The sequence below is a fragment of the Carcharhinus amblyrhynchos genome, chromosome 17 (genome assembly GCF_965287045.1).
Source record: "Carcharhinus amblyrhynchos chromosome 17, sCarAmb.v2.hapA, whole genome shotgun sequence".
Classification (NCBI taxonomy): Eukaryota; Metazoa; Chordata; class Chondrichthyes; order Carcharhiniformes; family Carcharhinidae; genus Carcharhinus; species Carcharhinus amblyrhynchos.
Window position 1 is genome coordinate 12,155,950 of NC_137340.1, and position 135,114 is coordinate 12,291,063.

The window sequence follows — 135,114 nt, forward strand, 5'->3', positions numbered from 1 at the left end:
TTACTCCTACGTGACACTCTACATTATAGTATGGGCAGTACTGTTTCTCCAGTCCCACGTTAACCTTTACAGTTCCAAGTACCCTGTACTACAGTACAGGTCCCCAGTGGGAGCCCTGGAAGTAGCCATTGGTAAAGAGGCTCTTCATGAGACAACATACAACCGTATAGTATGTGCAGTCAACAATAGACAAGATGGTGACAGATGCCATTTTCAGAAGGATACACAAATGTTTTAGATTCAACTTAGATCCAGAAAGCCAGCCAGCCAGGGTATCTGGTTTTGCAGCAACCTCAGGATTCCTGCAAGTACAAGGATCTATTGACTGCACTTAGGTGGCATTGAGAGCTTCCTGGAATCAGCCAGTCATGTTCATCAACAGGAAAGCTTTTCACTCTTTCAATATTCAGTGGATATGTCATCACAGCTGGCCTATTCTGTATGCTTGTTCTCAGTTCCCAGGGAACTTTCATAACGCCCACCCTCCCAGATTTGCCCGGGAGTGAGCGAGGCTCACAGTGTGGCATTCTCCACTGGCCTCGGGCGGGTGAGGTGGTAAAATTCCAGCTCTTTTGATGCAACATCACCTCGGTTTGAAAACATAACTGGGGGGAGTACAGTGGAAAGGTGGGAGGGGAGGGGAGGGGAGGGGAGGGGGGGGAGTGATAATAATATTTACATTTATCGAAATACATTCAAATTAGGTTCTCACCCTATTCTGGGCGTGAACTTCGCCATGTCATCAGCGAGTGGCGGGGAAAATCATGGAACCCAATCTCTCCGGAGAGGATCGCGCTTCCCTATTCTCTCCAGATTTTCAGTCCACATCGCCATTCCCTCTGACAGCGAATATGGGTTGAGAATCGCGCCCCCACCCCCACCATGTCTGGGTGCAGTCTCAACAGCCACAGCTGAGGCTGAGGCAGCCTGTTAACTGAGTCCCTGGCGCTGTGAGGCAGCAGTGCTAACCACCGTGCCACCCTGTCACTCCCCTGAAGATGTTAATGGTTGGAGCTCGGCCTCCGAGTGTGCGCAGACACACACACACAGACGCGGGTTGATGGGTTTTTGATAAGCGAGGGGATTAAGGGTTATGGGGAGAGGGCGGGAAAGTGGAACTGAGCCACGACAGATCAGCCATGATCTTATTGAATGGCGGGGCAGGCTCGAAGGGCTAGATGGCCTACTCCTGCTCCTATTTCTTATGTTCACACACACACACACACGTCGGTGCAGACTCGATGAGCCAGATGACCTCCTGTAGACCCTGTTAACTGTAATAACTTAATGGACACCTTCTGCTGGGCAGAGACCTGGAGGGCCCCAGCCTGTGGAGTGTCTCCTGCACAGGTGCTGATATGTTATGTTAGTTTCCAGTTATGTCCTTTAAGGCAAGGGAACCATTAGATTTGCCTTTGCCCGTTTTGTTGTGGTGCTAATCTGCGTTCACGTCATCTGTACTCAGATAGGGCATGGAATACACGGCCTCATTCTTTTTACCTGGGACAGAGGAGAACATGCCAGGAGATCTCAGAGACGCCATAATCGTGACCATCTTCAAGAAGGGCGACAGGTCCAACTGTAGTAACCACACAGGAATTTCCTTGCCGTAGCCCAGGGAGGGTAACCGCAAGAATCCCCCTGAATTACCTGCTCCCTGTGGCTGAAGAGCTCCTTCCAGAATCACAATGTGGATTCCGCCCACTAAGGGGCACAACAGATATGACCTTCATCACATGGTAACTGCATGAGAAATGCAGGGAGCAGCACTAAGCCTGTACACGGCCTTTTATTTCGCAATGGCCTTCAAGATTGCCAATTGTGAGGAATTATGAAGTATCCTCCTCCGTTCTGGCTGCCCCCTAAATTTTATCCTATCCTCTACCTGCTCCACCATGACGTGGAAGCCATGACCCTGACAAACGATCCGCCACAGACCCAATTCACATTTAGACAAGCAAGCCTGTGTCATTGCACTGACACGCTTCTCAATTTTATTGCTGCAGTGTTCCATCTCACCCTCAGCAAGTTTCCCACTGGAGTGGAGCTAAACTACAGGACAAACAGGAATCCACTCAATCTCCACTGCCTCTGGCCAGGCCTGAGGTCATCCCATCCTCAGTCACTGAACTACAATGTGCAGGCAGTGCTTGTGTCTGCGCAGACTCGGAGGCCGAGCTCCAAGCCATTATCAACATCTTCAGAGGAGCGACACGGTGGCACAGTGGTTAGCACTGCTGCCTCGTAGCGCCGGGGACCCAGGTTCAACTCCCGGCCTCGGGTGACTGTCTGTGTGGAGTTTGCACATTCTCCCCGTGTCTGTGTGGGTTTCCTCCGGGTGCTCTGGTTTCCTCCCATAGTCCGAAGATGTGCAGGTCTGGTTGATTGGCCGTGCTAAATTGTCCCTTAGTGTCAGGGAGAATTGGGAGCGGGGGTTAATATGTTGTGATACGGGGATGATAGCTGGGTTGGACTGTTGCCGGTGTGGACTCAATGAGCCAGATGGCCTCCTTCTGCACTGCAGATTCTGTGATTCTATGAGGAGTGTACGAGAGCATGGGCCTTCCACTGACCATCTGTAAGACAAAGGTTCTTTACCAACCTGCCCATACCACACAGCACTGCTCCCAGTTGTTGAACACCATGACGAGGCATGGCACAATGTGGACCACTTGTCATATCCTGGTAGAGGACTGTGCACAAGGGCAGACGTTAATGGCAAGGTTCCACACTGTCTTCAGTCACCAGAGGAAGAGAGTGTTTGAAGACCAGGACCTTGGAGCCAGCACCAAGTCCATGGTCTACAGATCAGTAGTGATACCTGCCCTTCTATATAGCTCCGAGATGTGGGTTATGTACAGCAGACACCTCAAAACCCTCGAGAAATACCACTAGCACTGCTCCACAGGATCCTGCAAATCCTTTGGCGAATCATTGTCAGTGTTCTCTCTCAAGACAATATCCCCAGCATCGGAGCATTGAACACACTCGATCAGCTCCACTGGGCGGCCACATCATCCTGACACAAGACTCCCAAAACAAATGCTGTACTCGGAGCTTTGACACGGTATGCAAACCCCAGGAGGGTAAAGGAAACACTTCAACAACACCCTCAAAGCTTCCTTGAAAAAATGCAACATCCCCACTCACAGCTGGAAATCCCTGACCCAAAACCGCCTGAAGTGGAGGAAAAGCATGCAGGGAGGAGCTGGCCACGCCGTGCTTCATCACTGAGAGCAAACCAAAGCCAAGAGTCAACAACGACTGGACAGGGTCACAACCCGGGCACTCCACCCACCCTTTCCTCCAACCTCTGTCTTCCCCACCTCGGACACTGACTGTCAATCGTGCATTTGCCTCCTTAGTCACCTGAGAGCTCATTTAACTCATTAATAGTGTGGAAGTAAGTTATCCTCGACCTGAAGGACTGCCTAATGGGAAGACAGCAAAACCACCTCCACCTCACCTGTTTAGACAGGGCATGGCCACATCACACGCAACCCCAATTATCTGTGATCGGATTGCATCATCCAAGTTCCTTTGCAGTACTCTTCACAATGCTATTCAAGGAGACAAAACGCCCAACAATGACAATAAAGTCAAAGGTCACAGACAATCATATACTTGATCCTTAATGGCATGGCAATTGAGGTTTACATACACGCTGAGGCTGCTGCTATTTTTTGATGTACTGCATTGTAAAACATTTTCTTTTCCAATAATAGCACCAATATTAAAATCCCAGGTTGGTGGAGGACGGGTATTTACAGTCTGCGCTCAAAGTGGTAACACAACCCACCACAGGCCAGCATCACAAAGGAATCAGTTTTCTAATCCTCTTTCTTAACAACACCAGCTTATATTTTTACAGTGCCTTTAATGTTATAAGATGTCCCAATATGTTTCACAGGAGGATTGCAAAACAAAGTATGACACTGAGCCACAGTGGCAGAATCTTCCAGTCGTTGACACCCCATGTTTGCGTGGGTATCCTCCCACAGTCCAAAGATGTGCTGGTTAAGTGGATTGGTCATGCTAAATTGACCCTACTGTCAGGGGGGCTAGCTAGGGTAAGTGCATGGGGTTATGGGTATAGGACCTGGGTGGGATTGTTGTAGGTGCAAACTTGATGGGCCGAATGCCCTCCATCCACACTGTTGGGATTTTATGATTCTACGATTGATGCCCTGTTGGTGTTGCAAGAAAGAATTTGACACTCAGCCAAACCTCTGGTCACTTCAGCAGGATCAGAGAATCCCGCTGACCTGAGCAGTGGTAAAATTCTGAACAGTAGGTCAGATCACCAAAAGTTTGGTCAAAGACACCGGTGTTTAGAAGTGTCTTAAATGAAGAGAGGGGGACTGAAAAATATGCTTGGAGGGGATTCCAGAGGTTGGGACCGAGGCAACTGAACGCATGGCCACCAATGGTAAGTAATTAAAATGAGTTTAAGAACCCAGAATTGGAGGAGTGCAGAATGTTGTGGGGCTGGAGGAGATTAGAACATAAGAACATAAGAAATAGGTGCAGGAGTAGGCCATCTAGCCCTTCGAGCCTGCCCTGCCATTCAATAAGATCATGGCTGATCTGTCGTGGCTCAGTTCCACATTCCCGCCCTCTCCCCATAACCCTTAATCCCCTCGCTTATCAAAAACCCATCAACCTGCGTCTTAAAAATATTTAGCGAGATAGCCTCCACCACTTCAACGGGCAGAGAATTCCAGAGATTCACCACCCTTTGAGTGAAGAAGTTCCTCCTCAACTCCGTTTTAAAACCGTCCCCCCCTTTATCTTGAGGCTGTGCCCCCTAGTCCTACTGTCCTTTCTGAGCGGGAAGAGTCTCTCCACCTCTATCCTATCCATCCCATTCATCATCTTATACATCTCAATGAGATCTCCCCTCATTCTTCTAAACTCTAACGAGTACAAGCCTAATTTATTCAGCCTCTCACAGAGATAGAAAGGGGGAGGGGGAGGAACGAGACCATGGAGAGGTTTGAAAACAAGGATGAGAATTTCAGAATAGCAATATTGCTGGACCTTAAGAACCAATGTAGGTCAGCAAGTCCAGGGGTGAAAGGAGCATGGTGCAAGTTAAGAAAAGGTTGAGAGAGTTTTGGATAGCCTCAAGAGCTAAGACCAAAGGGGATCTTACCACAATGCACATCAGCTGCTAGTTTTATCTGAGGAAGCTAAATAATGATATAAAGGAGAAAGGCTATGCTGATAACTCGAGATGAAGATGGGAGGAGACTAGCATGGGTGAGGTGGACTGAATGGTCAGTTTCTGCTCTGTAATTTCTATGCAATCGATTACATTTTACAAACGTTTTCCTCAATATAAGATGAGGGCAAACTCAGGGCCAGGTTCCGCAAGAAAAGCAAACTCATTTAGAAACTAAGGTTTGTGTGTATTGCATCAGCAGGAAACTTATGTAATCTAATGACCTCTCCACATTTGTACAGTGCAGTGGCAAGTGAAACAATGCACCCTGAGAGTGTCAACATCAGATAGAAAGAACAGCATGTGATAGTGGGCTATTAGAGATTTTCACCTGCACAATGTGAATCTCTATCAGATATTTGAACTCTAATTTAAGAACCAACTATTCCTCTTACTGCCCAAGAAATATACATTCGATGCCTAATCATTTTGAGGTAAAGTTTTACTTATATCTGATTTGATTCTAATAAACTCTGGATTTGAGGCAAACAGCTTTGATATTTAATTCTAAAGTGTTTCTGTCATAATTAATCTCATGTGCATTCAGTTAATAAGAGTTACTCTGACCTTAAACTAACATTTAATTGTTCAGGAAGAGCAATTGCATAGTCCCAGGTACAGATATGATATCACCATTTGGCTTAAGTGCCACAGGATGCAACTCCAATTTGTCATTGTCAGATTTGAGGCCATGTTTTCACCAAATGATGGACAGCCCAATAGCAGCTCAGCATCATGTTAAAGCTTGTATTTTCCTCCAGTCACCACCCCCCCCATCCCCATGTAACAGCTCCCTCAATCACCATCTAGAACGCTAACACTCATTTGAGGATTATACTATTGCTTTAAGTGGACAAGTAATGAAGATTTCCATTGGGAGTTGGGGAGGGCGGGAACCAGAGGCATTCTTATTTCTTTTATTCATTTATGGGATGTGGGCCTCGCTGGCTAGACCATTATTTATTGCCCATATCCAGTTGCCCTTCAGAAGGTGGTAGTGAGCTGTCTTCTTGAACCGTTGCAGCTCCTGAGGTGTAGGTACATTCACGGTGCTGTTAGGGAGGAAACTGGTGAGCTTCCTAGTGATGGTGTTCCCACCTATCTGCTGCTCTTGTCCTTCGAGATGGTAGTGATGATGGGTTTGGAAGGTGTTGCCTAAGATGCAATGCATCTTGTAGATGGCACACACGGATGCCACTGTTTGTTGATGGTGGAGGGAGTGAATGTTTGTGGAACAGGTAGCAAAAAGCTTTATCCTGGATGGTGTCAAGCTTCTGATGTTGTTGGAACGGCACTTATCCAGGCAAGTGGAGAATGTTCCATTACACTCCTGACGTGTGTCTTGCAGCTAATGGGCTTTGGGGAATCAGGAGGTGAGTTACTCACCACAGGATTCCTAGCTTTGACCTGCTCTGGTGGTCTCAGTATTTATATGGCTAGTCCCATTCAGTTTCTGCTTTCTTTTCTATATAAACATCCTGTGGTTTTATTCACACCTTAACAATCTTGATCTGGAATTTTCATCCTATTGTACAGAATGTAAGAAAGGATAATGATTTCTTTTTTGTAGACCACTCTTCTGTTCCATTGCATCCCCCTCCACCGAACTCGCGGCAAAACTGGCTTCTGCAGATCAGAAAAAGGCTTCCAAGGGCACTTGGCAGAATGGAAGCCTAACATTTGTGTGGGAGTTAGGAGATGGGGTGATGTCCGGATTGTGAAGATGGATTTTTTGTGCTGGAGAAACGGGGTTGGAGAAAGGGGGTGGGAATGATGAGGAAGCACAGTGTGCGAGCAGAGTGAGAGATGGCTGGAGAGTCTAGCGAGCAGTGGTATGCTACCCAGTGAATGGGTGTGAAATGTGCTCACAATGGAGTGTCTTTGGATCGAGGCTGGATAATTCTATTGAATTAGGGGGAATGGGGCAAGTATTCGTTTTTAATGTAAGAGAGAAATATCTCCTTTCAGTCTGGTGGAGCAGTAAGTGGGCATCTTTGAGATTTTATAAAGTTGTGTGCCAGAGTCTCGTCTCCTTGTTTTGGGGGTGTGTGTGTGGGGGGGGGGGGAGGTAAGATAGTGGTGTGAATTTTTTTTTTAAAATCAGGCTCCTGTTCGGATTTTCGACTCCAGCCAGCAAGTCGTCCCGCTGCTCAGCTCTCTGCAGACATGACTTTCGAAGCAGCTTTTCACTTTCCAAGTGGATGAGTAAACTGGTTTCCTGTGTTTCAGCCGGCAATGACGTGGCTGGTGTTAATATGCAGATCGGTGGCTGTGGGGCTGCAGAGAGGAGGGGGTGGGGGGGGGGGGGGAACTGCTACGTGTCTGGGGAGATTTAAAAAGCAAATCTCGCCTCCATCTCCGCCCAGCCTCTTCCATCAAGACAAGCCAGAGAAAGGGAGGGGGGCTGGTGGTGCGGGAGAAAACTCATCTCAAGCTTCCTAATCCGCTTCCACAACTCAAAGATGTCAGGGAGCAAGAAACTCTGCACGGTAAGGCGTTTGGGAAGGGGAATCTTCAGCAGTTCCCGGCTAAGCTCGCCGCTCGGGGTCCGGGGTGTCATTCACTGTGTACGGGGAGGGGCGGTGGAGAGCAGAGAGGGACCCGTCCATCACTCAGCTGCCTAAAGAGGGACTGCGTTTGCTTAAACATTTAGTCCGGGGGTGGGGGTGGGGGGGGGGGGTGGAAAGTAGGGGCTTCAGGATCATTCGCGTAAAGTGTTGTTTGACTTGAGTGCTCCACACATGTCATGGATAAAGCGCACAGTAGGCGCTGGTCTTCCTTCTCAAGGCAGCAGCGTTGGTCCTGGTTACGTGTACCAAGAGGGAACACAGGAAAGCAGCTTTTGGGGGGGATATGTCTGAGAACAGTTAGAAATGTTAGTATGAATATAATTGTGTTTAATATGTAGCACAATGCAAGTGTACTGTTATAATGTGAAGACATTATCCACAGCAGAATTGAAGTACGTGTTTAATAGTGTAAATGTGAATATGTATTTAAGAATAACAGAATTTGAATATACACAGCACTCATTTTCATTGTAACTTGCTTTAAAAAGTCACACTGATTTTTTTTTCAGTGTAGCCAGTGATCTCAATAGGTTGGTATTTTATCAAGATTAGGTTGGTGTCTGTAACCTATAGCTTGGCATAGTTAATACAAAGCTGCTTTTTTTTTTTGAACACTTTTTCTAAATACAGTATGTACTTGTCTGCACGCTGTAGGATGTCATTTGTATGCCTGTGCTGTCTGCAACAAACATTGATTGTGCATTAGGAACAGTGGTTCATTCATGAATGTAAACCTTTCACAACTCAGTATGAAATCAGGCCTATTCCCCAGTGATGCTGGTTCATTGGGTATTTCCTCCCATGGATACCAAATAGAGATTGGCTGATGACTTGGCTACCTCCTGACAGGGCACTTAACCAAGGTGGGAGGTGGCAGGGGGGGTGGGGGGGGGAATGAAGTACCTTTCCGTGGAAAAATACTAGCCTCTGTTGCTTTTTATGTGTCATGATGTGGATATGCCGGCGTTGGACTGGGGTAAACACAGTAAAAAGTCTGACAACACCAGGTTTTAGTGCAACTGATTTATTTGATAGCTTCTGAGTTTACTATCAAATAAATCGGTTGGACTGAAACCTGGTGTTGTCAGACTTTTTACTGCTTTTTATGTGTGGCAGGGCTGGCTGTCACAGTAGGTCAGTATGGGCAGTGGAACATTGCGGTGAATCAGACAGGTCTTTTGTCTGGTGAAAAGCATTTGTTATTAAGTAAAAAAAGTTTTCCCATTTATAATGTACGATTCAAAGCACTAGTTCTGTGGTAGCTTCATGGCTGCATTTCACGAGGCCATAGTTGAAGTGTGTGCATGCAAAGTTTCCATTCCAATTTGCCTAGATTGGGGTGTGGATAATACATTTTGCTTCAGTCACTGTTATAGACAACATCCCATCTGATCATGAAGTATTTCTTCGTAAGATATCTTAGTGTGGTTAACATTCACATCAAGCTCCGTGCTGAATCAGCAAAGAACTCAGTCTGTTTTTGCTCTGGTATTTTTATGTTGAAACAGCTGTTTGAAAATGTGGATAAGCTACAGAAATTCCTTTTTTTTAATTGATCCTCCAATTTTATTTTTCCGCATGTTGCTGCAATGCAACCAAAACTGGGCTTGGAATCTTAGAGTGGGTTAGTGTTCTGTGCGCTAGTTGAGTGTCTGATATTGAGAGAAGCCAATCGTCACCTTACTCAAATATTCCTGAGCAAAACAACTGAAAAATCTATTTTAATAGATTTCCCAATTACTCAGTTGAGTTCACATCTCTTCTCCTGAGGACCCAATTTACATCTGTGCTGCATTCAGTCTGGGTACAACACTTCAAGAAGGCCCTACAGGGAGGTATAGTGTGTTAATTCACCAAAACAATGCCAGGCTAAAGCGGATTAAAACTGGGTATTCATGATGCACTGTGGGAATCAGCAAGAGAATTTATTCCACCACAATGTGTAGCCGAGCCCTGGACTACAATTATATACTGTCAAGCCAGGTGACCAACCTAAGTTCAATCCAAAGCAGCTGAAAATGAGGAGGCAACGCTGTGAATCTGCAACATAGGACTAACACGCATGCTGAACAGCAAAAACATCATGTTATAGACAGAGCTAAGGAACCCTACAACCAAGGGATCAAATTAAATCTACAGTCCTGTCACATCCAGTAGCAAATGGTGGTAGACAATTGTGGTATCTGGCCCCTTTAGTTTGCCAACAGGGACACATGACCCAGAAGTCCAGTTGGGCACTGGGTGCGGGGGGGAGGGTGGTGGAGGAGGCGGGGGGGATTGTCCTAGTAGAGCACAGGCTTTTGCCTTGGTTTGATCCAAGGGACAGAGTAGCAGCATCAAAGCTGCATTACTCTGACAATAGCATGTGTGTAAATAAGTGTTCGTTGTTTGTACCTCACTGGCCGAGCTAAGTTATTACATTGGCAATGAGGAAAAATACAGCAAGTGTGGTCCAAAGATTGCGAGTACCTGTCGAGTTCAAAATCAAGTTGCAAAGAAGGAGTGAGGTGCGGAGATGCCTTTATTTGGTGGATTGGTTCCCTTTGATGCTCCTGTTTAAGACTGGGTTCAGTATACTTATCATCTAGAATATTATTTCCAGACAAATGGAAAGAGCAGGAGGGAAAGAAGAAGGCAATCTTGTTACGTGTATGTGAACCCAGGCCTATAATCTAATCTGCAGCCTCATGTCTCCAAATGATTCAGATTAATTTGCAGAAATAGTCAGAAAAGAGCACTATCACCCAAAGCCCTCAATGATTCTGCAGTGCTTATAATTCAATTCCATATGGAGAGCCCCAGAGGAGACCATTGTAACCTACGTTATTAAGCTTAGGCAAATTGCAGAGCGCTTTGATTTCGGGGCCACACTGGACGACATGCTGAGAGTGTGCTTAGTTTGTGGAGTTAATCATGAGGCCGTCCAGAAAAGGAGACAGAAATTAATATTGAAATGGCACCAGTGATAGAGAGCATGATGAAGGACCCAGGGACTTGAGAGCGCACAAAACGGCACAGTCTGCCAGTTAAGAGCAGGAAACCACAGCAGTGGCATCAAAAGCGAAGACAGCAGTTTAAGATGGGAAGCAACTATAGCAGCTGGTAGAGTCAGAAGATTAGTGAATCAACAACAATGAGTGTTACCAGTATAAGAGTAGTCACTCCTCTGAAGAGACAGAGTGTTTTGTTTGCCACAGGAAGGGCCATTTAAGACACAGATGCAAGAGTAAGCAGAACCTACCCAGGAATAGAGTGAGCAGCTCAGCACCAATGCATAATGTGGCAGATTTTCCAGCATGGGATTAGAATGGCAGACCATTAAAAATGGAAGTAGACACGGAGTTTTGGCTACCGTAATAGGGGAACATACAAACAGTTACTTGGGAGAAGGCCTTTGAGTTAAAGAACGCATCTGCAAGATTGGTAACCCACACGGGAAAGGGGGGGGGGGGACCATTAAGATGGTGGATACTACTGTGGTGCCGTGAGCTATCATCTGCCCAACTTCCATTAATAGTTGCATCTGGCCAAAGACCACATCTAATGGGTGCAACTGGCTCCAAGAAATAAAACTGAATTGGATGAAGATTATCCATATTAAAGAAGGTGTCCCGCTGTAAGTAATTAAGAAGCCGCAGGATGTCTTTCATGACAAACTAGGAAAAATTAAGGGATCCAGAGTCCAACCCAAGGTTTTTCAGGGCTAGACCTGTGCACTATACTTTGTTAGAAAAAATAGATACATAGTTGTGATAGCTAGAAGAAATGGGTATCATACAACCAGCCCAATTGGCAGAATGGGCAGCACCCATAGTACCTGTGATAAAGCCAGATAAGATCATCCACATCTGTGGAAACTGTAAATTGACAGTGAACCAGGCTGACAAGCTAAACAAGTACCCTAGTCCAAAGGTAGAAGACTTGTATGCAAAGCTGGCTGGAGGACAGTCATACACAAAATTAGATATGAGCAGTAGGAGTTAACTGATTCTTCCCAAGGCTATGTCACCATAAACACTCATTAAGGATTTTACCAGTATACACACCTGCCTTTCGGCATTTCATTAATTTGTGCCATATTTCAAAGAACAATCCAGAAACACATCTGAGCTTAAATCATTCTGAGAATGGTTAATTGTTATGGGATTTTCTTTCTAAATTTGTTGACCCCATTGGTTTCTTTGTGTGTTACTGAAGGAACACCAATGGTGGTCCTGGAAGGTGCCCCCAAGAGAAGCCTTTAACAAGGTCAAGCTATTATGACATTCCTATTGTCTACTGCTGCACTTTGACCTATCCAAGAAATTAGTTTTGACCTGTGACACCTTCCTGGATGACCGGGTCTCTCAAAATGGACGAGGGTTTGAGAGGTCTATTGGATGTTGAGAACCCTCTCCGAGGCTGAGAAAGGGTTTTAACAGATTGAAAAAGAAGGGTTGGCTTTCATGTACAGAGTGAAGAAGTTCTACCAGTGTGTGTATGTAAGGCACTTTACCATTGTAACAGATCACATACCACTCTTGGGTCTTTTTAAGGAAGACAGGGCTATTCTGCCAATTGCATCAGCAAGGATTCAGTGTTGGGCATTAATCTTACCAGCATGCAAGTATACATGCCAACATTGCTTTGGAAGTCATATAACAAATACGGATTGGTTGGCAAGGTGGCACAGTCATTAGCACTGCTGCCTCACAGCACCAGGGACCCGGGTTCGATTCAGGCCTTGGGTGACTGTGCGGAGTCTGCCTGTCCTCTTGTGTCTGCATGAGTTTCCTCTGCGTGCTCCGGTTTCCTCCCACAATCCAAAGATGTGCAGGTAGATGGATTAACCGTGCTAAATCTCCCCTTAGTATCAATTGACCAGAAATTTAACTGAACTAGTCAAGTGACTACAAGAGCAGCAGATTGGGTATTCTGTGACTCACTGTCTGATTCCTCAAAACCTATCCATCATCAATGGGTCACAGGAGTGTGAGGAAATATTTTCCACTTGGCTTGGGTGAATGAACAGACCAACAGCCTGCCATTATCCATCAGTCCGCACAATCAGTACTTCATTCACTGCCTTAAACAAAGATGCAATGCAGCAACTCACTAAGGCTTCTTTAACATCACCTACAAAGCCTGGAACCTCTGTCATTGAGAGGAACAAGGACTGGAGGTGCATGCGGACAGTACTGGAATGTCCTAACTATATGGTTTGCACATGTAGATTCAATCTACCCACAACAAATTTATTGTAGGTGCTATTGCTTGTACAGAGCATAACATGAAACTCAACAGGAACCTGTGAAACACCCCAATGATATCACCATCACATCATGTGCCTGGCTCTCGAAGCAATCATGTTTAAGAAGGGTGCCAGGCAAAAGGCGGGGAATTATAGGCTGGTTAGTTTAACGTCTGTGGTAGGTAAAATGTTAGAATCTGTCATTAAGGAGGAAATTGCGAGGCATCTTGAAGGGAATTGCTTGATAGAGCGGACGCAGCACGGTTTCATTAAAGGGAAGTTGTGTCTGACAAATTTACTGGAGTTCTATGAGGATGTGTCTAGGGCGGTGGATAGAGGAGAGCCGGTGGATGTGGTCTTTCTAGATTTTCAGAAGGCGTTTGACAAAGTACCTCACAGGAGGTTATTGCAGAAGGTCGAGGGACATGGAGTTGGGGGTAGGGTGTTAGCGTGGATAGAGGATTGGTTGTCAAATAGGAGGCAGAGAGTGGGGGTCAACGGGCGCTATTCGGATTGGCGGATGGTGACTAGTGGAGTGCCCCAGGGGTCGGTGCTGGGGCCTCAGCTTTTTACCATTTATACAGATGATCTGGAGGAGGGAACCGAGTGTAGGGTGTCGAAATTTGCTGATGACACCAAGATTGGGGGAACGGCAAATTGTGCGGAGGGTGTGGAGAGTCTGCAGAAGGATCTAGATAGGCTGGGCGAATGGGCCAGGAAATGGCAAATGGAATTTAATGTTGGCAAGTGTGAGGTGGTCCACTTTGGTAGGAAGAATGGTAGGAAGGACTGTTACTTACGGGGCGAAAACTGCAGCAGGCGACGGTGCAGAGGGACCTCGGGGTCCTTGTGCACGAGTCGCAAAAACCCAGCTTGCAGGTGCTGCAGGTGGTCAGGAGGCGAATGGGATGCTGGCCTTCATAGTGAGGGGGATTGAATATAAAAGTAGGGAGGTCTTGCTGCGGCTGTATAGGGCATTGGTGAGGCCGCAGCTGGAGTACTGTGTGCAGTTTTGGGCGCCGCACCTGCGCAAAGATATTTTGGCCTTGGAGGGAGTGCAGAGGAGGTTTACTAGGCTGATACCGGAGTTGAGGGGGTTGAGCTATGAGGAGAGGCTGAATAAACTGGGCTTGAGAGTTTAGAAGAATGAGGGGCGATCTCATTGAGACGTATAAGATGATGAATGGGATGGATAGGATAGAGGTGGAGAGACTCTTCCCGCTCAAAAAAGACAGTAGGACTAGGGGGCACAGCCTCAAGATAAAAGGGGGGCGGTTTAGAACGGAGTTGAGGAGGAACTTCTTCACTCAAAGGGTGGTGAATCTCTGGAATTCTCTGCCCGTTGAAGTGGTGGAGGCTGCCTCGCTCAATATTTTTAAGACGAGGGTTGATGGGTTTTTGATAAGAGAGGGGATTAAGGGTTATGGGGAGAAAGCGGGAAAGTGGAACTGAGCAGCGACAGATCAGCCATGATCTTATTGAATGGCGGGGCAGGCACGAAGGGCTAGATGGCCTACTCCTGCTCCTATTTCTTATGTTCTTATGTAACCACTTAACTATATGCCAGTCACAAGCCATCCTGACTTGGTACTATATCGATGCTTCATCATTGCCGCTGGGTCAATGGAACTCCCGACCTGGACATACCTGCGCCACATTTTAAGTTTATTTATTAGTGTCACAAATAGGCTTACATTAATGCTGCAATGAAGTTATTATGAAAATCCTCTAGTCACCACACTCTGGCCCCTGTTCGGGTGTACTGAGGAAGAATTTTGCATGGCCAGTGCAACTAACCAGCACGTTTTTCAGACTGTGGGAGGAAACCAGAGCACCCGAAGGAAACCCTGCAGACCCAGAGGAGAACATGCAGACTCCACACAGGCAGTGACGTGAGGCTGAAAATGAGAGGCAGCAGTGCTAATCACTGTGCCACCATTCACTTGAAGGGAAAAGTGGAACAGCCTCCCACAGAAGGCAGGGGCAGCTGGATTTGTCAAAAGCAACAATCTAATGAAATGGGAGGACAGGCTTCAAGGGCAAAGTCGTCTCCTCTTGTTCTTATGGCACACACACTTCCCTATGTTCAGAAAGCCGAGGTGCATGTTTGCAATAGCCAAACCTTAGGGAGCACCAAGCTTGTGTGTGGAAATTATTGGAGTTTAATTAAAGCTGTTCAGCTTACCGACATAACGCTCCAGCTTCTCTTTAATTCAATATCATCTCCGTAACTCTTAGAGCAGTGACCTGTGGGGTTACCTGAAGGCCCTGATCTAATCCATTTGCCCCATTGCTCCAACAGTGATCAGTAATATTTAATCAATATTAGATTTGTATTACAGTGTACCATTGCAGTGTGCCAAGGATTCCCTTCATCCTCCTTCTGTCCCTAACCTAAACCCCATTCTAACCCCATGTTCCAGCCTTCATTCCCTCATCGGATCTAGACTGCTCCATTTAGCTGAATCACATGAACATACAAAATAGAGCTGAAGTAAGTCCTTGGGCCTCTCAGGCCAGCTCCACCATTCAGTAAGATCGTGGCTAATCTCTTTGTGTTGAGTTCCACATTCTCCATCTACCACCAACAACCTTTGATATCCTTGCCTAACAAGAATCTATGTACTGATACCTTAAACATATTCAGTGACACGTCCTCCCCGTGTCTGCATGGGTTTCCTCCAGGTGCTCCAGTTTCCTCCGACAGTCCAAAAAATGTGCTGGTTAGATGGATTGGCCATGCTAAATTCTCCTTCAGTGTACCCGAACAGGCGCCAGAGTGTGGCAACTGGAGGATTTTCATAGTGATTTCATTGCATTGCCTGTTTCCGCTCCCCCCCCCCCCCCCCCCCCTTAGTTTGAATATTGATAGTTGTATATCTACTCATTCTAGCCAAAATCTGGTGTAGATTTGCAAGATGGCAGCCATATCACTGTGAAAAGATATGAACACCAACCACAACCTCAGTGCCTTACAGCAGCCTCATTTAAAATCACTGAGCAGAAGAGTCAAAAGATATCACCATTTTTATTCAATTTACAAGGATTTAATGAATTTGGAACTTTACCACTTATGTTCCTATTGGTATAAGAATTCTCTATAATGGAATGATATTATCTGTCAGACATGACATAACACATGCATTCAGAATTCCACTCTGGGGGAAAATATTAATCCTGTGTGTGCAGCCACGTAACGCTGGCCAATAATTAACATGTTTGATATAAAATGGAGGTTCGTAGGTCAATTGCTGCAATGTTAGCTCAGCTATCTTATATTCAGAACTAGCAGCTGAAGGGATCATAGGATATGGGGGGGGGGGAATCAGGATATTGAATTTGACAATCAGCCATGATCAAAATGAATGACGGAGCAGGCTCAAAGGGCTGAATGGCCTACTCCTTCTAGTTTCTATGTAAATTGGTGTAAGAAAGCTAGGAAATAAAAGTTAGTTATACTAAAGCTCAGGGGAAGTTTTTGAGTTGTAAAATTTATTAAAGTTTGTTGACGTGTCCTTAGTGCCACAAGTGAGCTTACGTTGATATTGCTTTGAAGTTACTGTGAAAATCCCCTAGTTCCCACACTCCGGCACCTGTTTGGGCTCACTGAGGGACAATTTAACACGGCCAATCTACTTAACCACATCTTTCGGATTGTGGGAGGAAACCGGAGCACCCGGAGGAAACCCATGCAGACTGCGCGCAGACAGTGACCTGAGGCTGGAGTTGAACCCAGGTCCCTGGCGCCGTGAGGTAACAGTGCTAACCACTGTACCACCTGACTAAATGCATCAAAAACCTTAACACTATTGACTTGTCTGAAAGTGCAATGAAACTTAATTCCTGTTATGTTGCATAACTTGAAAGACAGCCATATGAATGGGACAAAACTTATTGCTGTTTGAGCTGAGTAAAAGGAGAAACCCATCCAAAGTTTAGCCGGTCACGTAGTGCTGCTACATACACAGAGTAACTTTGCAATATACACAGAGTAACTTTCCATAACCAGCAGCGAGACGAATGAGAGTGTAAAGAAACAGAATTAGTGGGTATGCTGGGCACAGCTTACAAGAAGTCGCTTCGCTCAGGCATCATCTTTATTGTAGCGTGACCAGGTGCAGCATGTTTTTAGTGGCATTTATTGAGAGGTGAGGTTGACCAGATTATGCTTGTGTTTCTTAGAATAGTGCAATGAGATCTTTTATATCCACCTGACCAGGCAGACATGACTTCAGTTTAACTTTTCATCCAAAAAGACAGCATTTCCAACAATGTACTATTCCCTGGACTGGAGTGTCAATTTAGATTCTGCATTCCTGGACTAAGGTTTGAACCTATGAAGTGAGAGTACTATGTTCTGAAGATATATTGTATTGCATATTAATTTATAATGTCATCAGCTGGATTATATATATTGAACTTTTTGAGAAGAACCCTTTTTCTAAGCAAAGAACACAGATCTACAGCGTTTACTGTGTTACGTTTGTGAAGGACTTAAGCTGCTTTGTGCAGACATAGAATTTAAAGAGCTCTCAGAGACAGTGGTTAAAATAATTCCAGATTGAAACCAGTGAGGGGTCAGGTGACTCAACTCTTGAATGCATAATATACTGAATTTGAACTAACAGTCATAGAGACTGCCATAGGGACAGTAGCAGCAACAATCTTGCACCCCCCTGCCCCACCTTGCTCTGAAACCTCTCCCATCTAAGCTGAGTTGGGCAACATAGTGGCACACTGATTAGCATTGCTACCTCACAGTACCAGGGAGCTGGGTTCAATTCCCAGGTTGGGTCACTGTCTGTGCGGAGTCTGCACGTTCTCCCCGTGTCTGCATGGGTTTCTTCCAGGTGCTCCGGTTTCCTCCGACAGTCCGAAAAATGTGCTGGTTAGATGGATTGGCCATGCTAAATTCTCCCTCAGTGTACCCAAACAGGCGCCAGAGTGTGGCAACTAGAGGATTTTCATAGTGACTTCACTGTAGTGTTAATGCAAACCTACTTGTGACACTAATAAACTTTTAAAGGGTTTGGACAGATTAATTATTTTTACTGTTTTGATCCAGGCATACTTACAGATTCAGCACTATACAGTAAAAGCACAGCAATCGGTTAAGAGACAGTGTCATAGAATGCAATAACCTAAGATTAGCAGCTGAAAATAGAGATAACATTTTTAACCTGCTTAAATGACAGTTTAGGATTCACAAAGATATTAAGTAAGGTCTTTCACAATTGTTCAAGAATTGCGCTTTAATAGGACTTCTAAAGTTCAGTAATGTGCAATAGGAAACATTTATGAAGATTACACAATGATTTTTGATTGGACAGAGAGTTTTCACTCAAGATGTTTCCACCATACATTTATTCACACATTGCATTAGCTCAGTGTGTGCACTTCCCAATTTAAACCGAAGTATTAGAGGAAAAGCATTAACTTTGCAGATAAATATTTAATCTGATGTTGATATCCTCAGTTATTTTGTACTCATTGAGCTTACTTGTGATTATATACATCCTTTAGTCTATCCCAACAGCACAGTATCACATTCTGACCTGGACCAAAACTACTGTCCACCTAAAACTAGATTCTTTACATGCTCTCATTTCACTGAGGGGGGTGTCATCCAGTAAACTAAGCAGACCCATACCAGCTAAAACCTCCCTGGGATTCCTCCTCTAGATTCAGGGAATTTGAATTTTCAACGGGGTTTCAAATTCAGAGCCTGGGAATCATTCTTGTCACAACAGCTAGAAGTTTGTAGTTGAAAAGTGAAATAGCTGTGGATGATGGGAAACTGAAATACAAACAGAAAATTCTGGAAATCTGAAAGAAAAACAGAAAAATGCTGAAAACCATTTTCCTGACAGTGCAGGAGGAGGCTATTCGGCCCATCGAATCTACGCCGACAACAATCCCACTCAGGCCCCATCCCAGTAATCTCACATATCTACCCCACTAATCCCTCTAACCTACGCATCCCAGGACACGAAGGTGCATTTTTGCATGGCCAATCCACCTAAATCACACCTCTTTGGACTGTGGGAGGAAACCTACGCAGACACGGGGAGAATGTGCAAACTCCACACAGACAGTGACCGAAGCTGGGAATCGAACCCTTGTCCCTGGAGCTTTGAGGCAGCAGTGCCACCGTGAAATGTAAGCAGAAAATTCTGAAACTTTTCAGCATGTTAGGGCAGCATCTGTGGTGAGAGAATCGGAGTTAATGGCTGGAACCTTTTGGTTCCTCCACAGTGGGTTCCCCGGAGAATGATGTGGTGAGACATTCAAATATCCCTTAAATTTAGTGGGACTGGAAGTTCACGTCAGCGGAAGGGGCTGGAAAATTCCAGCCAATATTTCAGATCTTTGATCTTTCACCAGCAGTATTCAGTTCCTGGGTTTGTTTTTACTTAAAATTTGCATTAATAAATTTGAGCTAAGGTATCAATAGCCAAGCATAAAGTTTAAAGTTTATTTATTAGTGTCACATGTAGGCTTACATTAACACTGCAATGAAGTTACTGTGAAAATCCCCTAGTCGCCACACTCTGGCCATGGTAAATTCTCCCTCAGTGTACCCAAACAGGTGCCCATGTACCTAACCAGCACGTCTTTCAGACTGTGGGAGGAAACCAGAGAACCAGGAGGACACGGGGAGAACGTGCAGACTCTGCACAGACAGTGACCCAAGCTGGGAATCAAATCCGGGTCCATGGCACTAACCACTGTGCCACCATGCTGCCCAGAATAAGGCAGCGGAGTGAGATAAGGCAGAACGCTCCTTCAGTCAGCCAGGCAGACTCAATGGGGCTCGTGGTCTCCCTCTGGACTGTCAAGATTCTGTGATACCTAAATGGCATTGGTCAAATTATGAGGAGCGATTACAAGAACTGAGGTTGTATTCCCTGGTCTTGAGGAGATTAAGGGGTGATTTAACTGAACTTTTCAGGATATTACTGGGAATACAATATAACTGGGAACATAATATAACATGGATAGAGACTGCTTCCACTGGTTGAGAAGTCAAGGTGAAGAGGACATGTGCTGAAGATTTGAGCTATATCTTTCAGGAATGAAATGAGGAAACACTTACTTACATGCAACAGTAGTAGACATTTGGAATTCTTTTCCACAAACAACATGTTAGATCAGTTGCCATTTTTAAAAACTGAGATGGGTAGATTTTTGCAATCTACAATTGTTAAGGGAAATGGGGCAAAGATGAGTTTATGAAAGTAAGTCATGGATAAGCCATGATCTCATTGAATTGAGTAATAGGTTTGAGGAACTAAGTAGTCTATTCTGGTGTTCCTCTAAAGGTTGGAGGTGGACAGGGTAAAATTAGAAGTTAAAAGTTTATTTATTAGTCACAAGTAAGGCTTACATTAACACTGCAATGAAGTTACTGTGAAATTCCCCTAGTCATCACATTCCAGTGCCTGTTCGGGTCAGTGCACCTAATGAGCATGTCTTTCAGACTGTGGGGGGATATCAGAGTACCTGGAGGAAACCCATGCAGACATGGGGAGAACATGCAAACTCTGCACAGTGACCCATGCCGGGAATTGGACCCAGGTCCCTGGTGCTGTGAGGCATCAGTGCTAACCATTGTGGTACCTTGGTGCAAGGTATTGTGTGAAGGACATTGTCCCTACCAAATCCTGCGCTTTTATTGTATACCATTGAATATGAAAGCATGTCTGGTTGAAAAAGTTAAAAGAATGATCTGTTCAGTTGGGAAATATATTAAGTAATGTCAGTGGAAGTTTTCGCATTCTCATTTCAAAGGTTCAAACCTCACACTATACTGAGAGAGTGGCTGCAAAAATCCAACCCCAAAGCCAAGTAAATTAGGGAAGCTAGTAGAATGTTATTGTTTACTGTGGAGAGAATTGAAGACAAAAGTAGGGAGGTTATGCTTCAAGTTAAACAGGGCACTGGGGGACCACATTGTGTACAGTATTGGTCCCCTTATTTAAGGAAGGATGGACTAATACTTGGATGGGTGGGTTGCATTATGATGAAAGGTTAAACAGGGTAAACTTGCATCCGCTGGAGTTTAGGATAGTAAGATATGACTTGATTACAAACATATAAGATCCTGAGGCGTGTTGATTTGGGTGGATATGGAGAAGATTTTTTTCTCTTGTGGGGGAATCTAGAGCTAGACGTCACAGTTTAAAAACAAGATGTCGCCCATTTAAAACAGAGGTGAGGAGAATTTTGTTTTCAGAGGGTCATGAGTCTCTGGAACTCTCTTCCTTGATTTGGTAGGAGAAGCAGAATCTTTTGAATATTTTTAAGGCAGAAATTCATGATACGTAAGGGAGTAAAAGATTATTGGGAGTAGGCAGGAATGTGGGGTTGGGGATACAATCAGATCAGCCATGATCTTATTGAATGGTGGAGCATACTGGAGGGGCCGAGTGGTCCACTCCTGCTCCACCAGTGGCACAGTGGTTAGCATTGCTAACTCATAGCACCAGAGACCCGGGTTCGATTCCCAGCTTGGGTCACTGTCTGTGTGGAGTTTGTACATTCTCCCCATGTCTGTCTGGGTTTCCTCTGGGTCTTCCAATTTCCTCCTACCATCCAATGATGGTTAGGCTAGGTGGATTATGGGAATAGGGTCTGGGTGGGATGTTCTTTCAGCGAGCCAGTACAGAATTGATGGGCCAGATGGCCTCTTTCTGAACAGTAGAGATTTCACGATAATTCATACATTCGTTTCTCATTGACTTACAAGGAAAATTAGAGATAGTATCAGATACAAGGAAGAAGTCTACAAATTGACAAGAAAAAACAATAGGCCTGAGGAGTGGGAGCAATTTAAAATTCAGCAAAGGAGGACCAAGGGATTGATTAAGAAGGGAAAAATAGAAAATCAAAGTAAGCCAGTGGGAAGTGTAAAAACTGACTGTAAAAGTTTCTATAGATATGTAAAGAGAAAAAGCCTGACAAAAATTTGGTACACCGAATTATTCAGTCGCACTGGCACTGTGGTGACCACAGACAAGATTGGAAAATCCTGCTCAGTTTCTCCTTATTTATTCATATCAAAACACTTCATCGGTTTGAACACACCTGTTAAACCTTCCCTTAACATGGGCTGCACCCCATGAGAGATCAATCCTAATTTCTCCAGTGTCTCCACATGTCCGTCTGAGCTGAAATCATTCTGATAAAATCATCTCCATGTCGTCACCAAGGCCTTGACATTCTTCCGAACGTTTGATTCACAGAATTGGACAAAACCCAAGGCTTAACTGTAAAAGTTTATAACATCCTGCTTTTGGTACACTTCAAGTAAAGATCCCATATGCTTTTCAACAGCTTTATCGCCTTCAGAGATTTGTTTGTGTGGAGCCCCAGATACTTCTGATCCTGAATCCCTTTGGTTTATATTGTCCATTAAGTTTATACTGTCCCCCATTCTTCGTCCTAAATGGCATATTTCACCCTTCAAAATGTAACATTTGTGATGAACTGCAACAACAAATACAACTTACATTAAAGTAGAATCTTTAGTGTAGAGGAGCATTCAAAAATGCTTCAAGGAGATGCGAAAGGGTATTTGCTACGTTGTGGAATGGCAGAAGTGAGGGTGTTGCTCAGAGCTTATTTGGTGAGTTGCTTTTAAAGGTGAAGAGAAAATCAGAGAGGCAGAGATCTTCATGCAAGGCTGTAGAGCCAGTGCTGCTGCTGATAGTGTGGAGCTGGCAATCAGTGGTCTGGGTAGCAGACAGGTTTTCGACAATCATCTCCGGACTAATCAGTCTCTGAGCCTAATTGAGTAACTGGATAGAACAATGCAGTCAGTTGTAAAGGAGCGAAGTCTGTGACAGGGGCTGAAAATGATGGCCTCCCAGTAGCTGGAGAGACTTTGATACAGCTATGTATGACGTGATATCAGACAGATAGACTGACGGCGTTGATTTAATACGAGGTCTGGAAAGGCACAGTAGTTAGCACTGTTTCCTCACAGGTCCAGGGACCTGGGCTCAATTCTGATCTTGGGTAATTGTGTGGAGTAATTGCATGTTCTCACCGTGTCTGAGTTTTTCCGGGTGCTCCAGTTTCCTCCCACAGTCCAAAGATGCGCAGGTTAGGTGGATTGGCCATACTAAATTGAGCTTTGGTGGCCCAAGATGTGTAGCTTAGATGAATTAGCCATGGGAAATGTGTGGGGTTACAGGATAGCGTGGGAGAGAGGGCCTGGATAAGATACTCTGTCAGAGAGTTGGTGCAGATTCAGTGGGCCATTGGCCTCTTTCTGCACTGCAAGGATTCTGTGATTCTATAAAGAGGTTGTGGGCAGCTGTTTGGCATCTGCCAACGTGGAAGTTGACCTTCGTACCTGTGGATTAAATCATCAATGGGCAGCATGCAGATGAGGAAGGAGAGGGGGCCAAGGATGACATTATCACAAAAGAGGTAGTTCTAGGCAAGTTAATGGGGTTAAAGTTAGACAGATCTCCTGGACCTGATGGAATGCATCCCAGGATAGTAAAAGAGGTGGCGGGAGAAATAGCAAATGCACTTGTGGTAATTTACCAAAATTCGCTGGACTTTGAGGTGGTTCCCACAGATTGGAAAATAGCAAATGTGATGTCACTGTTTTAAAAAAGGAGGTAGACAAAGGCGGGTAACTGTAGGCCGGTTAGCTTAACTTCTGGAGGAGGGAAAATGCTTGAATCTATCATCAAGGAAGAAATAATGAGATATCTGGATATAAATTGTCCCATTAGTAAGATGCAGCATAAAGGGCAGGTCATGTTTGACTAATTTGGTGGAATTCTTTGAGGAATTACATATGCAGTGGACAATGGGGAACCTGTGGATGTGGTGTATCTGGATTCCCAGAAGGCATTTGATAAGGTTCCGCACCAAAGATTGCTACATAAGATAAAGGTGAACGGTGTTACGGGTAATGTATTGGCATGGATAGAGGATTGGTTAACTAACAGACAGCAAAGAGCGGGGAAAAATTGGTGTTTTTCTGGTTGGTGATCACTGACTAGTGACCTTCCTCAGGGATCAGTGATGGGACTGCAATTGTTTACGATTTACATAGATGATTTGGAGTTGGGGACCAAGTTTAGTGTGTCAAAATTCACAGAGGACTCTGAGGTGAATGGCAGAGCAAAGTGTGCAGAGGATGCTGAAAGTCTGCAAAGGGATACAGATAGTCTAAGTGGATGAGTGAGGGTCTGGCAGATGGAGTACAATATGGTAAATGTGAGGTCATCCATTTTGGTAGGAATAACAGCAAAATGGACTATTATTTAAATGATAAAAAATTGCAGCATGCTGCTGTGCAGAGGGACCTGTGGTGTCTTTGCACAAGAATCACAAGGTGTTGGTTTGCAAGTGCAGCAGGTAATTAAGAAGGCAAATGAATTTTGGCCTTCTTTGCTAGAGGGATGGAGTTTAAAAACAGCGAGGCTAGGTTGCAGCTATATAACATAAGAACATGACATAAGAACATAGGAAATAGGAGCAGGAGTAGGCCATTCTAGCCCTTCGAGCCTGCCCTGCCATTCAATAAGATCATGGCTGATCTGAAGTGGCTCAGTTCCACTTTCCCGCCCTCTCCCCATAACCCTTAATCCCCTTGCCTACCAAAAACCTATCTACCCGCGTCTTAAATATATTTAGCGAGGTAGCCTCCACCACTTCAACGGGCAGAGAATTCCGGAGATTCACCACCCTTTGAGTGAAGAAGTTCCTCCTCAACTCCGTTCTAAACTGCCCCCTCCTTAAATTGAGGCTGTGCCTTCTAGTCCTGCTGTCCTTTCTGAGCAGGAAGAACCTCCCCGCCTCTACCCTATCCATCCCCTTCATCATCTTATACGTCTCTATAGGATCCCCCCCCCCCCCATCCTTCTAAACTCTAACGAGTACAAGCCCGGTCTATTCAGCCTCTCTTCATAGCTCAACCCCCTCAACTCCGGTATCAGCCTAGTGAACCTCCTCTGCACTCCCTCCAAGGCCAAAATATCCTTGCGTAAGTGCGGCGACCAAAACTGCACACAGTACTTCAGCTGCGGCCTCACCAGTGCCCTGTACAGTTGCAGCAAGACCTCCCTACTTTTATATTCTATCCCCCTCGCTATGAAGGCCAGCATCCCATTTGCCTTCCTGACCACCTGCTGCACCTGTAGGCTAGGTTTTTGCGGCTCATGCACAAGGACCCCCAGGTCCCTCTGCACCGTAGCATGCTGCAGCTTTTCGCTCTGTAAGTAGTAGTCCTTCCTACTATTATTCCTGCCAAAGTGGATAACCTCACAGTTGCCATAAGGTGCTGGTGAGGCCACACCTGGAACACTGAGTACAATTTTGGTCTCCTCACTTGAGAAAGGATATACTGGCACTGGAGTGGGTGCAGAGGAGATTCACTAGGTTGATTCCAGAGTTGAGAGGGTTGGCTTATGAGGAGAGAATGAGTAGACTGGGGCTATACTCATTAGAATTCAGAAGAATGAGGGGAGATCTTATAGAAACATATAAAATTACGAAGGGAATAGATAAGATAGAAGCAGCAAAGTTGTTTCCACTGGCAGATAAAACTAGAATTAGGGGGCAAAGCCTCAAAATAAAGGGAAGCAGATTTAGGACTGAGTTGAGGAGGAACTTCTTCACACAAAGGCTTGTGAATCTGTGGAATTCCCTGCCCAGTGAAGCAGTTGAGGCTACCTCACTGAATGTTTTTAAGGCAAAGATAGATAAATTTTTGAACAGTAAAGGAATCAAGGGTTATGGTGAGTGGGCGGGTAAGTGGAGCTGAGTCCACAAAAAGATCAGCCATGATCTTATTGAATAGCAGAGCAGGCTCAAGGGGCCAGATAGCCTACTCCTGCTCCGTGTTCTTATGTTCTTATGACTTGTTAGGGATATTGGTAGTGGTAATATTTAGAATGATAATTATGCACTGTAAGTGCACATATGGCATGACGGAAGGAAAAGCTGTGTAGTTAATAGTGACAAACCTTTTCATGAGTGTATTGTGTCTTTTTGTAGGGAATCAGGCTCTGTACTGGAAATGCTAAGTCATAGCCACGGAGAGTCCACATTAGCCATACTGCTAATTCGAGTGAGGTCTTTTTCTTCAATGCCAATGAATGAGGAATTCTTTTTAAGTGTAACGGCAGCAGATTTGCACAACACCAGACAGAGCTTGAGTAAATTGAGATTTCAGAATCTGTTGAGCGCACAATGTGAACAGTGCAACTATTCAGTATTGCACAGTTTGGATTACCCTGACGGCCGAGAACGTCAGCACTAACTACTTTTTGAGAGGGATTTTTCAGACACTGCTTTACTGTTTCACCCACCTGGCACACCGCAGTATCAAACTGTTTTAAAATCAGAGCCACAAGTCCTGCTGACACTGAAAGTTAGTGAAGTTAATTACTGCAGTCTAACTGATGCTGTGAAGAGGGAAATGCCTTCACATTTTGGTCATTTTCTTTCACAAATGGGAGTCTTATTCAGCTCCTCACCAGCATTTTCTGCTGGCTGTGTTTTCTGAAAGGTTCAATTTATAATTTTACCCACAAAGGAAGCTGACTGTGTAACTCAACTGTCGCTGAGGTTTTCAAATGTAGTGGGTCGAGATCACCCATATTATCCCGAATTCTAGCCCGCAAAACATTGCTCCTCTTAGAAGATGGTAGGCCAATATTTTGCATTAGGTGCTTTAATTGAAGTGCAAGTTTAAATTTAATAATTCGTATCAAAAGTAGGCCTACATTGCAATGAAGTTACTGTGAAAATCCCCTAGTCGTCACGCTCCAGCGCCTGTTCGGGTACACCGAGGAAGAATTTAGCATGGCCACTGCGCCTAACCAGCATGCCTTTCAGACTGTGGGAGGAAACCGGAGCACCCAGAGAAAACCCACACAGACATGAGGAGAACGTGCAAACTCCACACAGACAGTGACCCAAGCCGGGAATCGAACCCAGGTCCCTGGCACTGTGAGGCAGCAGCGTTAACTACTGTGTCATCGTGCCGCCTATGCAAAGCAGGTTCATGGTTTTTAAATGGGGGATTAGGCCATTACCTCAGTCCCTATTATCAATAACTGTGAAGATAATACAACTCCATTCTTATGTCCTGACAAAATAAGCATCCCAGCATTAACATTTAATTTTTAGTGGAAAGCAAGTCCAACGCTCTTGGTGAATGGAGCCTGTTTTTCTGCAAAGCTTGTGCCCATCGTTTCCAAGGAGACCTGAGGGATGCGGCACATTCCTGTTTTCTGCTTTGGAAAGATCTTGAGGATGGTTGAAAAAAAAATGGAATTTTTCACCTCGGCGCAGAGAAGTTTGGGTGGAGAGGATGATATAGAACTGTTGTGAGGTGAATTGAGCCTGACCTGGGAGTGCTTGATGTTGATGGAAAGAGGTTACATTTATGTTTTTCTGATGGGAGGCTGACCAGATTTGATTAGTGGCTGCATTTACACTCTTCACTCTTTTTACTGAAGGGGGTGTGAAAGAGCTAGCCAATACAACCTGACAGCTTTCCACAAGCTTTCAACCTCTTAAAAAACCATTCTTTCTGCAGCTAACTGTGCTCCCAGCTCTCCTACTCTAAATGCTCCTGTTTAAATCTTTTTTTGATTCAGTTTGCACTTACCACATTAGCACAACAGACCACTTTTTCCAGTGTATTCACAGATGGCCAATTTAGCTGTAGCACCTCCATTGTCCTCCTTCATCCTCCTCAATGTTTTAAGCAGTTTTAACATCCTTCATCACTGTTTATGGCCTTGCTGATGTGGAGATGCCGGCGTTGGACTGGGGTAAACACAGTAAGAAGTCTCTCAACACCGGGTTAGAGTCTAACCAGTTTATTACTGGTTGGACTCTAACCTGGTGTTGTGAGACTTCTTACTATGGCCTCACGGCTTAGTCTACCTCCTGAGCGCCATTACTCTCATTGCTTTATTGGCACAACACAATCAATGCATCTCAAATGGATCCTTGTCTTGTATCCGTGTAGTGACCTCGGTTATTCTCAAATGCTAACTACTTGGCATGCTTGCTACTCCTTAGTATTTGCAAACTTGAAGGTAAATGTGTTCTGATACATACATCACTATATGTATCAGCATACAATGGTGGATGACCTCACTGTCACCCCCATTGAGTCCATCGTTATTATTAGCCCTCCTCTCTGGCATCAAACCCTGGTTAAGGCGAAACTTACAAAAGCTCAAATATCAGCACAGCTAATGTCACCCTATTTATTACTCACTATCACCAGCTTTGGTGCTGACTCAATCAGTAACCCTGCCTTCTTCCTGATGGTGTGTAATTCCAGTTCTCTTCCCACAACTAGTAGTGCACAGAAACAGACTGTTTCCATAGGTAGTAATTCCCTGGACAGATCTCTATTGCCAGGGGCTTATAGCTTGAGGGACACCACCCCACATCAAAACCTGGGGACCTGGGTTGGAATCCCAATACAGCACATGGTGAAATTTGAATTCAAAATCTGGAACTTAACAAAGAGTCTAATGATGACCATGAAACCATTGTCAATTGTCGTTAAAATAACCCATCTGGTTCACTGGTAAGGACTGCAGAATGCCATGGAAGGAAATCTGTTGTCCTTACCTGGCCTGGGCCTCTATGTGACTCCAGACCCACAGCAATGTGGTTGACTCTCAAATGCTCAGAAACGGAGGGCAGTTAGGGACAGACAATAAATGCTGGCCCAGCCAGTGACACCCACAGCCTGTGAATGAATAATAAAAAGGCTGATCAGGAGTCTCTCCCACACTTACCACCGCCATTGGCATGTCTGGAAGGATTTTGCACGTTGACATCAAACTGTTTGATCGCGTTATGACCACACCTTCCTTGGTCACCAAGTCCTGGGGTGGGACTCGAACCTGGAGCTTTTGGCTCAGAGGCAGGGATGCTACCCACTCCACCACAAGTCCTCCATTGGTGTGTAAACTGAGCGTTAAACTCAAACCAGAGCTGTGATTTCCACAGAATCCCTACAGTGCAGAAGGAAGCCAATCAGCCCATCGATTCTGCACCTACAACAATCCCACCCCAGGCCCTATCCTCACAACATTACCCTGCTAATCCCTCTATCCTACACATTCCAGGACACTATGGGCAATTTAGCATGGCCAATCAACCTAACTTGCACATGTTTGAACTGTTGGAGGAAACCCATGCAGACACAGGGTGAACATGCAAACTCCACACAGACAGTGATCCAAGCCAAGAATTGAACCCAGGCCCCTGGAACTGTGAGACAGCAGTGCTAACCACTGAGCCACCATGTCACCCAGAAAGAAGCATTATCCTGTCATACTCATCGCTCTCCCAATTGTTCTTTCAACCCTGTCCTCAAGCCAGTCCTTGACAATGATTTTCCTTCAATTCCCAAGCCATCATTAAAATTTACTTTCTTTCAGAAACCCACTACCTGCTTTGTCAACATCTTAAAAACTGTTCTCTTTGCAGTTAACTGTGCTCTCTTCTGGTCTATTCTACATGCTCATGTTTAAATCTTTTTGATCCAATTTGCACTCCCCACATTAGCACGGTATACACACTCCATCCTAAAACCAACAACTTCTACTCCTGGACTGGTGCCAGTTTATGTTCCTACCCATCAGACACTGACCCCCTCATCCGCGTCATTATCACCTCGAGTCCCAACTTCTTATGATCAAATCCAGCCTCACTTCCTCCACGCAGATGAGAGTTAATCCAACATTCCTTGATTCAAGCTTCCTTCTGAACTTTCACCATGCCTATCCTCACAAAGTTCCACTGCTTCTCGAATTTCCAGCAAGCCCCTTTTTGTCCTCATTTTAAAATTGCTTCCAAAGTTCATCCCACTCTGGCAATCATTTCCAGCTAAAACGTCTCAATCTATATCATTTTATTCCCCAGATTCCTTGGTCTCCATTCTTTCTGCCCCACATCAAAGATTGATATTTCAGTTACGTCCATACCTCTGAAACATTCTTTCAAAAGCATGTTGTCTTGCCTTTTCATGAGCTGATTCGAGTTTGCTCTTTTCGAGGGCCTCGGGTGAGTGGAGGTGTTTCAATGGGGATGGTCCTACACTCCCGGGGTAAATTGATGCTAGTGTGGAAGGACTCCCAAACAAGGGAGATCACCAGTTCTCACTGGCACCAACTAACCCCTGCCCCACCACTGATATCCTGCTCACGGAGGTGGGATGAGACCCTTAATTGTTGACCATTTAAGACCTTCAAATGGCGCTGCGTGGAAAGTCCCCTGACTCAGACTTCATAGGAGGGTGAGGCAGAAGGTGGGATAGGTGAACATTCTGTCTCCCACCTTCTCTCCCAATTCTATGACCGCAGCACACATGCGCTCGCGCACACACACACACACCTCCCCAACTGCTCTTAACAGAGGAATTCCATCCAATGATTGTGCAGTACACTATCTCTCGACTGCTTTGCAGGAAACTATCCAACTGGTCAAATTGTCAGCAATGCTGTTCTGTGACTCCAGTGGTTTGCCCAATAAGATTTCTACTTCATATAGAGACTGAGTAGAGCAGAGTTCCATGAGTGACCCATGGATTCCAAAGAAATACCCGAATCCAAGTAGCACACCACCTCAAAGCAGCTAGCCTTTCATTTAATGTGTAAGGAAATCACTGGGGGCATGAATGACGGATGTGATTTTAAAAAATCAGAGCATCTATCGTGAAAAAGAACAGAGGCCTGCCTGACGCTATTGATTCTGGGTGGCACAGTGGCTCAGTGGTTAGCAACGCTGTGTCACAGCGCCAGGGACCCAGGTTCACTTCCAGCCTTGGGTCACTGTGTGGAATTTGCACATTCTCCCTGTGTCTGCGTGGGTTTCCTCCAGGTGCTCTGGTTTCCTCCCACAGTCCAAAGATGTGCAAGTTTAGTGGATTCTCCCTGTTAAATTGCCCCTCACTGTCAGGGGGACCAGCAGGGTATGCAGGGTAATAGGGATAGAGCTTGGGTGGGATTGTTGCTGGTGCAGGCTCAATGGCCCAAATGGCCTCTTACTGCACTATAGGGATTCTAAGATTCAGTGTAAATTAATACAGCTGTATTGTCCATTCATGAAGGCAGTTGCATTGTGAAGGATCCTGCAGGGAGTCATAGGCATAGTCAATAATGATACCCTAGACTTGGAATAGTGATGGATCTGTTTGCTCTAACCAACTCGCGACAGGCAGTGCTGTATTAACCATTGCACGTGGCTGCAGGCGCTTTGCAAGATGTAACAATAAGGAGCCTACAGAGGGTTTATGGATAGGTTAAGTGGGTGGGTGGAAATTTGGCAGATGGAGAATGATGTGGAGAAAATATGATCTTGTCCACCGTGGCAGGTAGAACAAAAAAATCAGAAAACTATTTAAAAAGGATGAGATTTTGAGGTACGGAGGGATCTAAGGGGCAGCGCTCCGAAAGTTACTGGCTTTTGCTACCAAATAAACCTGTTGGATTTTAACCTGGTGTTTTGAGACTTCTTGCTGTGTTTACTCCAATCCAACGCCGGCATCTCCACATCATGTTCTGGTATGAGTCAGGAAATGTTGGTAAGCAGATGTAGCAAGTAATTAGGGAGGCAGACAGAATGATATTGTTTATAGGAAGGGGAATGGGATATACAGTTGTACAGACCTTTGGTGAGACCCCAACTGGAGGCCTGTGTATAGCTTTGATCCCCTTACTTCAGAAAGGATATAATTGCATTAGAAGCAAAAAGCTCAGTCAACTGATTCCTGAGATGAGGGGGAGTTAGTTATCCTACAAGGACCTGTATCTGTTAAGCGTTTAGAAGATTGAGAGGCGATCATAGCAGAACATATAAGGTCCTGAGGAGCCTTGAGGTGAATGCTAAGAGAATGTTTCCCCTTGTGGGAGAGACTAGGACTGGGGGACACAATTTAAAAATAAGGAGTCTTCCATTTAGGATGTGGATGAGGAGTTTTTTCTCTCTCAAAGGTTCATTAGTCTGTGGATTTTTTTATCCTCAGAGCAGTGGAGATTGGGTCACTGAATATTTTTAAGGCTAAGTTTGATATATTCTTGACTGATAAGGAAGGTCATGTTGGCAAAGAGTTTAATATGAGGGATAAACTGAAGGAAATCAGTATTAGTAGAGAAATAACATTGGAGAAATTGAGGAGATTGAAGGCAGATAAATCCCCAGGAGTGGAAATCTACATCCCAGAGTACTTAAAGAAGCGGCCTAGAAATAGCGGATGCGTTGGTGATTATCTTCCAAGGTTCTGTAGACTCTGGAATAGTCTCTACACACTGGAGGGTAGTTAATGTAACCCCACTATTTAAAAAGGTGACAAAACAGAGGATTATAGATCAGTCAGCCTGATGGCAGTCATTGGGAAAATGCTAGAGTCCATTATCAAAGATTTTATAACAGTGGTAAACTGTGGCAGAGTCAAACAGATTCAGCACCGATTTACGAAAGGGAAATCATGCTTGACAGACCTGCTGGAATTCTTTAAGGATATAACTGGCAGACTTGATGAGGGAGAGCCAGTGGATGTGATTTATTTGGACTTTCTGAAGGCTTTTGACAAGGTCTCAAACAGCAGGTTACTACATAAGGTTAAAGCACATTGGATTGCAGCGCATGGGATTGCAGGTGATGGACCATATAAGAGATTAGCCTGTAAAATTAAAATTCATGGGATTAGGGTGTTGTATTAAGATGGACAGGAAACTGATTTGCAGAAAGGAAAAAAGAGTAGGAATAACTACAACATTTTCCGAATGGCAGGCAATGATTAGTGGGGTGTCATAAGATCAGTGATAGGACCCCCAACTATTCACAATGTATATTAATGATTTAGCTGAGGGAATTAAATGTAATGTCTTGCAGATGCTGGCTGGGAGGGTGAGCTGTGAGGAGGATGCAGAGATGCTTCCACGTGATTTGGACAGGCTGAGTGGGCAAATGGATGGCAGATGCAGTATAATGTGGATAAATGTGAGGTTATCTACTGTGGTAGTAAAAACAAGAAGGCAGATTATTATCTGAATGGCTATAAATTGAGAGAAGGGAATGTGCTATGAGACCTGAGAGACCTCAGACACCAGTCGCTGAAGGTAAGTATGCAGATGCAGTAGGCGGTAAAGAAGACAAATGGCATGTTGGCCTTTATAGCGAAAGGATTCAAGTCTATGAGCAGGGATGTCTCGTTGCAATAATTCAGGGCCATTCCTGGAATATTATGGACAATTATGGTCTCCTTATATGAGGAACAGTAAGTAATTTCACAACACCAGGTTAAAGTCCAACAGGTTTCCTTGGTAGCATGAGCTTTCGGAGTGCTGCCCCTTCATCAGGTGAGTGAAGAGTTCAGTTCACAAACAGGGCATATATAGACACAGATAATGGTTGGAATGCGAGTTTTAGCAGGTAATCAAGTCTTTACAGGTGCAGACAATGTGAGTGGAGAGAGGGTTAAGCACAGGTTAGAGGTGGGAATTGTCTCAAACCAGGACAATTAGAGATTTTGCAAACCCAGGTAAGTCATGAGGGTTACAGATAGTGTGACATGGACCTATGGGGTTCATCTTGGGTTCATGTCACATCTATCTGTAACCCCCACGACTTACCTGGGTTTGCAAAATCTCACTCACTAACGCCCAGAATCACGGTCACAGTCTGAGGAATATGAGGTAAACCTTTTAGGACTGAGATGAGGAAAACTTTGCTCACCCAGAGAGCAGTAAGCCTGTGGCTATCACAGAAAGCAATTAAGAATAAAACATTGCATGTTTTCAAAGAGGAGTTAAATATCACTTTTTGATTTATTATTGTCACACATATTAGTGTACGGTGAAAGTATTGTTCCTTGCATGCTATACAGACAAAGCATACCATTCATAGAGAACGAAAGGAGAGGGTAGTGATACAATCATAGCTAGAGTATCAAGAAAGATCAGCTTAATGTTGGATTCATTCAAAAGCCTGATGGCAGCAGGGAAGAAGTTGTTCTTGAGTGGGTTGGTACGTGGCCTCAAACTTTTGTATCTTCTTCCCAATGGAAGAAGCTGAAAGAGAGTATGTCCGGGGAGCCTGGGGTCCCTGATTATGTTGGCTGCTTTTCCAAGGCAGTGGGAAGTGTAGACTTAGGGCAAAAGAGACTGAAGGATGTGGAGGGGAAGGCTAGATCAGAATATTGAGCTGGATGATCAGCCATGATCATGAAGAATGGTGGAGCGGGCTCAAGCACCAAATTTTTGATTTGATTTATTATTGTCACATGTACTGGTATACACTGAAAAGTATTGTTTCTTGCACGCTGTACAGACAAAACATACCATACATAGGGAAGGAAAGGAGAGAGTGCAGAATGTAGCTTTACAATCATAGCTAGGGTGTAGAGAAAAATCAACTTAATGTGAGATAGGTCCATTCAATATGATGGCAGCAGGAGAGAAGATATCCTTGAATTGGTACGAGACCTCAGACTTCTGTATCTGCTTCCCGATGGAAGATGGTGGAGGCAGCATGTTCGGGGTGTGTGGGGTCCTTGATTATATTGGTCTATTCCTGTTCCTATTTTCTATGTTACAAGAAGTAAACAAGGGAAGGTAGAGTTGAGTTTATAATCCAATCAGCCGTGACCTTATCAAATGGTGGAACAGGCTCAAGAGGCTGAATGGCCTACTCCTCCTGATTCATATGTTTGTATTGACTTTGCTTTGGATTCCACACACCTTCACTTGTTCAGTCTTCCTGCCTTGCCTCTTGTCCTGACCCTGTCAGCCTTCTTGACCAGGGTACAAACATAAGTTGTTGTTGATGCTTTTTGTACCTTCAATTCTTTGACTATCCCCAAATTAACGTTATTCCAGAGGTTGTGGTGAATAAATAGCCATTTTGTCATTTTTTTTTAACTTGGTGTCCTCTCTGGCAGAGAGCATAAGATTTACTCTTTGTAAATTAACTTCAGCTGCCATTTTGTTATATTTTACTACCAGATTCCTTGCCAGATTAGGGTGGATTTTTCATTTTGGATTTGTGTTCCCACTGGGAGCGGCACGGTGGCACAGTAGTAAGTGCTGCTGCCTCACAGTGCCAGGGACCCGGCCTCGGGTGGCTGTCTGTGTGGAGTTCTCCCTGTGTCTGTCTGCGTGGGTTTCCTCCGACAATCCACAAATATGCAGATTAGGTTGATTGGCCATGCTAAATTGCTCCTTAGTGTCCCAAAATGTGTAGATTAGGGGGATTAGCAGGGTAAATACGTGGGATTACGGGGATAGAGGCTGGGTGGGATTGGTGTCGGTGCAGGCTTGATGGGCCAAATGGCCTCTTTCTGCATTATAGGGATTCTACGATTCTCTGGAGCTGGTGTAATGGCACAAAATGTTTACCGATATGTTGTTGCCTGGTAAAAATGGCTCAGTTTTGCTTGTTGTACTTATAAAATGAACTACTCAAAGGCAAACACATCCAAGAAATGTAAGCCTGATGTAAAAATTATTGTTTCAATGTCAGAAATGCTGATATAGTTCCTTTTAAATCTTCACGAGGTGAAATGGGTGCAATATCCTCATTCCAGTTGTCACTTGTTACATTATTATGCTGCCCTATTAGTTGTCACGAACAGGGCTCAATTTACAGTAATGGGCTATGACCTAGATCTTATGATGCTCAAATTAACAAAATATGAACCACTGCAGGCATGAACTTCAAGATTCAAAGACAACGGCGCAGTGTAAGATTAAACTTTCTTAATTACTTAAGTAATAACCTCTATTCACATAGTTCTTTTGTGGAAGCTTCCTTAAGTTTGTTGTGTAGTTTCCAGAGAGTCGAATGAACACCATTGCTTTGTTCCAAGTTTGGAGTGGTGCTTTTTTTTTTTGACCAATGCATTGTCCTGCAGCTGCACCTTCTTAAATTTCTGAACTTATCGCAGTGATATCAAGCTCCCCTTGCTTATTAAAAAAAACTGAATCCTATCCCTTACTTACCTCTCTTATTTCTGCTGCTTCACTCTTGTTTGGCAGCTCTGTCTACGGCTGGAGAGTGCTACAACAGGCAATCGTTTGGAACAACACTGACCAGAACAATTTCTGAGTCAGTCATCAGTAAATAAGCTGATAAACGGTGACTCAGAAACCAAATAAAGTGACAATAGTTACCATTGCAGTCCAGCAAAATCCTCTTGTATTTATACAGCATCTTTAATCTTGTCAAGTGCCCCATGGCATTTTGCAGGAGCGTTAGCATGCACCTAAGTCAATATTAAAATAGGTGGTCAAAATCTTGGTAAATAGGTAAGTTTGAAGGAATGTCTTAGAGCAGGCAAGAGAGGTCGTGAGGCAGAGAAGTTTTAACAAGGGAAAGAAAGCTGAATTCATGTCCCCAAATGAATGTTAACACCCTTGGGGTTACCATTGATCAGAAACTCAACTTGATCTGCCACATAAGCAACATGGCTACAAGAGCAGGTCAGAGGCTGGGCATACTGTGCTGAGTGACTCCCTAAAGCCTGCCTACAAGATATCAGTTAGGAGTGCCATGGAATATTCTCCATTTGCCTGGATGCGTACAGCTCCAACAACACTCAAGAAGCTCAATGCCACCCAGGACAAAGCGGCCTGCATCACTCAGTAGCAACAATGTGTACAATCTACAAGGTGCACGGCAGCAATTCACCAAAGATCCTTAGACAGCGCCTTCCAAAACCATGACTACTTCCCTCTAGAAGGACAAGGGCAACAGCTACATGGGAACACCACCACCTGCAAATTCCCCTTCAAGCCACTCACCGTCCTGACTTTCCGTTGCAATCGCTGGGTCAAAATACTGGAATTCCCTGTCTAATAGCATTGCGGGTAAACCCATAGCACATGAACTACAGCATTTCAGCACCACCTCCTCAAGGGCAACTAGGGATGGGCAATAACTGCTGCCCAGCCAGCAACACCCATGTCCCACCATTGAATGAGAAAGCAGAGGTGGGGAATGCACAAGAGGTGAGAATTGGAGCACTGCAGAGATCTCGGAGAGTGGTAGGGCTGTCCTGACTCCTCCTCTGCAAACACTTCAAAGCAAGGGGACATTGAGGTATTTTCATAGCCTGTGTCCAGGCAGCATACTGACGGCACTAAAGTGGATTAGACAGCAGCCCATTGGTTCTGGATGTGACATTTCACCTGTTGTGGAAATTTGTTCAGTCAGAAATATCATATGATGTGTTTGCCTGCAGAACAGTGCTGACCCTTAGGACTTTAAAGACTTAAATCAGGTGCAGGCCAAATGATCAAAAGCTTGAAGTCACACAATCGCAACCACTGAGTAACTCAGCAACTACAAAGTATCCTCAATGTCACTCTGCAATATCCTGGGATATAAGCTTCGATTTTTGTGCCATTTCTGTTCATAGATTCCCTACAGTGCAGACGGAGACCATTCAACCCATCAAGTCTGCACCGACCACAATCCCATCCAGGCCCTATTTCTGCAACCCCACATACTTACCCTGCTAATCCCCCTGACACTAGGGTCAATTTAGCATGGCTAATCAACCTAGCCGGCACGCATTAGGAAGAAACCGGAGCACCCGGAGGAAAGCCAGGGAAACACAGGGAGAATGTGCAAACTCCACACAGACCTGAGGCCAGAATTGAACCTGTGTCCCTGGCGCTGAGAGGCAGCAGTGCTATCCACTGTGCCACCGTGGTTTCAAAAAAAAAATGAACAAAGAGCATGTCCTATTCACCACCAGCCCCTGCTCTCCACTATTTTCTGGAGTGCATTACAAATGAGACTGTATTAGTTAAAATATTCTGGCATCAAAAACTTTTGTCTCATTCAAACATTAAATGAAAGGCTCATAATGAACAATGCACAATGCGGTGCCTTAATCCATCGGTTCCAGGCTACAAATTTCAATAAATTGTAAAACGTACATAAACCTATTAAAAATATTTTTACTTTTCCTATAATTTTTTAATCATAGCCATCTCTAGAATTCTGGCACACTGACAGAATACAAAATTTAATACTTATTTTAATAATACTTCTAACATACAGTATGAACAGAATTATGGTACCTCTGGCTATTATTCTACTGCTAGAGGTCTCCATTGACACATTATTAAATGGAAGAATTTCACTGAAAGTTGGAGCAATCAAAGTTAGCAGAAGTTATAAAAAAAAATGCATTCATGTAGCAACTTTCACAGCCTCAGCCCAATTCACAGGCAGTGAATTATTATTGGAGCCTACTCACTGTTGCCTGGTAGGCCAGTGGGCAGTCCTTTTCTGTACAGCAAGATCCCATTGAAAACAAATTGTAGTAAAAGTGGGCACTGGGCCACACAGGAATTCAGATAGAAACCCTCCTCCATTATTGTACTGTCTTACGCAGAATGTGAATCCAAGCTTTGATCTTCCTAGTTCTGTCACAGTCTGAATTGGGAGAAGCACAGGGAAGTGGGATTTATTGGAAGTGAGATGAACTGAAGCTGCCAAGTAATTTCGGTCTTGGTTGAGATTATTCTGCCGTACGCCATTTATAGATTGTTGCTTTGATTCTCAAAAGCAGCAGTCTGAATGCAAGGCCTTAATCATGCTTTGCACCAATGCACTCACTCATGAGTTAGGAATTAGCATAGAAATACAACGTAAATCCATGTGTGTGTTGTTGAAAGACCTTTTTTGTGAATGAATCACACAATTAGGCAGAAGTCCCATTGCTTCAGCATGGAATTAGTCTATAACAAATTACTACCAATGTAGGGTCAGAGGGATAACCCAGGGAATTATAGGCCGGTGAGCTTGACTTCAGTTATAGGCAAGCTAATGGAGAGGATCCTCAAGGATAGGATGTATGAACATCTGGAGCGCTGCAATCTGATCAGGGATACGCAGCATGGCTTCGTTACAGGGAAGTCGTGCCTTACGAATCTAGTGGAATTTTTTGAAGAGGTGACAAAAACGGTTGACGAAGGACAAGCCGTTGATGTCGTCTATATGGATTTCAGTAAGGCGTTTGACAAGGTCCCTCATGGTAGGCTGATAGAAAAGGTGAAGGCTCATGGGATACAAGGCCAGGTATGTAGATGGGTGGAGAACTGGCTTGGGAGGAGGAGACAGCGAGTAGTAGTGGAAGGCTCCTTTTCCAATTGGAGGTCTGTCACCAGTGGTGTGCCGCAGGGCTCGGTACTAGGACCTCTTCTATTTGTGGTATATATTAATGACTTGGAAGAGGGGGTAGGTGGTGTGATCAGCAAATTTGCTGATGACACTAAGATGGTTGGATTGGCGGGTACTGAGGAGCAGTGCCTGGCAATGCAACAGGACATAGACAGGCTGGTAGATTGGGCAGATAGATGGCAAATGGAATTTAATCCGGAGAAATGCGAGGTGATGCACTTTGGCCGGAATAATGTGGAGGGGAGTTATACGATAAAAAGTAGAACTATCCGGAGTATAGGTACGCAGAGAGACCTGGGGGTGCAAGTGCACAAGTCCCTGAAGGTGTCGGTGTCGGTGCAGGTGCAGAATGTGATGAGGAAAGCGTATGGTATGTTAGCCTTCATAGGAAGAGGTATAGAATATAAGAGTAGGAGTCTGATGTTGCAGTTGTATAGAACGTTGGTTAGGCCTCACTTGGAGTACTGCGTCCAGTTCTGGTCGCCGTACTACCGGAAGGATGTAGAGATCCTGGAGAGAGTGCAGAGGAGATTTACCAGGATGCTGCCTGGTATGGAAGGGCTGTGTTACGAGGAAAGATTGAACGAACTTGGGCTGTTTTCCCTTGAGAGACGTCGGCTGAGGGGGAATCTAATAGAGGTTTATAAGATTATGAAGGGGATAGATAGAGTAAATGGTGGTAAGCTTTTTCCGCTATTAGAAATGGATAGAACGAGGGGTCACGGGCTTAGGGTGAGGGGGGCTAGGTATAAGACAAATATTAGAGGGCAGTTTTTCACGCAAAGGGTAGTGGGGGTGTGGAATGCACTGCCGAGTAAGGTGGTGGAAGCAGGCACGCTAGGGTTGTTTAAGAGTCACTTAGACAGCCGCATGAGCGGGCTACATATAGGGGGATATGGTAGGCCTTACTAAACATTGTAGGCTTGGGAATACGTTTTGCCTCAGGGATGTTAGTCTTTGCCTGTTTAATAATGAATTTTTTTGTCTCCACTGGCATTTAAGTCCAGCAAGGGGCATGCATGCGGCAGGTTGTAGTGGGCTGCTCTTGGACGTTGCTTCGGGAGTTGCCTATTGCTTCATGTCGTTAGTGTGCTTGAACTGGACCATCTCGAGGGCAATATGACAGCTCAGAGACTATCTCTGTTGCTGTGCGGACACATGGATTTGGGCCTGTGTCTGTGGGAGTTTGCACGTTCTCCCCGTGGTTGTGTGGGTTTCCTCCGGGTGCTCCGGTTTCCTCCCACATCCCCAAAGATGTGCTTTTAGGCTGATTGATTGGGTACTAAATTGTCCCTAAATTGGACCTCCCTGATCCTCGCACATTAGGCGTAGGCTAAAATCATGAATAGGACACTGAGACAGTGGGACGGCGGCACGGGCTCGTTGGGCCAAAGGGCCTGTTTCCCGTGCTGTGTTGTTGTTCTTTGTTCTAAGCTTGGCTGAATGGTGCCATCGGATAAGGTTAACCTGTCAGTATCTTTTGTCCAATACTGGAAACATTTTACACTTGCCTATAGCTATCATTTCCACCTGTCAGGATGATTGTGACGCAATTTATCTTTATAAGACTGCCAACAGGAGAAGCGATGGCCCGGTGGTATTATTGCTAGACTATTAATTCAGTAACTCAGTTAATGTTCGAGGGACCCAGGTTCAAATCCTGTTATGGCAGATATTTAAATTCAATAAAAATAGAATTCAATAAAAAATCTGGAATTAAGAATCTACTGATGGCCATGAAACGATTGTCGATTATTGGAAAAACCCATTTGGTTCACTAATGTCCTTTTTAGAGAGGGAAATCCGCTGTCCTTAACTGGTCTGGCCTACATGTGACTCCAGATCCACAGCAATGTGGTTGACTCTTAACTACCCTCTGAACAAGGACAACTAGGATGGGCTACAAATGTTGGCCAACCAGTGACGTCCACATCCCATGGGTGAATTTTTAAAAATCTAATCTGTAAATGTGCCGTGGTAACTGTGGCTGTGGGAACAGAGGTAGGGTTGAAGTCTAGTTGGATTCACCACATCATCATTTACCTCAATGTTGACTGACGGCAGTATTCTGGTCAAGAAAGTGTACTGATGATAATCTTGTAATTCACAAGTAAACTAACATGTTTCATTTTGTCTTCAGTTATACACTACCTATTCACTACAAATGAATTCTGTGTCAAAAAGGAGAGCAGTTGGGAGGTTTAATGTTTGCATATGGTTTACACTCAAGTTGGTAATCATCCAATATTTCTTTTGTATAGGACTGCGGGTTCAAGTTCAGTATGTGGGAACAGCAGCTTCTAATGGACGACATCCTGTTTTTGTTAATTGGCTTGGGCAAATTTAAACAAATAGAAATCCTCAATCGTTCTTTTCCCAGTGTCATTCATTTGATGAGGATACAAAATGTGCTTCATTTATGCATTTGCTTCATTTAGGGATACATGATAATCTTTCCTTTATTCACTTTCTTATTGTCGATCGTCTGATGCCTGGTATTTCGGGTAAGGTGTCCTGTCAGACAATTGCTAACGCACAACATCTTCTAATCATGCAGGAAATTCAGAAATCCACCAATGTGGTCTATCAATCCCATCACGTTAGTCGAAGCAAGAGAGGCCAAATTGTCGGCACCCGTAGTGGATTCCGTGGCTGTACTGTCTGGCTGACAGGTAACATGTTGTCTAAGATTATGTATAATTGTATGCCAATTCACCAACATGTAAGATATCGCATACTTCAGCCCAGAGCCTTTTCATTCATCTCATCATTTCTCCAGGCAATAGCTCTTCCAATAGGTTTACACTTGCAAGTGTAGTCCTGTTTCTACTCCTGTTGCAGCAACTGGAATTAGCCTGAAGCAGCAGAGTTACAGTAAGAATCTTACAACACCAGGTTAAAGTCCAACAGGTTTATTTGGAATCACGAGCTTTCGGAGCACTGCTCCTTCATCAGTGAGTGGAGCATTGCACCCAGGGCTCGAGTTTCCAAATAAACCTGTTAGACCTGGTGTCGTGAGACCTCTTACCGTGTCCACCCCAGCCCAACGCCGGCATTTCCACATCACGGCAGCAAGAGTTAGCGACGAAGGGTGGGGTGCAGGCAATCTCAGATTGCAGCAGAAATGGGAATCAAATTAACAGGCAGGGGAAAGTGGCCAGGAGTAACAATCCTGGTATCATCAGCTTTCATGGTGGACATACGAGGCATTGCAGAAATAGTGGTTCTCCTCTGGATCTTTTTTAATAATTTTAGGAAGCCTATTCCAACTTAATTGACATCGATATTTTCCATTCAGGTCTATCAGGCGCTGGCAAGACCACTATTGGATTTGCGTTGGAGGAGTACTTGGTAACTCATGGTATTCCTTGTTACTCTTTGGATGGAGATAATATCAGACAAGGACTCAACAAGAACTTGGGTTTCACCTCGGAGGACCGTGAAGAGAATATCCGGCGTATTGCTGAGGTGGCCAAGCTGTTTGCAGATGCTGGTCTTGTCTGCATCACTAGTTTCATCTCTCCGTTTACAAAGGTAAGTTCATGAGACAGAAGGAACTGACACGTTCCGTTATATAACTTCATTCCAGCCTCCATTCCTTCGATAGGAGGCTAAATACTATTGCTCGGAATCCTCCAGCCAGTCACGCCCCGCTGCCACTGCCAGTGAGAACGGAGAATTTGGCATTCAGCAAAATCTCCATTCACCTCAGCGGGACTGGAGAATCCCAGCTGTGGGCGAGCTCGGAGAATCCAGCCCAGTAATGTCTCTGACCGTCATCCTCTTGTTGAGGATCCTCTAGTTCAATTAAACTACTGCTGATTTGAATCTCAACCTCGGCTACCTGCTAGAGTTTACTGTAAATTGTAGCTGTTCGGCCAAGATTTTTGGGAGCTGGAAAAATCCCAACTGGGAAAGAAATTGGCCTCTTGGCATCAATGTAGGAGCAGCATTTTATGATTACATGGTGCTGCCTACACAGAGGGTTGTTTTCCCCCACACCCCTCCCTCGCCTCCATCCCCACCCTCCTCCAACCCTAACCAAAGAGGAGAACTTAAATGTGGAGCATCAAACCTAAGGCCAGGAGACAAGGGAGAGGAGTGGATCATAGAATCCCAACAGTGCAGAAGGAGGCCATTCAGCCCATCGAGCCTGCACAGACAACAATCCCACCCAAGGGCCTATTCCCGTAACCTCACACATTTGCCCTGCTCATCTCCCTGACAATATGGGGCAATTTAGCATGGCCATTCCACCTAGCTTTGCCCATCTTTGGACTGTGGGAAGAAACCAGACACCTGAAGGAAACGGGGAGAATGTGCAAACTCCACACAGATAGTGACCCAGGCTGGGAATGAAACCCAGGTGCCTGGTGCTGTGAGGCAGCAGTGCTAATCACCGAGGCACCATGCCACCCAAGAGTGGTAACTCTTTTCAACTGCACTCCCACTATATACAGTTGTAAGTGATTTGATCTGGATGTAGCTACTGGAATGTTGGATAAGAAATAAGGAGTATGCTATAGTTTCTTTAATGTGGAATTGAATTTAGCATCAAATTCCTTGAGTGATGCTTTAGAGAATAATCAGTTTCCTTCTGTAATCCATCCTTCAGTCTCAAAAAGATCAAAATATTTTAGAAACCTAGAAAATAGAAACAGGAGTAGACCATTTGGCCCTTCAAGCCTAGTTTGCCATTCATTTTGATCATGGGTGATCATCAAATTCAATATCTTATCCTGTCTTCCCCCAAATCACTTGATCCCTTTAGCCCCAAGAGTTCTATCTAATTTCTTGTTGAAGTCACAGACGATTTGAGAAATATTTTAACTAGTGTTGGGCTCTTTGGTTTTATTGACCCATACATCCTGAATTGACTGTTTGATACGTGACTGGAGGAGGTGTTTTGATGGACGGCTGATTGACTAAGTTTTAAAAAAACCTATTGTCCATAGTTCTCACCTGCAAATGCAGGAAGAAGCAAACTGATCATCAGAACTTTATGCTCCAATGCTCCAGAAAAGGTCATTTAAAAAGCAGGCAACGTATTTGATGATCTTGTCACTGTACTCACTGAAATGGCATTTTAATTATTAAAACATTCACTAACTCCCACACTAATATGCTACATTAAAGAGATGAGGATATGAATAAAATACATCCAATTAGATTATTCTAGATGACGTTTTCAACTGGCTTCAGCTGCTTTCTTATTTTCTGAACAAGACGTGTTTTACCAAAGTTTAAACCACCTGTTTAAAAAGTCTGAAAAAAATCGATATGATTCCAAACCAGAGATTATAATTAAAGCAACGTGATTATTGATTAGAGCTCGATACAGTTTTGGCTGCCTGGTGGAAAGATTTAAGGAGGAATTAATGTCCTCTGCCAACCACCACCAACAATAACTAAAAGAGAAAATCTCAGCAGGTCTGGTAGCATCTGTAAGCAGAGAAAAGAGCTGATGTTTTGAGTCTAGATTACCCTTTTTTTTTCACTACAAACAAGAAGTGTTAATTTTTTGAACATTCATTTATCTCTTTAGGATCGTGAAAAAGCAAGAAAAATCCACGAGGTCTCCAAACTTCCATTTTTTGAAGTCTTTGTGGATGCTCCGTTAGATATCTGTGAAAGCCGTGATGTGAAAGGTCTTTATAAGAAGGCCAGAGCGGGAGAGATCAAAGGTATTGACATCACACCATCAGCAAGGGGGCTCTTGCGAGAATGCCAACAACTAAGTTTTCCCCCATTGTGTGAGACCCATCTCCAACACTAGCTTTCAGGATTGTTGATGACTATCAGTTAATCGAAGAGAAGTTACAAGAGCGTTTGTCCGTGCAGTGAGCACACAGCTCCGTTGGCTGCAGTGAAACATTGTAAATTTAGTACAGCTATCAGTGGGAAATATGAGAACAGCCAGAATCGAGGGTCAGCAGTGATAGTTCGTTTCTAATCTAAAGCGTGACCTTGTTGTATCTATGCATAGAAAATGCAGAAATATCAAACAACAGCAGCAAAAGCTCACTGAGTTTGGCCTCTGAGCAAAAAGACAATGGAAATCTTCACAAATTATTTGTGAGGAAAAAGTCCTCTTATTTTGCTACTGCTCTTAATATCTTAAGGGTTCAAGTTGTCTCTTACGTACCATTGTTTGTTTACCAACCTTCAATCTTACATAGAATTTACCTCACAGACTCGGCCGGACTGCTCACAGTGTTGGTGTTCATGTTTCATGTGCGCCTCCACTCTTCCTATTTCATCTTATCCTATCTGCATATCCTTTCTCTCTCATCTGTATATCTAACTTTTGTTTAAATGCACTGATGTTATTCACCTCCAGTACTCCCTTTGCTAGCATGTTGCATTGTCTGGGTTTTTCCTGAATTTCTTACTGGATTTATTAGTGGCTATTTTATGTTTCAGGATCCTGGGGCAGGGTTTCCCACTCCCGTCATTGGACAAGTTGGCGGGGTACTGGCCCTTCGCTTTGGATGGCTGCCCCACTGCCATTGAACAATCTGGCCTGCTGTCAGCAGTATCGCTGGGAGCGGCGGCCACTGAAGGGACTGCACCCAGTCCCAGAAAACAAAGAGCCAAGTGCTGGATGAAAGTTATGAAAGAAAGTTGTGAAAGTTATGTGGGCGGCACGGTAGCACAGTGGCTACTACTGCTGCTTCACAGCTCCAGGGACCTGGGTTCGATTCCTGGCTCGGGTCACTGTCTGTGTGCAGTTTGCACATTCTCCTCGTGTCTGCATGGGTTTCCTCCGGGTGCTCCGGTTTCCTCCCACAATCCAAAGATGTGTGGGTTAGGTTGATTGGCCATGCTAAAATTGCCGTCAGTATCCTGAGATGCGTAGGTTAGAGGAATTAGTGGATAAAATATGTAGGGATATAGGGGTAGGGCCTGGGTGGGATTGTGTTCAGTGCAAACCCGATGGGCCGAATGGCCTCTTTCTGTACTGTAGGGTTTCTATGATTCTATTTCTATTTCTATGAAGGGCGCTCAGCAGGGCCAGGACAGGAGGCCCTGGTGGGGTATGGGAACCGGGTGCAAAGGCCTGGGGAGGAGTGGGGCCACTTCCAGGGAGGCAAACCTTGGGGATGGCCTCTGATTGGAAAAGGGAGCCTATGATGGAGACACCCTCATTTTCACACCTGAGGTCTAACAGACTAACCTGCCCGGATCCACTCAATGCCAATCACCTCCCACTGGCTGAAAAATTACAATCAGAGCAAGAAGTGGCCCTTAAATGGATATTAATAAACCTGGAGGGCCTTACCTGGGGAGACGGCGAGACATCACCCAGCATCATAAAATTCCAGCAATGTCAGGATGGGCAGGTAGACAACAGGAAAGTCACCTGCAGAATTTTACAGGCCATTCCTCACCTTTCCATAGGGGGAACATCATCTGTGTCTGCCCTAGTAAACAGTTCCAATACTTAATAATCCCTATTACGTTATCTCTCGGCATTTTCTAGGATTGTGTACGTGTCTCACTCTGGGTGAAAACAGAGAAATAGCTTGCACCCTTTTTAAAAATTAAAGGTTGGCAGATAAAAGTCTGAGAGTTCCAGGTTTTCCAGCCCAATTTCATCACCTAGCCATGTGCATCATTTCCAGGCTTGGCTCATCCTTTTGGCTCACTCTTACAAAGATCAAAGAACAGGTCAGCACAGGAACAGGCCCCTCGGCCCTCTAAGCCTGTGCCGATCACGTTGCCTTACCTAAACCTACCGTTTGTATCCCTCTATTCCCCATCTGTTCATCTGGTCTATCCAGATAAGTCTTAAATGTTGCTAACATATCTGCCTCAAAAACATCATCATTGGCAGTGTGTTCCAGGTCCCCCACCACCCTCTGTGGAGACCAAACATGGAGAGAGTGCTAATTTGTTAAGGGCATCAGGCTGATGATGTTTTTATCTGACATTCACTCTGTGCATGGACTGGGAATGGAAACTCATGCTTTTATTTACTCCAAGCCCAGTGGGCCCAAATTTAATTGTAGCGCCCTGATTGCTGCCTTGACTGAGAATAACTAACAGCACAAGTTCTGGTTAATCTGGTGCTGCACCAGTAGCTCTGTTATCCATTGGGCCCTTCGAGAAGTTGAGCAAAGAGCCCTGTATAATATTGGATAAGGTGTTTTTATTGAATCTCTTTTCTATCAATGAAAGGCATGATAACACCTAAAGGATCTGTACTTGCATTTCTACTTGTCCCAGAATAAGTTCCACTGTTTCATGGGCTTTATTTCATTTGCTTGTGTAGGATTTACCGGTATTGATTCAGAATATGAGAAGCCGGAGAGTTCAGAGCTGGTGTTGAAAACAAATCTCACATCCGTGAATGAATGCATCCAACGAGTGGTGGAGCTGTTGGAGGAGGGGGTAAGTGAAATGTCCCAGTATAGCGGGAAGTTATCCCTGTGTATCTGCAAAGAAAATAACTAGTTGCAAGACAACAGCCACTAATGGTTTCTTTGATATTCCTATGAGCATACAAATAATAAAGGACAGGACAGACACTCCTCCATCACAGGACGGAGGGCCCATCCACCCTCCCCCATGATGCTGCAGTGCGGGATGCACCCCATTTTCCAACCCATGTGCTCACTTAGTAGAGGTGAAAATTCAGGATAATTTGAAGCACAAAAGCTGGGAAGTTGCTCTCTGACCTGTTAATACCATGCTATCTGTATATGATAGAGGGACAATATAGCCACTTGTCTTTTACCTTCAAGTCTATTCTACATCCTGCTTGGCAGACCTACAGACTCTTTACAGTTCCAGCTGTGTCCATTTATACTCATTTTGAGCTTGAGCCAATTATCAGGCAGTTAATTTGACCACGGCAGCACAGTGGTTAGCACTGCTGCCTCACAGTGCCAGGAACCCGGGTTCAATCCCCGGCTTGGGTCACTGTCTGTGCGGTGTTGGCACATTATCCCAGTGTTTGCATGGCTTTCCTCTGGATGCTCCCACAGTTTGAAAGACGTGCTGGTCACCTAGACTTTGTGTCTCCTTGTGACTGACCCTTGAACTAAAGCGAACAGCTGCTGCTTATCCACCCTGTCTATGGCCCTTGTAATCTTGTACCTTTTTAAGCGAATCGCAAAACAGCGAGTGCTGCAGTGGTGACTTTGGCTCAGGCTCCTCTACTGGATCTGACTGTTAAACTGCGAGCAGTGTGATTAGCAACATTAGATGGACTGACTGCTGGAACTGGGACATAGTTGGAACCCACCCTGAAAAGAGAATTAATTATGTGTCGCATTCTGACATTCTGGGCGGACAGCCAGCAGCGTACAGAGCTAATATACTTATTGTTACTCTCAGGGCATTGTTCCCCCTGCTGCCAATGAAGAAGTGAAAGAACTCTTTGTCCTTGAAAACAAGCTGGACTTGGCATGTGCAGCTGCCCAGGTTCTGCCCACACTGCAGATAACTCAGGTAACACTTTGCCTTCTGCTCTTCAAATCATTATCTTATGTAGCAATTGATTACACAAAAACAGATTGTCAGTGTTTTACACAGTTGTACATTATTGAGCAATTCCTGATGGCCAACGCTGGCAGTCACCGCAGTGCCAGCTTCGAGGAACTGTTAACCAGCTCTCTCCCATCAGTCTAGTTGTGCTTTAAACATATTGGGTGGCACAGTGCTGCCTCATAGCGCCAGGGTCCAGGTTCAATTCCCAGCTTGATCACTGTGCGTGTTCTCTCCATGTCTGCAGGGGTTTCTTCCAGGTGCTCTGGTTTCCTCCAACAGTCTAAAAGACATGTTGGTTAGGAGTAATGGCCATGCTAAATTCTCCCTCAATGTACACGAATGGATGCCGGAGCGTGGCAACTCGGGGATTTTCATGGCAACTTCATTGCAGTGTGAATATTCCTTGTGGCACTATAAATAAAATAAAATAAAAAATATTGCTGCCTGCAAATTTGAAGCACTCCCAGGCCAGGAAAGTTGTTTAGTTTTATGGGCTGCGTAGTTAAATAGTGCCATCTGCTCCGGAACAATTAGGTTTAAGATAGGTGGTTCGTAAGGGAAAAAAATAAGCTTCACTCTGTGGGAGAGTATCGACGTGCCCTTTTTTATTCAATCATGGGATGTGGGCATTGTTGACGAGCAAACTCTTTTGGCATCCATACTTTCCCTTGAGAAGGAGATGCCGGCGTTGGACTGGGATGGGCACAGTCTCTTTCCCTTCTCACCTGATGAAGTAGTAGTGCTCCAAAAGCCCGTGATTCCAAACAAACCTGTTGGACTTTAACCTGGTGTTGAGACTTCTTCCTGTAACCTTGAGAAGTTGATGGTAAGCTGCCTTCTTGAAAACCCTGGGTCCATGTAGTGTAGGTACACCCACAGTGCAGTTAGGAAGGGAACTCCAGGATCTTTACTTAGTGAATGAATTTTAAAAAAGGAAGCCTGAATGTGGCCCAGGCCTTGCTGAATGTAGGCACGGACCACTGCACTGTGAGGAGTTGCGAATGGAACATGATAATATGCAAACATGAGTGAACATCCCCACTTCCCACGTTATGATGGAGGGAAGTTTGTTGGTGAAACTGCTGATGGTTATTGCGCCTTGGTCAGCTGTCCTGAGGAACTCTGACTGCGGTGGCCTGGGACTAAGTTTATTGGGCTCTCCACAACTTGAACATAAGAACATAAGAAATAGGAGCAGGAGTAGGCCATCTAGCCCCTTGAGCCTGCCCCGCCATCCAATAAGATCATGGCTGATCTGTCGTGGCTCAGTTCCACTTTCCCGCCCTCTCCCCATAACCCTTAATCCCCTTGCCTATCAAAAACCTATCAACCCGCATCTTAAAAATATTTAGCGAGGCAGCCTCCACCACTTCAACGGGCAGAGAATTCCAGAGATTCACCACCCTTTGAGTGAAGAAGTTCCTCCTCAACTCTGTTCTAAACTGCCCCCCCCCTTTATCTTGAGGCTGTGCCCTCTAGTCCTACTGTCCTTTCTGAGCAGGAAGAGCCTCTCCACCTCTATCCTATCCATCCCATTCATCATCTTATATGTCTCAACTTGAGCGACGGAATTCTCCATTCTCGCTGGTAGTGGCAGTGGGGCGTGAAGATGTAGCACTTGTATATTATTGATGCTTGAGTCTAGTTGTGTGAATTCAGAAGCAGGGAGACTCTCTTGCTGCCCTTATCAGTGAGTCAGATCAAATCCAAGGGGGCGTTACCCTCGGGATAATTGTTGACTCAGTGAGATAGAGATAAGCCCTCTAACTAACAGAAGATTCCTTCAAAGTTAATAGACATAAAATGGTTAACTGTAATAAACACTTCAGTTCTAATCAGGTGCTGAAGAGGAAACTCTCTGTATAAGTAACAGTGGTGAATTATGTTATCTAATGGGTGAGACAGTGGCCAGGATTTTGCAGCAACTCTGTGGGCTGGTTTTCCTGTAGCGGATGCAACTAGCCATCGGCCATGGGTGGGATCCTCTGGTCCCATCAAGGTTAACGGGCTTTTGTATGGCTCACCTGCCCTGCCACCAAGGGACCTGCTGTAGGAGTTGACTTTGATTGGACCAGGAGATCCCGCCAGCAGGAAGGGTGGGGAAATCCTACCCAGCGTCCATTGTCCAGAATTTGTTGTATTCCATTGGAGTTTACCAATCAAAGAACAGACTTTTTAATTATTTGACAGGGTGGGAGAAATGGAGTGGAGGCCGCAGGCCCCAAAGCAGCCTCCTCCACAGTACCGGGACCCTCTTGGTGAAAACAAAATTAAGGGTGGCTACCATTACGTCATGCTGGAAGGGTGCCCTGCTCCTTCCCACCCCCCTCCTCCCTCACCACCCAACAATAACTTCATTGCAGTGTTAATGTAAGCCTACTTGTGACACTAATAAATAAACCTTTTTTAAAAAACGATCTCCACGGAAAAGAATGTGCACATCAGAGTGAATTAATATCAATAAATTTAAAATCTCATTTGGATATTGTGACATTATTCTGATATTAAAACCAGACCTGAATATGTACCATTGGAAGAAATTGGGACTCTGAAAGTATCATTGCATTAATATTTGTTGGCTGGAATTCTCCAACCTCATCCACGGCATTGATTTTCCAGTCCCGCCACAGTGAATGGAGATTTTTGCTGAGCGACGGAATTCTCCATTCTCGCCGGTAGTGGCAGTGGGGCGTGCAGGACTGGAGAATTCCGGCTATTGTACATTAGTGAAGTGATGGCATGTTGGAATTACTCAGTGATCTGTTCTCTCTACAGCTGGATCTGCAGTGGGTGCAGGTCTTGTCTGAAGGTTGGGCTACTCCACTCTCAGGCTTCATGAAGGAAAGGGAATTTCTGCAGGTTCTGCACTTTGGGACTCTCTTAGACGGTAAGAATCACTTCAACCTGTATCTGTGACGATGATAGCCCTTTAAGTCTTCAATCTATTCAGTAAGAGTCCCTTTGATATAAGATGTGTCTGGTCCTCACAGTAAGGAACCTGTGATAGTTCTGACCATCATTATAGTCCTGGTCATTTTCATTCATTATCAGGTTCCAGTCTGCTGCTACCTACGTGCTACTTGAAGATTGCCCAGTCTTTTATAGTTTTTTATTTACCGTCATGGAAGAGCTGTCTGAATTAAAAATAAACAAGATTAGGGTATGGGGTTTTAGGGGACAGCATGGTTGGTGCAGGCTTGGAGGGCCGAATGGCCTGCTCCTGTTCTGTAATTGTCTTTGTTCTTTGTTTTTCTTTCTTTGTTAAAGATCAGTATTCGCAGATTTTATTATATACAGGCATATCTGATCAATTCTTGAATTAAAGTATTAGAAGGTGCTTAATAAGTGACTGTTATCAACATCAAGGCACAAACTATTAGAGAAGAACGTCTAGGGAACGGGAAACAAAGTGACTGTACGGATTGATTAATGGTGTCTCTGGATATCGATGCTGGGACCTCTTCTCTTTTCTACTTCTACAAATAATTTTCACAGAGACATGTTGAAGAATGTTGTTGGCAGTGTTGGGGATGATGGCAAATTGAGGCAGAAGCTAGGAACACATTGGAGAATGGAGTGGGCTGTCAAGTAACAGATGTAGCAAAAATAGGGAACAGTGAAGAAAAGTATGGGTGGTATTTTCCAGCCGTTCCCGCTAGCAGGAGCCTTTAATCCCACTGATGGTGAACCCCCACCCCCCCAACTGCCATTGGGTCCCTGGCAGTGAAAGGTGTGAACATTGGGAAACTAACGGACGCGCCCCTTAAATCCCGCTGTTGAACCGTGGCAGCAACTCCTGCCCTAAACCTGAACTGATAAAAGAAAGATGGATTTCTATAGCAGCTTTTAAAATGTAACCCCTGTTGTCATGTGTGAAGAGTGCCAGACAATTGGCATACAAGGAGGTTACACAAATAACATAGTGAAAATGACCAGATAATGGCCAGAATTCTACAGCCCTGCCTGCCTTGGAAGTCAGAGCAGGTGACAGATGGACAATGGGAAGGCCTGTTGATCTCAAGTGGGATTTTCGGGTCGAGCAAGGCCATAAAATCCCATCCATTGGGAGGCAGCAGTATTAACCACTGTGCCGTGGTGCCACTGTATATTGTTGGGATTGTTTGGCTTCTTCAGGGATGCGTTGAGGACATCCCTACAGTGTTTTATCCTGGGATTCTCCCACCACAACCAGCGGAGTTGCTCCGGGAGTCTTATGTCAGGCATTTGTCCAGCAGAACAGGTTATGAATAATTAGCACCTCAATCTTGGGCTAGTTGGCTCAGGAGAGAACACTACTCTTAGGGCACCTTTCTTGCTACTGGATTTGGAAGGCAAGTGGCTATCTTATATTTACAGTCACTGCATTTGCTGCCTCCCATAAGTGAAAACCAACATCCTGAGGGTTACCATTGGCCAGAAAATGAATTGGACTAGCTATATAAATACTATGCCTGTAAGAGCAGGTCAGAAGCTAGGAATCCTGAAGTGAATAACTCACCTCTTGACTCCCCAAAGCCTGCCCAGCATCTACAAGGCACAAGTCAGGAGTGTAATGGAATACTCTCCCCTTGCCTCGATGAGTGCAGCTCCAACAGTACTCAAGAAACTTGCCACCATCCGGGACAAAGCAGCCCAATTGATTGCTTCCCCTTCCACAAACATCCACTCCCTCCATCACCAATGCAGAGCAGCAACAGTGTGCACCATCTACAAGATGCACTGCAGGAACTCACCAGCGTTCCTTAGGCAGCATCTTCCAAACCCATAAGCACAACCATCTAGAAGAACAAGAGCAGCAGATACCTTGAAATACACTGGAAGCTCTTCACTGTCACTGGGTCAATATCCTGGAAATACCTCCCTAACAGCACAACAGGGGTACCTATACCTCAGGGACTGCTGCAGTTCAAGAAGGCAGCTTTACCACCACCTTCCCAAGGGTAATTAGGGATGGGCAACAATTGCTGATGTTGCCAGAGATGCCATAAATGAATATAGTAATGAAAAAAAAACAGTGATCCTATCAAAGCCTTTCTTGACCTTGGAGTGAAGCAAGTAGTGTGGGGAACGTGGAAATTGAGCAGGAGATCAGGGGAATCCACATGGGTTTCCTCTGATCCTCTGTTAAAGGAATCTAGTCCACCCCACATCTTACTCCGCAATCTCTGTGGAAATCCACAGTCCACTTCTCTGTGACTTAATCAGTGCTGAAAGGTGACAAGCCACATGTGGAATATAAAGAAATAAACTGTGTCTGAAGCTTGATTGTTAGAAGCTTAAGCCTCAGACTAAAGTGTTGTTCACCTGGGGCTGAATTTTGACAGTTCTAATGCAAGATAAATGTTACTTCTTTTCAAAAATAAGTACCAGCTACACCCTGAGAATAGTTTGCGTCTGTTTTTCTGAGGTGAAGTCACTCTTTGTCTTACCATCAGAGCTTAACCAGAACGTTGTTTTTTAAATCCTGGAGGCTTTTCCCAGTAATTATTTCTGACTTTACAAATATGTGTACAAGCTAGTTTATAGCAAAATGAAAGAATATGCTTAGCTGGGAATTAAAGGCAGTCAAATTCTGTAAGACAGTTTGCAAGTCCAAGCAGTTCCGTGGAGCCCAGGGAAAGTACAGACTGTGCCATGTGTATATGAAAGATGAACTGGGACATGACTTGTACTAGAAGCAACTGTTCATAAATAAACAAAACAAGCTATTGGAAAACTAGTGATATACAAAACCCACTAAAAAAATCCCAAATTAAACATTGGGAACAGCGCAATGCTGGGGATTAGTTAGTTGGTACCCGCATTGGGGGGACAGAGGAGATAAGGATTGGTAATATCCACAAAAAGGAGCTGTCACCGTGATCTGGATTTTCAATGTTGGCCAAACAGGAATTTGAACAGAGCCAGGTTGGACGGACTGATCATTGCTGTTTGTCTGATTTTGATCTGCCAGCGAAACAAAGTGACTGTGCTTGAAGTGTAATTTATTGGTTGCGATGTACTTTAGGGTGTTGTCCATGAAAGAAATTTTCGGAATTCAGTTTCTTCTTTTTGTTTTTGAACCAGTTCCATTATGCGGGGCAGAAACGCCACAGGGTTGCTGACTTGTTGATGCTGTTAAGGCAGTATCCAACCATGTCCACCCAAATAAAGGCTTATGCTTTCCTTTAAGGAACAGTGAAAATGGACGGTATCCTCTGGTCCCACGGCGCTGAATGGAGGTTTGGCTGAGCGTCAAGTTCTCCATTCTTGCTGGCAGGACGGGAACAGCCAGGGAATTCTGGGCAATGCCTTTATAATTTTAAAGTTTATTTATTAGTGTCACAAGTAGGCTCACATTAACACCACAATGAAGTTACTGTGAAAATCCCTTGTTTAAGAAGAAACATCTCTTGCCGGTTTGAGAACAATAATCAGAAATAAGAACATATACACAAGTTTAAAACTTAGGATCAGAGAAAACTTAGAACAGAATAGAATCCGTACAGTGCAAAAGGAGGCCATATGGCCCATCGAGCCTGTACCGACAACAATCCCACCCAGGCCCTAACCCACAACCCTGTGTATTTACCCTGCTAATAATACCCCTGACATTGAGGGGCGATTTAGCATGGCCAATCTACCTAACCCACACATCTTTGGACTGTGGGAGGAGACCGGAGCGCACGGAAGAAAGCCGCACAGACACGGGGAGAAAATGCAGACTCCACAAAGGCAGTCACCCGAGGCTGGAGTTGAACCTGCATCCCTAGCGTGTGTGAGGCAGTGGTGCTGACCACTGTGTGGGCAACAGCAAAAAAAGGTCACGTTCATTGAAACGTTGCTGGTGGGGTTTCTGTATTCAATTCTAGGCAAGAGCCTGATTTAGCCCTTTACGGGGCTTTCGGGCCAACTGCGTAATATTGCATTGGCGAAACAGTGAGCTTGACTGGGTGGGATATCAGAGAAGCTGCTCAGGTGCTAATGACTGTTCAGTAACGTCTTCAGTGCCAACCCACAAATGAGCAGTTTTTTAAATTCAATGTGTCATTTTGGAATTTGAACTCAGTAACCTTTCGACTGTGTATCCAGTCACAAAACCACTGGCTACCTATTTAGTATCAATCATCTAAACTGATGCCCAGAGCACTTTACAACTGGAGGCATGTAAGCGAAACGAGAACTAGGAGAGAGTTGGGAGAGGGGAGCCCAAAGCTCAGTTGAAAAATGGATTTTGAGAATTTCTTTTTTTCAACATGGAACTTTGAAAGGGTCCAGGAAGAGACTCTCATACAGCAGGGCGGAGGCTCTCGCAGACTTTGCCAAAAGTAGCACCGTGGTGAGGCCTGATTCACAGCAACAGATTTCATGAGCTCAGGCAGTGAAGTCAATTTTCCAGCTGTAATATTATTCACTATTACTGAAGATTTCATCAGCACACAGCTATTGCCTCCAACTGTTCCACCCAGTTAGACAGGCAATGAAAATTACTTTTAAAAAAAAAAGCACAACTGTTTTCACGTCCCTTGGAACATTCTCCCTTGCACAAGTGATCCAGGGACATCAGCAAAGTTGGTAACATTACTGGACAAGTGATCCAGAGGCCTGGACCATTGCCTCACAGACATGAGGTTGAATCACACCACAACAGCTGGGAGAATTTAACTGAATTTCATTGACAAATCTGGAATTTAAAAGCTGGTCTCAGTAATGATGAGCATGCTATTATCAAATTGTCGTAGAATCCCTACAGTGCAGAAGGAGGCCATTTGGCCCGTCGAGACTGCACGGACCACAATCCCACCTTGCCCCTATCCTCATTACCCACATATTTATCCTGTTAATCGCTCTAATTGACACATCTTGGAACACTAAGGGGCAATTTAGCATGGCCAATGCACCTAACCCGCACATTTGAATGTGGGAGAAACCCATGCAAACATGGGGAGAATGTGCAAATTCCAGACAGACAGTGACCCAAGCCAGGAATTAAACCCAGGTCTCTGGATCTGTGAGACACCAGTGCTAACCACTGTGCCACCGTGCCATGTTGTTTTAAAAAAAGTCACCTGGTTCACTAATGTCCTTTAGGGAAGGAAACCTGCCGTCCTTACCCAGTCTGCCCTACATGTGACTCCAGATCCACAGCAATGTGGTTGACTCTCAACTGTCCTGTGAAATAGCTAAGCAAGCCACTTAGTTGGGCGGTACGGTGGCACAGTGCTTAGCACTGCTGCTGCACAGTTCCTGGGACCTGGGTTCGATTCCCGACTTGGGTCATTATCTGTGTGGAGTTTGCACATTCTCCTTGTGTCTGCGTGGGTTTCCTCTGGGTTCTCCGATTTCCTCCCACAGTCCAAAGATGTGCAGGCTAGTTTGATTGGCCGTGCTTAAAAAAAAATTGCCCTTAGTATCCTGAGATGCATAGGTTAGAGGGACTAGTAGGTAAACACGTAGGGATATGGGGGTAGGGCCTGGGTGGGATTGTGGTTGGTGCAGACTCGATGGGCCAAATGGCCTCTTTCTGTAGAAATGGCCACATTTCATTCAAATGTGCGGGTTAGGTGCATTGGCCATGCCAAATTGCCCCTTAGTGTTCCAAGATGTGTCAATTAGAGCGATTAACAGGATAAATATGTGGGTTATGAGGATAGGGGCAAGGTGGGATTGTGGTCCGTGCAGTCTCGATGAGCCAAATGGCCTCCTTCTGCACTGTAGGGATTCTACGACAATTTGATAATAGCATGCTGTAGAAATTCTATGATTCTAAGAAAACAGCTCAGCACCACCTTCTCAATGCCAACTGTAGACAGAGGTCATAGTTAGAAGAGGGCACTCACAATGTTAAAATGGCGCGCGGGCTTGTTGGGCCAAAGGACCTGTTTCCTGTACTGTGTTGTTCTTTGTTCTTCTAACTCGGGATGGACAATGAATGCTGGCCAGCCAGCAATGCTCATGTCTCAGAAGTGAGTTTAAAAAAATATCATTGAAAGGAAATCTGCTGTCCTTAGCCAGCTTGGTCTCGGTGAGTTTGACACTGCAATGACCTGGCAGAGCATTCAGTTTTGTCAAACAGTTACTGAAAAGCAAAATAAGAATATAATTTAATGGCCCTGGTTAAAGATTAACAGGCCTGTCAACCTTGCAGTGCCCTCCATTCTAACTTCACAGAATCAGTGCAGCGTAGAAAGTGGCCATTCAGCCCATCTTTGCTGTCTGAGTGAATAGTTCCCTTGCTGTCATTCTCCTGCCTTCGTCCAATAATCCTGCACATTCTTCATTTTCGGATAATGGTGCTTTTAAATTGTCGACTGAAGCTGCCTCCACCACACTCTCAGGCAATGCATTCTGGATCTTTGCCACTCACTGGGTGAAAAAAAATTTTCTCGTGATCCTTTTGCTTCCTTTGCCAATTACATGGACCTCTGGCTAATTACATTATAAATTTCCCTCCTGCCCCAAAAACATCCGTTAGCCATTACTTTCTGTGTCCTCTCACACAGTAAGAAATCTCAACACCAGGTTAAAGTCCGACAGGTTTATTTGGGACACCGAAAGCTTGTGCTACTAAATAAACATGATGGACTTTAACCTGGTGTTGAGACTTCTTACTGTACTGACCCCAGTCCAACACCAACATCTCCACATCCTCTCACACAGCCCATTTCATATCCATGGCCTGAATTTTTCAATGGCAGGGTCTTGGTCTCACCATCCAGCAGCCCTGGTGTCATTTCACGCTGCAGTGAGCATGGGACTTCTGCCCCCAGTTGCAGGGGGTGCTTCTGAGGGATATTATTTCAGTCATGCTTCAAACACGGACAAAACAGCTGAATTTCAGAGGTGAGGTGAAAGTGACTGCCCTTGATATCAAGGCCACATTTGACTGAGCGTGGCATCGAGGGGCCCTAGCAAAATCAGAACACAATCCCTGACTGGGATCATACCCAGCACAAAAGGAAGGTGATTGTGATTGTTAGAGGTTAATCACCTCAGACCCAGATCATCACAGCACATGTTCACTCCTCAGTGTACTACTCAAGGCCCAGCCACCTTCGTCTTCAATAGCCCTCTACCCATTGGAAGGTCAGAAGTGAGGGTGTTCACTGGTGAGCGCACAATGCGCAGCAGCATTCACATCTCCTCAGTTTCTGGGGATAGTAAGTTGGTAGCTGGATAGAGTGGCAGACGGATAGCACGGTAAGTGGGTGAGTTGGGTCGTTACGTAAGTGAGTTGGGGTTAGTAGCCTTGTTTCAGGAGTGTTGTCAGGAGAGGTCGGAGGATCGGGAATAGTCAGGTCTGGTTGGGAGGGAAGTGTTTAAGTGGTGGAGCAATTCGGATGGGGTCCAAAGAGATTGTCAAATCAAATCGGGGGATGAATTGAGGGTTCAAGGAAGGAGTCTGGGGCCGCACCCATATGTCTTATCCCTGACAATCCAGAGACTGGGATATTTAAGTCAATAAGTCATTTGATCTATCGAGTTAAATTCATATACCTTTGTCTTGTGCTGTGGGGATGAATTTTTAAAAACAGGTTACACAAGCTGCCATGTATTCCCTGAAGTAGAGAAGAGTGAACAGTAGCCAAGTATTTAAAAATGTTAAAAAAGATCTGATAGGGTAGATGGGGAAAAACTATTGCCTCTTAGAAGGATATCAAGACCAAGAGGACATAACCTTAAAATTAAACCCCAAAGGCCATTTTGGGGGACATCGGAAAGTGCTTTTTCACTCAGAATTGGATAATATCAGGAATTATAACCCCCAAAAGGCTGTCAATTCTGGGGATCAATTGGGAGTTTTTAACACTGAAATAATTTGATCCTTGTTCGGTTAGGGTGTCAAGGGACAGTAAGCAAAATGGGTCAGCGATACAGGTCAACCATAACGTAAGTGAATGGCAGAGCAGGCTCAAGGGGCTGAATGGTCTCTATATTCCTGTATGAATAATGTGGTAGAAGTAACCATTGTGTGTTGCAGTGAAGGAGTCTGTCCTGTCGGGTAACTGAGCTTGTTGTTCACAGGCGGAATCATCAACCTGACCATTCCAATTGTCCTGCCGGTCAGCACAGAAGATAAAGAACGTTTGGGTTGTTGCTCGGCCTTCGCCCTCGTGTACTCGGGTCGTAGAGTGGCCATACTCCAAAACCCAGAATTTTACCCGCACAGGAAAGAAGAACGCTGTGCACGCCAGTGGGGGACAACCTGTGAAAAGCATCCCTACATCAAGGTACAGGACAATGGTGGCTGAATGTATCACTCAACAAATATCAGTACTGGAATAGTTAAATCTAGAGGGACGTGGATGAGAGTTTTTCAGCAGAAGATAAGCCAAAGCAGAAGAGAGAAATATGGGCAAAGCTATACAGTCTTAGTGATGGTGCAGATTGTGATCGCAAACCCATCTCAGGATCAAGTATGACCCCAAGATGGTGAACTCTCTGGTTCAGATGCAGACAATAAGTAAGGAGAGGGATAGATTCCACTAACCTCACACTCGCATATCGGTAACTTCACACTGACTCCCAATCTCAAACTGACCTTTAATTTCACACTGACACCTACCTTCAATGATCTTTAACCATACTGACCGCTAACCTCACTCTGACCTTTAACCTCATCCTGGCTTCTGTCTTCACACTGCCTCCTGACACAAACTCAGCTGATATTCACTCTGAGCGTGACCCAACCAGGAACACTGGTTCATGGTGGTGTGTAATATTGTCCCCAAGGATGGTATGAGGAGCCATTTGTGATACTCAGTGAGAACAGTAACCAGCCCATTCATAGTTTAACACTTATTAAAGACTATTTACTACAATAAAGAGATGACATATATACTCAAAGAAGATATAATGATACGTATAAGATCTACTAAATACAGCCACATAGCTTATGTAAAAATTGCGCTTTTTAATCCAAAGTACATTCGCAAGATCTGAGCTCTTTCAGGGTTTCCCTCGACCCAAACAACATCCAATCCAATGGATCTATAAATAAAGGCCAGCTTATAGTTACCACACTGTATATATACAATTGAATAGTTATTCTAGGGAACATCTCCTCTTGGTTCAGTGAAGATATGTGTTTCAGCTGTCCCCCCAGAGGTTTCTGCACCCTTGCTTCATGTCTGCTGGCTAGAACTGGCTGACAGGTTGCTATGTGGAATCTGCTGTCAGGTTGCTAAATGGATACTGCCTCCATGAAAAGGTTGCCAATTATTCCATTATTTCCCTTTGAGTCTCAGTGTATTTGCTCTCCGCCTCCTCAGTTTCTGTAGTTCTAAAAGATTAACATGTGCATGCCTCCTCTGCTGTAATCATCGATCCAAAGTGTTCCCTATTAGCAGAACACTGTAATCTTCTGGACTGTCTACAACTGCTAATCCCATTATTGGGAATGACATCCTGTGACATTCCTTTTTAAATGCTGGTGGCTCTTAAGCTGCTGGCACAGTCGTGACATCCTGGAACCACACTGAGACAGGAACCTCACTCAGAGCTCCGAACCAATTTGAATTCCAAAGTGTAGGAGCATCATGTTTTCCTTGGTACGCCTCTTCAATTAGTTGTGTCATTGGTTGTGTATAATTAAAATATATAAGATGAAAATGAAGTGAAGAACTTGAACAACCAGCTTGAGGGCAAGCCTGCTCGGTGGGAAGTAATGCTCACACCACTGAGCGAGAGACTGTTACAAGACTGGTTTAGTAAGATTCAAACTTGCACAGTCTCTTTCAGATTACTCAGTTATAAGGCAAAAATTCTAGCTGGCTGTTTTAATATCAGGATTAAAAAAGTATTTTGGGGGATTTCCAAGGTGCCACCTCCTTTGATAAATGGATTACAACTTTGTTGGAGGGAGGCAAGGGAATGAACTCCAGGCTCCAGTTTAGGGTCACCAACCCATCTGAAATTGTCCAGGAGAGTCCAAGAATGAAAATGTAGAATCATAGAATCTACAGTGCAGAGAGAGGCCGTTTGGCCCATCGAGCCTACACCGACAACAGTCCCAACCAGGCCTATTCCCCATAACTGCACACATTTACCCCCTGACACTAAGGGGCAATTTAGCATGGCCAATCAATCTAACCCGCACACCTTTAGACCTGGGAGGAAACCGGAGCACCCAGAGGAAACCCAGGGAGACACAGAGACAAAGTGCAAACCCCACACACGTGGACACCCAAGGCCAGAATTGAACCCGGGTCCCTGGCACTATGAAGCAGCAGTGCTAACCACTGTGCTACCCATGCTGCCCTAAGTAACATGAACAAATTGTGCATTGTCTTTCCTTGATCACTTATTTCTTAACCAAAATAACATTGGGGAAGTGGGGTGGGGAGGGAGCAGGTGCTGAAACTCCTGGGCACAAAGAAATTTATTAAAAACAATCTTACTCCAACTGTTTCAAAATAGCTGCCGGAAGGTATGGCATGATTTAAATCCTGGGAAGGTTCTGGCCCTCTCTGTGACACTCCCCACAGGGACATACCAGAGACTGGGAGGACTCACCAACCCCCTAACACCATGGGCAGGATGTTTTTTACGGCCTCGCTTGTCCTGAAACCGTAAATTCCTGCCTGAGGTCACCAGACCTTTCCATGCTTCACCCCTCGCCCGCATTGGGCAGGTTGGTAAAATTTCATAAGAACATCAGAAATAGGAGCAGGAGTAGGCCATCTAGCCCTTCGAGCCTGCCCTGCCATTCAGTAAGATCATGGCTGATCTGAAGTGGCTCAGTTCCACTTTCCCGCCCTCTCCCCATAACCCTTAATCTCCCTGCCTACCAAAAGCCTATCTACCCGCGTCTTAAATACATTGAGCGAGGCAGCCTCCACCACTTCAACGGGCAGAGAATTCCACCCCCCCCCTTATATCAGCACTTTTGAATGAGCTGTGCCACCCTATCAGTCCTCACTGGCGGAGGGTGTCTGTGGTTTGAAGCTTAGGCATTGGTGTATGTCGACACTGAGTCCAGCTGATGGTGCAGCAACAAAGTTCATCAACAGGACAATCAGATCCAAAGCATTGCGTTTTATAGATAAGTGCAGGCGTGATTAGTTTCTGGAGGTGGTAGTGGGCTGGTTAAAATAGAGCCAACTTCTAAATGCTGTTTTAATAATAACTGTTCCAGATGGTGATGGAAAGTGGAGACTGGCTGGTTGGAGGTGACCTTCAGGTACTGGAGAGGATTCAATGGAATGATGGTCTGGACCAGTATCGTCTAACTCCCCAGGAACTCAAGCAGAAGTTTAAGGACATGAACGCTGGTATAATTTCTCCACTGCTACTAGATTTCTATCCCTCAGCTCAATATTGATGACATTATTGTCTGTCCTGAGCCACCCTTCAGTCATATTCTGTGATAAGTCACCCGCAACACTATCAAATATGACAGCAAAGTTGTGATCAGACTGGCTTAATCAGAAACCGCTGACCAGAAGAGGAGTGGAGCTGGTAGCCGGGGGACGGAGCTTGGACTGGGAAGTGAAAACAATAGCTTCAGTATTCTTCATATTTAACTGGAGGAAATTTCTGCACATCCAGTGATGGGTGCCATTTGGCCCATTAAACAGAACCTTTCCTTTTTTTTTGTGCAGAGTGCTTGCTGAGGCGAGTAATCCAGCACGTAGCTTGCTGACTGCACAGCTTGCTTTTTTCACCACATTGTGTAACACTTTGTGCAAAAAAAACTGCCCCCTTCCAATGTTTTTAATACTTAGCCACATTTCCTTTAAAAAGTGCAATGGATAACTAACTGCCTGTGATGAAACATTCTGTGCTCCAACAACTCTCTGATAAAGATGTTTCTCTCACAGTCTTTACGACAATTTTACACTGGTGACCCCTTGTCACTGACTATCAAAATAATTTTAAAACCTCTCTCCCAAATTGCGCAATAACGGCACGGTGGTTAGCACTGCTGCCTCACAGCACCAGGGACCTGGGTTTGATTCTCGGCTTGGGTCACTGTCTGTGTGGAGTCTGTACATTTTCCCTGCCTGGGTTTCCTCTGGGTGCTCTGGTTTCCTCCCACACTCCAAAGATGTGCAGGTGAGGTGAATAGTCTGGTAAATTGCCCCTTAGTGTCAGGAGATTAGCAGGGTCAATATATGGGGTTACAGGGATAGGGCCTGGGTGGAATCATTGTCGGTACAGGCTCGATGGGCCAAATGGCCTCCGTCTGCACTGTAGGGATTCTGTGGATTCTCTGACACATTTGGAAATATAATCTTTACCATTTCAGTACAAAGTTGCAAGTACCAGTGGTGAAATAATTAAAATGGAGGATGTACAAGAGGCCGGAATTGGACAAACGAGGTATCTTAGAGGGTTGTTGGACTGGGGGAGGTTACAGAGATAAGGTTGTTGGACTGGGGGAGGTTACAGAGATAAATGGAGAGCGCAGCTGGTGAAACCATCAAGGGATTTAAAAACAGGATAAGGATTTTAAAATCACAGCTTGACTGGGTCAGCGAGCACAGGGGAGATTTGCGGGATGGACTGAATGGCCTCTTTCTGCAAATGAAGATACGAGCAGCAGAGATTTGGGTGGGCTTGTGTGTAGGGAGGTAGCACACTGGATTACCAAACCTCGTGGCAACGAAATGGATGAAGGTTTCCACAGATGAGCTGACACGAGGGCCAAGGTGACATTATGTAGTTAGAAATAGGTGGCCTTAGTGATGGAGTGAAGAGGAAACCGGAATCTCATCCCAGGATCAAATATGACAGCAAAGTTGTGATCAAACTGGCTTAATCAGAAACCGCTGACCAGAAGAGGAGCGGAGCTAGTAGCCGGGGGAGCGGAGCTGGTAGCCGGGGGACGGAGCTTGGACTGGGAAGTGAAAACAATAGCTTCAGCATTCTTCATATTTAACTGGAGGAAATTTCTGCACATCCAGTGATGGGTGACCCAACAAAGCTCCTAATCCTAGCAGCCCAGTGGCTCACAACACAAGGAGCCATTTGGCCCATTAAACAGAATCTTTCCTTTTTTTTGTGCAGAGTGCTTGCTGAGGCGAGTAATCCAGCACGTAGCTCGCTGACTGCACAGCTTGCTTTTTTCACCACGTTATGTAACACTTTGTGCAAAAAAAACTGCCCCCTTCCAATGTTTTTAATACTTAGCCACATTTCCTTTAAAAAGTGCAATGAATAACTAACTGCCTGTGATGAAACATTCTGTGCTCCAGCAACTCTCTGATAAAGACGTTTCTCTCACAGTCTTTACGACAATTTTACACTGGTGACCCCTTGTCACTATCAAAGTAATTTTAAAACCTCTCTCCCAAATTGCGCAATAACGGCACGGTGGTTAGCACTGCTGCCTCACAGCGCCAGGGACCTGGGTTTACCATTGTCTAAGCCATAAGCACTGCAATTCCTTCTCTCTGCCTGCTTTCCTCTTCGAAAATATCCCTTAAAACCTTTCTGTCCAAGCCTTTGATCATGTGATCTAACATGTCCTTGTGTGGCTCAGTGTTGTACTTGACTTTTCAATGTTCCTGTGAAGCACCCTGGGATGTCTTATTATGTTAGAAGGTACTGTCTAGATACAAGGTGTTACAGGTTATATCTGGGAGCAATAATAATTACCTGTTGTGTAAGATGTTTGAATGGATGTTTAGGAACCAGCATAAAAGTAATTGGATCACATTTTTGGATAAAAGTAACAGCCAACTTTCCACAACCAAAAATATGCAGGTTAGGTGGATTAGCTATCTAATTGCCCCTTAGTGTCAGCGGAATTAGCAGAGTAAATACATGGGGCCACGGAGAAAGGGCCTGGGTGGAATTGTTGTCGTTGTGCACTCAATGGGCTGAATGGCCTCCTTCTGCACTGTAGGATTCTATGAACTATTTATGACTTTGCCAAGATTTCACTATACAAATGTGGTGTGGCCATTTTGAGAATGAGTTGGTGTAACTGTTCTCTGTTTCTGAGGAAGCAGAGGATCGTAGCTAATGTGTACGCTGTGAATGCTGGCAGTGAACTATCTGTTATCTGAACAGGTTTGTGAGATTGGAACCAGTGTTTCAGCTCAACTCGGGATCCATTTGAAGCAATTTGCACGAGGGTAACAGCACTTCAAAAATATCAGTTCAATGCAAAGTTCGAGTTGATTTTAGATTGGAAAGAAAATAACTCTTCAATTGATGAATGATAGATAAAAACAGCTGTAATCTATTGGTCGGAATAAAGTTATCTAAAGTAGAGAGGCCAGTGGTGCAGCAGGTGATCAAGAAGGCGAATGGAATGTTGGCCTTTATAGCGAGGGGGATAGAATATAAAAGTAGGGAGGTCTTGCTGCAACTGTACAGGGCATTGGTGAGGCCGCAACTAGAGTACTGTGTGCAGTTTTGGTCCCCTTATTTGCATAAGGATATATTGGCCTTGGAGGGAGTACAGAGAAGGTTCACCAGCCTGATACCGGAGATGAGGGGGTTAGCTTATGAGGAGAGATTAAATAGACTGGGTCTGTAGTCGGAGTTTAGAGGGGGGATCTTATAGAGACTTACAAGATAATGAAGGGGCTAGATAGGGTAGAAGTAGAGAGATTCTTTCCACTTAGAAAGGAAACCAAAATTAGAGGGCACAGCCTCAAAATAAGTTGGGGGGGGGAGGTGGTGCGAGCGGGGGGCAGTTTAGAACAGAGACGAGGAGGAACTTTTTCACTCAAAGGGTGGTGAGTCTCTGGAATTCTCTGCCCATTGAAGTGGTGGAGGCTACCTCTTTGAATATGTTTAAGTCACGAGTAGATAGGTTTCTGATAGAAAAGGGAATTAAGGGTTATGGGGAGCAGGCGGGTAAGTGGAACTGATCCACTTCAGGTCAGCCATGATCTTATTGAATGACGGGGCAGGCTCGAGGGGCTAGATGGCCTACTCCTGCTCCTATTTCATATGTTTTTATCATGTTCCCTGCATAATGTAAGAGTGTTCCTTCCTTGTCTTTGTTGCAGACGCCATTTTTGCGTTCCAGCTGCGTAACCCTGTTCACAACGGCCACGCTCTACTGATGCAGGACACGAGACGTCGCCTCCTGGAGCGAGGTTACAAACGGCCTGTGCTGCTGCTGCACCCACTCGGGGGCTGGACCAAGGATGACGACGTCCCGTTGGAATGGCGCATGAAGCAGCACGCAGCGGTTCTGGAAGATGGTGTGCTGGACCCACAGTCAACCATTGTGGCCATCTTCCCTTCACCCATGATGTATGCTGGGCCAACGGAGGTTAGTAAGAGATGGATGAAAGGTAGGAGGCAGGTGGAAAATTTAAGATCACTTCGTGTCGGAGGGTATTGGCCGTAAGCGCACTTGTGATGTGCGTGTATGTGTGAAAAATGTACAGGCAGCATTTTCCAGCCCTTCCTGCTGTGCAAATCTTCCAGTCCTGTCAATGTCAACAGAGATTTGAATGGCTTGTCCCGTTTGGGGACTGGAAAATCCTGGCTTCAGTCCTTCAATTTCCAGCCACTCGTTGGTTCAAAATTGTTCTGTTGCTACTCCCTAACTTCCCCCAACATTTGCTAATATTGACCTTTCCAACGGACGAGACCAACTTGTATTACACGTAGTAATGAGGGCTGACAGTGCACTCGAGTGAGTTAGGGTGTTCTAAACAGGGCACAGCTCCTCTCAGAGTTAAGTGAAAACGAGGATTGTGTGAAGATGGGGAGTCTTGGACATCCTTACCATGGCTGGACAGATCCCCAAACTTCCATTCCCTGCAAGAGTGAGGATGGGTGGGGGAATCTCATCCAGGAAGTATCGGTGAAGGATCCTCTTGGAGAGAGTGATCATTGTATGGTGGAGTTTCTGGTGCAGATGGAGGAGGAGAAAGTGGGTTCCCGGACACGCGTCCTTTGTTTGAATAGAGGGGAGTATGGTAGGATGAGAGAAGAATTGGCGAATGTGGACTGGGGGAGTGCGTTGGAAGGTAGGTCTGCTGAGGAGCAGTGGAGGATCTTTAAGGAGATCTTTCTTGGTGCTCAGCAGAAATTTATTCCGATGGTTAAAAAGGACAGTAGGAAGAGAGGTAATAAGCCGTGGATAACGAAGGAGGTGAAGGAAAGTGTTAAATTAAAAGCGGAGGAATTTAGAGTAGCTAAGAGCAGTGGGCGAGAAGAGGATTGGGAAAGGTTTAAATGTCAACAAAGATTGACAAAGAAGTTGATAAAGGAGGGTAGGAGAAGCTATGAGGCTGGGCTAGCACTTAATATAAAAAAGGATAGCAAGAGTTTTTATAAATATATAAAAAGGAAGAGGCTGGCTAGGGTGAACGTTGGTCCTTTAGAGAATGAGAAAGGGGAGCTAGTGGTAGGGGATGGGGATATGGCTAAGGTCTTGAATAACTTCTTTGTTTCTGTCTTCACGGAAGAGGACGTGAATAATTTGCCGGGTGTTAGTGATGGAAAGGTGGTAGGAATGGAGGGTCTTAATGACATTACTGTTACTAGAGAGGCGGTGCTCGACAGACTGGAGGGGCTGATTGTGGACAAGTCCCCAGGACCGGATGGAATGCATCCGAGGGTTCTGAAAGAAATGGCGGAGGTTATAGTGGATGCCTTGGTGGTTATTTTCCAGACGTCGCTGGATTCCGGGGAAGTGCCGGAAGATTGGAAAACGGCTAATGTTACGCCGTTGTTTAAGAAGGGTGCCAGGCAAAAGGCGGGGAATTATAGGCCGGTTAGTTTAACGTCTGTGGTAGGTAAAATGTTAGAATCCGTCATTAAGCAGGAAATTGCGAGGCATCTTGAAGGGAATTGCTTGATTGGGCGGACGCAACACAGTTTCATTAAAGGGAAGTCGTGTCTGACAAATTTACTGGAGTTCTATGAGGATGTGTCTAGGGCAGTGGATAGAGGAGAGCCAGTGGATGTGGTCTTTCTGGATTTTCAGAAGGCGTTTGACAAGGTACCTCACAAGAGGTTATTGCAGAAGGTCAGGGGACATGGAGTTGGGGGTAGGGTGTTAGCGTGGATAGAGGATTGGTTGTCAAATAGGAGGCAGAGAGTGGGGGTCAACGGGTGCTATTCGGATTGGCGGTTGGTGACTAGTGGGGTGCCCCAGGGGTCGGTGCTGGGGCCTCAGCTATTTACCATTTATATAGATGATCTGGAGGAGGGAACCGAGTGCAGGGTGTCGAAATTTGCTGATGACACCAAGATTGGGGGAAAGGCAAATTGTGCGGAGGGTGTGGAGAGTCTGCAGAAGGATCTAGATAGGCTGGGCGAATGGGCCAGGAAATGGCAAATGGAATTTAATGTTGGCAAGTGTGAGGTGGTCCACTTTGGTAGGAAGAATGGTAGGAAGGACTATTACTTACGTGGCGAAAAACTGCAGCAGGCGACGGTGCAGAGGGACCTCGGGGTCCTTGTGCATGAGTCGCAAAAACCCAGCTTGCAGGTGCAGCAGGTGGTCAGGAAGGCGAATGGGCTGCTGGCCTTCATAGCGAGGGGGATTGAATATAAAAGTAGGGAGGTCTTGCTGCAGCTGTATAGGGCATTGGTGAGGCCGCAGCTGGAGTACTGTGTGCAGTTTTGGGCGCCGCACCTGCGCAAGGATATTTTGGCCCTGGAGGGAGTGCAGAGGAGGTTTACTAGGCTGATACCGGAGTTGAGGGGGTTGAGCTATGAGGAGAGGCTGAATAAACTAGGCTTGTACTCGCTAGAGTTTAGAAGAATGAGGGGAGATCTCATTGAGACGTATAAGATGATGAATGGGATGGATAGGATAGAGGTGGAGAGACTCTTCCCACTCAAAAAAGACAGTAGGACTAGGGGGCACAGCCTCAAGATAAAGGGGAGGCGGTTTAGAACGGAGTTGAGGAGGAACTTCTTCACTCAAAGGGTGGTGAATCTCTGGAATTCTCTGCCCGTTGAAGTGGTGGAGGCTGCCTCGCTAAATATTTTTAAGAAGCGGGTTGATGGGTTTTTGATAAGAGAGGGGATTAAGGGTTATGGGGAGAGGGCGGGAAAGTGGAACTGAGCCACAACAGATCAGCCATGATCTTATTGAATGGCGGGGCAGGCTCGAAGGGCTAGATGGCCTACTCCTGCTCCTATTTCTTATGTTCTTATGTTCTTATCCCAGAAAATGCCCAGAGCAATCCCCTGAAGCATTGCATGGACATTGCCTAGGAGTTCAAACTTCTGATGGGCAATTACTTTACACCAGAAACCATCAGATGCTCCCAATTAAATCAGCGACATTGGATGCTTCTGATTCTAGTCACCTAGGGGAAGTTAGAAAGATTAAAACCACATCTAACTCCTGGATAATTATGGTTATTAAAACCCTTTTCACCCCCGTCCCTGCCCCTGAGCACTGCCCTACCCCCCAACCATGCCCCCATTCCCTTCAACTAACTCCGACTACCTCCCAAACCCCAACTGCCATCCTGACCCTGGCTACCATCCCCAACCCTGACTCTCCGCTTGCTCACCATGTCTACCCTCCTGACCCACCACCCCCACCCCCACTAACCCTCTGCACCCCATCCTGCCCCAACCCCAGACTGATCACCTAATCTATTCCCTCCCCCCAGTAAGAAGTCTCACAACACCAGGTTAAAGTCCAACAGGTTTATTTGGTAGTAAATGCCACGAGCTTTTGGGATTTGCCCCTTCGTCAGGTGAGTGGGAGTTCTGATCACAAACAGAGCATATAAAGGCACACACAGTTTATAGAATACTGATTAGAATGCAAGTCTTTACAGCTAATAATCTATGCTTCATGCTATCTCCACTCACATTGTCTGTACCTTTGAGATAGCATTAAGCATAGATTATTAGTTGTAAAGATTCTCATTCTAATCAGTATTCTATAAACTGTGTGTGCCTTTATATGCTCTGTTTGTGATCAGAACTCCCCACTCACCCGACGAAGGGGCAAACCCCGTAAGCTCGTGGCGTTTACTACCAAATAAACCTGTTGGACTTTTAACCTGGGGTTGTGAAACTTCTTCCTGTGTTTACCCCAGTCCAACGCCGGCACCTCCACATCATGCCCACCCCCAGACCCAGCCTCCTCTTCCCCATCCATTCTACACCCCTCCCCCCAGCCCATCTTACACACTTAGCTTAGCAATCGCCTCTCCCTGGCTTCTCAAGCTGGCTGGGATCTTGGGAAATTACCTGCGTGAGGGCGGACAGTGCTATACAAAAGGGATGGGGCTTTGGTCTCCCTGAACCTGCTGCACTCAACTGAACGCCTCAGGAAGTTGCTGTGCCTTGCTGCTCACACCCAGCCCAAGCTGGAGGTTTGGTTGGGGAATCTGCTTTTCCTGACTAAGGTTGGGGAAAAAAGACTAGTGGAAATCTTCAGAAGTTCTAGCTCACTGTCTCTTTCGGTTATGAACATTTGCAGTCTTGAACTTACTACTGAAAATATGAAGCCACTATGAGGGTATTCTGGGTGTTAAGAGGGTAGTCAGAAAGCTGAGGGGGCTAGTTGGTGGAGATGGTGAGGGGTGTGGGTGGAGAACGGTGCAGTAGTTGGGGTATTGGGGTGGTGGTTAGGGGAGGTGGTCAGGCTGGGGTCGGAATGGTAATCGGGGGTGTTGGGATAGTTGGGGGGTTAGTGAGGGGATTGGAAGGTTCGTTGGGGGTTTAGGAGATTAGTCAAGGTTAGATGGAGGGGGTAGTTGGGGGCCAGAAGGGTAGTTGGGGGGGGTGGAATATAGTCAAAATTAGTGGGGGATGGGTTAGTTAGGGATGAGGGGATGGTCATGTGGTTGGGAGGGTAGTTGGAGAGTTGGAACATAGTTGGGGTTGGGGGGATGGTTGGTGGTGGGGTGAGTAGTTAGAGTGAGTACAGTGGGTGGAGGAGAGATGCAGTTGAGGGTGTGGTGGCAGGGTAGTTAGACAGAATCTTAATCAACCCCCCCACCCACCCCCACCCCCCCACCCACCCCCACCCCCCCATCCCCCCCCACATCCCCCCCCACCCCCATCCCCCCCATCCCCCATCCCCCCCCCCACCCGCCCCCCCACCCGCCCCATCCCCCCCCCACCCGCCCCCCCATCCCCCCCCATGCCCCCCCACCCGCCCCCCCCCACCCCCCACCCATCCCCTCCCCCCCCCACCCCCCACCCATCCCCCCCCCACCCCCCACCCATCCCCACCCCCCACCCATCCCCACCCCCCACCCATCCCCCCCCACCCCCCACCCAATCCCCACCCCCCACCCAATCCCCACCCCCCACCCCCCACCCAATCCCCACCCCCCACCCACCCCCCCCATCCCCCCCACCCACCCCCCCCACCCCCCCTCCACCCCCCCATCCCCCATCCCCCCCACCCACATCCCCCATCCACCCACATGTATTAGGGGTGTGACGCATTTTTCAGGAGATTCAGGGAGTTCACCGTAGAGTCTGTGCAGGGAAAGTTCTGTCCTGTACTATGTAGCACTTACATTTATGGAGCATCTTCAGCATAGCTATCACAAGGTGCCTCACAGAAGCTTAACCAAACAAAGTTAGCACCATGGAAAGGAAATGTTAGGACATGTGAGTGGTTGATCTTAGGGGTAAGTTTTAAGAAAGAACTCAAGGCGGGAAAGGGACATGAAAATGTAGATTTTTTAGGGAGGGTATTCCTGAGCTTACGACCTGGATTGCTGAAGGGTGATGGGATTGAGGGGTCAGGGTTGGAAGAATGTAGGGTTCTCAGAGGATTGCAGGGCTGAAAAGATTATAAAGATGGGGCAAGTGGAGATATCAAAGAACAGTACATCACCAGGAACAGACCCTTTGGTCCATCGAGCCTGTACCAACACACGACAATCCCTGATTATTCACGGATCTGTCAAGTTGCCTCTTAAATGTTGCCATTGCTTCTACCACCTCCTCTGGCAGCACGTTCCAGGCACTCACTACCCTCTGTATAAAAAAACTTGCCTTCACATCTCCTTTAAACTTTCCCCCTTTTACCTTAAACCTATGTCCCCTAGTAATTGATATTTCTACCCTGGGAAAAAGACTCTGACTATCCATTCTATCCATGCCTCTCAATTTTATAAACTTCTCTCCGGTTACCCCCTCAGCCCCCTATGTTCAAGTGATAACAAGCCAAGTGTGTCCAATCTCTCCTCATAGCAGATACCCTCCAAACCAGGCAATATCCTGGTAAACCATTCCTGTCCCATGTTCAAAGTCTCCACATCCTTCTGGTCGTGTGGTGACCAGAACTGTACACAGTATTCCAAATGTGGCCTAACTAAAGTTCTGTATAGTTGTAACCTGACTTGCCAGTGAGGCCCTGAAGCAACTTGAATACAAGGATGAGAATTTTAATATTGGGCCTTTGAGAACCAATGGAAGGCAGTGATGGGGAACTGAAGCAGGCGCAGCTTTGGATATAGGCAACAGAGTTTCACATCAGTTCAGATTCGTGAAAGGTAGAAACTGAGATGCTGCTCATGTAGAGTAGAACAGTTCAGTCTGGAGGTGACTTGCAGGGAATACTAATCGCAAATCAAGTTCCTGTTTCTCCATCCCCCTAAATTACTCGATAGAAAATTTACATTGAGAGAATACAATTGGGGAAACAGCCTAACAGTCATCACTTAAATCACGTACATCCCGTAGTTTCAAACCATGCTTTTGTATGAGTTTCCTAGAGCGTACAGGTCTTGCATCCTTTTAAATACTCCAAGGACTATGAAGAATTGTGGTATTCACTGAAAGTGCCTAGCCTGTGATTATAGTGACTGCAGTGGTGCGACTAGTGGCTTTTTCAGAATTTATTTGTGCCTCTCAATGGGTAACAAACCTTGTTTCACCTTTTTGATCCAGACACAGAGAGAGACTTTAGGTACTCAAAGTCACAGGCGGAACTGGGGAAGCAAAACACTCTATAAAGGTCAGAATAGTGAGATGATTTGGTTGGGACGCCATTCCCCTCTCGTATACTATTTCGGGCAAAAATGTTAACTAAATTAACAAATTAAGGGACATGTTAATCCTTAAAGGGACATTGCATCAAAGGCAACTTAAAAGCATCAAAACAAAATGTGATTAACCACCCCAAACCCCACAGTGCCACTGGGCTCAGTAGGCTATCCTGTCACACGCTGAGACATTCAGAACTCAACTCGAATAATCTTGCTAAACTGTCAGAAGGGGCAGCAGTAACCATACTATATTTTATTCTCTTCTGGATGTTTAATTGCCACAGTAGAGCTTCAGGCACCAGTTTTATGCGCGCACATCTCGAAGGTGCTGCAGATGTGGCACAGTGGTTAGTACTGCTGCCTCAAAGCTCCAGGGACCTGGGTTCTATTTCAGCCTCGGGTCACTGTGTGGAGTTTGCACGTTCTTCCCGTGTCTGCGTAAATTTCCTTTGGATGCTCCAGTTTTCTCCCACAGTTCAACGCATGTGCAAGTTAAGTAGATTGGCCGTGCTAAATTGCCCCTTGGTATCCCAAGGTGTCTAAGCTTGATGAATTAGCCATGGTGAATGTGTAGGGTAAGAAGTCTCACAATGCCAGGTTAAAGTCCAACAAATTTATTTGTAACCATGAGCTTTTGGAGCACCTGATGAAAGTGCCACACTCCGAAAGCTCGTGATTCCAAATAAACCTGTTGGACTTTAACCTGGTGTTGTGGGATTTCTCACTGTGCCCACCCCAGTCCAATGCTGGTGTGTGCACATGTGTTGGGTTACAGGATGAGGCAGGGGTAGGGCCTGGGTAAGATGCTTGGTCAGAGAGTTGGTGCAGTCTTGATGTGCCAAATGGCTTCTTCTGCACTGTAGGGATTCTATGAGATGGCATCCATATCCACGAGATGCCAGGCTTGTCTCATTTGATTTTAAAGTGGCAAATCAGTTACCTTTTTTTTGGGTCTTCACTCCAGACGATTTTCTGGGGTCCTCCATTCTCCATTCCCTCCGAACCAGACCACGTGTTTACTTACCCATTTCCAGGTATGATGTGGTGTGCATAAGAATTGAGCTGCTGCTATTGCACGCTGGGGATTGCACCTCCCCTGTTTGTTAGCTGTAATCTGCTTTGAGGCATCCTGGGCTCATGAAAGGCACAATAAAAATGTAAGATCTTTCTTCTTTCTTTATGTTCAGATGATCCTCTCTGAGTTTGGAAGGCAATAGAAGGAACAATCCATTGGTAATGCCTTAGACTGTAAACTGCCAATCAACTTTTCAAAACAGTAAATGGACAAGTGAACAAAATCAGTGAGACACTGAAGATTTACACTACTTACAGGCCTAATTATCTCTCCCTTGCAGATAAAAAGTAACAATCAAATGGCCCTGTTACATTACACTTAAATGTGAATTGAATCATGTCCAGGGTCACTGAATGTTAACTGCAATATGGTCATCGCTCTTGTTGGTCTAATTATCTCTTTTCTCATAGTTGAATTGGGCGGCGCGGTAGCGCAGTGGTTAGCACTGCTGCTTCACAGCTCCAGGGACCTGGGTTTGATTCCCGACTTGGGTCACTGTCTGTGTGGAGTTTGCACGTTCTCCTCCTGTCTGCGTGGGTTTCCTCCGGGTGCTCCGGTTTCCTCACAAAGATGTGCGGGCTAGGCAGATTGGTCATGCTAAATTGCCCTTTATTGTCAGGTGGACTAGCTAGGGTAAAATGCATGGGATTCTGGGGATGGGGCCTGAGAGGGTTGTAGTCGATGCACACTCGATGGGCCGATTGGCCTCCTTCTGCACTGTAGGTTGTATGATGTTCATTATAAGACACCAGTTTGCATTTCAAATGGCCTCCTGCCTAAAACAGGTGGACACTCTGGCTTGTGCATTTAAAGACTGCTATAAAGATGTTAACAATCCAAATGCCAGTGTAAACAGGGCAGTATCTCCCTGTATACAACAGGTGCTTACTGTTAAAAGATCCCCTCTAACAAGACAGGTGCCAATCAGATACATCCACAAATAAGACCAACAAGATAGTAATATTTGAATTAAATTTTTGAACTTTCCCTAATAAAAGAGCGACCCACACCATTGATGGGTAGCCTCACAGGGGTTTACATTGTGGGAGGGTAAGGCCCTCTGCTGGTAGAGGGACCTCACGCAATCATCCTGTAACTAGCTGGGCCACTTCCTGTGCCATCCTGATTCTTAACCCCATGTGTACCAAGACAGAATGAAATTAAATATCATGATGCATGAAAAAAATCTACAACCCCAGTCCCTGCATGAACAGTGGACTCAATGTATAGCAACTTCTTAATCAGTGGTTCACTGGGCCACTGTACATGATGACGGAGAGGAAGGGAGGGAGGGAGCACTAACAATGTTCACGGAGGGAAACTCAGTCAGTCTCCCTGCTCCTGATTGGATTCAGCGATCCGCATTCCGGTTTTGCAGCTTAGCTAATATTTCTCCCCTTGGCATTAGGCTGGGTGTAGATTAGGCCATTCCGATGTCACACATTTGAAACCGCACTGGAGTCAAATTTTCCCCACTGTCATTTGTCCCACTTTACCTCCCTAATTGGCATCGGTGAACAGGATTTCTGTTACATTTCCGGTGAAGCTATGGAAAACCCTAAGGAAATCCCTGGCCTGGGTGTGAATAGAAACAAGTCTCGCAATGCCAGCTTAAAGTCCAACAGGTTTATGTGGAATTACGAGCTTTTGGAGCGCTGCTCCTTCATCAGATGACTCAACTGAGGAAGGAACAGCATTCTGAAAGCTCGTGATTCCAAATAAACCTGTTGGACTTTAACTTTGTGTTGTGAGATTTCTTACTGTGCTCATTCCAGTCCAACATTGGCATCTCCATATCACAGGTGAGAATAGGTCTAGGTTCAGTATTGGAGTTTAGCCATTCCTCAACACTCACTATCCAGACACACACATGAAGAAGCACTATGATGTCTGTTAGGCCATCATTGATGCCAGCAGACAGTTTGTCTGATGTAGGTGTACTCTGTGCTAGACCCCTAGTGGAAGGGGCACACACATATACTGCTTTGTGAGCATAGGAAAAGTGGTGATATGCCATTGTTCCAGTGACACAGGCACCCACCCTTAACTCTACAAGTTGCGATTTACATTGAGGCAAGAGGCACATCAGGAACCCTGGAAATTCAGGCCCTTGGTCTGTGCTTTGAACAGATGGTACTATTGCTGGTGACTTGTTCAGTTGGCTAATTGCCACTGGGATGTATTGAGAGCGGCCTGTCCTCGCTTTGATAACATTGCTATTTGTTTTCAGGTTCAGTGGCATTGCCGGTCCCGCATGATCGCTGGAGCCAATTTCTACATTGTGGGCCGGGATCCCGCAGGCATGCCTCATCCTATGACTAAGAAGGACCTGTATGAGCCCACGCATGGAGGCAAGGTTCTGAGCATGGCACCAGGTCTAACGTCTGTGGAGATCATACCATTCAGAGTTGCTGCATACAACAAGGATAAAAAGTGCATGGATTTCTATGACCCAGGAAGGTAAGAAGTTGCAGGAACACGCTTTCACGCCCGACAAATCGAATGAAAAAATTTGTGATAGTGCAGTTTTTAACACCGTGCATATTGTAGTTCAATCTCTGGCCTTGCAATCAGCCATGGTCAGTCTGTTTCTCAAAAGACTTTGCCACAGCCAGGAAAGAGTCTCTGCCATGGCTAGGAGACAGTTCAGCTAGCCCTCGCTTAGCTGTGAAAGAAGATAAAGCAGCCATTATCGTGCCATTTGTTACCCAACGATAAAGCAGATATGATAAATAGCAGAATACTTTGCTCTTCAGGATGTAGGGTGCATTGTGCTGAGCAAGTAACTAGGAGCAGGGCAAGAGACACTCTCAAATCCCAGCCACTATAGCGTGTGTATTCCCAGTGTGACAATGCAGGATTGGGATTTGTAACACATGATTTTAGAAGGGTGACTAATTCTGCCCAAATCCTTGTTGCAAAAATTAACCTTTACTGAAGGTATGTACCTCTAACCTGGCAATGATACAATTGACAATGTTAAAATGACAATATCAAGACAATGATGGACAATGTGCATCAGGAACCAGACAACATATTCAATTTCAGAAAGGTATTCCATAAAACATTTCTCTGAACTTAATAATTGGCACCCTCTTTTCACATCCTCAAGATGTCTCACAGCACTCCACCCAGTTTCTATCAGAATATAGACAGAGCAAGCCTCGCCAATTCGTAATCTGTTAATGGTGTAAATTGGGAGGCAAATGTTGACCAAGTCACAGTTTGCCAGCTCTTCCTTGAACAGTATGCTAGGATTGTTTCACGTCCCTCCACACAAGGAGGGCTTCTGTTTTAATATCTCAGTGGAATGATAGCACCGCAGGCAATGTGGCACTCGGGTGTCAGCCAGGGCTGTGTGCTCAAGTCTCTGGAGTGGGGTTTAAAGCTGCAAACTTCTGCCTCCTGAAGCATGTGTTCCAGCACTGGTCTAGAGCTAGAATTTGCATTCACTAGCTTCCCCCGAGACCAAGTTAAATTGCCAACATACGGTAATTCCAAACAAGAGCAACATCACCTAGAATCAAGTTGCCACTAAAACCCTGATCGTTTAAGTTTGTGAAATTTGAAAAGTCTTGTATTGAGTGGCAAACTGCACAGTTTGTCCACATTTCAACCAAACATTTACCAATGTATCACATGTGTCAAGTTCACCGTAATCCAAGTTCCCTGTCACCCAGTTCACCATGCGCCAGTTTACAATTGCCAGTTTATCTGAAACAAACTTTACCCACCAGTCTAACATGACTTTTGTCTACTACCATTCACCGATAACCATTTTAAATGCGATGTTTGCTAATACATTTCTCATGGCTATTTATTTTAGGCATCAAAGTTTTGATTTCATCTCTGGAACCCGTATGAGACAGCTTGCTCGTGAAAATAAAAATCCACCTGATGGCTTCATGGCTCCCAAAGCTTGGAGGGTACTGACGGAATACTATTCCTCACTGGAAAAGAACAATTAAAGTTTTACGATACAAAGGCCAGTTCTCGGAGTGTGAAACGTCCGCTCGCTGTTTCTTGCAATTTATCCTCTTTATATATTCTTAATTCATGCAATTATTGAATCTTAATTGGATTTGATTTACCATTATTAACAATTGGGTTTCAAATGACAGAATGAAAACCTAGCTGGGAAAATAGGTTATTGTTTGTTGCTATTTTTAAAATGCTATTTATTTCCTTTTCACGTTTGAATAAATGTAAACTTCTTTTTGGCCCATTGCTGTAGCCATTAACTTCATATTTATATACAATAGCCAAGGACAAATGGAAACAATTTGAGATGTTTTAACACTATACGGAGTTCCTTCTCAAGGTGGCTGCAACACTGTTCTAAGTGTTTCCTACTAGTGGTTCATGCCAAGTTAAATTACCTCAAATGTTGACAAACTGCTGCATAAACGGGACATTTTTAGTGCAATCTATTTTAAGGGTCATACTGTTCCCAGGTCCCTGATTACCTTGTATAGAATGTGTGAATAGTTAAAATCTGTAGCAAGCACAGGTCAGTATTTTCCCTAACACGCTGTACAAATGGCGCACATGTTTAGCAGAACGTTATTCTTGCCGCCTGTAGCCACTGAGATGCTTTGAAGTAATTTTATATTTTTTTACGTTGGTTTTACCAAGCGATTTTGGATTTACAGAGGTGGCACAGTGGTTAGCACTGCAGCATCACAGCACCGGGGACCCGGGTTCAATTCTGGCCTTGGGTGACTGTCTGTCTGCGTGGAGTTTGCATATTCTCCCCATGTCTGCATAGGTTTCCTCGGGGTGCTCTGGTTTCCTCCCACCCTCAAAAGATTAAGTTGATTGGCCATGCTAAATTACCCCTTATTGTCAGGGCAGGGTGGGTGGTGGCAGGGGATCCTCGCAGGGTAAACACATGGGGATAGGGCTCGGATGGGATTGTTGTCGGTGCAGACTTGTTGGGCCAAATGGCCTCCTTCTGCACTGTAGGGATTCTATAATCACACCTGAGAATTCTGGATATGATGAAAGCATAGCTGTCACGAGCTTAGTCTGAGTGATGGGTTTTTGATAATTACGCTCACAAGCTACTCTCTTCCAATTGAAAATTGCCTTACTTTTAAAAACCCTTGCTCCATGCTCTCATTTGTTCAGTGTTGACTTTGTAACTTACTGACCAGGTAAAGGAACAGAGACAACAGCTGAGCAGATGAACCACAGATCAATACAGGTAGAAAATGCCTTTAATTGTTCCAATCAGCACAGAATCCTTAAATAATTTATCCCCCCGCAACAATTTTAATGTTAATTTTTGAAAGGAGGTTGGGGCACTTACTATCTCCACTGTCAGTACTTCCTTCAAATGCTGCCATAATTAATAATGGCATTTTTAACTAATTTTAGTGTTTAAAATCCTGTCTGTCATGTTGGAGGGAGGGATGTTGTTTTTTTTCTCTCCAGTGTGGCCTCAAAGCATTGCGTGGTGTCTACACTGGCAAGTGTCAGACAGAATTCAAATCAAACCTTCTAAACATCAGAGTATTTGTATTTAAATTTTTATTAGCACCAGCTGGGAAATTCCGTCCATTATGCCTAACTAAGAGAGTTACAATTTGAGTACTGCTGGAAACACTGTCAAAGATTTTCACCTTGCACTCATCAGGCCATATACAAGACACCAAATTCCAAAGGGAGAACCAATTTATACTGCATGAGAAGAGTGTTGGTTGGTTGGCATGTGGACCCTGATTGGTAGCAGCTACTTCCTTCGCTTGGTAGTTAACTGTTCCCTGGTGCATTCTCCATGACAGCATGCCAAGTCCACATGCCAGCCATCAACACTCTTTTCTGATGCGGCATAAATCATTGCTCCCTTTGAAAATTGGTGTTTTTGTGAATCTGTTCAGAGAAGTGCAAGACAAAAAGCTTTGACATAATGTCCCTTTTTTCAGTCATTCCCAAGTTCTGTACTCCCAACTGGCAATAGGCTCTACGTTAATGCTCACTTTCCTCAGTTGCGTGAGTTTGCTTAACAGCCACATGTCAGACAACAGTAACCTTTTACATTTTGGAAAATAAAACCTGGACATTTTAATTCATGCTCCTTGTCACCTCTTATTGGTGGATTTTAGAAAAAGCCATGGACACAGAATTTGGGCAGGTCCACAAATTAATAATGTCCTTTTTGGCCAGGTGAGGAAGCAAATCTGGATGGGGTAAAAGATCAAGAGAGAGTATGAGAATGGGAGGATAGCCAGAATTATTCACACTAAGTTTCCAGCACCAACAACAACACTCAAACTCCTAGAAAAGCCAACTAAATAAAGGAACTTCCATTTTAAGTTTCACGTGGGTTGCCTTTTGATGAACAATATGGTATGTTTCCAAAGTTGCTTGAGGGGTTTGAAATCTGTTCAATATGATTAATGGCTACAGCAAAATACCAAACAGTTAATGCAGCAGAAGGTATATTTAGTTTCTAGAGAACACTGCTTATGCTTTAATCGACTGTATTCATGGTGCCTTTCCATCAAATGACCAGAAATATATATTTATTTTTAGATATGGAATGGCTTTTACACTGTGCCTTAACCAATACAAGCCTTGTATGCCTTTCATGTATATGGTATAGCTAAATCTTCACATTAATATAATCTTGTACTGTTTATATGAATAAAAATTAATCAGCATTGTCTGTGCACTGTGTGGTCGCTTGTTAATCACTGCTCGTTGCTACTGGTACTAATTTACAACCTCGCTGTGACTCCTACCCAGCTTATTGCCCCACCCCTTTCCCTCACCCCTTTCCCTGGAAAAGGTTGCAAATCATAGAAACGCTGCAGTGCAGGAAGAGCCCATTCGGCCCATCAAGTCTGCACTGACCACAGTCCCACCTAGGGCCTACCCCTACATATTTCACCCACTAATCCCTCTAACCGACATCTCTGGACACTAAGGGGCAATTTTAGCATGGCCAATCAACCTAACCCGCACACCTTTGGACTGTGGGAGGAAACCGGAGCACCTGGAGGAAACCCATGCAGACACGAGGAGAATGTGCAAACTCCACACATGCAGCAACCCAAGCCAGAATCAAACCCAGGCCCCTGGAGCTGTGAAGTAGCAGTGCTAACCATTGTGCTACCGTGCCGCTGACAATTCCCACTTTTTGTACTCCGTGCAGATGGCTCAAAATCCTAAATTATTCCACCAAAAGTGTGAAACACTGTAAAATACATAGTGACCCTGTGAATTTCTGAAAAGTGAATGGCAGGATGAGAGGAAATAGGATTGCAGTTAGATAGCATTAGCAGATGCTCAGGGTTTGTTAATGTGCCTCCCCTCCAAAGAATTACTTTTTTTTAAATCCTTTCATGGGACATGGGCATCATAAGAACATAAGAAATAGGAGCAGGAGTAGGCCATCCAGCCCTTCGAGCCTGCCCCGCCATTCAATAAGATCACGGCTGATCTGTCGTGGCTCAGTTCCACATTCCCGCCCTCTCCCCATAACCCTTAATCCCCTCGCTTATCAAAAACCCATCAACCCGCGTCTTAAAAATATTTAGCGAGGCAGCCTCCACCACCTCAACGGGCAGAGAATTCCAAAGATTCACCACCCTTTGAGTGAAGAAGTTCCTCCTCAACTCCGTTCTAAACCGCCCCCCCTTTATCTTGAGGCTGTGCCCCCTAGTCCTACTGTCCTTTCTGAGCGGGAAGAGTCTCTCCACCTCTATCCTGTCCATCCCATTCATCATCTTAAATGTCTCAATGAGCTCTCCCCTTATTCTTCTAAACTCTAACGAGTATAAGCCTAGTTTATTCAGCCTCTCCTCATAGCTCAACCCCCTCAACTCCGGTATCAGCCTAGTAAACCTCCTCTGCACTCCCTCCAAGGCCAAAATATCCTTGCGTAAGTACGGCGACCAAAACTGCACACAGTACTCCAGCTGCGGCCTCACCAATGCCCTATACAGCCGCAGCAAGACATCCCTACTTTCATATTCAATCCCCCTCGCTATGAAGGTCAGCATCCCATTAGCCTTCCTGACCACCTGCTGCACCTGCAAGCTGGGTTTTTGCGACTCTTGCACAAGGACCCTGAGGTCCCTCTGCACTGTCGCCTGCTGCAGTTTTTCGCCAGGTAAGTAATAGTCCTTCCTACCATTATTCCTACCAAAGTGGACCACCTCGCACTTGCCAACATTAAATTCCATTTGCCATTTCCTGGCCCATTCGCCCAGCCTATCTAGATCCTTCTGCAAACTCTCCACACCCTCCGCGCAATTTGCCGTTCCACCAATCTTGGTATCATCAGCAAATTTCGACACCATACACTCGGTTCCCTCCTCCAGATCATCTATATAAATGGTAAATAGCTGAGGCCCCAGCACCGACCCCTGGGGCACTCCACTAGTCACCAACCGCCAATCCGAATAGCACCCATTAACCCCACTCTCTGCCTCCTATTTGACAACCAATCCTCTATCCACGCTAACACCCTACCCCCAACTCCATGCCCCCTTACCTTCTGCAATAACCTCTTGTGAGGTACCTTGTCAAATGCCATCTGAAAATCAAGAAAGACCACATCCATCGGCTCTCCTTTATCCACCGCCCTAGACACATCCTCATAGAACTCCAATAAATTTGTCAGACATGACTTCCCCTTAACGAAACCGTGCTGCGTCTGCTCTATCAAGCAATTCCCCTCAAGATGCCTCACTATTTCCTCCTTGATGACGGATTCTAACATTTTACCTACAATAGACATTAAACTAACCAGCCTATAATTCCCCGCCTTTTGCCTGGCACCCTTCTTAAACAACGGCGTAACATTAGCCGCTTTCCAATCTTCCGGCACTTCCCCGGAATCTAGCAACGTTTGGAAAATAACCACCAAGGCATCCGCTATCACCTCCGCCATTTCTTTCAGAACCCTCGGATGCATTCCATCCGGTCCTGGGGACTTGTCCACAATCAGTCCCTCCAGTCTGTCGAGCTCTGCCTCTCTAGTAACAATAATGTCATTGAGACCCTCCAGTCCTACCACCTTTCCATCACTAACACCTGGCAAATTATTCACGTCTTCCTCTGTGAAGACCAAAAAAAAAAGTTATTCAAGACCTCAGCCATTTCCCCATCCCCTACCACTAAGTCCCCCCTCTCTCTTCCTCTAAGGGTCCAACCTTCACCCTAGCCAGCCTCTTCCTTTTTATATATTTATCAAAACTCTTGCTATCCTTTTTTATATTAAGCGCTAGCCCAGCTTCATAGTTTCTCCTACCCTTCTTTATCATCTTCTTTGTCAATCTTTGTTGACATTTAAACCTCTCCCAATCCTCTTCTCGCCCACTACTCTTAGCTACTCTAAACGCCTCTGCTTTTAATTTAACACTTTCCTTCACCTCCTTCGTCATCCACGGCTTATTACCTCTCCTCCTACGGTCCTTTTTGACCATCGGAATAAATTTCTGCTAAGCACCAAGAAAGATCTCCTTAAAGATCCTCCACTGCTCCTCAGCAGACCTACCTTCCAACGCGCTCCCCCAGTCAACATTCGCCAATTCTTCTCTCATCCTACCGTACTCCCCTCTATTCAAACAAAGGACGCGTGTCCGGGAACCCACTTTCTCCTCCTCCATCTGCACCAGAAACTCCACCATACAATGATCACTCTCCCCAAGAGGATCCTTCACCGCAAGGTCCCTAATTCAACCCGCCTCATTACATAGCACCAGATCCAAGATAGCTCGCTCCCTCGTCGGCTCCAACACACACCGTTCAAGGAAACTATCCCAGCAGCATTCCAAGAACAACTCCTCAAGCCCACCGCATCCAACGTGGGTCGACCAATCAATATGCAGATTGAAATCCCCCATAACTACGGCTGTCCCATTCCTGCACGCCACACTTATTTGCGCGTTAACAGCCCGCCCCACCTCCAGATCATTATTCGGGGGCCTATAGACGACACCCACCAGCGTCTTCCTCTCTTTGCTGTTCCTAATCTCTACCCACAACAATTCCACTTTCTGCTCTTTGGTTCCTATATCATCCCTCGCTACCACCCTGATGCTATCCTTACTCTGCAGAGCTACGCCCCCCCCCCCCGGCCTTTTTCCTCCCGCCTATCCTTCCTAAACACTTGATACCCCTGGACATTCAGCTCCCAGTCCCTGTCACCTTGCAGCCACGTCTCTGTAATGGCCACCAGATCATATCCATTTGTGCTGATCTGTGCCACCAGCTCATCCACTTTATTCCGAATGCTTTGTGCATTCAGATAAAGAGCCTTCATCCCAGCCTTCACTTGGACCCTATTTGCTGGAACGCCACCAACCATACTCACGCCCCCTACTCCCTCTATTATTGGGACATCCTCGGCCTCTTCCCTTACCTGTACCCTCTCCTTAACTTTATGCCTCGTAATGTCACCAACCCTCGCACCCCCCCCCCCCCCCCCCCCAATTAGTTTAAAGCCCTGTCTACAGTCCTCTTTACACGATTCGCCAGGACTCTGGTCCCAGCACGGTTCAGACCAACCCCATCCTGCCCGAACAGATCCCACCTACCCCAATACTGGTGCCAATGCCCCATAAATTCAAACCCAATCCTCCCACACTAATCCCTGAGCCACCCATTTACTTCCTTAATCCTGTCAACCCTACGTCCGTCTGCACTCGGTTCAGGCAGTAGCCCAGAGACGACCACCTTGTCGGTTCTACTTTTTAATTCCATTCCCAGCTTTTCATACTCCCTCCCCAGATCCTCAGTCCGCACTTTGCCTACGTCGTTGGCACCCACATGTACCACAACGACCGGATTCTCACCCTCCCACTCCAGGTTCCTCTGCAGCCCAGCTGCGACATCCTGTACCCGAGCACCAGGCAGACAACACACCCTTCTGTGCACTTTGTCATTGTGACAAAGGACAGTGTCAATACCCTTCACCCCACTATCTCCAATCACTACTACGTTCCTTTTCCCCCTCTCTTTGCCTATGTCCTGCTGCATCACTGTACCGTGTGCAGTTTGCTCACCAACCTCACCTCCCTCGTTCTCGTTCTCGTCCAGACTGGAAGCAAGAACCTCAAACCTGTTATGCAGATTGAGAGGCTGAGGCATTTGGTCCCCACCCCCTCCTTCCTCCGCTCCCCACCCCCCCCTTCCTCCGCTCCCCACCCCCCCCTTCCTCCGCTCCCCACCCCCCCCTTCCTCCGCTCCCCACCCCCCCCTTCCTCCGCTCCCCACCCCCCCCTTCCTCCGCTCCCCACCCCCCCCTTCCTCCGCTCCCCACCCCCTCCTTCCTCCGCTCCCCACCCCCCCCTTCCTCCGCTCCCCACACCCCCCCTTCCTCCGCTCCCCACCCCCCCCCTTCCTCCGCTCCCCACCCCCCCCCCCTTCCTCCGCTCCCCACCCCCCCCCTTCCTCCGCTCAGCAGCCCCCTCTTGTTCCTGACCCTTAGAGTTAGCCAGTCCGGGGGGGTGGATGTCACTTGCATCCCATTGACAATGGCACCCTCTCTCCCCCTGATGAGCCTCAGTGTCTGTAGCTCAGAGGCCAGCTCATTTACCCTGAGCTGGAGCTCTTCCAGCAACCTGCACTTACTGCAGACATGGTCACTGGGAAGGACCCTGGGGTCCACCAGCTCCCACATCATACAGAAACAACACATCACATGCCCCTCCATTATTCACTGTGGTAATATTGAAAATTTCCACACGAACTTACCTGGCCCTTTTTCTCCCCAGCCCTTCCTAAGCCCTAATAGCTCACTCTGCTTCCCTCTCACTCCACTGCCCGCTCTGATGCTGCCCGCTGTCTACACCAGGCCTCCTTTTAAACCTGGCGCTGTTTTAAAGCCTGCTCACCCACAAATCCCTGCTATCCACTCCCTTAGAATTCTTAAAGCGGTAAATACAAAAAGCCCGCAAAAATGCTTTTAAATGATTTAAACAGTTCTACAAGGTAAGTTCTTACTGCAAAAGTGCTTTAAACTTATTTAAACAGGTAATTTCTTATCTGTCTCTCTGCTCCTTCACTCGTCTGCTCCAGCAAACAATGGAATCTGGCTGGCTGCCATTTATTAGCCCATCCCTACTTACCCACAGGCAGCTGTGAGTCAACCATCTTGCCATGGCTCTGCAGTTCACATTAGTGAAGCAGATGGTTTTTTCTGACAATTGATTTTACGATCACCAGTTAGATTCCATATTTTTTTTAAAAATCAGATTCAAATTTCACCGTCTGCTCTGCCAGGATTTGAACCCCGGTCCCCAGAACATTAGCTGAGTTTCTGGATTAATAGTTTAGCGATAATGCTACTAGGCCATCAGCTCCCACTCCTGCTATGTGATGACAGTGAACAGACAGGTGAATCAGGTGGATGGCCTTTCATGAAATTCCTCAGTTATTTTTGTCTTCACGGTCACTGTGGGAACTATTAAGTATTTCCATCATTTCTGAGTTTTTAAAAATTCAGGTTCTAAGTATTCTGTTTTTTTTGTCTGTACTGACAAGCGTGATTTATAAACGATGGCAGGGATTCTCCGAGCGCCCCCGCAGCTATGTTTCTCCAGTTCTGCTGCTGTGAATGGAGTTTTCTCTGGGTGCCAAATTCTCCATTCTCGCTAGCAGGGCCTCGGAGAATCCTGATTTACAAGCAAAATTTTCAAAGATGGTGCTACAATACCAGCTCTTCATAACTGGGTTCAACTGAGTACAAATTCTGAAATCATGTTTGGCCACATTGATGTTTAAGTATCTCGAACAGCCCTGATGGCCATTATTAGAGAGAGGCAGTTCTGTAGCATTCTGTTGATAATGAACTCAATGACATTAATCTGGATAAATGGAACCGAGTGGCAAATTGACCATGATCTAACTGAATGTCAAAGCAGGCTGGAGAGGCTGAATGACCCAGTCTTATTCCTGTTAGTAGCTAAAGTAGCTCACCACTGGAATATGGAAGGGATAGATGTTTTTCTAGGGGCTTGAGAATCCTCATATTTTGCTCCAGCCTATCCTACAAGCCAGGTAAGGGGGTCCTAGTTGGATAAGCTGTGAGAACATGCAACAGGTACCTTATCCTGATAAAGCACAGTGCCAATACAGCATGCTGGCTTGGAAGTGGATGTGGGGGGAACATTAGAGGGACCCTAGGTTTCTATTCTGACTTCTCAAAGAAAAGTGGGAGAGAGAGAAAGAGAGAGTGCACAAGAAGGAGAACACTGAATAAAGTAATTAGAAACTACCCATATCAATTTCCTAGTCATTCTAATTGGGATTCATTTTCATAGAATCATACAATGCTGAAGAGGCCCTTCAACCCATCGAGTCAACACTGACATGTTAAAATCACCTGATCTCCCATCTAATCCCATCTGCCAGCAGCTTGCACATGGTTCTGAATGTTGTGATGTGCCAAGTGCTGATCCAGATACTTCTTAAAGGATGTGAGGCAACGCGTCTCTACCACTGTCCCAGGCAGCACAGTCCAGATCGTCTCCACCTACTGGGTAACAAGATTTCTCCTCACATCCCCCTCCTGCCCCTCACCTTGAACGTATGTCCCCTCCTGATTAACTCTTCAACTAAGGAGAACAGCTGCTCTTTGTCCACGGCTCTCAATCTTGTACACCTCAATCAAGTCACCCCTCACCTCCTCTGCTCCAAAGAAAACAACCCAACTTTACTCAACCTCTTTCCAAAACTTAAATGTTCCAACCCAGGCAGCATCCTGGTGAACCTCCCCTGTACCCCCTCCAGTGCAATCACATTATAGGAACAATGTGGCAACCAGAACTGCACACTCTACTCCAGCTGTGGTCTCACCCAAGTTCTATACAACTCCAACATGACTTCCTGCTTTTGAAATCTATGCCTTGGTTGATAAAGACAGTAAGAAGTCTGACCAGAACTCTCCATCCACCTGACGAAGAGGGAAACCTCGAAAGCTTGTGAGTTTACTATCAAATAAATCGGTTGGACTTAAACTTGGTGTTGTCAGACTTCTTACTGTGTTTACCCCAGTCCAACGCTGGCATCTCCACATCTTGGTTGATAAAGGCCAGTGTCCCATATGCCTTTTTCATCACCCTACTAACATGCCCTTCTGTCTTCAGAGATCTATGGACAAATACGCCAAGATCCCTTTGTTCCACAGAACTTCCTAGTGTCCTACCATTCATTGAGTACTTGCTTGTCAAATGTAGCCCAAAGCACTCCGGCTCACTGTTAACCACCCAGCCAATCAAGTGTTGGAGAATAGTGATGAATTAAAGCAATGTCACGTACACAGCTACCCAAAAAGAATTGTGGTAAAGAACAGCCGGGTAACGTATTCAAAATGTGGTGCTCTTGAGCAGACCATGAAGACTTTGACTATGAAGAGAGACTGAATAGACTGGGTCTGTACTCGTTGGAGTTTAGAAGGATGAGGGGGAGATCTTATAGAGACGTATAAGATGATGAAGGGGATGGATAGGGTAGAGGTAGAGAGGTTCTCGCTCAGAAAGGACAGCAGGACTAGAGGGCACAGCCTCAAGATAAGTGGGGGGGGGGGGGGGGGGGGGGGTGCAGTTTAGAACAGAGTTGAGGGGGAACTTCTTCACTCAAAGGGTGGTGAATCGCTGGAATTCTCTGCCCGTTGAAGTGGTGGAGGCTGCCTCGCTAAATATTTTTAAGACGCGGGTTGATAGGTTTTTGGTAGGCAAGGGAATTAAGGGTTATGGGGAGAAAGCAGGAAAGTGGACCTGATCCACTTCATATCAGCCATGATCTGATTGAATAGTGCGGCAGGCTCGAAGGGCTAGATGGCCTACTCCTGCACCTATTTCTTATGTTCTTACGTACCATAGCAAGAATGTTAAATTGCAGATCACACTAAATTATACCCTGATTACTTATAGCGATCGCTTGCTAACTTGTTCCCGACCTCCCTCTAATGAGGCCTAGATAACAAGGACAGTTGTGTCTGACTCCTATTTATTGACTACAGCTCAGCCTTCAACACCGTTATTCCCACGACACTCATCTCCAAAGTCCATGGCCTGGGCCTCAGCACTTCCCTCTGTGACTGGATCCTGAACTTGCCAACTCACAGACCACAATCAGTGAGGATAGGCAACAACACCTCCTCCATGATCATCATCAACACTGGTGCCCCACAAGGCTGTGTTCTCAGCCCCTTACTACACTCCTTATACACCTATAACTGTGTGGCCAAATTCCCCTCCAATTCGATTTTCAAGTTTGCTGACGACACCACCGTAGTAAGTCGATCTCAGATAATGAAGAGACGGAGTACAGGAATGAGATAGAGAATCTGGTGAACTGGTATGACGACAATAATCATTCCCTCAATGTCAATAAAATGAAGGAGATTGTCATCGGCTTCAGAAAGGAGAACATGCCCCTGTCTACATCAACGGGGGTGAAATAGAAAGGGTCGAGAGCTTCAAGTTTTTAGGTGTCTAGATTACCAACAACTTGTCCTGGGGCCCCCATGCCGACACTATAGTTAAGAAAGCCCACCAATGCCTCTACTTTCTCAGAAGATTAACAAAATTTAGCATGTCAGCTTCAACTCTCACCACTGTTTACAGATGCACCATAGAAAGCATTCTTTCTGGATATATCACAACTTGGTATGGGTCCTGCTCTGCCCAAGATTGCAAGGAACTACAAAAGATCGTGAATGTAGCTCAATACATCATGCAAACCAGCCTCTCATCCATTGACTCTGTCTACACTTCCCGCTGTCTTGGCAAAGCGACCAGCATAATTAAGGATCCCACCTACCCCGGACATTCTCTCTTCCACCTTCTGAGGTCACATACCAAGAACAGCCTCTTCTCTGCTGCTGTCAGACTTTTGAATGGACTTGCCTTGCATTGAGTTGATCTTTCTCTGCACCCTAGCTATGACTGTAACACTACACTCTGCACTCTCTATGAAAGGTATGCTTTGTCTGCATAGCAGGCAAGAAAAAACACTTTTCACCATATGTTAATACGTAAGACAATAATAAAATCAAATCAAAATCACTTTGGCCTTCATTGAGTGCCTCACCCTGTTCCTACAACTGAGATTGAATGTTCATTGCAGTGAATCTGCTTCCTATTATCCTGTGTATTTTTTTAGCAGTGCAGTAAGTCGCCAGGCCATGCAATAGCTTCTGCAGTGGCTAAGTGGAACTCTGAATTCTCTGCTGAATGTTGTCAGGGGTAGTCTTCAATGTGGGGTTATGGGGTTGGGGCCTGGATGGGATTGTGGTTGCTGCAGACTCAATGGGCTGAATGGCCTCCTTCTGCGCAGTAGGATTCTCTGATTATTTGATCTGAGTTATTGACTGGGGTGGGGGGGAGTGGGTGGGGGGTGGGGGGGGGGGGGTAGGGTGCAGTGGCATCATAGCTGCAGTCCCGGCTCCCTGCAAGGCCCCACTCCCTGCGAAAAGGCTGTGGCCAGTGTGGACCTGGGTGAGGAGTAGCCGATGTTGACATGGTGGCAGGCTGAAGTCAGGTATTTGGGCTGTGGGATCGGCGATGAGGAAGTGGTTTTTAAATGGTGGCTCCATTCCTGCAGCCATACGGCCTCTGCTGTTACCCCTTGGCACGGTGATGTTAAGGGGCGCAGGCTGGCACATGAGCAGCAGGTGGATTGGGAAGGTACTTGCGTAGCTTGGATTGACGTAAACCTTCCCCAGCAGCTTTCTGTTATATTAGTGTTAAACTGTTAATAATAATGGAACAAAACAATTGGTGAATCATTGCATCATGCCTGGACTGCCAGCTCTGCCACGGTACCAGTTCAGTCTGCTATCCCTGTATATTTTTATAAAAGGTATGTTACCATTACTATTTCTTAATTTTAAACAGTTGGCTGAACACAGATGATGAAGATGGCTGACCTTCAGTCTGAGAGCTAGTGTCCAAATCACCAGAACAAAAGAAGCTCCCTTGCAGTTTTGGAAATGTCACACCTCAAATATCTGAGGGATTACGGACACCCGCTGGGACCACATAACCCAATTCCTAATGGAGCCCCACAGAAGCCATTTGTATCTGAGAAACTGCCAATGTTTGCCTATTCAGAAAGCTGACCCTGAGCTTTCCCGTGAGAACGTGCACAGTGTGTTCAGGAGCCCGGATGCTTCAGCTGTCGTTTGAGTATTCCCAACATGTCCCAGCTGAGTGGTATCCTTCATCCACCACAAGGGAAATTTGTTGGGTGCCCCTTCGATCAGGCCAAATCAGTTCAGTCATCGACTCCCCCCTTCGTCCCTCAGACTCTTCCCCTGGTGGTTCAGGGCTCATTTCCCTACTGCATCATTTGATTGGCCAGCAAAATGGTGGTGCCCAGCTTCCAGCCCACCCCAGCTTGTGACTGACAAAGTCCCTCCAATCGTTCCGGAATTGCATCACGTGCAGTTTTCCCTCTCTCCGATCACTCTCTCCATCCCCCCCCCTTCCCCTCCCCCTAATCCTGATTCCCAGCATTACTGTTGTCAACATCCCTGTCCTTCCTCCCTCCTCCCCACCCTCGAACTATTTGACGTTGATGTCTTGATGCCCTTGGTGTCGACCTGGTCCCTTTCCACCGTCAGTCAGCGATGTGCCGAGAACCCCTCCACGCCCTCCCCATGAGAGCATCGAGTGTCTCCCATCGTATTACCCATCTACTGTTGCCCGCCCTGCCCGTGACTGTACCATCTGCGGCCCAGTACCAAGCCGCAGGATGAAATGTGTGAAGGATTGCCCCATGCCCTAGGCTGTGCGTGACTCACAAGCCGCAAGGGCACTCTCCTTCCCAGGACTTAGAGCAGGATACCTGTGCCAAGCACAGCCTTGTGGCATGGCGCTAAGGGCTGTCTCTACTTTCTGACCCCAACTAATTTCACCTCCATCTCTCGTTATTTGTCCCTGTCCGCCTTTTCCCCTCATGCTTTCCTGATTTATTAATTCAGGATCAAGTTAAAGGGGCAACCCCTTAGATTCAGCTACAGTGCAGGAGGAGGCCATTTGGCCCATCAAGCCTTCATCGACAACAATCCCCACCCAGGCCTGATCCCCGTAACCCCACATATTTACCCTGACATGAAGGGGCAATTTTGCATGGCCAATCAACCCGCACATCTTTGGGTTTTTTGCATACCCTTATGGGATACAGCAACAAAAAGTCAAAACTTGCAAAAATTAAAATGTAATTAAAGGAGCCAATAACACACCCCAGCCCTCACAGTGCCTACCAATCACAGAAGGCCTCCAACATGCTGGTAGAGACCACATTCTTTCCTGCCAGGGACACCCAGAGAGGAGCAGATGGTGAGGTAAATGACCATCTCAAATGCCCACTGACTGAACTCATTAATGGTCAGCTTGGCCAGGCCCAGGCCCAGGCCCACAGGAGGTCCTACACCTTTCCCCCACAATATTCCAGCCGCAGGTAAGGTTGGACAGTTCTGGCCCATGTGTGTATACAAAATCCTGTGAGTTCTGAGATATTTTCAAGTAACGTATAAAAACTTGCTTTGAGGAATAAAAAGGCTGGCACTGCCAGGCAGCTGGTCTAGTCCCCAACACCCCAGGGAGTCAGACGGTCAGCTGGAAAATTTCAGTTGGCCTCTTACAATTGGCTTTAATTGGCCTTTAATTCCCATTAATTAATGTATAAAATTATGATGGGTATAGATAGAGTGAATGCCAGCAGGCTTTTTCCACTGAGGCTAGGGGAGAAAAAAACTAGAGAACATGGGTTGAGAGTGAAGGGGGAAAAGTTTAAAGGGAATATTGGGCGAGGGGTTCTTCACTCAGCGGTGGGAGTGTGGAATGAGATGCCAGATGAAGTGATAAACGTGGGCTCACTTTTAACAATTTAAGAAAAGCTTGGACAGGTACATGGATGAGAGGGGTGTGGAGGGATATGGTCCAGGTGCAGGTCAGTGGGTCTAGGCAGAAAAATAGTTCGACACAGCCAAGAAGGGCCAGAAGGCCTGTTTCTGTGCTGTAGCGTTCTATGGTTCTAGTTTCTAACCGGTTGCCTCTCTCCCTCATCCCAGCTCAAGGAAATTGGCCCAATCCTATTGGGTCTAAAATTCCTGCCCGAGATCAAATAAAAATTTCAAAACTGAGATTGCTAGTTGTTTCTTAGGAGAACATGTTAAGGGTTCATAGACTGTAGAATTCTACAGTGCAGAAGGAGGCCATTCAGCCCATCCAGTCTGCACCAACCACAATCCCACCCAGACCCTATACCCATAACCCTATGTTTTACCCTAATTAGTCCCTCTGACACTAAGGGGCAATTTAGTATTGCCAATCCACCCAACCTGCACATCTTTGGACTGTGGGAGGAAACCGGAGCACCCGGAGGAAACCCACACAGACACGAGGAGAATGTGCAAACTCCACACAGATAGTGGCCCAAGCCAGGAATCGAACCCAGGTCTCTGGCACTGTGAGACAGCGGTGCTAACCTCTGCGCCACAGTGCCGCCCACTTATAGAACCAAGTTGAAGAAGGAATTAAGATATGGGCCAACAATCTAGTGGAACCAGTGGAAGGACAGAACAGGCCTTAGGGGTTATTCCTGGGCCAATATTTCTGGTTTAAATTCAAATCTACTTGGCCTGAGGAAAGTAACAATGAACAATTGGTATTTATCCATTACACAAAGATGACATCTAGTGGAATATATGCAGCCATCTATCTCCCATTGTTGAAAATAACCCATTGCAGATTTTCTGTTGCTCATTAGGAATCGGCTTTGTTTAAGATATGAACATCAGTTGTTCACTCTCATTCTCATTAGTTTGGAACTGATACTAACGGGGGGATTGTGCCTTTTATTTGTTGCTGCGATTATCTAAGGAAGAGGTTCAGAAGCAACTATTTACTGTAGAACATAACTATGTACAGATGTGTAAGACAACAGTCTTCTTCAGTCTAAGCCACAGCTGTCTCCATTCAGATTACTACCAGACTACTACTGGTCATGTGACTTCCTGCATCATTTTGTGGGCCGTATTGTTTCCCCTGCTCCACATTAAGCCTTTCAGTCCTTTACTCCCTCATACTACAGCACGCGAGATTTTTTTTATAATGCACTCAGAACGCAAAACACTTTTGGTGTTGTGAGATGTCAGAAATAGTCCACCTACTTCCTAAAGCCAACTATTGCATAACAGTTTCAGAAAGCATCTATCATTATCTGGGTTACCCTTGGTAAGATGATAGGGTGGCACAGTGGCATTGGGGCAGCATGGTGGCATAGTTGTTAGCACTGCTGCCTCACAGTGCCAGGCAGCAGGCGACGGTGCAGAGGGACCTCGGGGTCCTTGTGCATGAGTCGCAAAAACCCAGCCTGCAGGTGCAGCAGGTGGTCAGGAAGGCGAATGGGATGCTGGCCTTCATAGCGAGGGGGATTGAATATAAAAGTAGGGAGGTCTTGCTGCAGCTGTATAGGGCATTGGTGAGGCCGCAGCTGGAGTACTGTGTGCAGTTTTGGGCGCCGCACCTGCGCAAGGATATTTTGGCCTTGGAGGGAGTGCAGAGGAGGTTTACTAGGCTGATACCGGAGTTGAGGGGGTTGAGCTATGAGGAGAGGCTGAATAAACTAGGCTTGTACTCGTTAGAGTTTAGAAGAATGAGGGGAGATCTCATTGAGACGTATAAGATGATGAATGGGATGGATAGGATAGAGGTGGAAAGACTCTTCCCGCTCAAAAAAGACAGTAGGACTAGGGGGCACAGCCTCAAGATAAAGGGGGGGCAGTTCAGAACGGAGTTGAGGAGGAACTTCTTCACTCAAAGGGTGGTGAATCTCTGGAATTCTCTGCCCGTTGAAGTGGTGGAGGCTGCCTCGCTAAATATTTTTAAGAAGCGGGTTGATGGGTTTTTGATAAGAGAGGGGATTAAGGGTTATGGGGAGAGGGCGGGAAAGTGGAACTGAGCCACGACAGATCAGCCATGATCTTATTGAATGGCGGGGCAGGCTCGAAGGGCCAGATGGCCTACTCCTGCTCCTATTTCTTATGTTCTTATTATGTTCTTATGAACTCGGGTTCAATTCTGTCTATGTGGAGTTTGCACCTTCTCCTCGTGTCTGCATGGGTTTCCTCCGGGTGCTTCAGTTTCCTCCCACAATCCAAAGGTGTGTAGGTTAGATGGATTAGCCATGGTAAATCTGTGGGTTACGGAGGTGAGGTGAGGTGGTGGGTTGGGTAAGATACTCTGTCAGAGAGTCAGTGCAGACTTGATGGGCCAAATGGCCTTGTCCTGTACTGTGGGGATTCTATGATTTGCCCCTCCACCATGATGCCATCAGTGTTGTAATCTTGCTGTAGAATTTTGCCTTTGCTGCCTGGGCATTTGGTATAATCCAGATTAGATCATTTCTACAGGGGCACACAATCCTGCCTTCTCGGTTTTCCTTTCCTCATGCCACCCAGGCAATGCAGTAAAAGATAACAATTTACCTGAAAGATATTGCTGGTCAGTTTCAATGACAGTGAAGCTCCATGTTCCAGCAGGAAGACCATCCTGCAGTATAGAGCTACCCCCGTTAGCACAGTTGCTGGAAGAGAGTGGAGTTTTTGAAGGAGGTTATTTTAGGAAGTTGGTGATGATAAGAAGTTTCACTAGGCTGATACCGGAGATGAGGGGATTAGACTAACAAGAGAGACTAAATAGACTGGGTCTGTACTCGTTGGAGTTTAGAAGGATGAGGGGGGATCTTATAGAGATGTATAAGATAATGAAGGGGATGGATAGGGTCGAGGTAGAGAGATTCTTCCCGCTTAGAAAGGACAGCAGGCCTAGAGGGCACAGCCTCAAGATAAGGGGGGGGGACGGTTTAGAACAGAGCTGAGGAGGAACTTCTTCACTCAAAGGGTGGTGAATCTCTGGAATTCTCTGCCCGTTGAAGTGGTGGAGGCTACCTCACTAAATATATTTAAGTCACGGGTAGATAGGTTTTTGGTAGGCAAGGGAATTAAGGGTTATGGGGAGAAAGCGGGAAAGTGGAACTGAACCACTTCAGATCAGCCATGATCTTATTGAATGGCGGGGCAGGCTCGAAGGCCTACTCCTGCTCCTATTTCTTATGTTCTTATGTTATGTTCTTAAGAAGTTGTGTTCAAGCATAGTGTTAATATCAGTGAAAGTCTTGTCGCTGATCACATAAGCTCACAGTGTTGTGGAAGAAATGGCTTAAGAATGGTTCTAAATGTGTCCACAAAGATGCCATCAATTGTCAGTTTAAATTTTAGTGAAGGAATGAGTTGATGCTAACTCAACAATGGCTTCCACAAAGAAAACATTCCTCATCAGGGTCCAAAGTAAGACCTCAAGCTCAGATCATTCATCAGGAAATCCTGCTTCATGGACCATTACCTTCTGAGAAAAGACTTGAAAAGTTAGGGAGTGAAGTGATAAGTTAGTATGTTGGTGCCTCATCGATTCAGCGCTCACTGGGATAGCAAATAAACCGGATGAGATGTGTGATACCCAAACTAGTGAACATTTCTAACATACAGATCACTCAGATTAGTCAACAGAACTGAAGAGATTTCATTGGGAATTCAGGATATATAAAGTCATGTTTTTCGCATTAAAGTCCTAGGTGGAATTTTACAGGCTCGCCCCACCCATCGATGGGCACACACAAGTCAGGAATCAGGATCACACTGATTTCTCCACTCTCCTGAATTTTCCGGCAAAGTCAGCCTCTTGCCAGGAATGGGCGAGCGGCTGAATAGTTTATTTAATTATATGATAATGATGATTTGCACGTGTGTAATGAGCATGGAGCTCAATTGTCCAGGCTCGCTTTCCTGTATGGCCTCACCTGGAGAGGCAAACACCCGCTCCCCATGAACGGCGAACAGTGGTGTTGGCCTCGCCAGTGGAACTGGAGGGCACGGACAAGGGGATGCCCATCGGGCAGTGCAGGCCTGGCGATGCCATCCTGGCACCTTGGCACTGCCCATTAGGCACTTGGGAAATGCTCGGCAGGCATCATGGTACTGCGTGGCAGGGTTAGGATTGGGGCCCATTTGGGCAGGTCATGAAGGGCTGCCCATGTGGGAGGGGGCCCACTGTGCACTCTTTAATTGGGTTGGATGTGGAGGGGAAGGGGGTCCACTGGCATTCTGTAGTTGCGATTGGATCAGGGGAGGGAGCCTGATTGTTCTGGTGACAGAAGGGTGGCGGGGGCTACCCCTCTGTCACCACTCAGAAGCAATCCTCTACGACCACTCTCTGGCTTCTTCCATTGAGCCAGTGTCTAATCCAATCTACAACCTCCCCATCTATATCTAGTGACTGAACCTTCTGAACTAACCTCCCATGAGGGACCTTGTCAAAGGCCTTGCTGAAATCCAGGTAGACAACATCCACTGCCCTCCCTTCATCCACTTTCCTGGTGACCTCCTCGAAAAAATCTAATAGATTGGTTAAACGTGACCTACCACGCACAAAGCCATGTTGACTCTCCCTAATAAGTCCCTGTCTATCCAAATATTTGTAGATCCTATCCCTTATCACACCTTCCAATAACTTGCCAACCACCGACGTCAAACTTACTGGCCTGTAATTTCCCGGATTTCTTTTGGAACCTTTTTTAAGCAACAGAACATGAGCCACCCTCCAATCATCTGGCACCTCCCCTGTGAATACTGACATTTTAAATATGTCTGCCAGGGCCCCTTCAAGTTCAACACTAGCCTCCCTCAAGGTCCATGGGAATACCCTGTCCGGTCCTAGGGATTTATCCACTCTGATTTGCCTCAAGACAGCCAGCACCTCCTCCTCTTTAATCTGTAAAGGTTCCATGACCTCCCTACCTGTTTGCCCAATTTCCTCAGTAAATACGGATGCATTTAGTTTCTCCCCCATCTCTTTTGGCTCCATACACAGTCTACCAGTCTGGTCTTCAAGAGGACCAATTTTATCCCTCACTATCCTTTTGCTCCTAACATACCTATAGAAACTCTTTGGATTTTCCTTCACTCTGTCTGCCAAAGCAACCTCATGCTTTTTTTTTAAGCCCTCCTGATTTCCCTCTTAAGTATCTTCTTGCATTTTTTATACTCCTCTAGCATCTGATCTGTTCCTTGCTGCCTGTACATTTCATACAACTCTCTCTTCCTCTTAATCAGTGTTACAATCTCCCTCGAGAACCAAGGTTCCTTATCCTAATTTACTTTGCCTTTAATCCTGACAGGAACATACAAACTCTGCACTCTCAAAATTTCTCCTTTGAAGGCCTTCCACTTTCCATTTACATCCTTACCAGAGAACAGCCTGTGCCAATCCACACTTCCCAGATCCCTACTCATTTTATCAAATTTGACCTTCTTCCAGTTCAGAACTTCAACCCAAGGACCAGATCTATCCTTGACAATGATCAGGTTGAAACTAACGGCATTATAATCACTGGATCCAAAGCATTCCCCTCACACCCGCACCCATCACCTGCCCAAACTCATTTCCCAATAGGAGGTCCAGTATCGCATCTTCTCTAGTTGGCACCTCTATATACTGATGTAGAAAATTCTCCTGAACACATTTAACAAACTCTACCCCGTCTAAACCTTTAACAGTATGCGAATCCCAATCTACAGGTGGAAAATTAAAATCCCCTACTATCACAACTTTCTGTTTCTTGCAGTTGTCTGCTATCTGTCTGCTGATTTGCTCCTCCAATTCTCGCTGACTATTGGGTGATCTATAATACAACCCCATTAACCTTTCTTGTTTCTCAGCTCCACCCATAGGGCCTCTGTAGACAAGCTCCCTAATCCATCCTGCCTGAGTACACTGTAACATTTTCCCCAACCAACAATGCCACCACCACCACCTTTTATCCCTCTGCCTCTATCACACCTGAAACATTGGAACCCTGGAACATTGAGCTGCCAGTCCTGCCCCTCCTGTAGCCAAGTTTCACTAATGGCTATAATGTCATAATTCCACGTGTCAATCCACACCCTCAGCTCATCTTCCTTCCCCACAATACTCCTGGCATTGAAATAGACAACTGAAAAGATTATTTCCACCACACTCAACCCTTCCATTTGTGATTTTGCTTGAACTAACCTGTCTTTTTACCCCTGCTCCACTATCTGCTCTGGCACTCTGGTTCCCATCTCCCTGCAAATCTAGTTTAAATGCTCCCCAATAACATAGCAAACCTCCCTACAAATGTATTGGTCCCCTTGTAGTTTAGGTGTAACCCATCTCTCTTGTACAGGTCTCACCTACCCCAGAAGAGGTCCCAATGATCCAAGAATTGGAAACTCTGCCCCCCCTACACCAGTTCCTCAGCCAAGCATCCACCCAAGCATCCTACTCTTACCCTCACTGGCACATAGTACAGGTAGTAATCCTGAGATTACTACCCTCAGGGCCCTGCTTTTTAACTTCCTTCCAAGCCCTCTATACTCTCTCTTTATGATCTCTTCACTTTTCCTACCTACATCTTTGGTACCGATGTGTACCACGACATCTGACTGATCACCTTCCCACTTTAGAACACTGTGCACGCGATCAAATTTATTGGGGAAAAAAACCTTCCCAAAGTCACTGGGGCCTACTTCCTGTTTTACACTCCCAGTTTGAAAAAAAAACTCCAAAAAAAGATAAAATTCCCGTTTACCTTCAAGCTTTTTGTAATGAGTCTCCACTCCAACTTCTCTTCTGGAAACAATGAGGTCGAACTGTCTAAGGCAAGCTCCTTTGAAAGGGAAAAAAAAACCTTCCCAGAGGTCACTGGGGCCTACTTCCTGTTTTACACTCCCAGTTTGAAAAAAAACTTCCAAAAAAAGTAAGGTAAAAATCCCTTTTACCTTCAAGCTTTTTGTGATGAGTCTCCACTCCAACTTCTCCTCTAGAAACAACGAGGTCGAACCCTCTCAGGCAAGCTCCTTTGAAAAGGAAAAAAAAACCTTCCCAGGGGTCACTGGGGCCTATTTCCTGTTTTACACTACCAGCTTGAAAAAAAAAGTTACAGAAATTAAGATTGGACAGCTATACTGGTCAGCTATCATCTGTGCTCTATCTGTAGGCAGGCCCTTGGTTCGTCCTTCATCCGGAGCTATTTTCTTGCCAGTGGTGTTTTGTCATTGCCTGCCCCTCTCAGGGATAGGCCCAAGGCCTACCTCAGCAAGGACAAGATTTGAAATTGCGTTGTCGGAGTTATTCTGAACCACATGCTCGTTGTCTGAGTAACCAAACCTCACTAGGCAGATACCATCTGTTATGAGTCTGTCATTTAAATTTGTAATTTAAAAACTGAGATTGTAACTTGCAATGCAGAAGATGAATTTACACAGGATCAGGGACTCCTGAACAGATAGCAGTTCTATAGCTGGGGCTCCATCTCTCTCACCTCCTGCCACCATGTTTCCAGATGAAGTTAAGGCAACCAACTTCATCTATTCCATAAAGACAAGCTCAGGTATGTGCTGTTAATTACAAGACTACAGACTTTAATCTGGTGTTTAAAAATTCTAATTTCAAATTAATCTGAGCAATTTATATCAATCTCAGATATTGATCTTACTTACAAGTTTATTATCAACAAGTACAGCATTTATCTCACCATTTCACTTTCCACCTTTAAGATGCTTCTTAAAATCTTGAAGCTTAGCTAAACTTTTGATCAACTGCCCTCAGCCCTCCTTCTGTTACTTGTGCCATTTATTTTCATTGATTAGTGTCACAAGTAGGCTTACATTAACAGTGCAAAGAAGTTACTGTGAAAATCCCCCAGTCACCACACTCTGGCACCCATTTGGGTACACTGAGGGAGAATTTAGAATGGCCAATACACCTAACCCAGCACATTTTTGGTGTGTGGGAGGAAACCGGAGTACCCAGAAACCCAGGCAGACACGGGGAGAACATGCAGACTCTGCACATACAGTGACCCAAACCAGGAATCGAACCCAGATCCCTGGCACTGTAAAGCAGCAGTGCTAACCACCGTGCCACCATGCATTTTGTTTTCAAATGTCCCCATGAAACACATTGAGCTGTTTTATTACATACAAGCTGTATTGGTTTAATTAATGTTGCACTTCCAGTGATATAACCAAGTGGCCTCTGTATTCTTTATTATTTACTCTATCAATTACTTTGATACCAATTATTGAAGTTCTGAATATTTAGCTGCTGCTAACTGTAATTTTAAAGTGTTTCTCACACATTGAGATTATTCCCAGGTTCTAACTTAATTTAAAAGCCCTACCAGCTGTCTGAACTCCAGGGTGGTAGAAAAATCTGAGAAAAATGTTCATTTCTATCTATTCTTGCCCAGACAGAATAGAGTTATTGGATGAGTAGCAGACACACAGAAATAAGCAAGTAATCTTGCTTCAAAATGGCCATACTTTGTCAGAAGTGGCAACCGAATTATTGTGTTAATCCCATCTGCAAATGTTAGACCATAAGACCATAATATATAAAAGCAGAATTAAGGCATTCGGCCCATCGAGTCTGCTCTACCATTCAATCATGGATGATGAGTTTCTCAACCCCATTCTCCTGTCTTTACCCTGTAAACTTTGGTCCCCTTACCAATCAGGAAACTATCTATCTCTGTCTTAAATGCACTCAGTGTCCTGGCCTCCACAATCTTCTGTGGCAATAGATTCACCACCCCCTGTTTGAAGGGATTCCTCCTCATCTTTTCTAATGGGTTGTCCCTTTACTCTGAGGCTGTGCCCTCGGATCCTGGTCTCTCTTATTAATGGTAGCATCTCTTCCACGTCCACTCTATCCAGGACCTTCAGTAATCTGTAAATTTCAGTGAGATTCTCCCGCATCCTTGTTAAGAACAATTGGTTTATTTAACCACTGAATATTAAAGTTTGGAAAGTTTCAACTTCTTTTAAATTCAAAGTAATTCATGAAATTAGTTTATTTTCTCTCTTTAGTCTGGATCTTTTGGTTGCTGTAATGGAGTCTAATGGAACGGGAGTTAAAATGCTTCATTTCAATAGCAGAAGAAACAAAACAAGACGCATTCTATACTGATCTTATTCACTTTAATATGCTTTCAGATTATTAAAATACAAACTACACAGCTCGAAATTAAATCTTTGTACTTGCTTGAACATCTAAAGTTTGATTTATTCATGAGTAGATCATTTCCAAGAGTTCCGATGGGTGTTGTTGGTGGGGTATTCGAGGTAGCCTTTCAGACAATACAAGACTCAAATCCAGTATCTCAGTTTAAAGATGTAACTTTATTTGACCAACAATTGTAGGGAGAAATTATCGAAGAGTCCTAGGCCTCTCCAGGCTTGGAATAATTGGGCATCTCTGATAAGTTCTGATGTATATAATTCAAGATAGATCAATTAAACACTTTCTTATCAGATCCGCCTTTCATTAGTTTTGAATCAATCAACATCAATATACGTGAATCAATAATAATACCTGTCATATACTCCAGCCAGTTGCACCTTACCTTCTGGCATAATGGTATTTCATTTGTCTACAAAATTCAGGCATATCTTCCCATTTTGGCTAACAACATTCTATATCCCTTAGTAACCAGATGCCTGGTCACTAAATTCAAAGTTAACATTCCCAGGTCACTGTCAAATCACTCTTACACATAATCCCACATCTGGGGATGCATCCATCTTATCTGGGCAGTGAATAAGCCTATTCATAATGTTGCCCTGGCTGTTCCGCTACTAGGAACCCTGTTGATAAAACTTATATATTTCCAAGGTTTCATTATTCCATTAGAATATGGCTTTGTCCTAATGCCCTTAACCATGATGCTTTGCAGAAATTTGTCTTGAGCTAAAGTGAATAATGATTCTTAAAGATACATTAATACCTTCAAAATATCAGCATATATGTTTTTAAATCATAATCACTTGTTTACATCTCTTACTGCATTCCATATGTGTGTAAACTGCTTTCTTGTTAGCTTATAAGTCCGTTTTAAAGTCATTTAACTCAATGCTGATTGTTCTATCAGTGCCTTAATGTCAAAAGGCTTAAAAATTTTTACTAACCTATTAGGATTTCTTCCACTTACAGGTGTACATTACAGCCAGGCATGATCCTCCGCCTGGGTCACTCCTGGTTCAGAGGCAGTGGGGAGGTGTGGTATTGGCAGCAGCCACTCCTTGATTTTAATGAATGTTCTGAAATAACAGACCTTTGTCCTCTTCAGCCCAGGGGTTGGAGTTGTTCTTGGTCCATTTGCTGTCCAAAGGCTGCCCGCATGCTTACAATGGGCAGCACAGTGGCACAGTAGTTAGCACTCGGGTCACTGCCTGTGTGGAGTTTGCACATTCTCCCTGTGTCTGTGTATGTTTCCTGTGGGTGCTCCGGTTTTCTCCCACACTCCAAAGATGTGCAGGGTTAAGTAGATCAGCTATGCTAACTTGCCCTTTGGTATCAGGGGGATTAGCAGGGTAAAGGTGTGGGGTTGTAGGGATAGGATGGGATAGTTGTTGGTGCAGGCTCGATGGGCCGAATGGCCTTCTGTACTGTAAGGATTCTGTGGTTCTATGATTTTATTTGTCCTGAGTGGCTGGCTCACCACCTCATGATGTCTCTCGCCTGGCCCTGGTGGTGCCTCACGCCTCACTTCACCGTTGCTGGCTGCCTGGCTGGTCTGATCCCCTCAGTCCTGGCTCAAGATCAAGAAAATAGTTGACTCCGTTTTTCACGAAACGAAGTAAAACACAGAATTTTTACCTCTGCTGCCTCTCTCCCTCTGCGTCACCTCAAACAATCTTCAGACCAGTGTTTAAGTTTATTTATTAGTGTCACAAGTAAGGCTTACATTAACACTGCAATGAAGTTACTGTGAAAATCCCCTAGTTGCCACACTCCGGCGCCTGTTCAGGTACACTGAGGGAGAATTTAGCATGGCCAATGCGCCTAACCAGCACGTCTTTCAGACTGTGGGTGGAAACCGGAGCACCTGAGGAAACCCACGCAGACACGGGGAGAATGTGCAAATTCCACACAGACAGTGACCCAAGTTGGGAATTGAACCCAAGTCCCTAGTGCTGTGTGCAGTACTAACCACTGTGACACCGTGCCCACCCCAATGTTTACCTACTCTCAGGAGACTCAACCAGAGTCTAATATCACTTTTCATTGCCTGCTGATAGGCTCAAAAGCCTGTCAGTAAATGCAGGGCTATCGGGCTCTGGTTGGTACCGGGCAGTGTGGGCGTTCCCCCGCCCATTGGTTGGGGCCCTGTGCCTAGGCATGATGTGTTACATTGTAAATCTGCCCTCTATTTTAATGGCACACTTTAATTCATTCTGGGTTACTACCTTGTAATTATGAAATGCCATTCCCTTTCCAGACTGCACCAAGCCCTGCACTGACCCACGTTCTTACAACCATCCCACGGCTGCTAACTTGCTGGTACGTCGCCAGTCCTGCTTTCTTTGGAAGATTTGATCAGGGAACAGTATTTCTCTCTGCTCCCTTGTTGCCTGCAGGATCTCCTGGGTTGTGTCCCTGAATCATGGAGTGAGGCTTCACCACACTGCAGCCTATCATGGTCTTCCTTGCTCACCTCTCCTTCTGGTGGACCCTTCATCCATCACCTGCTGAGCAATCTGACCTTTAAAGATGGTGCCTTCCGGTCATCAGATGACACTGGCTCCTGCCTGCCACTTGGGATTGGCTGGCTCCTCTTCCTGCTGGCTGTTGATTGGCACTACAAGGCAAGATTGGCAAGGAAGTCCCATCGGCTGCCCATTCTGCTGGGGGACCTGGATGTTGCCCTGTCATCGGGACCTCTGTACGAACCCGGTACAATCCAGCCCCGGTTTTCAGAATGGGTTCCACCTTCCAAAATGAACATTAGAATGGAGAAGACAAACACAAAACAAGTCAGTAAAATATTCAAAAGGAAAATGGCAAAGAACTAGAATATGCTGCATTTATTAAAAATTAAGAATCATAGAATCTGTGCAGTGCAGAAGAGGCTATTCGGCCCATCGAGTCTGTACTGACTCTCTGACAGAGCATCTTACCCATGCCCTTTCCCCCACCCTATCCCCACATTTGCCATGTTTAATCCACCTAACTTGCACGTCTTTGGACTTTGGGAGGAAACCGGAGCACCCGGAGGAAACCCACGCAGACATGGAGAGAATGTACAGACAGTGACCCAAGCCGGGAATTGAAGCTGGGCCCCAGAGCAGTGAGGCAGCAGTGCAAGCCACTGTGCCACCTAAAGACAATGTGAAAACGGAGAGAAATGGTGGGGTAAGGAGTAGGGGACTATTACGGTAAAAGAACAGTTCACAGCAGGCTGATCAGAGATAGTAACAAACTTTTAACTGAGGTACATCACCAGGTCTATAAAAACCAACAGGGACAACAAACCAACCACAAAGTACTGCTTGTGACAGAGAAGCTCCACTTTTGACCTCTACATCTGTCACAAGCTCTTTCAAAGAGAACGCTGAGATACATCACAAGGTTTAATCAGTGTGGTCTATCTACTGCAGCATGAAACTGAAGCCCTGTAAAGCTACACATTCGTCAACCAGACTTTGACACAAACCAGCTTTACTGCATTACTTGATTCGCCTAACTACGTGCCAACAATAATTGTACACAGGTACATACCTGCCAACTGCTAGGGTTTCAGGCCAACAGAGTATTTTAACCTAATATTCTTGAGAGAATGACATAAGATACTCAATCTGTCTGGTGAAGTATAAATGCCAAATTTACTTGCGTTTTAGATAAAACTTGGAAAACTAATAATCTTAGGGTATAATGACGAGAACCATAGAATTTCTTTGGTGCTATAAGTTGTAATGTTGGTACAGAGAATTACACTGAAGTAAAGTTACCCTTAATACTCTGAAGCACAACATATATAATGTGAACAGTTGGGGTCCGAGCACAGATCGCTGCAGAACCCCACTAGTCACTGACCGCCAATCAGAAAAAGACCTATTTATGCCAACTCTTTGCTCCCCCACCTGCAAACCAGCTTTCTATCCATCTCAAGACATTACCTGCAATCCCATGGGCGTTAAATTTACATAGTGGTCTGTTATGTGAGACCTTGTCGAAAGCCTTCTAAAGTTCTAAATAAACCACGTCCACTGGCTCTCCTCGGTCAACTTTACTAGTTACATCCTCAAAAAGTATCAATAGATTCACCAAGCATGATTTCCATTTGTAAATCTATGCTGACTTTGTATGATTATATCACTGCCTTCCAAATGCTGAGTTATGAAATCCTTGATAATGAACTCCAGCAACTTCCCCAGAACCGACATTAGGCTCACTGGTCTGTAGTTCTCTAGTTAATAGATAGGAAGCAAAGAGTTGGCATGAATGGGCCTTTTTTTGATTGGGAGCCAGTGACTAGTGGGGTTCCGCAGGGATCTGTACTAGGACCCCAACTGTTCACATTATATATTAATGATTTGGAAGAGGGAACTGAATATCTTATCTCCAAATTTGGAGGTGATACAAAGTTGGGTGGGAAGGTGAGCTGTGAGGAGGATGCAGAGATGCTTCAGAGTGATTTGGACAGGCTGAGTGTGTGGGCATATACATGGCAGATGCAGCATATTGTGGATAAATGTGACATTATCCACTTTGTAGCAATAATAGGAAGACAGATTGTTACTTGAATGGGAGTAAATTGAGAGAGGCTGATACTCAACAAGACCTTGGAGTCCCCAATGCTTCAGTCACTGGAAGTAAGTGCGCAGAAAAAGCAGGCAGTAAAGAAAACAAATGTTATGTTGGCCTTCACAGAGAGAGGATTTGAGTGTAGGAATAGGGATGTTTTGCTGCAATTGTACAGAGTGTTGGTGAGACCACGCCTGGAGCACTTTGTGCAGTTTTGGTGCCTCAGGAAGGGTATCTAAGGAAGGATGTCCTTGCTATAGAGGGAGAACAGTGAAGGTTTACCAGGCTGATCCCTGGGATGGCTGGTCTGTCATATGAGGAGAAATTAAGTCGTTTAGGATTATATTCACCGGAGTTTAGAAGAGTGCGAGGGGATCTCATAGAAACTTATAAAATTTTAGACAGGGCAGATTCAGAAAGACTGTTCTCACTGGTGGGGGGAGTCCAGAACTAGGGGTCGTAGTTTGAGGATAAGGGGTAATCCTTTTAGGACTGAGATGAGGTGGAATTTCTACCCCAGGGGGTGGTGAATGTGTGGAATTCACTACCACAGAGCATAGTTGAGACCAAAACATTGTCTGATTTCAAGAAGAAATCAGCTATCGCTCTTGGGGCGAAAGGGATCAAGAGCTATGGAGGGGATCAGGATATTGAATTCGATGATCAGCCATGATCAAAATGAATGGTGGAGCAGGCTCGAAGGACCGAGTGGCTTCTTGTTTCTATGTTTCTAAGCACAACATAAATTTCATTTATAGCAAGAAGAAGGCAAGTGAACCAAAACATACCAAATAATCTTATCTTACAGTGTTTCTTTGGCTTGCTGTTTCACATTGTTGTGATAAATATGCTAGATAATTTGAATTCCAGAGGCATCAGAATGCAACCAGCTGGATTCTTCTCTCATGAGGAAGTCGTTTCTACGTTTACCGTACATTCTAAATTTAGAGGAAACCCTATTTACATTGCTTTCATCGATTTCCTAATGGCTTTCAGGCAACTGATTCATTCAGCCCTCCTAAAAACACAGAAGATTGGAGCAGGAGGAGGCCATTTGGCCCTTTGAGCCTGCTCCACCATTCATCACAATCATGGCTGATCATCCAACTCAATAACCTAATCCTGCTTTCTCCCCATAACCTTTGATCCCATTCGCCCAATGTGCTATATCCAGGCGCCTCTTGAATACATTCAGTGTTTTGGTGTCAACTATTTCCTGTGGTAATGAATTCCACAGGTTCACCACTCTTTGGATCCTAAATGGTCTGCCTTGAATCCTCAGATTGTGACCCCTGGTTCTGGAATCTCCCAACATCAGGAATATCCTCCCTGCGTTAACCCTGTCTAGTCCTGTTACAATTTTATAAATCTCTATGAGATCCCCCCTCATTCGTTTGAGTTCCAGCGAAAATGATCCTAACATCGTCAATCTCTCCTCATACATCAGTCATAAAAGCCAAAGCTTAAATGATAAGAGAGGGGAGCTATTACAATGTTGGAAGTTTGTTTATAGAGCTCTGAACAGTAAGAAGGAGGTGGATTGTGCCAAATTGGGAGAGGTGTCCCACAGACTAGCCCAGCAACCTCTGACCCTGTCATACTCCCAGAAACGCACCTTACCAGTAATGCCCCAGGTGCCACCATCGCCATCCCTGGGTATGTCCTGTCCCACTGGCAGGATAGACCCAGCAGCAAGCCCCCATCCTCCATCCCCCCAGCACCTCAGCTGATGTAACAGTATTCTTCTACGTTAAACATCACTTGGAGGAAGCTCTGAGGGTGGCAAGGGCACAGAACGTACTCTCAGTGGGGTCTTCAACGTCCATCATCAAGAACCATTACTGACTGGGTTGGCTGCTTCCTAAAGGACAAAGCTGCTCGACTGGGTGTGGGGAAGGGGTGTGGGAACAACATACTTGATTTCATCCTCAGCAAACTGCCTGCATCAGATGCATCTGTCCATCACAGTATCAGTAGTTGTGACCACCACAGTCATGTGGAGATGGACTCCTATATTCACATTAAGGATTTCCTCTATTACACTAGCACTATCACCATGCTAAATCAGATAGATTTCAAACAGATCAGATAACTCAAAACTGAGCATCCACAAGGTGCTGTGGGCCATTGGCAGCAGCTGAACTATATTCAACTACAATCTGTAATCTCATGGCCCGGAATATCCCCCACTGCACCGTTACCCAAGGGGTAATCCTGTCTCGGTGAAGAGTAGTGGAGGCCATGCCAGGAGCAATACCAGGCTTACCTAAAATGAGGTGTCAACTTGGTGGAGTTAAAGCTCGGAATTACTTGGGTGCCAGAGCTAAGTGATTTCATTACCAGACCTTCAGGCCTAATCTCTGCGGTCCTGCCACATCCTGCTATGAATGGTGGTGGACAAAGGAGGAAACTCTGCAAATATCCCATCCTTAATGAGGGAGAGCCCAGCACATCAGTGCAAAAGACAAGGCATTCGCAACAATCTTCAGCCAGAAGTCCCAAGTGGACAATCCATTTTTGTCACATCCCCAGCATCACAAATGTCACTCCTCAGCCAATTCAATTTACTCCACATGATATCAAGAAATTGATGAAGACACTGGATACTGCAAAAGCTACAGACTTTAACAATATTCCCACAATAGTTCTGAAGTCTTGTGCTCAAGAACTTGCTGCATCCTAGCCAAGCTGTTTTAGTACAGCTACAACACTGGCAACTACCCTGAAATATGGTTGGGTGCAACTCCAACAACACACAAAATGCTTGATGCTATTCAGGACAAAGCAGCCCACTTGATTGGCACCATATCACAAACATTCCCTATCTGCATCACCGGCATTCAATAGCAGCAGTGTGTAAGATCTACACAGTGCACTGCAGGAACTCACTAAGGTTTCTTAGGCAACGCATTCCAAACTCATGACGACAATCATCTAGAAAGACAAGGGCAGCAGATACCTGGATACACCACCACCACCTGCATGTTCCCCTCCAAGCTATTCACCATCCTGATTTGAAAATATATCACCCTTACCTTCACTGTCTCTGAGTCAAAATCTCCCCAACAGCACTGTGGCTGTACCTATATCACATGAACTGCAGCCTTTCAAGAAGGCAGCTCACCATCACCTTCGAGGGCAATTAGGGATGGGCAATAAATGCTGGGCTAGCCAGCGACACCCACATCCCGTAAGTGAATTTCAAAAAGTCATTCTGTCTCAGAGTTGTAAAGCTGGAGCATGAATTGGAGACATCCTAACACATCAGGGAAGGGATGGGATTTCTGGGCAGTTTAAATCAGAACATAGGCAAACCCAAAAGCAAAGTGCAGCTTTGAGGGAATGGAGGGTGCAACAGTCAGGGATTCAGGCTTTGGGACTTTGGAAAGGTTGAGATGAGGGAGACACAGATACTGGTTCTCTACAAGATGCACTCAATAGCTGTGAGGACAACAAAGACTGTGAGAGAAAGGCGAAGGCACCATGTCTCAGCAAACACCCAAGGAAAGGAAAAATGGAATAGAAATGCGGAAGTGATTTTGACTTCATTTGATTTATTATTGTCACATGTATTGATATACAGTGAAAAGTATTGCACACTATACAGATAAAGCATACTGTACATAGAGAAGGAAAGGAAAGAGTGTAGAATGTAATGTTACAGTCATAGCTAGGGTGTAGAGAAAGATCAAGTTAATACGAGGTAGGTCCATTCAGAAGTCTGAAGAAGCTTTCTTGAGTCGGTACGTGATCTCAGACTTGTATTTTTATCTCAGTGGAAAAAGGTGGAAGAGAGAATGCCCGGGGTGCATGGGGTCTTTAATTATGCTGGCTGCTTTTCCGAAGGAAGTGTAGACAGAATCAGTGGATGGGAGGCTGGTTTGTATGAAGGATTGGGTTTCGTTCGCAATTTTTATAGTTTCTTGTGGTCGTGGACAGAGCAGGAGCCATACCAAGCTGTGATACAACCAGAAGGAACACTTTCTATGGTGCATCTGTAAAAGTTGGTGACAGTCACAGGGTATTCTAAAATTAGAGAGACAGAGAGACACCGATGAAAATAAGAAATAGGAGCAGACATAGGAAACTGGTCCCTGGAGCGTTCTCTCCCATTCAAACGATCATGGCTGATCTAATTGCAGTCTTAACTCAACTTTCCTCCCTGTCCCATAACCCTCGATTCCAGCATAGATCAAAAATCTATCTCAGCCTTGAATACCTGAGTGAACCAGCCTTCACTGCTGGCTGGGGAAGAGAATTCTAAAGACTAATGACCCTCTGAGAGAAAAAAAATTTCCTCCCCATCTCTGGCTTTAGTTGAAATCTGCTTATTTTGAAATTGTGTCCCCTAGTTGTAGATTCTCCCGTGAAGGGAAACTTCTTCTACCCTATCGAGAAGTTTATAGGTTTTGATAAGACCAACTCTCATTCTTCTAAACTCCAATGAACATGGGCCCATTTTCTCCAGTGAGCGCTGTCTGAATGCAATGATTCACACACAATGTTGCAGCTTTCTGCAGTCTTTCCCGACTTAAATATATTCAGGTTTTTCTGTTTCACCTGCCAAAGTGGACAACCTCAGAACTTCCCACATTACAGTCCAGAAAAATAGCAACTGGGAATAAATATCGCAGTGCATGACCGTTTCAAAATTACCGAGAGGATAAAAAGGGGAGACGGGAGCAGCTCTGCACAACAGCAGGAGAGAAAAGTAACAGTAAGTTCAGTAAGACAGAAATAGAATCCAGACAGTTGGAAGTAATAGATAATGTTCCAGACTTTGCAGTAACAAAGATATCAATATTTGCATTGTTACTCCGTTGAAACTGACAGCAACTTCCGGAGTCTGCACATGCGCAGAATAACACACAAATTCAAATCATAGAATCCCTACAGTGAATCCCATTTGGCCTACTGAGCCTGCACCAACAAGAATTCCAACCAGGCCCTATCCCCATAACCTCATATATTCACCCTGATAACCCTCCTGACACTAGGGTTAATTTAGTATGGCCAATCAACCTAACCCACACATCTTGGAAACCGGAGCACCCAGAGGAAACTCGTGCAAACAGGGGTGAAGAAAGTGCAAGCTCCACACAGACAGTCACCCAAGGCTGGAATTGAACCCGGGTCCCTGGTGCTGTGAGGCAGCAGTGCTAACCACTGTGCCAGATGATATTGTCAGTTACTCGAGACTTTGATCAGAAGGTGTGAGAGGCATTTCCCATGCTCTGCAGTCAATGGGAAATGTATGACTTGATAAGAGCTTCCACTCTCACACTTCTGGTCTGACTGGAAAACCCACCTGAAAAAAAAAATTGCAACTTTCGAAGGAGTGTTTTTAAACACATGCTCACTTCTACAATTGCTGCTAAGTGCCTTCACAGGCCCTGAAAAACCAACTTTATCCACGACGGTTGTCAAATTTCTCCATGATGATTAAAAATAATTTCTTAAAATTTATTTTGAAGCTTATTATTCTTTATTTCTACCTTCAGACAACCAGAACAATTGATTTCACTATCCGAAAACTCGAATTAAAAATAAAGGACATTAAGTGGTTTCAGTTTCTTGGTTTGTTGTGTGTAAGTAATTCAATGTAATTGCCTTGTTACTTGCTTCCTCACAACACTGATGCCACAAGCCAAGACACATTCTTGTCTTGGTGCCAGGTTTAAACAGCCAGGGGGAAAGGGGAAAGCTACGCACAGAGATTCCAAAGTCTTTGAGATCATCAGCGAGCACTGTTGCTTCATTACCGATCACAAAGCCAGTCGTGACCTCAGCAAGATCCATGAAGTTGGCCTCGAATCGAACTTCTTGATTGCGGTAACGACTGCCTGCCCAATTAGGGAGTCGACTTGCATATATACTGAGGAGCGTCAGGGCTACCGACACTCCCTATCCTGACTTTGTACCTGAAGTACTCCCAGGAGTGCAGATAAGTGGGTAAATAAAGGGAATTTGGTGAAGGGATACCGGCCTCTGGGGAGTTATTTCAAACCCCCAACTCATTGAAAGATCAATCAGACTAGTTGGGGTCATACTCAACAATAGAAAAGGCACAGGGCAAGAAATATGCAAACGAACTGGGTTAAAATTGTTTTTTAAGAAAAACACGGAATACTAATCACAAAGATGTGAATAAACTTGCAGAAAGAGTGTATAATTGGCACACATCAGCACAGAATGTTTTGGCAGAAGTAAGGATGTCACATATTACTTGGATAATACAAATCAAAATTGGGTTAGTGGAAGAACAAAGAGGTCTAGGAGTACAAAAAACACAAATGATTAAAAGTAGCAAACTGGGTTAATTAAGCCCAAGAAGAAAAACTGCAGCTTTCTGCAGTCTTTCTCTATTTAAATAATTTACAGCTCCTTCATTCTTCCTACAAAAGTGCTTAGCTTCACATTATTCCATATTATGTTCCATCTTCCAAGTTTTTGCCTACTCACTTAACCTGTCTATATCTATATATAGACTCTTCATGCCACTAACACCACTTTCTTCCCACCTATTTGTGTCAGCTGAAACTTGGCAATAGCACATTCATTTCCCTTGTCCAAGTCACCGATACATATTGTAAATAAATGTGGCCCCAGCATGGACCCCTGTGACACTCCACTAGTTACAGGTTGCCATAGGCTCTTATTCTTTTGTGCAGTACGTTACCAAATGCTTTAGGGAAATCCAGGTATATTACATCTACTGGTTCCCCTTATCCATCCTCATTACCACTTAAAGAAATCTGATCAATTTTTGATTATGTTGTATTTCCATTCTGGATGACAAAGCAAAATTAAAATAGAACAGAAAAAGGAGGCTAATGACAAAAGGCAGGAGCAAAGTTCAGTTACTAATCAGGGAAGTTAATGTAGAAGGCAACAAGAAAGGGTTAGCAGGCAAGATTAAATTGAATTCAAAAACATTAATAAGTAGATAAAGTGTAAGAGATTAGCTAGGGAAAAGGATTGAAATATTCAGGATTTTTTGACAAATCTCACCCAGGCCCTACTCCCATATCCCAACATATTTTACCCACTAATCCCTCTAACGTACACATCCCTGGACACTAAGGGGCAATTTTATGGCATGGCCAATCAACCTAACCCGCACATCTTTGGACTGTGGGAAGAGACCACAGTACCCAGAGGAAACCCACACAGACACGAGGAGAATGTGCAAACTCCACACAGACAGTGACCTGAGCGGGGAATTGAACCCAGGTCCCTGGAGCTGTGAAGCAGCATTGCTAACCACTGTGCTACCATGGTGTGTGTGTGTGCGTGCGCGCGCGCATGCAGGGAGGGGGGGGAGGGGGATGAATGCTGTCCTGCTGAGAGAGGACAGCAGACTCATACATCCTGGAGCCACTGCCAGCCCATACAGGAACCTCAACAATCTTAGTCATTGATTGGCAGGTAGTTTGGTGGATTGCTGCAAGCCCCTTTGAATACTGGAATGGACAGGCACGGTGACAGCAGCCTGAGCATACAAGGCGCTGTTCTGATGTTGGGTGGAAACTGCTCACTCTGCAGTGGAAGCCAAGACGTGGACCCTCAGATGTTGCCTTGGGGTGGCCACTGAGTTCCAGGCTGGGAAGAAGGGGAGCCAAGATCTGTGCAAAGCCCTGTGCCAGACTCCTCTGTGCTCCTTGACACTGACCTGGAGTTCCAGCAGGCTTCTCAATGTACCAAGTGTGACTGCCCACTCCCCTCCCTCTGGATCCATCAAAGTCCGTATCTGATTCCTGTGTGGCAGAGCCTATGTGTGAGCTCACCCTCCCCTGAGGGGGCACCCGCTGTAGCTTTGTCCCATGCCCAGGCACACTTGTGTCCACTGACCCACAGCATTTGGGACGGTGATGGCCTAGTGGTATTATCTCTTGACTATTAATCCAGAAACTCAGCTAACGTTCTGGGAAGCCAGGTTAGAATCCCACCACGGCAGACGGTCGAATTTGAATTCAGTAAAAAAAAATCTGGAACAAAGAATCTACTGATGATCATGAAACCATCGTCAATCGTCGGAAAAACCCATCTGATTCATTAATGTCCTTTAGGGAAGGAAATCTGCTGCCCTTACCTGGTCTGGCCTATATGTAACTCCACAGCAATGTGGTTGACTCTCAACTGTCCTCTGAAGTGGTCAAGCCAGTCACTCAATTCAAGGGCAACTCGGGATGGACAATGAGTGCTGGACAGCCAGTGATACCCATATCCCATCTCCAATCTATTCTCTACAATATACACAGTGTCAGTGTCTGAACTGATGGCTGCGAGTGTGAGATCCAGTGATAGCGTGACTGCATCATGAATGTTTTCCAAGTTTCCCCCCCCTCTGTCTGACCAGCTGCCAGTTCCTGGGTTCTGTGAAAGGTTAAAGGGACAAGGGTAAGGAAGAGGGGAAAGTGAGAAAGTGGATAGTTACAACATCCGCACGGTGTAAATTGGAAGAGACTGCGGGTTGAATGGGAAGTTGAATATGAGAAAGAGGACACCGACATCTTCAATGGCCTGTGGCCATGACCTCAGTAACGGCCCTTCCTCCAAACCACTGCTCTCCCCTTCAGAGAGGTTAGTATGTGAAGATGCGCCCCTTCCCCTCTGGTTAGTTACTATGGCTGCCACTGTCCCCCCCAACCCCGACAGGTAAGTGTGTCAGTGAGTGTTGTGCATTAGGGGCAATATGGTTGTGATGGTTGAATAGCAGCTGTGAGTAATGGGTGTGAAACTTGCAAACTATGAAGTGTGTGAGAGTGAGGGGAAGAAAATGAGTGTTAGATGTGAGGTTGGTGTTGGAGATTATTGGTAGCTGAGTAATGGGTGATGCGGTGAACTATCTTAACTACCCGTGTGAGATCATTGAATTTCTTGTGACACTACAAGCAGGAGTGGCGCTCCTGATATTAATCTCTTGGCTACCTGTTGCCATTGCATTCCCACCATGTGTCTGAAGGTCATCCTTCAACCCCACCCTGCAGATATAGCACAGTATTCCTCCTGCACCAAGACTTCCAACGCACCAGCGGAAAACCTTGATGCGCGCTCTCGCCCACCAGCAGCCATTGTTCTTTCTTGCACAACACTATCCTGAACGATCTCGGCCACAGTGAACCCTTTCCCTTTAAGGCTAGCTTTAAACAGTGTGAGCTTAATTTAAGTAATGCCAGTAATACTGGGCCCCCTGTTGCTGCATACAGTCAATTAACAGAGTGGTCAGTGCTGGATGCAATCGTGCTAATGAGCAGGCAGCATGAAGATGGCATGATGCCTACCTTATGTTAAACAGGCACAATGTAACTGCATAAAAGCAAAGCCCTCAGCCTTTCTCGGCGCCCGTCCAATTTTAACCTCCTGAATCTTTTGGCTGCATTTGCGTTTGCACATCTGCTAACATCAAAGTGACCACCGGAGGGTGCTGTCTGCCAACTGTTCTGCTGAGCAAAGCATCCCTAGTTAATCTGACAATAGTCACAACTTTTCCCTATCAGCTAGGTTAGAGAGGAAATACACAACGTCCTTAAAGATGTTGATTTGAGAGACTTTAGATGGAAGAAGGTTAGATTTTTAAATAAAGGTTTACTGATACTTTTAGGAGGGCACAGTGGCCCAGTGGTTAGCGCTGCTGCCTCACAGTGCCAGGGACCCGGGTTCAATTCCTGGCTTGGGTCACTGTCTGTATGGAATCTGCACGTTCTCCTCGTGTCTAAGTGGGTTTTTCCAGGTGCTCCGGTTTCCTCCCACACTCCAAAAGACGTGCTGGTTAGGTGTATTGGCCATGCTAAATTCTCCCTCAGTTTGCCCGAACAGCCAGAGTGTAGCGACTAGAGGATTTTCACAGTCACTTCATTGCAGTGTTAATGTAAGCCTATTTGTGACAATAATAAAGAACCATCAAGAAGCACTGAATATCTGGAGGTAGCGTCAGAACTGATACGGTTGAAAAGGGCAGCATGGTGGCACAGTGGTTAGCACCGCTGCCTCACAGTGCCAGGGACCCAGGTTCAATTCCCGGACTTGAGTCACTGTCTGTGCAGAGCCTGTACATTCTCCCCATGTCTGCTTGAGGTTTCATCCAGGTGGTCCGGTTTCCTCCTACAGTCCAAAGATGGTGGATTGGCTATGCTAAATTGGCCTTTTGTATCAGGGGGTTAGCAAGTACGTGGGGTCATGGGAATAGGGCTGGATGGGATTGGGGTCAGTGCAGACTCAATGGACTGAATGGCCTCTTTCTGCATTGTTGGGATTCTCTGAAAATAATCAATGTGTGAATTATATTCAGTCGCTGCTGGGAAATATTCCATTCAATTACGTTGCAACTAGGTGTGCATAAAAACATTAGGTGCAAGCAAAGAAATGTAAACATCCCCATAACTGTTCATGGAACTGAAGGCAAATTATTGACCTGAATTTAATACACTTGCCCACCTCTTGGGACTGGGCATTGTAGGATGGGGTGGGATAGTTGCAGAGGTGTTGGTTGGGGGTAGTTAACATGCCTGCATCCTGGTCCAGCGTCTGTTGAGCAATGGTGGGGGTAGGAGGTGTGCAGCCCACCACCCCCGCCCCGCCCCCCCCCCCGCGCCCGCCCCCCCCGCCCCCCGCCCCCCCCCGCCCCCCCCCGCCCCCCCCCCCCCGCCCCCCCCCGCCCCCCCCCCCCGCCCCCCCCGCCCCCCCCCGCCCCCCCCCCCGCCCCCCCCCCGCCCCCCCCCCGCCGCCCCCCCCCCCGCCGCCCCCCCCCCGCCGCCCCCCCCGCCGCCCCCCCCCCCGCCCCCCCCCGCCCCCCCCCCGCCGCCCCCCCCCCCCCCCGCCGCCCCCCCCCCCGCCCCCCCCCCCCCCACCTTGGGCTAATTAATGTCCTCTTCCCACCAAAGTCTGTGTTTTACCAGCGGTAAGCAGGAAGGATGGGGGAGGAAACCGGAGCACCCGAAGGAAACCCGCACAGACATGGGGAGAACATGCAAACTCCACGCAGACAGTGACCCAATCCAGGAATCGGACCTGGGTCCCTGGCCCTGTGAGGCAGCAGTGTTAAGCACTGTGCCACATGGCAAGGCTGCCTGGTATATCCTGGCATTCTCAATGTGGGTTCGGGGGTGTGGGGTCCCTCTGGGCTCACCGTGCCCTACAGGGGATCAACCTGCTACCTTGATCCCCACGTCACCAAGATCTTCCTGATTTAACCATGGTGAGCTCACCACACTTACCTTTATTAAGACACTGCTCCTGATCCCAGCCAAGCCCACTGCAGTCCAAACACTGTCTCCCAGCTAATCTACGAGGAGAATTTTCACAAGCTAGGGTTGCAGTTCTTTGAACCTAGGAGGTCTGGGGATGATTTTATCAAAGTTTTGAAGATGAATAGATAAGTTAGAACAGAGAGAGAATTTCCACTGTTTGGGGATGCTAGGATCAGGGTGAGGTTGTGAGGGCAGGTACATCTTAAAAATTGAGAGTCTTTCAAGGAAATTAGGAAAGATGTCTTCACTTTACCACTTACACCAATTCAGGGTTGCAGGGAGTCAGAGCCTCTACCAACAGACACTGTGCGCTAGGCAAGATACACCCAGGACGATATGCCAGTCTATCACAGGACACACACAAACTCAGGAGCAATTTAGCATGGCCATTTCACCTAATTTGTACATCTTTAGGCTGTGGGAGGAAACTGGAGCACTTGGGGAAACCCATGCAGACACAGGGAGAACATGCAAACTCCACACACAGAGTGACCCGAGACCAGAATCGAACCCGGGACCCTGGTGCTGTGAGGCAGCAGTGCTAACCACCGTGCCACCATGACACCCATCAATAAAGTCTTTTACACACAAAGGTGGGGGTTTGAGGCTCGATTCTACAAATGGCGACTGATGCCAGATGAAATATTAATGTTAAAACTGAGCTTGATTGATTTGCATTAGCCAAAGGTGTTAAAGGGTTAATATGATGTTCAGTCAAGCTAGAATAGCCATGATCACACTGAAAGACAGAACAGGCTCCGCAAGCTAAAGAGTTACCTCCTACCTCTCTATATCCTAAATCACTTTGAGAAATAAAAGTATTAAATTACAAAGTAGTATACAGTGTTTACAACACAGAAACAGAGCACTGGGCCCAGGCAGCAGTTTCTGCAGCTTTCACTCATTTACATTATCTTACCCTTGTCCTGTTTCCCACATGCGCTTATCCTGCTTCCCTTTTAATGCTACTTGTCTCAGTCACATCCTAACCACTCTCTTGCTAAAGAATCTTCTCCTGGTTTCCTATTCAATTTATTAGTGACCATCTTATATTTATTGTGTGGCATGATGGCACAAACGTCAAGGGCCTGGGTTCGATTCCCGGCTTGGGTCACTGTCTGTGTGGAGTTTGCAATGTTCTCCCCATGTCTGTGTGAGTTTCCTCCGGGTGCTCCGGTTTCCTCCCACAGTCTAAAGATGTGCAGGTTAGGTTGATTGGCCATGCTAAATTGCCCCTTAGTGTCAGGGGGATTAGTAGGGTAAATATGTGGGGTTACAGGGGTAGGACCTGGGTGGGATTGTGGTCAGTGCAGACATGATGGGCCAAATGGCCTCCTTCTGCACCGTAGGGAGGCTATGATTCTAACCTCTGAAAATTGCAATTCTATCCCTCCAGTAATGGATCCTAGTGCTTTGGTTGTTTTTGTTATGACTTTATTCAGTTGCATTGCCACGTTTAGGTGAATTGCGTAGGCACTGAGTAAGGAAGTGTCACAGAAAATCATGGATGCCAAAAGCATCAGTTACTGAGAATCGGCAAATCGCTGAGAAATTAGAGAATCTCATTAAATCACTGACAAAGCAATATCACAAATCATTCAGTGCTACCATTGACCCACGGCTAAATCTATAGACCTTACCTAAAAGACACCTGTGATGAAACATAGAAAAAGTACAGTACAAACAGGCCCTTCGGCCCACAAGTTGCGTCGAACATGTCCCTACCTACTAGGCTTATCTATAACCCTCTATCTTACTAAGTTCCACGTACTTATCCAAAAGTCTCTTAAAAGACCCTATCGAATTTGCCTCCACCACCACTGTCAGTGGCTGATTCCACTCACCCAGCACCCTCTGAGGGAAAAACCTCCCCCTGACATCTCCTCTGTACCTGCTCCCCAGCACCTTAAACCTGAGTCCCCTTGTGGCAGCCATTTCAGCCCTGGAAATGCTTTGATGCTTTGACAAGTTATGTGTGTCAAGGCAATAGTTAGTTTGGATAATTCACCAATAACCCCATGATGCACATGGATATTAAGCTAGATCCCCGAAGCTGGTTTGTACTCAGTTATATTACCCAAACTTGCCACTTCTCGTCTACTTCCTGCAGAGCCACAAGAATAAATGTAGAATCGCCTCTTGGCAATGCAATTGCGAAAGATTTTTTTCTCTCTTTGTTTCACAGTATCGAGGCATCGTTGGCAATGCCAGTGTTTAATGCCAATCCCTCACTGCCCCAGAGAAGGTTACAGTGAACTACCTTCATGAACTGTTGCAACCCACTTGGTGTAGGCATCCACAGTGCTGCTAGGTAGGAGTTCCAGGTTGTTTTGGCCAGCGAAATTGGAGGATGGTATTTGATTTGTTCCCATGTTGTTGCCCTTCAAGTGGTAGAGGTCACGGGTTCGGAGGGTACTATCGAAGGAGCCTTGGTGAGTTAGTGCAGTGCAACCCTTACCAATTGTACAAAATGCAAGTATCATACACCATGGATGAAAGGAGTGAGTGTTTAAGGTGGTGGATGGGATGCCAATCAGGCTGGGCTTTATCCTGGGATGGCATCACATTTTCGAAAGTTGTTGGAGCTGCACTACACCAGGAATGTGGGGAATGTTCCATCACAGTCCTGATTTGTGCCTTGGAGGTGCTGGGCAGGCTTTGCAGGGACACGAGGTGAATCGCATGGTGCAGAATGATCAGCCTCTGGTCTATTCTCGTAGGCACAGGATCAACGGGCAACCCAGTTAGATTTTTGGGGAATGCTGATCCTAGGTTGTTGATGGCTGGGGAATTTGGTGATTGAACAGCAATGGGGAGATGGTTAGATTCTCCCTTGTTAGGGATGGTCATTGTCTGCCAGGAATTTTATCACCCAATGTTGTCCAGCTCTTGCTGCATATGGAATGGGAGCTTCAGTGTCTGAGGAATTGTCAATGGTGCTGAATACAGAAATCATCAGTGAACATCCCACTGCTGACCTTAAACGTCATAGAATCTCTACAGTACAGGAGGAGGCCATTTGGCCCATCAATCCTGTGCCGACCACAATCCCACTAGGCTCTATTCCTGTAACCCCATACATTTACTCTGGTAATCCCTTGACACTAGGGTCAATTTAGCATGACCAATCAACTAACCCGCACATCCTAGGTTAGAGGGAAGGTCATTGCTGAAAAAACCTAGGACCCTGCTCTGGGAACTCCTGCAGAGATATCCTAGGGCCGAGGTGATTGTCTTCTAATAACTACAACCATCTTCCTTTGGCCCTCAGTATGATTGTAATCAGCGGATAGTTTTTCCCGATTCCCTTCGGTTCCATTTTACTTGGTGTCATACTTAGTTTAGATCAGTAATCCTGTCTTCACATCTGGAATGTAAATCTTTTGTCTATATTTGGACTAACCCATAGCCTTTGCTGCCTCCAGTTCAGTCAGTCGTTTCTTGATTTCACGTGGAGTGAATTGTCTGAAAACTGGCATCTGTAACGTTGGAGACCTCAGGAGGATCATTCGCATCAGGCTGAAGATGGTTAGAAATGCTTCAGCCTCACCTTTTGCACTGATGTGCTAGGCTTCCCCATCATCAAGGATAGGGATATTCATTGAGTCTCTTCCTGCAGTTAGTTTTTCAATCATCTACCACCTTTGATGATAGAAAGGTTGCAGTTCCATGCTATAGCTTCACCAGGTTGGTACTCCATTCTTAGCTATGCCTGGTGCTGTCCCTGACATGCTCTCCTACACTTCTCATTCATCTAGGGTTGACTTGATGCTAATGGTGGGGTGCGGATATGCTGGACACAAGATTACTGCGGGTGGCCGATATGGATGTACCACTGAGAGATATTAGATCTTGCTTGAACCCACTTTGCACCTGCCACAGGCCATGACTGAGAGTGTCCTCAGTGCAATTTCATCTCCACAGATGGTGGTCACTCCTACCCACACCGTCATGGAGAAATGCAGCTGTGGTAGGTAGATTGGCTTTGTTGCTTGACTATTCTGTGGGTCAGCTCTCCCAATCTTGGTGCAAATCCCAGATGTTGATAAGGAGGATTTTGTAGAGATGACTACATTGGGTGTGTCTTTGATGCATTTGAATGTCCGGGGTGATGCCAGGTGGTCTTTCCAGTTTCATTCTTCTTAAATCTTTTTGTAGCAATTTGTGTGGCTTGCTAGGCCATTTCAGAGGGCAGTTAAGAGACAGCCACATTGTTGTGGGTCTGGAGTCACCTGTCTAGGTGACAGACCAGGTAATGATACCAGATTCTCTTCCCTAAAGGACATTTAGTGAATGAACCAGTTTAGTTGTTACATGGAGCGGCACGGTGGCAGAGTGATTAGCACTGCTGTGTCACAGCGCCAGAGACTGGGTTTGATTCCTGGCTTGGGTTAGCGTCTGTGTGGAGTTTGCATATTCTCCCCGTGTCTGCGTGGGTTTCCTCCGAGTGCTCCGGTTTCCTCCCACAGTCCAAAGATGTGTGGGTTAGGTGGATTGGCCATGATAAATTGGCCTTTATCTTCAGGGGGACTAGCTAGGGTAAATGCATGGGATTATGGGGATAGGGCCTGAGTGGGATTGTGGTCAGTGCAGACTGATGGGCTGAATGGCCTCCTTCTGTATTGTAGGGATTCTATGATCAGTCCAATAGCATCGTGATCACTTACACAAGCATTTCATTTCAGATTCATTTAATTAACGGAATTCACATTCACAAACTTAAAATGCAACGTTCATGTTCAAATATCACGGATAAAGGCTGACCCAAAGGCAAATAAATGTCTGTCAGAATCTGCACAAAACATTCCGAGAAATGGTATATTAACACCATGTAAGTAGATTTTATTTGCTATGCCTCCTTTTCAAACATTGCATTGTTTCTTAGTAAGAGGTCTTGCTTCTATATTTATGCAGATTATTTCATAAACCTGGTCAAATAAAGAAATGCTGCACTTAATGCCATTTGGACTAATGCACAGTGCATGGAAAAACCCTTGATTTGTAATGAAAACAAACAGTCACGCTGTCTGTCTCCAGCAAGATCACCAAGCTGCAACTATACATACACACACACACACACACAAATACACAGACAGACACACACACACACAAATATGCACACAGACACACACACACACAAATATGCACACAGACACACACACACACACACACACACGCACCAGACTGTGCTTTCACCTGGAACTTTGTCTCCAATAATAACAGCCTGCATTTATATAGCACCCTGGAAAGTAAAATACCCCAAGGCACTTCATAGAAATGTTATCCAACAGACTTTGGCACAGAGCCATGTAAATAACCAAATATGCCAACTAACCAAAATGTTGGTCTTGGAGGTGGGTCCTTGGAGAAGAAGGAGGGCGAAAAGGTCAGAGAGATTTAGGAAGGGAATTCCAAAGTTAAGAACATAGATAGCTGACAGCATGATGGGGGAATGACAGAAATCAGGGATAGGCAGACAAAATAACTCAATTGCTGAACCAGGTTGTTAAAAAAAAACACTTGACGCGGTCTGTAGGTCTGGTACACTCCTTCTGGACATTTTTGTACTTCCAGAAACTATTGAAGGTCAACTTCTGAGATACTTCCCCTTGTGACTGCTCCTTGCTGAATTGTGCTGTCACCTCACTCAATAATCATTGAAGTTTCGTCATTGGCAGAGCTGCTGAATAACAGCCGGGATGTGGAGGTGCCGGTGTTGGAGTGGGGTGGGCACAGTAAGAAGTCTCACAACACCAGGTTAAAGTCCAACAGGTTTATTTGGAATCACGAGTATTTGGGGCACTGCTCAGCTCTCTGAAAGCTCGTGATTCCTTTTGAGACTTTTTGCTGAATAACAATGCGGTATATGATTGTACAAGAATTGTCTTTATGAAACAGTACAGTTAAATCTGTGCTCTGTAATTAGCATTCGGTGGGAGTTCCTGCCAATTCAATTTTTGCAGGTGCTTACTTACCCATTTTGTGGATGAACATGAGCAAGAGTGCAATCAGATATTCCAGTGAGAAAACAGTAGCAGTTTGTTTCTGGGAATCTTCCTGCCATTGGTCTGTCAATTTGGCTATCGGTGGATGATTAAAGCAGCAACCTGCTGCCTCTACAGTAACTTCAACAGTAATGGGTCATCTACAGAGACCAATATTGAAGGCTATCTGAGTGTAAACAGTGATCGCTTATTAAAAATCCTGAAGCCAAGTTCCAAATCAACAATCAGCTTCATTCCATGTTACAGGAGAGTTAAAATAAATGTTGGGAGTGCACATTTCCACAAAGTTGGTTTTAGGGATTGGGTTTGGAATGCAAACATCTTCCAGCTGCCAAAAGTTTGCTGAATGGGCATTGGAAGAAGGGCCATAAAAAAGGTTAAGTATCGATTCATTCTCCAGAACCTGAAGGCATTGTTGGATGGACCTGTCAGGTTTGGAAAAATACATGGGAAGGGGGTGCATCTTGGGAATGATGACATTTAATTCAAAATAAGGAGATGCTTGCCATCCAGTTCCGATATCACTCTGATGTACTTTTTCTCCTTCACAGGATATGGGTGGCATTGATGAAACCAACACTTTTCATCCATCCCAAATGGTCCCTGAGAGGCTGGGATGAGCTTCTTTTTTGCATTCAGTGGAGTTGCTAGATCATCCCTAGAGTCAACCCCATTGCTATAGATCTGGATTCATTGATAAGATGTCACAAGCAGACAGGACTCACACAAGATGGCCACCTGAAGTCCTATAAGGAACTGGCAACCTTCAACCTGGAAATGCTTCCAAGTCAATCTTGGAGATGAGGTTCAGCCCTTTGGTAGATTACATGGCCAAAATTTTACCGTGCCGCCCGCCACGGGAATCAGAGTGGGCAAGAGGTGGATGAGGGGAAGGTCTGTTGACCTTGGGTGGGATTTTACAGTTTTGGGATGAGTGAGGCTGTTAAATCCCACCCTGTAAGTAGATCACTGAACAATAGCAAAGGGGGAAAGACTTAGGGTGAAAACGTGGAATGTGTTGGATTTTGTGTGTGGATTGCTTGCTGCTTGTGATTTGCAGTGTGTTTTGTAGATTATAACCAGGACTGACAATGAACTCACTTTGGAACCTGAGTATAGATTGTATGAGAACCTGCTGTGGTAACTTGAACCCTTTTTTTGTTGATAGGATCATGAATCTGACCACATGTCTTCATGTCCGTTAATCAATAAACTGTTTATTGATTTGATTTGGTCTCCTGGCCTATATCACCCCCTGACTCCTTGCTACATCACAAAGCTCAGATCAGGTCAGCTCAACCAAGTCTCCTTCCCCGAAAAATGTCAACAGATATTTATGACAATTTGGTAGTTTCATGATCACCATTACATTAATGAGGTTTACTCAAGGCTCCACAACCTCCCAGATCATGTCCTCACCCTGACCTTTTTTATTGGTCTCCTTTAATGGTTATAGATTATTCTACCATCTGTGTTTGTATCCTATATTCATATCACAACATTTCTTAGCATTTGTCATAAACAAGCCAAATCCAGCTGGATAGGACAGTGCAAGCTGGGAGCCTTAGAAACAGTGATGGTATTCACAAAGCTGTGGTACGCAATTAAAGGAACATTACATTTCATCCAACTTTCCACATTTTAAATGAGGATTGACATATCTCTGAGTACTACAGCGAATTAATGTGCCAGCCCAGATCACATACTCTGGTGAAACTTGAACCCACAAATTTCTCATTAAAAGACAAGAATGTTATTGCTATGCCAAACTGCCACAGGTGATGAAAGTAAGACATGGAGTTCCAGGAATACTGTATTGATCCATTCTGCAGATGTTTGATGCTGAACATATGAAGTAAACAGACAAAACGTTGGAAATACACAGCACTTCAGGCAATTCACGTGGCGAAAAAACCAGGATCAATGTTTCAGGTGGACGATCATTCATCAGGACTGATGCACTACAAAGATTGTCGGACACAATGCCTCTGGCCCCGATATCGATATGAACATGGCTTCCAAGCCAGGACACATGGAAATGTCTGGGAGAAACCCCAAAGCCAACTCAGCACTTACAATCAAGTTGGCTGCACCAGGACATAGACGAATAGAATGGGCAGACAAATGGCAAATGGGGCTTAATGGGGTTAAAAGATGAGCAGGTTAGGTGGATTGGCCATGCTAAATTGCCCTTTAGTGTCGGGGGACCAGCTATGGTAAATGCATGGGGTCATCCCGGTTGGAATTGTGGTCAGTGCAGACTCAATAGACCGAATGGCCTCCTTCTGTACTGTAGGGTTGTATGATTCTATGATTCCATGAATATAGAAGGGTAAGATGATGTATATTGGCAGAAAGGATTAGAAAGGTGTAATATAGACCTAATAGCATAGTCTGAAGAATTTGCAGTAACAGAGACCATGGGGGTGCATGGATATCCATCTTTGAAAGTGGCACGACTTACTGAGAGAGTGGTTAGAAAAACATATAGAATCTCAATCTCTGTTAATAGAGACACTGAGTACAAAAGCAGGTAAGTCATGCTGAACCATTATAAAACTCTGATGAGGCCCCAACAAGAGCATTGCATCCAGTCGTGGTCATCACACTTGACGGAAAGTGTGAAGGTCCAGAGGAGATTTATTAGAATGATTGTAGGTATTGCGGGAGCGGGAGGGCAAGGTTGGAAAGGCTGGTGTTCCCTTTGGAGCAAAGAAAGTTGACATCTCACAGAGCGGACATGCCTTAAACTCCAGCACATCTTGCAACACAGCCCCTATTCCCTGCTTGATCCCAGATAGAAGGTACCGATAAGTAAAGCATGCATTTCTGGGGTGAAAAATTGAGATGTGTATGTAGCATGTCATAGCTGAAATGCAGGGGGTTGACTTTAACACTGAGTATGTGCACAGACATGAGTTTTGAGATTGGAAGAACGGGATTATCTTATTCCAGGTCGACTATTAAGCCATGATTTACGGTAGCTGACTGTATAAAGTCTAGAATCATAAATCTAAGGGTAAAAGATTCAGGGGCAATGTGAGGAGGAAGTTTTTACCCAGCGAGTAATGGCTTGGAACCCGCTGCCCAGAGGGTGGTGGATGTGGAAACAATCAATGATTCCAAAAGGAAATTGGATCTACACATAGAAGAAGTAAACTTGTAGAACTGTGGGAAATGAGTGAAGGAGTTGTACTGATTGGATTGCTTGCGGGGAGCCGGCGTGATCTCGATGGGCTGAATAGCTCTTTCTGTGCCATAGGCGGCATGGTGACACAGTGGTTAGCACTGCTGCCTCACAGCTCCAGGGACCCGGGTTCACTTCCTGACCTGAGCCATTGTCTGCATGGAGTTTGCACCATCTCCCCATGTCTGCATGAATTTCCTCCTCCTTCAGTTTCCTCCCACAGTCTGAAAAACATGCTGGTCAGGGTGCATTGGCCATGCTAAATTCTCCCTCAGTGTACCCAAACCAGCGCCGGAGTGCGGTGACTAAGGGATTTCACAGTAATTTCATTGCAGTGTGAATGTAAGCCTATTTGTGACTAATAATTAAACTTTTAATGACTGACTTTGGGATCTCAGCTCAATCAAACCAATTTATAGATTTTGCATCTCCAGGTTATGCAGCATGATGCACAGGTGAAAGATACAGTCTCAGTTGTGTGTAAAGGGACAGTTATATGGAAATTGGAGGTGCTCAGAACTTTGAACAGGGTTAACACACAGATTCAGTGAAGCTTTGGAATTACAGCTGGGTGCAAGCCGGAGGGATATACTTTTCCCTTTAATGGTAGGAAGGAATCTATTGTTCAGATCAAGAAGATTGGTGGGCGGTTGTTGTGGAGATGAGAAGCAGAAACATTGGATTTGAGTCACGCAATGCAATATAGGAAGCAGATTAATGACGGAACTAAGTCAGGAAAGGTAACTTTCTCCATCGCCATCATATCTGTTAGCTTGCTTGCTTCCACAGTAAGAAGTCTCACAAACCAGGTTAAAGTCCAACAGGTTTATTTGGAATCATTTGCTCCATCAGGTGAGTGGAGAGGTAGGTTTCACAAGTACAGCACACAAAGACAGAGATACAATTGCATGATAATGGTTGGAACACAAGAATCACAATTTAACCTGGTGTTATAAGACCTCTTACTGTGTCCACCCCAGTCCAACACCGGCACCTCCGCATCATACCTTCCATGACGTATAACACCCAACTGTGTACTTCTCACCCATGCTGTCTCCTCCTGTGTCAGTTTTTCCTGTGTACTGCCCCAGCACATATCTCCCCCACTTACATGACTCTTTGCTACGCAGTTTCTTCTGGTGCACTTCACTCTGTACAGGCACAGAGCATCTTGCAGCTGCTATTCACTGATGTGTCGTCCAACACACCTTCCAACCTACTCTTGTCAAAGTTTAGAGACAGCTATATCCAAACAAGAACTCCCTGCCAAACATTTGCCAGAGGAGCTGCAGTGAATGAAGTTTTAGTCAAATGCAACAAAAAAGTTTAAATATCTGTCTGAACTGCTACAGAATTTCACTTGCATTGTCCTGATTAGTTTCCAGTGCCCTGAGAAACCTGTGCAGCTCGAATTAAAGTTGGAGCCAAGTTATAAACAATTTAAATAAAGCTCATTAACTTCTAAGGACATTAGTGCATCCGCCCTCATCCAATTATCACATTTTTGATATTGGTGGATGGGTTTCTTCTGACATCTGAATGAACTTCCATTAAACCAAAAGGTGGACATGTTGGAGCCAGCTCATGATCTAAAAATCATTAATTCTCAACCCTGCCTCCCAGCCAATTGCTCTGTAACTGATCACTATCAATCCTCAGAGTTTTAATTGCTTTCATTTTTCCATCTCATTTGTTATCTGCATGTTTCAGTTAGCAGCCGGCTTTCCTGTGTTTCCTGGTGAAATTCCATAGTAAATAAGTGGTGTTGGAACATTCTGTTGCTATCCCTCAGGAGTGCCATAAGCTGGGGGTGCAGAGTATAGCAGTGTCTGAGCCCAGCCTCGAGATAACCCATAGACACAGCTTCAATCAACTCCTGCATAATCTCCTGGGACATTCAAGGGGGTGGCATTTGTCACTGATCTCATCAGAGTGATCCAGTGGCGGGGGGGAAGGAAACTCGAGCGTTTTCATATCGACAATAAAATTGACTTCTTTAGAAAACCGTCAAAGAAAATTCTGTTCTGGCCATTTTTCCCTCTCTATATTAGCAGAAAATACTTTGCAAAGAAAACATACACTCACTCAGCTTGTTCTTTCATTCAACCAGGAGGGAGTGTTGAGGCAATGGCTCTGGGCGACTCATACATTGTGTAAGCTTCCCGGCGGGGAAACACCTCATTTCCACATACTACTTACTTCTGCCCAGTTCCAACACCTTTCTTGGTGCCTTTCCAAAAATTCACCAAGTCGTCTCTGCTCATTGCTTTGCTAATATTCACATATCCTCGCTGGTCTCCAATGTCAATCCCCATGATACTTCCCTTTGTAAAGGCACCTTTTCATACAAGCAATGACAAGAATAGACTCCTCCCTACATATTTCAGAACAAAATGATCAATGTTTAAGAATGCCCTCTAATACATACACCTTTACTGATACCAAAGCATTTAGCAACATCAGGGGATCCTGCCACACAGTTAGCTCAGTTGGCTGAGCGGTTGCTTCGTGACGTGGAGTGATGCCAACTGTGTGGGTTCAATTCCCGTACTGGCTGTGACTAAGCTAGGGACAACACAAATCAGAATTAGGTTACTTAAGTGAGAAGTTAGGAACACAACTAATAGGAGCAGAAGTAAGTGACCTCTCAAGCCTGCTCTGCCATTCAGCTCAATTATGGCTGATCTTCTATCCCAGTTTCCTGCACCTTCTCCATGTCCCATGATACATTTAATATCTAGAAATCTGTCAATTGCTGTCATGTCCATGACTGAGCCCCTCTGGAGCAGATGTTATCTTGTAAAGATTTTGTATGCTTCAATGACATCACCTCTCTTCCTTCTAAACTCTAGAGAATATAGGCCCAATCTCCTTAAGCTGTCCTCTTAGGGCAATCTTGCCATTCCAAGGATCAGTTTGGTGAACTTTTGCGGCACTCCCTCTATGGCAAGTATATCCATCCTTAAGTAAGGAGACCAAATCTGCACGCAATAATCCTGGTGTGGTCTCACCAAGGTTCTATGCAATTGCAGCAAATCTTCTTTACTCTTGTACTCAAGTTCTCTTTCAATAAAGACCAACACACCATTTGCCTTTCTCTCTGCTTGTTGCACCAACATGTTGCTTTCAGTGACTTATAAACAAGTACACCCAGGTCCCTTTGGACATCCAACACTCCATATTTCTGTTTTCCGTACCAAGGAAGATAACTTCCCATTTTCCATGTTAAATTTCATCTGCCCATGTTCTTTCCCACTCACTTAGTCTGCCTTAATCTCCTTGAAGCATCTTTGCATCCTCCTCACAACTCATCTTCCCACCAGGCTTTAAGTCATCAGTAAAAACACCAGCAAGCACCTCCTTCATGCAAAAACTGGTAAAAGCGTGGAACTTCCCCCACCAAAAACAATAAGTGCTAGCTCAATTAATAAATTCAAAGCTGAGGTTTATGGATTTTTGGTAGCCATGGTATAAAGGGATGTGGAGCCAAGTTGAATGGATGAAGTTAAGATCCAGATCAGCCATGATCTCATTCAATGGCAGAACAGTTCTAATCCTGTTCCGACATTACCATGTGTTGTTGCATCAACATTTAAATTCTGTGTTTTGCCACTCGCGGATGTGTACTTTAAGGTGCCAAAAATGACGCCTTAGATGGTAGCCAGGAACAATTTTTACCCTCATTGAACCATGGCATGAATCCAACATTACAACATCGATATGGTTCAGCAGGAACTCAGCCGATCTGCAACACTCCTGCTTCATTCCAATTCTAAGTTTACCCAGTTCTGCTAAACACACTGTTTAAAGTTGTAGCTTTGCAATTTACCTTTCATGTTGATGTGTTATGTTTTCCATTTTCTTTGTGTGTTTATGGGTCTATATTTAGTCAACTGGTTTGTATAAGGAACATGACATGTTGTCTACATGGTGCAGTAAATATTAATAAATATTGAATTTATTACAACCTGAAAAATATGTAGCCCCAATGCCAATTTAACAAACTTAAAATAAACCCTTTCAGCTGCATTTTGCCGCTCATATAGTTTCCAGAGGGCAATTAGGGATAGGAACAAATGCTGGCCTTGCCAGCTCCCATGGAAGAATGAAAAAAACCTGGCAAACTGAAAGCAACCATTATCATGAATTCCCCTCATTTATTTAAAAGTAAAAGACATTAATGCCTCTTTTGAGAATCATGTAGCACAGAAGGAGGCCACTTGGCCCATTGAGCAGTGTCAACCCTTTGAAATAGCTATCCCATTAGCAAGCCCCTGTCCTCTGATCATTTGAGACTCACACTAGTTTGAAATGGGTCACAGTCTGCTGCAACAGGGTATCTTTTATTCTTTTTTATTCATTTGTGAGACATGGGTGTTGCTGGCAGGCCAGCATTTATTGCCCACCCCTTGTTACCCTTGGAGGACAATTGAGAGTCCATCACATGGCTGTGGGTCTGGAGTCACACGTAGGCCAGATCAGATAACAACAGAACATTTCCTTCCCTAAAGGATACTAGTAAACCAGATGGGTTTTTCTGACAATCGATAATGGTTTCATGGTCATCTTAATTACAGATTTTTTAAAAATTGAATTCAAATTCCACCATCAGCCATGGCGGGATTCAAACCTGGGTCCCCAGAACGTTAGCTGAATTTCTGGATTAATAGTCTAGCAACAACACCTCTTGGCCATTGCCTCCCCTGGGTGGGATTGTGGTCGGTGCAGACTTGATGGGCTGAATGACCTCCTTCTGCACTGCAGAATTTTATAATCATATTGTTAGAAGTGTACTTAGACAGAAATGTAAAGACTTACCAATGAACAAAGTACAACACAGCATGGGAAACAGGCCCTTCGGCCCAACGAGCCCGCGCCGCCATTTTAACAATGTGATTTCCTCCTCCACCCTTGACCCATGTCTATGTTTATGGTACCCCCACTGGAAACCAGATTAAGGGGAGAATAATTTAGGGACAATTTGTTACACCTATCAGCCTAAGAGCACATCTTTGGGGTGTGGGAGGAAACCAGAGCACCTGGAGGAAACCCACGCAACCACAGGGAGAACGCGCAAACTCCCACAGTTACTGGGCCAGAACGTTCTGGGGCAAGTTTAGTTGATATCTATAGTGCAAAGACAACAACTTCACACCACACAATACATTTCAATGGTGAGCTGACAGCAAATGGCCATGTTTAAGAATTGGCACAACTTGCACAGGAAATTCTGAGTTTGTGAGATCAGACATGTATTTGTTCCATGCCTAAAGTTGCTGTGCCATTTGCATATACATAACAGCATAGTTTTAATATAAAAATATGGACCAACATGTCCATAAATCTTCACATATGCTTCAAGTGACTAGAGTTCAGCTGGGGACAAGTGCAAATTACCTTCCACCAATAAAAATGAGAAGTGTTGCAAACTGCTAGATACCTTCCACCGAATTGAAGCCTAGGTTAGTCTATGGGGATGCTAATTTCCCCTTCAAACAGGAAATGTTAGGTGGTGTTCAAATCACAGAAGCTTGACTGGACTCTATTACCTCAAAAACAGTTGCTGTTGTATGTGATCCACCTGGACCTTTCGCACATGACCATATTGTTTCTACATCAGGAATCTAGAATGAATCTGAATCAGCTGGCGGTCTGGGAACAATGGAATCAATGCAACAAACTCTTCCTGTATTTTTCTTCTTGAGGAGCATTTAGGATGACAGATGACAGAATCGGTGAAATTAACATTTAGTCACAATACCAACTGTGAAAGGGAGCGCATATTTCTTATACATGTGTGGTGTCTGACTCATTGTGGTATGATTCATCATGTGATTCTCTCACTTCTCTGCATAAGGTGCAGTAAAGCAGAAGAATTCTGCATTTCCTGATGCTACTCTAAGTTCACTTACTTTATACAAACCATTGGTATTTGCACAATTCATAACTATGCCTACTATTTGAAGAGGTATTGAAATGGTAGTGTTACGTAACTTCATAATAGATACTCCAGAAGAAATGGCCAAAAATCAATTTATGTTTGGAATTACGATTTCAAGGGAGCGTGAAAGATAACTTCAAGCAATTGTTCAAGCTGAATGAGATTGGTCACACGGTTCATCCAGGTATTGGGAGGGTCAAAGTGAGTGTGATACCAGGGAATCTAAGATACGAGAGAGGCAAGTGCACTACAATGCAGGACAAAAAAATTGGCAAAGACCTCGGAGTACTGCAAGTGGGTAAAAAACATGAGATCTATTAAAAAAGCTATGCCATGCCTTTGGGAAGGTGCAAAAGTTTTCAAAGAAATATGCCAATCATATTTATAAAAGGTTCTACGAACCTGAAACATTAACTCTGTATCTCTCTCTCTACAGATGCAGCCTGACCTGCAGAATTTTTCCAGCATTATCTGTTTTTGTTTCTGATTTCCAGCATTGACAGTATTTTGCTTTTACTGCTATTAAATTGTCTGAAAGTATCTTATAAGGAGAGCAGATGGCCCCTTGAGCAAAGCATAACCAACAGAAGTTGACACCTATGAGCTACAAGAATTTGGTTACTGTGATTTGCTTCTGGTTAAAGACAAATGCTGGCAACAATTCAATTATTGACCAATTCAGAAGGAAGTGCCGGTTATCATTCTTTTGCATGAATTTACAGAATCTAGGTGTCGCTGGCTGGCCACCATTTGTTGCCCATCCCGAGTTGCCCTTGAGAAGGTGGTGAGCTGCCTTCTTGACCTGCTGCAGTCCATGTGGTGCATGTACACACACATCAGGAGGAGTTCCAACAACAGCAAAGGAACATCAATATATTTCCAAGTCAATATATTTCCAACGATGAGTGGCTTGGAGGGGCACATCGCAGGTGGTGTTCCCAAGTACCTGCTGCCCTTGTCCTTCTAGATGGTAGTGGTCGTGCATTTGGAAATTGCTGCCTAATGAACCTTGGTGAGTTGTTGCAGTGCATCTTGTAGATGGTACACACTGCTGCCACTGTTTATCAGTGATGAAGGAAGTGAAGGGCAGCAATGAAGTGGGTGTTTAAACTAGGCTGACCTAGGATCAAGTCAAAGGCACTTGCATGCTTCCATCCTGAATTTGACTTTCAAGACAAACTAACTCTAAGAAAATTGATTCACAAGCAGTAACTCACATTTATCAAAAATTGATATCAGTAGCTCATTCAACATACGATCTTTTATGCCAATGTATCTGTTGAATCCACCAACAGCCTCTATTAGCTCAGAATGTCAATGACACTGAAAAAATACATTGCAAAGTGTGATAACAGGTCAGCTACTCAGTTCTCAAAAGGAAGCACTATTTCAGCATGAGATTATAGCTAAGCCTGGGTCAAG

General features: G+C 45.3%; 1 protein-coding gene across 3 annotated transcripts; it reads left to right on the forward strand.

The window, feature by feature from the left end:
• Positions 1-7,628: 7,628 nt before the first annotated feature.
• Positions 7,629-81,342, forward strand: papss2b (3'-phosphoadenosine 5'-phosphosulfate synthase 2b). Of its 3 annotated transcripts, none has more exons than XM_080205483.1 (12): positions 7,629-7,713; positions 41,781-41,895; positions 42,522-42,757; positions 44,769-44,907; positions 47,499-47,617; positions 48,566-48,679; positions 51,494-51,605; positions 59,723-59,928; positions 62,835-62,970; positions 66,667-66,935; positions 76,908-77,137; positions 78,504-81,342. In XM_080205483.1, the coding sequence occupies exons 1-12, from the start codon at positions 7,687-7,689 to the stop codon at positions 78,643-78,645; spliced, it is 1,845 nt and encodes a 614-aa protein (XP_080061609.1). In that variant the 5' UTR covers positions 7,629-7,686; the 3' UTR covers positions 78,646-81,342. The 3 variants fall into 3 exon arrangements, with proteins under 3 accessions (XP_080061609.1, XP_080061611.1, XP_080061610.1); XM_080205485.1 differs by lacking the exon at positions 78,504-81,342 and adding an exon at positions 74,790-74,835 and having other exon boundaries at positions 76,908-76,976; XM_080205484.1 differs by lacking the exons at positions 76,908-77,137; positions 78,504-81,342 and adding an exon at positions 74,790-76,223.
• Positions 81,343-135,114: the final 53,772 nt, after the last annotated feature.

Coding starts and splice junctions, on each gene's coding strand:
- papss2b (XM_080205483.1), top strand. CDS start 7,687: ATGTCAGGGAGCAAGAAACTCTGCACG. Junction 41,896..42,521: donor CTGTACTGTCTGGCTGACAG/GTAACATGTTGT, acceptor TTTTCCATTCAG/GTCTATCAGGCGCTGGCAAG. Junction 42,758..44,768: donor TCATCTCTCCGTTTACAAAG/GTAAGTTCATGA, acceptor TTATCTCTTTAG/GATCGTGAAAAAGCAAGAAA.